The 119,731-nt window shown below is 54.1% G+C and overlaps 3 protein-coding genes across 6 annotated transcripts; 1 reads left to right on the forward strand and 2 right to left on the reverse strand.

Annotated features, from left to right (window-relative positions):
* Positions 1-2,047: 2,047 nt before the first annotated feature.
* On the reverse strand, positions 2,048-49,492 carry CFAP70 (cilia and flagella associated protein 70). Of its 4 annotated transcripts, none has more exons than XM_006124560.4 (28): positions 49,371-49,492; positions 48,207-48,342; positions 45,407-45,593; positions 43,804-43,902; positions 43,519-43,598; positions 42,303-42,479; positions 41,666-41,848; positions 41,212-41,306; positions 38,603-38,702; positions 37,688-37,822; positions 36,223-36,384; positions 32,683-32,763; positions 32,119-32,210; positions 26,800-26,860; positions 21,961-22,152; positions 20,936-21,067; positions 19,332-19,457; positions 18,553-18,686; positions 18,328-18,443; positions 17,950-18,144; positions 13,402-13,554; positions 12,740-12,876; positions 8,662-8,814; positions 7,370-7,531; positions 6,806-6,895; positions 4,183-4,284; positions 3,638-3,685; positions 2,048-3,245 (listed from the first exon to the last, which is right to left on the reverse strand). In XM_006124560.4, the coding sequence occupies exons 2-28, from the start codon at positions 48,336-48,338 to the stop codon at positions 3,165-3,167; spliced, it is 3,405 nt and encodes a 1,134-aa protein (XP_006124622.3). In that variant the 5' UTR covers positions 48,339-48,342; positions 49,371-49,492; the 3' UTR covers positions 2,048-3,164. The 4 variants fall into 4 exon arrangements, with proteins under 4 accessions (XP_006124622.3, XP_089638372.1, XP_089638373.1 ...); XM_089782246.1 differs by lacking the exon at positions 49,371-49,492 and adding an exon at positions 48,571-48,948; XM_089782247.1 differs by lacking the exon at positions 21,961-22,152.
* Positions 49,493-52,223: 2,731 nt separating this feature from the next.
* On the forward strand, positions 52,224-67,441 carry MSS51 (MSS51 mitochondrial translational activator). Its single transcript, XM_075899216.2, has 7 exons — positions 52,224-52,448; positions 54,803-55,002; positions 56,105-56,260; positions 57,438-57,562; positions 58,200-58,763; positions 64,921-65,014; positions 66,438-67,441. The coding sequence occupies exons 2-7, from the start codon at positions 54,821-54,823 to the stop codon at positions 66,664-66,666; spliced, it is 1,350 nt and encodes a 449-aa protein (XP_075755331.2). The 5' UTR covers positions 52,224-52,448; positions 54,803-54,820; the 3' UTR covers positions 66,667-67,441.
* A 150-nt stretch (positions 67,442-67,591) lies between these two features.
* On the reverse strand, positions 67,592-107,278 carry LOC102444753 (cytoplasmic phosphatidylinositol transfer protein 1-like). Its single transcript, XM_075899217.2, has 10 exons — positions 107,122-107,278; positions 101,530-101,731; positions 90,580-90,728; positions 83,570-83,658; positions 82,590-82,597; positions 81,818-81,889; positions 80,279-80,374; positions 79,741-79,896; positions 78,932-78,995; positions 67,592-72,365 (listed from the first exon to the last, which is right to left on the reverse strand). Exons 2-10 carry the CDS (start codon positions 101,575-101,577, stop codon positions 72,100-72,102), a joined length of 948 nt encoding a protein of 315 aa, XP_075755332.1. The 5' UTR covers positions 101,578-101,731; positions 107,122-107,278; the 3' UTR covers positions 67,592-72,099.
* Positions 107,279-119,731: the final 12,453 nt, after the last annotated feature.

Raw genomic sequence — 119,731 nt, forward strand, 5'->3', positions numbered from 1 at the left:
TTCGTGGCAAAATTATGTCACTACATAAATGTTCGTTTATCATAACAATGCAGGAAAACAAATCTCCAGCAGTTTCAATCACTACTGCATCTTTTCTTGTTTGCAAACCCCTCTTCAGCTTGATAGGGGAACTATACCATCCAACCAGCTGATTTACAAAGCCTGTTTTTTTGTGATGATTTTGGTTCTTTCTTAGTAACTTTCTAGGTGAGTGGTCTCTTCTTCAGTACACATCTAGGTCTCTGTTTTTATGGTGATGTACCATATAGAGCACTCATAACTGAACTGCTTTAAAAATCAAATAAAAATTAGTAGAAAACACACACACATCTCTTTTGAGAAGTATCAGTCTGAGTAAAAGATAGAAAATCATCATTTTAGATATTAGATGGTATAAAAGACCTGTAGGCTGTGTCTACATTGGTGTGATCTTGCACAAAAGCAGCCGCTTTGGGCCAAAACTTGCTGCCTGTCTACACTGGCCGTGAGTTCTTGCGCAAGAACACTGACGTTCTAATGTATGAAATCAGGGCTTCTTGCGCAAGAACTATGATGCTCCCGCTCAGGAATAAGCCCTCTTGCGCAACTCTTCTTGCGCAAGAGGCCATTGTAGACAGGCAACATGAATTTCTTGCGCAAGAAAGCCCTATGGTTAAAATGGCCATCAGAGCTTTCTTGCTCAAGAGAGCATCTACACTGGCATGGATGCTCTTGCGCAAAAGCACATCTCTTGCGCAAAAGCACATGCCAGTGTAGACGCTCTCTTCTGGAAGAGTTTTTGCACAAGAACTCTTCTGCAAAAGAGTTTTTGTGCAAGAAGCTGCCAGTGTAGACGTAGCTGTGTAGTTTAGGGTAGGAAGTATTCCAATAATAAAAGTCAGTAATTGCAAGTCCTGTGAGTCAGGGACTGTCTTTTTGTTCTGTGTTTCATATAGGGTTAGCACAGGTAAATCTGGTCGATACTTGGTCCCCAACCACTATGGCAATACAGATAATAAACAACCATTATTATATAATGCTGTCTCAATCTCTAGGTTGTAAAACATAAGTGCTGTACTTGAATACTGTGTACAGATGTGGTCTCCTCACCTCAAAAGATATTTTGGCCTTGGAAAGGGTTCAGAAAAGGGCAACTAAAATGATCAGGGGTTTGGAATGGGTACCATATGAAGAGAGGTTAAAGCGACTGGGACTTTTCAGTTTAGAAAAGAGGAGACTGAGGGGAGATATGATAGAGGTCTATAAAATCATGAGTGGTGTGGAGAGGGCGGATAAAGAAAAGTTATTTATTAGTTCCCATAATAGAAGAACTAGAGGACACCGAATGAAATTAATGGGTAGCAGGTTTAAAACTAATAAAAGAAAGTTCTTCTTCACACAGTGTGTAGTCAACCTGTGGAACTCCTTGCCAGAGGAGGCTGTGAAGGCTAGGACTGTAACAGAGTTTAAAGAGAAGCTAGATAATTTCATGGAGGTTAGGTCCATAAAAGGCAATTAGCCAGAGGATAGAAATGGTGTCCCTGGCCTCTGTTTGTCAGAGGCTGGAGAAGGATGGCAGGAGACAAATCACTTGATCATTGTCTTCGGTCCACGCTGTCGGGGGCACCTGGTGCTGGCCACTGTCGGCAGACAGGCTACTGGGCTAGATGGTCCTTTGGTCTGACCCAGTATGGCCGTTCTTATGTTGATAATACAAATAAATTAAAAATAATTGATCAAAACCAGCCCTATTAAATGTCAAATATAAGAGAGTAGATTTTAAAAACTGGGATGGGAGAGAAATAATAAATACGGGATTGTGTCCTTTGTGTTTGAACAACGACACAAACTCTTTGGAGAAAAGTTTTTTGGTGCTTTGAGATGTGTAAAAAGATGGATTAAGATTAATTTCAGGTGCAAATGGAATCCCATGCTAGGGGAGGCCCTAAAACACAGCCTCCTGCTGATTTAAGACCTCTTGTTGAAATAGCGGTAAAGGCAGGTAGGTTATGAGCACAAACATCTTTTAGGACAGATCTCGAGGCTTTACAGACAAGAAGCGTTCAAAGACTTTCATATACAGAAACTTAATTGTATTAGGAATAAAATTAACAGCATTAAATCTATCCTCCTCTCCCTTCCATATGACTGCCAAAACTACTACAATAAGAACAAGACTCTAAACAAGAAAAAGAGGTATAATATTTGTAAAGGGTATAACCCTGAGCAAACCAGGCTGCTGTTCTGAACAATGGAAATATCATTGGTAACTGGTGGTTTGAGTAATTTTCTTTTACCAACCCCACCTGAATGGAAAAAGATGGTGGTCAAATACCCAGTGGTCAGTTACCAGTATATTGTAATAAACCCGCTCACTCACTTTTTGACTATAAACAGTTCCTAAAATACCTTTCTGATAATAGTCCTTAAAATATGGTTATAACATGTTGAAAAGTGACTGTAGCAATGGTATCGTCTTACTCAGTAAATCTGCTCTCTCTAATAATTTCAAGTCATATTTGCTTACTGACAATAGTAAGTTTTTACTATTTTATACACTTGCTGCTGCTGCTTAACTATGAGAGGGAGAGCTGGAATCCATTCTGGCTCATGTATCACTAACCAAACTGTTAACTACATGTCAACCACAGAAGATGTGTTTCTGAATTAACTCAGTTTGCCTTTCAGATCTCAGCTGGAGTTTACAGAGCTGGCAGTTAGGAGTAAAATATTTATATTTTATTCCTAAATAAACTAATAGGATCTGCAAAATCATTAACAAATTATCAACTTGTAATTGAATGATACCGTTTTTAAAGTTGATTTTCAGTGTCTCACCCATGTTAATTGATTCTGAGCTCTTTTATTTCTTGTTTTATATGAGAATTATTTTTCATAAAACCTGTGAATTGGGCTGATTAATGTTATATGGTATATCAGAAGGAAATGAACATAACCAACACATCCTAAAAGGGGAATTAATTCCTATGGCCTATCCAGGGGTACTCCCTTCCCCCAGTGCCATTCAGATGTTTAATTTCGCCAGACCATCTGATGATCCATTATATCAGCAGAAATTTGGAAATCCAGTGGAATGTTTCATTACTGAATGAGGGTCAAAACTGTGATGTTGACCTTTCCCATGACTGAACAAAGGAGACCGTAGATCAGAGAAGAGGAAGTGCTCAGAATGATGGATTACCGAAGCCAACCATTTGCTGTACCTCATGAATTTCCTGGAGCAGTTCCTCATTCTTCAGCTCTAACTGCATAGGAAAGAAGAGGATCAAACAGGAGCAAATGAACAAATCTTAGCCTAGAATACTTTGGGCCAACTTATTCCATGTAGAGACTGTAAAGGAAATAAGAATAGCCTCTATCTTTATGCTAAATATTCCCATACTGCTGGTATCGGAAGTGAGCACGTCAGTAAGATGATACCAACTGACAGCAGAAGGCTCAGAAATGTGTGCTTTAGTTAAATATCCTATTTTCAAATATAATTCACACCTAAAAACTGGCAAGTACTTCTCACCTTAGGAATATTCAGAACCTTGTGCTAAGCCAAATAGATGGCTTCCTTTTTAACTGACATCAGGCTGACTTCCTCATCCCACTTTCCTTCCCCAAACTAAGAAGGGAGGAGAAAAATACAAACCTTCATTGCGTATTTGTAAGACTGCTCTGCCTCCAGCTGCCTTCCTCCCTGAAAAATACCAGGAGCCAGTGAGAAGCGTATTTAACAGAACAAAATCAGGTGTTTCATGTACTGTCAAGAGACATATTTTAACAAGGCTAGGTGATGGGAATACCTCAACTGTACAATATTCAGTAGGAAAAGTGGTAACTTCAACTTCCTGCTGATGTACAGGATAGGGTGTTCATCATCTCTCATTATCTGGGAGAGAACAGTTCCTAGGATGACTTCGGAAGCATCGGTTTGTAATAAGAACTCCAGTGATACCGGGCCCTCCTTTCTCTACTTCCTCACAGTAGTGAAAAACAAAGGGGAAGATTCTTTCTTTTGGCATTAAAATGTATCCACATTTGTGTTTTTCCAGAGTACAAACCCTGAACCTATCTACATTTACCAATGGAATCCATGAAGTGCCTTTGAGACATATAGGAAGACTTTTATGTAGAGAAAACAGAACATGTTTCACCACATTTGCTGTGGAGGTAGCTGGCTGGCTGGACACTCACTTGCATACAGACTAGGGCTAGATATGCCCACACTTCAGCATTGTTGTTATTCAGGGCATTGGCCTCAGAAAGGGCATCTTCTGCCTCTGCCATTTCTTTCAGCTTAGAGAGAGAGAGAGAGAGAGATGAGCAAAAACTCAATAGCAGGTGAAATACAGTACTGCCCAGCGTTTAATGCAAGCACCTGGTATATGACAACTAAAGAATCCACGTGACAAAAACCTTCAGAAATTATCCTCGGTCTAGGCTCTGCTGAACTATACAATAACAATGACACAGTGTAGCAAATGTATAACGAGAGAGTGAGACAATTTCAGTGTCAGACTGACCTGCTCTCCAAAGTGGAGAGCAAGCCCCGCATTACAGACTCAGCCACTATTGAATAACCCAGTCTTCTTACAAATTACCTATGCACGATTCTCAGTGAAAAGAGCAACAATCACTCTTCCACCTCCACAGGGCTAGAGTTTGGAACCTACTGAGGAGGAAAGTTGAGTCACCCTGACTCCTCCCATTCACTTTCTTCAAGTGAGGGAACCTAGCAAGGCAGCCTCTTTACAGCCACACTCTTTACAGCTGCAGGGATCGCAGGCCTGGGTCTCTGTCTTTATTTACACCATTCTGACAATCCTCTTTAATAAAGAAAGGGATATTCCAGATAGTCTTTCCCCATCTGCTGTCTTCCCTATGTTTCTTTGCAACTGAGAAAGCAACAGGAGCCAAAAGAAAGATGATATTTCCTGTAAGAAGTAGGTGCTCATTTAGAATGGAGTCCAGCACTGTGACAACGTACAGGCAGTCCCCGGGTTACATGGGTCCGACTTAAGTCGGACCCCTATTTACGAACCGGGGGGGGCCCCCGCTAGTGCGGGGTGCCTCCCCCACTGTTGCCGCCTCCGGCGGCGTGGGGGGCGCTTCCACCCAGCAGACCAGGGAGACGCGGAGCGGCTTTTCTCGCCGATGCCTGGGGTAGAGCAGCTGGGGGGGCTGCCAGGTTGGTCCAGTAGCGCCGAGGAGCGGCGCTGCAGGACCAAACCAGCAGCACCCCAGCTGCTCTGCCCCAGGCGTGTCCGATTCAGCCGCTGCTGGTCAGTTTCAACAGCGGCTGAATCTGGACGCCAGTTCCGACTTACATACAAATTCAACTTAAGAACAAACCTACAGTCCCTATCTTGTACGTAACCCGGGGACTGCCTGTACTGCGTATGACTCTGGGAGGCCTCTATACCAACTAGTAGAGAGCATGTCATGCTGTAATTCACAGCAGGCCCAACACACTCCATGCCTCGACACACTGTTGTTATACCCCTGTATCTAAGAAGTGTTACATAAGGCATCTTATGCAAACTGGTAGCATTCTGGTCTCCATAATCACTGCATAGTGTATATATGGGGTGTATAAAGAGTTACAGATGCGTGCTGGAAATATGTTCTTAAGATATGTTTGGGAGGCAGCACATAAGCCCAATCTGCCCTACGTAAAGTAATGTGTATTCATCTGTCTGACCAGCTTGAACACAAGCAGAGAACAATGCAAATATATTTATATATAAGCCAAACAAAGCCATCAAGTTAATAAGAGAAGGAAACTGCTTAACGATGGTGATGGGGGATGAAATCTGTTCTCCTGGCTCCAGGAGACAATGCACTTTAGGGGCTATGAAGACAAGCAAAATCTGATTTTGGTTTTCCATCACTGAGAGGACTTAGTGTTCAGCACCTTCCAAGTCTCTGAAAGTTTAATTTTCTTGGCCTGAAAGGCAACACTCACTGAAAACTAACGCAGGTGAGAAAGTTGCTTAGACAAAGATAGTCTCCTGTGAAATTAAGTTTTAGTCACTAGAAAGTGTGCAGCGTTTGGTGTTAATTGTAATCAGACCTGTTTATCTTATTTATTACCACTTACCTCTTTTCTTTTTTAATAAACGTATTCTTGTTTTGTTACAAAACCATTGTAGTGCTGTGTATTATAATAAAGTATAAATCCTCAGCTAACCTTGTAGTGCTGTGTATTATAGTAAGATATAAATCCTCAGCTAACCTAACAGGCTGGTGTGTGTTCTCTCTCTTTGGAAGCAGAAAACTTTAACTTCTGAGTGTTCAATGAGAAGGACTGGACATCACAGAGAGATGTTTCTGGGGAAACTAGAACTGGGGTTCATTGACTGTTACCTGCAAGGCAAAGTTTGAACTGGCAGATTCCTGAAGAGTTTGCTGGGAAGGCAGATGGAGCTAACACACAGCTTGGCAGTACTAAAACTCTCATGTGTGGAGGTTTGGGGGCCCAAGCTGGGTGTCACACCGAGAAAGGAGATTCTAGTCCCAGGAGGAGTTAATTACTATGCAGTGATTATTCAGTAGCCGCTTGGAGTAATTTTTGTGTCTCAGACTTTCCATTTGAGCATCAGTGAGTCTCATGATTGCAACCATGATGGCACCCAGCGTGATGTGGCCTTTACCCTGAGAACAGCTTTAGAAAACTCTGGTCTCCCAGATAGTTTGGATGAAAAGCTTTTATCTAAGGAAAGGGGAACAGTGGAAAGTCAAGTCGTAGTCTCAGCTTTCCAAAATCCATGCAGTCATCTAAAAACTGGCCAAGCAGAGAAGCTTTTCACCCTCTTACCCTGTAGCAGGCGATTCCTACTCCCAGCCAGGTCAGGCAGGATGAGGACTTCTTACAGGCCAGCATGTAGGTGCGCTTTGCTTTATCATACTGTCAAAAGAAGAGATCAGTAAGTTGTTCTCTCTAATGTAACCCTTCAGTCTGCACCTGGACTGCTCTCCCCCCACAGGCACTCTAAAACCACCATAGTGCCGAGAGGGCTCATATGGATGGGACATCACCTGTGGCCAGAAACCTACTCGCATCTGTAAAAACAGGCAGTTCTGTATTGCCCCTCAGAGCCTCAGATTAACAAGAAATCTTTCATTTCCCATACCTAGCACTAAAAATGATTGGGGTTGTTGTTATTACAGCAGCTCCCAGGATAGGTGCTAGGCACTGTACACTCAAATAAGTAAAATGGATCCCCACTCCACAGAGTTAAGTTCATTAGAAGACTTAGTTGTACTGTCTGATCTGCAGCTATGAAAATAAAAAGTTGCAATGTGCTTTATTCACCCAGAATAATTACTTTCCCTGTGTTGGTTTAGCTCCCATTCTTAGAGCCCATGTTCAGCTCCTCACCTCTTTCTCTTTCAGATAGATGGATCCCAATCGCAGGTAAACAAAGTGCATCTCAGAAGCATCTGTTACAAAACTAATGGTTCGCTCATAGCATTCCTTTGCCTCACTGAGATTGCCAGTCAGGTAGCACAGGTGCCCTTTCTGTGCCCAAGCATTTGGATTCTGTGGAAACAAACCCAGTAGTTAGACAAAACAAGACAAGCCGGGCAAAATGGGCAAGAGATGGACTGGATAGTATCAAAGCTCAGAATAAGGGAGATGATGAAGGCTATTTGCTTACAAATATGTATTTTACATACAAGCAAGTTTGGCTACAACTACATTGCACATTCTTGCACAAGATGATATGCAAATGAGGCACAGCAACTAATATTGCCGCGCCTCATTTGCATACCTAATGAGCCGCCATTTTGCGCAAGGGGTTTTTGTGCAAGAAGGAGCAGTATAGACTGCTCCTTCTTGTGCAAAAGCCCCTTGTGCAAAAATGGTGGCTCAAGTATGAAAATGAGGCGCGGCAATATTTATCACCACACCTCATTTGCATGTTCTTGCACAAGAATGAACATGTATGAGTATGTAGCTAGGAGTACTTGCACAACAACAACAACAACTGTTGCTCCTTGCACAATATGGGAACCTCTGCAAAATAATGAACTAAAGGGAAGAGAAGTGAAACAGGCCAAATTCTGATACGGTCACTCAGCTTTTAAGTAGTCCTTGTTAGGCAAACTCCTAGGCTATGTCTACACTGCACATTCTTGCGCAATAAGAGATGCAAATGAGGCGCAGGGATGAATATCGCCGGGCCTCATTTCCATACCTAATGAACTGTCATTTTTGCAGCACAGGCTTTTGCGCAAGAAGGAACTGTCTACACTGCTCCTTGCGCAAAAAAACCCCTCTTGTGCAGAGCCGTTCTTCCTGAAAATAAGTGGCAGAACAGTTCCGCACAAGAGGGGTTTTTTTGCGTAAGAAGGAGCAGTGTAGACAGTGTTGCCAGCTCCTTCTTGCGCAAAAGCCCATGCCGCAAAAATGACGGTTCATTAGGTATGCAAATGAGGCCCGGCGATATTCATCCCCCTGCCTCATTTGCATTCTTATTGCACAACAATGCACAGTGTAGACATAGCCCTACTGGTTGCAATGGGAATTTGATTAAATAAAGATCAAGACCTCAGGGTCTGACCCACCAGAACACACACAACAGGGGTTATACTGTCTTGTTCTGCAAAGCTCTTTCTGAAAGCACCTGCTGATGGCAAGTACAGCATAGTGCTAGAGAACATACTTACCAGGTAGTCAATCTGGATAGCATCTCGGACGCATTCTTCAGCCTTAGCGAAGTCCCTCTTGAGCAAGTGTGTTTGTGCCAGCACTAGGTAATACTCACAGCTGGGCCCTTCTGGCTGGCACAATAGCTCATGTGCTAGCGCCCTGTGAACAAACTGAATGAGAGAGCCACACTGAGACATTGTAATGGAACTCACACCAGACATGGGCATCCCAACCACTGTTCTGCTGCCCAGCATAGAGAAAAAAGATAACATGCAGCCTCCTCTGTGAGGGACAACCAGAACATTCAATGTGCACTGTATACATGGGAACACGTAACTAATGTCTCCACGTGACTTTGTGCGTTCCCTTAAGACATTCGCTGATTTAATGATAGGGCGTCTCAGAAACAGTTCAAACACTGGACAGATACATTTTTTCCTCTGACATTTTAGCTTCAGTTGCCTTTAGTTTTCTTTGCAAATGTTCTGTTCCTTCTCTGCCAAATTACCGTCAGGCAGCACAATGTGGAAGTCACTGCACTTGAAGAGGTCCCTATCGATAGAACTAAGACAGAGAGGGGACAGAACTCAGAAGTTGCCGGACAGAGGAGTGCTGTTGTGAAGGCAGCTGGTCCCTCTGACAAACCATCAGGGTTGCTCAGAGTGTAGCTCTGGTCTGATGGACAAAGGTGTCCAATAGACCGATACTGGTGCTGTGAGTCCTAACTTGAAGGGAGGATGAACGTGCATGTGTGAAAGAGAGAACCTGATGAGAGGGGGTGGAGGGCATTGGGATTGAGGAGACGTCTGGGCAGTGAGTCTCCCAGGTCCCTCCATAGCCTCCCACTGCACATCCTTTCCTAGGGCTGTTGTTTGTGTACTGGCTTGGAAAGTGTTTTGTGCTCCTTTGAACAGAAGAACAGCCATACTGGGTCAGACCAACGGTTCATCCAGCCCAGTATCCTGTCTGCCAACAGTGACCAATACCAGATGCCCCAGAGGGAGGGAACACAACAGGTAATCCTCACGTGATCCTTCCCATCACCCACCTCCAGAGAAAAAGACGCTAGGGACACCATTCCTACCCATCCTGGCTAATAGATTCATTGAATTTAGGTCCATCAATGGCTATCTAGCTCTTTTCTGAACCCTGTTAAAGGCCTAGCCTTCACCACATCCTCTGACAAGGAGTTCCACAGGTTGACTCTGTGCTGAGTGAAGAAAAACTTTCTTTTGTTTGTTTCATTCGGTGACCCCTAGTTCTTATATTGTGGGAATAAGTAAATAACTTCCTTATTCACTTTTTCCATACCAGTCATTATTTTATAGACCTCTATCCCCCTTAGTCTCCTTTATTCTAAGCTGAAAAGTCCAAGTCTTTTTAATCTCTCTTCATATGGGACCTATTCCAAACCCCTAATCATTTCTGTTGGCCTTTTCTGAACCTTTTCCAATGCCAATATATCTTTTTTTGAGATGAGGTGAATACTTGAATGCAGTATTCAAGATGTGGGCGTACCATGGTTTTATATAGAGGCAATAAGATATTTTCTGTCTTATTCTTTATCCCTTTTTTAATGATTCCTAACATTCTATTTGCTTTATTGACTGCCGCTGCACACTGCGTGGATGTTTTCAGAGAACTAGCCACAATGACTCCAAGATCTCTCTCTCGAGTAGCTGTAGCTAAATTAGTACCAATCATAATGTATGTATAGTTGGGATTATTTTTTCCAATGTGCATTACCTTATATTTATCAACATGAAATTTCATTTGCCATTTGACTGTCCAATCACTTAGTTTGGTGAGATCTTTTTGAAGCACTTCACAGTCTGCTTTGGTCTTAACTATCTCGAGCAGTTTGGTATCATCTACAAATTTTGCCACCTCACTGTTTACCCGTTTCTCTAGATCATTTATAAATAAGTTGAATAGGATTGGTCCCAGGACAGACCCTTGGGGAACCCCACTAGTTACCTCTCTCCATTCAGAAAATTTACCATTTATTCCTACCCTTTTTTTCCTGTCTTTTAACCGGTTATCAATCCATGAAAGGACTTTCCTTCTTATCCCATGATAGCTTATTTTGCTTAAGAGCCTTTGGTGAGGGACCTTGTAAAAGGCTTTCTGGAAATCTAAGTACACTATATCCACTGAATCCCCCTTGTCTGCATATTTGTTAACCCCCTCAAAGAACTCTAGCAGATTAGTAAAACATGATTTTCCTTTACAGAAACCATGTTGACTTTCTCCCAACAAATTATGTTCATCTATGTGTCTGACAATTTTATTTTTTACTATAATTTGGGGTATTACTATTACATGGTTTTAATGCATGAGGCAATATGGTAAGGAAGCACTGAACTAGGTGTCTAAGAGAGGACAGGGAAAACGAGGAAGGCAAGGGAAGAACTGGCAGAAGACAGTGACAGAGGATACTGAATGCACTGGCATCATCTGGGGAGAAATACCCCAAGTAGTGAGTAACTGCCTAACGTGTCAGTGGCTGTCCAGAGCAATCCCTGTCCGTGGCGGGCCCGAGTGCATTACAGGCAGGAGCACCCTGTCCATGGTGGGCCAGGGCACATCAGAGGCAGCCACCTCCCAGGCTGGAGTGCCCCCACCCATCCCCCTTCAATCAGTTAACTAGTTAAACATCATGTTTAACCGGTTAACCAATTAAACTGGAGTTTACATCCCTAGCCCACTCCAGAAGAGGAGGGGCAACAGCAGTCTGAGCGTGGCTTCACGTTTGAATAGCCTATCAGAAAGGGCCTCTGGGTAGCCAATCAGGGCAAGGATAGAAGGCAGTCAGGGTAGGCCATATATAAAAAGCAGCGGAGCTAAAAGAAGCTCAGTCTACTCCTGACCAGCAAGGTTTAAAACTAGCTCCTGGCAGTAGGAGCAGCACCTTGGACTGAGCAGTGTTAGGCAGTCTCAGGGGAACAGAGGGAAAGCTCCAGCCTGATACCTGCCAGACTGAGGCCCCTGACAAAAAGGGCCAGCAAAGTGCAAGGGCCATGGGGAAGTATCCCAAAGAAGGTAAACAATAGGGGAAGTGGAGATGAGCAGAAGGAGGCTGCTGTTCGAGGGTCCCTGTGCTGGGGCCCAGAGTGGTGGGTGGGCCTTTGGAGAGTGTCCAAGCAAAGGACTGCAGCTTGCCCCCGAGGGAGGGGCTAGATTTGGAATTGCAGTTCACCACTGAAGCAAGGGGCTGGACTGAGGACTGCTAGTACCCCCAGAAGGAGGAAGACTGGAGTTGGGGGCACAGCTGGACAGCAATGTCCTGAAGCGGGCACCACAATCCAGGGAACAACGTGGGTCCAGCTACATATGGCGGAGAGAAAACAGAGCAGATACGGGCGAGACACCAGCCGAAGGCAGCACAAACTGGACTGAGCTAATTCTCAGACTGACCAGCAGGAGGTGTCATGGCGCTTCGTTACAGGAACAATATGTTTGTGCCTGGAGTCTTCTTCACAACTCTAAGGGAGAAGTTACTCAGTACGGCAAGTATTAAATGATGCATTATGAAGGATTAAATATGGTGGCTATGTGAAATCCAACCTCAGAGGGGGAGTTCCCTCTGATGAAACCCATAGCGAGCCATTGTTTAGAAAGGGAGGCACTCCACATGTGTGTGAAAGGTTACTCTGAGGCACTCAGAAGTGCCTGGATGGCTGTTCTGACCTAAGAAGTGACCAGCTGGTCTGTGGGATGCATCAAAATAATGGGTATTTCCTCTCCAAATTATCTTTGAAAGGGGCCCTGTTTTGGACAAAATATTCTTCCTGCAGCAAACCAGTAGTGGGTTTGAACACTCCTATTACTTGGCCTGAGGTTATTTTTGATGCCTCTTAGGATCCGTTCAGTTCTGAATTTTCTAAACAGCCATATCTTTGCAGCGCATGACAGTAATGTTGACTTGACTGATGTTTAATTTGTTGAGTCTGCATGGCACACGCTTGAAATGCATCCGTCTAGAAGCTGCCACAATCTCACTATTTTAATACCACAGGGAAGTCACTATCACCCATAGAAATGAGTTCAAACTCCTAATGTCACCTTCCTTCCCCCTGTTACTGCTCCACTGACCTGTAGAGCATTGACCTTCATCAAGAAGTGTATGGTCTCCATGAAGATTGTGTGGGAGGGCTGTGAAAGTCCAGAAATGGGGACATGGGCCATGGGATGTGATGGATCAAGTGCTCCTCCACTTGTTTTCTTTATTTCTGAAATAACAGCAAGAGAAAGCGGCTTATGGATGCTGAAAGGCCGGATGTTCAGAATAACAGTGATAACCCAAAACCAAATCGTATTTATGTGGGTAGAAGCGGCCTGAGCTGACCTTAACTAGTCATTTCTTTGATTGTTTTAAGTGATTACGTTTTGATAAATGATGTCAAAAAAGCTACACCACTGCCACAAAGAGTGTGTCTAGTTAAAACCCCAGCCCTAGCATGTGACAGTTGACTCGGGCTGGGCTGTTTAATTGCAGTGGAGATGACTGGGCTCTGCCTGAACCATCTAAAACATCTTCTTTGCTAAAGATTCCTAACCTGGGTTGGAGAGCAAACCCTGCTGCTTTGTACCCTATCCTGATGAACTGAATGGCAAGTAAGTGAGCTTTAACTATCTGCAGAATTGTCTGTACTTAGTTTTATTCCATCTTTCCCCCTAGTTACTGTGAAGTCCCATCCCTCTGCCCCAGCACTGAAATTGTCCCTTTCTTTAAGCCAACAGTCCTACTTTCTAACCTTTCTGGAGTGTCTCCTTGTTCCTACTGATTGTGGGGGAAATTTTCTTGGCCAGTTTAACTGCAGCAGCATCTTCTGGCAGCTGGATGGTTACAACAGGCTCTTCTGAATCTGGCTGTTCTTTCAGGGAGCCATCTAGAGCCTCATCTGGAACTAAACCCCACAAAGAATTAAGTGCAATGAAAAGTTCTCCATGAATTGGTCAGCGTTTAGTAAGACACTGTACCAGAGAGATTTCAGAGAACTGCAGAATTAGCACAGTCCCAGGACTGCTGGGAAAATACAGCACTGTGTGCAAATTCTCATGAATGGATATTTGGTTACATTAATACTTCATTGTAACATTGTGAGTACCAATAAGCCAATGGTACTTCATTAAATCCTCGTATACTGTACTCAGAGCGCAAAAAATAAATAAATAAATTCCCTCTCAATTTGACTAGTGATAGTAAAGTAGAAAGTAATATTGGCCAATATCTACCATTCCCTACCCAATTATTTGTGATATAGGATAGAGAACAGAACGTTCAGGATGATTCAGGTGGAGGCTTTGGCACAAAGAGACACACGAAGGGACATTTGATTCAGGGCAGCCACTAAATAGAAGGGGATTAGCAATCAAGAAATGTGGACACTGCATCTGTCTTTGCCACGACTCCCTGTGTGACCTTAGAGCAGGCCTGGGCAAAATACGGTGTGCGGGCCAGATCCAGCCCATGGAGGCAGTGGGGAGCACCAGGCAGGCTCACTAGCTTGCCCCGCACGCCACTCAGAAACACAGGGCACTTTCTCTTTAGGAGTCTGGAGGGGAAGGGAGAAGATTCAGATGCTGCTTCTTCCCCCAGCACAATCCCATTGGCCGGTTTCTGGCCAGAAACTGACCAATGGGAGCTGCCTGTTTGAATAACAGGCAGCCATGAAGCAAAACCCCACTCCCCTCCTGCTCAGTTACTCACTCAAGCACATGGCCGAGTAGGCAGAAACATTTTAACCTCTGCAAGCCTTTAGCTCTGCAGGTAGGCAGGCTAGTAAGTCTCCCGGCCAGAGCCTGCTTCTGGCACCCCAGCCCCTCCCTTCCCCAACCCTCTGCCCCCCACTACTCCACATGCACTCCATTCCCCTGCCCTAGATCACAACCACCTCCTTCACCCAAACTCCATTCTCCCTCTTGCACCCCAAGCTCCCTTCTGCACCCAACCTCCATCCCAGACTCTGCACCCCCTTCCATTAATACCATGGAAAAGTGCGGCTCTCAACCACTTTCCAAAATCTTGGAGTGCCCCCCCATTAAAAGTTATTGTCCACCCCGCCTTAGACCCTCTCTAGCTCCATTTTCCATCTGTAAAATGCAAAATCTACCTTTGGATGAAAAGTGCTATATAAAATGTGAAGTATTCTAAATATATTCTGCATATGGCTCTGGGTTGCAAACAGAGCCATCTCTTCCATAGGACAGTTCAGGGCAGCTGCCCAAAGCCCCACAGAGGCTTCCTCAACCGTCCTTTGATTGGGACCCATGGGGCCCAGGGTGGCCTGGAAGATTATCAGGGGGCCTAGTGTAGTTCCACCCTTCTTGTGAGCACCCATCAGTGGCTGAAGAGAGTCTTGTAGTCTCTCTGCCCGCCTGCTCCTTTGGGTCCCAGCCCAGCCACCCTATAGGTAGCAGTTACCTGCTGAGTCTCACAGAGGTCAATTCAGGTTATGTTCCCTGGGCCACTTCCAGGGCCGCATTATGACTTTCGTGGGCCCCTCCCACCATCATAATATCAATATTAAAAATTATTTTTGATATAACTTTAAATACTTCAACATTGTTTTTTCCTGTTTTAGGCAACATTTAATAGATTTTCGTGGGCCCTAAAAGTTTCGTTTTTTTCTGACATGAGAAAAAAATTAAAACATTTTCTCTGACCCTAAAAGTTCATTTTTTTTCTTCTGATTTTAAAAGAAATTAAAACATTTTTGTGGGCCCCTAAAAGTATCGTGGGCCCTAGGCACTGTGCCTACTGTGCCTAATGGATAAGTCAGCCCTGGCCACTTCCCCAGGAAACTGCTCTGTTTAGGCCTTTCTCTTGGGCCTGGTGGTCAAGTCCTCCCTGTCTAAGGTTCTCCAAAGGGTTGCCGTTGGCTTACTAGATAGTTCTGACAAGGTCTGAAGTCCAGCTCCCACTCGGAGCTGTCCGGAGTGCTACTGTTCTCTCAGTCAGCGTTTAAGTCTGTCTGGGTTGAGCTCCAGCAAGGAACTGAGATGCCTTGGCCCAGCAGCTTCTTTTATATCAGCCTGCTGCGCCCTAATTGGCTGCAGCAGAGGCTGCCACTCTATTCTGCTTGGAGGACCTCTCTTCTGCTCCTGTCATTGGGCAGGGTGCGGAAAGGCCTCCAGCAGGGATGTCGGGGCCTAGTCCACCCCATCACACCACCCCACTCATCATGACAAAGGGAGCTGGAGCAATTTGGCAGCCTCTTGCCCTGCCCCACCGCCCTCTCCCAGCCCACAGCACTTGGCTTCACCATGGCAGCAGGAACTAGAGCTTCTGGCTCCAAGGGGGGAGGGTGTCTGTTTTCCCAGTGCCATGGTGAAGCTGAGCATAGCGAGCCAGGAGAGGGTGGCGGGGTGAAGCGGAGCAGGCTCCTGCCACCACAGTGAGTGTGGGGGGGTGACCCCGGCTGCTGCCTAGTACCAGGCCTCCCCCACTAATCCCTTAGTTTATGTTGCTCAGAGGAGGGCTCTTTGGGCAAAGGGATGGAGCAGACGCAGGAAGGGGCAGAGTGGGGAGGGCTTGGAGAAGAGATGGAGTAGAGCAGGACAAGGTGGAACAGGGGTGGGGCAGCATTTGCAGCGGGGAGTTGTGCTGGGCCCTACACCTGGGCTATGTCTACACTCGCGGCTTCTTGCGCAAGTATGGCCGTTCTTGCGCAGGAATCTGCAGAGTGCCCACACGGCCCGCCGGCTCTTGCACAAGGAAATGTACAGTACGGCGTGGTAAGAGAGGGCTTCTTGCGCAAGAGCGACGCTCTTTTTTAACAGGTGTAAGCCCTCTTGCGCAGGAGCTCTTGTGCAAGAGGGCAGTGTGGACATCCGGCAGGGATTTCTTGCGCAAGAAAGCCCTATGGCTAAAATGGCCATCAGCGCTTTCTTGCACAAGAGAGCCTCCACACTGCCATGGGCACTCTTGTGCAAAAGCACAGCTCGCACATGGCAGTGTGGATATTTTCTTGCACAAGAGTTCTTGCACAACAACTCTTGCGCAAGATGTTCTTGCACAAGAAGCCACCAGTGTAGACATAGACCTGGGGTGCTGCAGGAGGCTACCTGAGGCCCTGTGTCCCTGTAGGAATGGCCCTGGTTGCAAAAGAGGGACATCTGTGGCTACTGCACACCACTCTGGGGGCCTTTTTAAAAACATAAGTCAGAAGACTAACCCTTTTGTAGCCTCTGGAATAGGATGAGGTTTGGGGTTGTGCTATTTTGTGAGATCACTCACCATTTTCCACACTTTGCAGCAGACTTTAAGGCTACGTCTACACTAGCATGATTTTCTGAAAATGCTTTTAACGGAAAACTTTTCCGTTAAAAGCATTTTCGGAAAAGTGCGTCTAGATTGGCAGGATGCTTTTCCGCAAAAGCACTTTCCGCAAAAGCAAAAGTGGCCAATTTAGACGTGGTTTTCCGCAAAAAAGCCCCGATCGCCATTTTCGTGATCAGGGCTTTTTTGCAGAAAACAGTACTGTGCTGTCTACACTGGCCCTTTTGCGCAAAAGTCTTTCGGAAAAAGACTTTTGCCTGAACGGGAGCAGCATAGTATTTCCGGAAAAGCACTGACAATCTTACATGAGATCGTCAGTGCTTTTCCGGAAATTCAAGCGGCCAGTGTAGACAGCTGGCAAGCTTTTCCGGAAAAGCTGCTGATTTTCTGGAAAAACTGGCCAGTCTAGACACAGCCTAACAGTCTAACTATTTCATTTTCCAATATCCTTTGTCTTGCTTGTAGCTGGGTGAAACTTTGTTATGGGATGGTGAGATGTGTGAACTCCCCCTTCAGTTAACACAACTGTAAGCATAACCTCCCCCTAAGACTTCTTTTGGGTTTGCTGAGTCCATGCTGAGTATGTGAGGAGGTGGGGGCAGAAGAGAGGCAGAAGAAAAGGAAATTGACAACAGATAAAAGACTAGGAAAGACAGCCCAAAGGAGCAGATGAAAGCACAGCATGACCCTGGAAAAAGCTATGTGAGAGATAGAGCTTTCAGGTCTGGTGTTGGCAAGCATGGAGGTGGTAAATTAAGAAACTGCTCCTTTTGTTTCTGGTTCCCACTGCATTCAGAAAAACAGGACTTTGTACATTCTTTGTAAATAAGATTACAATAATAGCTATACCAGACTCGATCAATTTCTGCTTCCAGCTGGGATATGCCAGCGCCTCAACTTCCTGGCTGCTCAGGTCAGAAGAGGCAATTCATGTGTTTCACTGGACATCATCCCTCCCCAGTAAATCAGAGTGCTCTTCTCACCCGTCTCTGACTGGTCGCTGGCTATACTATTAATTTACCAGGGATAGTGTCCTCCTGGGGGGAAGTGACTGGTCTTAGAACCGTGGCAGAGACAGAGCATGGCTTTTTTCCTCCTCCTTCAGCAGTGTCAGTCATATTTTTCTCCTTGGCCAGCCGTGCCTTCAGTAGTTTGTTAGCCTCATGGAAGGCCATCTCCATCCGAATATCATTTTCCTGTATTTCATAAAAAAAACCTGAGGGGAGACCAAAGAAGTAAACGATGAGGAGCTGCTGCAAGCTACTTCCCTCTGTTCTGCGGGAGTCCATACTCCTGTTTTCACCACCAAAGCTAACAATGGGGATCAGGACCACAATAAGGTGCAAACCAAAGGCCTACCAAGTTTATCAAAGCTACACATGTTCAGCTGATCTCATACCTAAGAGAGTCCAAGACAGGATGCTGGATGGCTCCAAGCAGGTGGCATCCTCAAAGAAGATTTCTGCCTCTTCATAGTGCTCCATCACGACAGCGATGATACCACACAGCAGCAAGCTGGAGATAGTGTCGAAGAGATTACTCCCAGAACCACACAACTGATTAAATCCATGACACGAAGCACACCCCTCTAACTGCCATCCCCCCAAGCCAGAACCAGCAGTACCTGTGCAGGTGACTTGGGTTTAGAGAAAGAGCTTCACGAAAACACTCCTGGGCTTTGATATTTTCCTCCATCAGGAGGCAGAATGCTCCATAGTCTAGCCAGTGCTGGACGATCTGGCGGTCACGAGTCAGCCTCTAGGTATGAGACACCTTTGCTTTAGTTAGGGTTCCTGTGGTTTTCTCTGATGCAGAGATTGGTTAGAATGAGGAGTTCCAGTTTTATAGTAATCCCCCTTTCTGTACCTCCAATCCCAACAGTTGGCTACCAATCACCAGCCTTTATTTGCTATGAGCGAGGGTTTCTCTTAAGCAGGGATCATAACCAGTATCAGCCTTCAGTCTAGCCGCCCCCTTCACCTGGCAGTAAAGAGCAGAGCATCCTCCCCCATTAGCCACTCTTCTTATTGCTTTTCCGGCTAGCTCACCTTCCCTCTTGTTAGAGGACACATTCTGCCGATTCTCATGCTCGCTGCCTCTTGTGACAGCCCATCAGATCCTCTCTTTCCCCCTCCCCATCAGGCTGGAAGCCCACAAAGACATGCATGGCCGAGGCTGGTTGTCAGCCTGAGATGAGCGTTTCCCTGAAAAACGTCTCACAATGGTCAGTGCTAAGCACACTGAGCTGCATCCGCCTTCCTTCACTTGGCAAAGCCAACAAGTGGATTTACAGTAAGAAACTTGAGATCTTCTTTGATTTGAGCCCCACTGCTGTCCCTGTAACACACTGTGTGCTGAACAATATGGCTGCAGGCAGGGGAGGGAAGGGAGAAGCCCTCTTACCTCCTGGTAATAGACAGATGCCAGAGCATAGTCCTCATTGACTTCGGCTTCATGGGCAAAGAGTCGAAGCTGCTCACAGCTTGTGAAGGTGGGCGAGGCAGTGACAGGGTGCTCCTGTGATACCATCTGTTACGAGACAAGAAAACAGGGGAAACCAAATGAAGTCAAATCAGCATGCAGCGGTTTGGCAAGGACGAACTAGATCACTGTGTGGCATCACTGTGCATCCCCAATGTGATAGAAAATGCAATATGTTATAGGCTGAGCGACAAATTCTTGATCATTTGGACTGCTGATGGTAAATAGACTCTCTCCTGCGTATCTGTCACTTGTACCTCACTATCCGGTACATACAATCATGATGGACCGTGCGCTACCTTCATCACATAAGCAAGGTGTCTTCCCCGTTATTTACATACCCCATTGTTGGTCTCCATCTTAAAAACTGAAGAGACACTTAGGGTATGTCTACACTACCCCGCTAGTTCGAACTAGCGGGGTAATGTATGCATACCGCACTTGCTAATGAAGCCCGGGATTTGAATTTCCCGGGCTTCATTAGCATAAGCGGGGAGCCGCCATTTTTAAATCCCCGCTGCTTCGAACCCCGTGTAGCGCGGCTACACGGGGCTCGAACTAGGTAGTTCGGACTAGGGTCCTATTCCGAACTACCGGTACTCCTCGTGAAACGAGGTGTACCGGTAGTTCGGAATAGGCACCCTAGTCCGAACTACCTAGTTCGAGCCCCGTGTAGCCGCGCTACACGGGGTTCGAAGCAGCGGGGATTTAAAAATGGCGGCTCCCCGCTTATGCTAATGAAGCCCGGGAAATTCAATCCCGGGCTTCATTAGCAAGTGCGGTATGCATACATTACCCCGCTAGTTCGAACTAGCGGGGTAGTGTAGACATACCCTTACAGACTTTCACATAGACTGAGAATATTGCAAGCTTCCTGCTGTAGTAATTTGTGTTATGTCACCTGTGTGGGTCTTTCAAGCTATGTCTGTGCTATACACGTTTTAGCAACAAAACTGTCAATTGCCCTGTTGCTAACAGTTGGCACATGTACAAACTGTTTGTCAGCACTTTTGCTGACAAAATACTTCTAGCCCCACAAGCGGCTTTTGCTTTGTCAGATGGAGAGAGCACCTGCTGACAAAGCAGCCTTTACACTTGCTGCGGCAAATACTTTGTTGTTCAGGGGGTAGGTTTTTTAAGTGCCTGTGAATGACAAAAGTTTTATCTTTCAGTTGCAAGTGTAGACTAAGCTCATACACTTGAAAGATCTATATCGTATAGATGAGTCTTCTAGTTGACTTTTCCTCGTCTACCCCATCATGCATCAGCCCAAAGACACCTCATACACATACATATTCCATGGCAATGGGACCACAGAAGTACCTACATTATAGATTAAAATGTTTCTGAAAATGTCTTGGGATCTGCATGTTGGGCTAAATGTTAGTAATAGCAAAATCAGGGCTTGATCCTGTTCCCACTGACTTCCAGGAAAGCCATGTCAGGCCTTAGGTCCATAGTGAATCAAATGCACTTACAGTCACACTATGACAATGTTCTTACTATGTGACTGGGTGTCTACCCACCTGGTTTAGAGCAACGTGCATCTGATCCACCAGGTACACATACAGCTCACTCAGGAAAGCTTGTAGCTGCTCCAGGTTGTTGAATGCTGTTGTCCTCAGGTATTTCTCTCTCACAATCTTCACCACTGCATGCTGCAGAGAACCCAAAACAATTACTTGACAAGAGGGTCTCACCCTTCAACCTACCACTTTCCTCTGTAGTCACGGCAGAGAGCCAAAAAAACACCAGCTTCCTGTAGCCTGAACCCATAACTCGTATTTAATGAAAGTAGTACAGTCCTGGTTAAGGGGATGGGCGGATGCAGCTGAATTCTACTTTTGGCCAAGCAGACTATGGTCCCTCTTGAACAGACCCGAGTCCAGTTGGCACAGTCCATGGTGGAGCATTGGACAAATACACATGGAGACTGAATTCTTACCCCAAGAAAGGGCAGTTCCTCCAATATCTAGGGTCAACTGGCAGAGTGGTACAAGCGTAGGCCACAAGTAACTAAACCAAACAAGTTAACTCTTTTTTCATCTTAGTAGGAAAACTCAGGTTCAGGACTGTACATGGAGGATTATTTCATGTGGAAAGCTGATAATCCATCCCTTCCTTTAGCTTTAAACTAAACTACACCTGCCTAAGCACATGCTCTTTACATTGCCTGCTTAGAACTGCACCCAGCTGACAGAAAAGATTCTCCTGACATGTAGCCAAAGGTTGGCCAAGTGCCTGCCCCGGTAGACAGAAACCTAAGAATGTATGCCCCTGCTGGAACAGGCACTATCCGCAAGAACTTAAAAAAATAACAAATAGTCTTGCAGCACCTTAGAGACTAACGAAACAGAGAGATGGTATCATGAGATTTCATGGGCACAACCTCACTTCTTCTGATGAAACTATCTGCAAGGGATTGCTCAGCTGCAGTAAGATGGCACCTGTCATTTTAAGTGCCAATTAAAGCACAAAAGCTCTCCGCTGAAGAGAAAGCATCAGGAAGGAACTGGCAAGGCAATCAAAGAGATACAAGTGGAGTGTTTGCCTTCAGCTGTTCCTTAAAAGCAAAGTATTTTCCGGAGCTGTTGAGCTCATAGTTCAGTTGACATTTCTGTTCCTCCAGGGTGTGGTGATCTATCACGCCACCGTCGGCCAGATGCTTCCCAAACAGCTCATGGTACTCATCCAAGATGGCTCCAGCAATACTAGTGATCTGATTGTGGAAATCTTCCACAGCCTAGAAACCAAAGAAGCCAGGGCTGAAACAGGAATTCAGACTTTAAAGGTAACTGCTAGTACAAAGCTTGAAATTGACTTTGTTATAAAACCCACCCCATCTGCTAAGTAAGTTTGACTCAGCCTCAATTATTCTGTCATATCCTTCCCATCAACAGCATAACTACTAAGGTGTCTGTGTATCAATAATTAGATGATGCTCCTGCTATATTTTTCCAGCCCAATTTAGTATTTCAGACTTCGCCAACTCTTCCATGGTAGTATAAGCATCACATAACATCTATATAACTAGCCAATTAGCCTGTCATAAGACGGGATTTTCAGGTCTCTCCTCCACTTCGGTCGTCTCTCCGTCTCTCTCTCTCCTCCTCTTCCTCCTGCCTCCCCCCCTCTCTCTCTCAGCTCTCCTCCGCCTCCTGCCTCTCTCTCTGTCTCTCTCTTTCTCTTCTCCTCCCCCTCCTGCCTCTCACTCGGGATCGCGGAGCCCAAATGGCCGTTTGGGTGCCACACTCCCCATGCTGCATGTGGGGAGTGGAGCCCAAACGGTCGCTTGCGCCACTTGCTCCCACGTGGCGGTCTGGCTGAGCAGCGCAGAAGTCAGCTGAGCGCCACGGCGGGAGGCGAAAGGGGGTGGGGCCTGGAGCCGCTGTCATGCTGCACATCACCGCCCCACCCCCCTTCGCCTCCCACCGTGGCACTTGGCTGACTTCTGCGCTGCTCAGCCGGGCCGCTGTGGGGGAGCAAGTGGCCGTTTGGGCCCCGCACTCCCCATGCAGCACGGGCCTCCCAGAGGGAACAGCCAGCATTTCAGGCAACAGCGCCCCCCAGAGGGAACAGCCAGCATTTCAGCGTTACAGACTCTCAGACACTGAGATACTATATATATGATTTGTCAGGACCACTTTAAACTCACGGACTAACCCTCTGCAGCATAATCTGTAATCTCTACAAGTGGCAGAAGCTTCCAGCAACTGCTGTTACCAAAACATTCTGTGTACACCAGACACAATAGTACAAGTCAGTTCAAAAGCAGCACTTGGCATCTGTTATCTTACATCTTTCGCTTCTTAGTCATGCGTTCAAACTCAGTCCTAGCTAACAGCGATCAGAAGCCTTATTTTCTTAAAATGGCTTAGTGGCTTATGGGAAATGAGTCAGCGGTTTCAGTCCAGTTTCCAATGAACAAGTGGCAATCTCTCACACACACAAAACTACACAAAAATTGGACTTGTTGGCAATCTCAGGGTACGTCTACACTAGCTTGTTAGTTCGAGCTAGGTAGGGTAATGAGGGCAAGCGGAGTACTCCTCGTGGAATAACGGTAGTTCGAATTAGGATCTTTAATTTGAACTACCTACTCCGTGCTGCGTGTAGCCACGGGCACGGAGTTTGGACTAAGGGGGATTTAAAAATGGCGGCGCCCGGGAACATTCAAATGAAGCCCGGGATATTTAAATCCCGGGCTTCATTTGCAACTCCGCTTGCCCTCATTACCCTACCTTGCTCGAACTAATGAGCTAGTGTAGACGTGCCCTCAGAGAGGCCAAGGATTATATGGGTCAGTGAAATTAAGCTCGGCTCTTGCTGGGAGAAGTGGGACCCCTCAGGTCTAAGATAAGGAATGCTGATTTGTTAGAAAGATGAAACTGGCACTGCCCCTCCCAAGCTGTGACTGCTCTACGGATAGACAGCAGGACAGTATCTGGGACTGTCAATCTGAAGCATTTCATTCACTTAATGTAATGCTGTTTCCTCCCCCTCTGAGTCTAGCTAACACAGATTAGGAGAGGAGCTTGCTAAAGTTATGATACAAGTACCAGATACAAACTACATCCCTAAACACTTTCTGCAGTTTGTCCGTTAGAAATGAATGTGTTTCCTGCAAATCTTAGAGCAGTGGTCTCCAACCTTTTTACACCCAAGACTCATAGACTTTCAGGTCAGAAGGGACCATTATGATCATCTAGTCTGACCCCCTGCACAGTGCAGGCCACAGAATCTCACCCACCCCTCCTAGAATAATCCTCTCACCTATATCTCAGATATTGAAGCCTTCAAATACTTTGAAGACCCCAAGATGCAGAGAATCCTCCAGCTGTGATCTGTACCCCATGCTACAGACGATGGCGAAAAACCTCCAGAGCCTCTGCCAATCTACCCTGGAGGAAAATTCCTTCCCGACCCCAAATATGGCGATCAGCTAAACCCTGAGCATGTGAGCAAGACTCACCAGCCAGACACCCAGAAAGTTCTCTATAGTAACTCCTATCATCCCTCCATTGACCTATTTACCACTGATAATGAATGGTCAATTAGTTACCAAGATCATGTTATCTCATCAAACCATCCCTTTCATGAATCCATCTAGTTTAATCTTGAAGCCAGATAGATCTTTTGCCCCCACTACTTCCCTTGGAGGCCATTCCAGAACCTCACTCCTCTAATGGTTAGAAACCTTCGTCTAATCTCAATTCTTAACTTCCAAGATCACTTTTTAAATGACAGACCAAGCCAAGATCTACTGCCCCGCCCCTTCCTTGAAACCCCACCCCTTCCTTGAAGCCCCGCCCTCTCTATTCTCCTCCTCTCCATCACTTGCTATCCCCAATCCTTATACTGCTCCTTCCGTAGGAAGGGATTTTTCCAAGATTTGGCCTGTCTAGACTGGACAAATGTCAGAAAAACCCCTTCTTTTGGAAGCCCCCTTATTCCTCGTGGAAAGAAGAATATAGGGGTGACCAAAAGAGAACGTTTGCTCTTCCACTAAAAAAAGCAGAAGAACAAATGCAACCCTGGATGCAGAAGAGTTTTTCTGGGATATCTCCAGAATCCTGAAAAACTCCTGCAGTCTAGCCAGACCCTCGCTGGGTTGAGACAGGATGTGTAGTCTCTGGGTTGGGAATGAGGGATTTGGGTGTGGGAAGGGGTGAGAGGTGCAAGCTCTGGGAGGAAATCTGGATGCAGGAGGAGGTAGAGAAGGAGACACTGGCTTCGGTGAGGAGGCTCCAGGCTGGGCAGTGTTGGGGTCAGATGGAGGGTTGGGGTACTAAGCAAGCCACAGGCTTGTGGATGTGAGGGTGCAGGAATTTGGGTTGGGGCATGCGAGGGGCTCAGGGCAGGGGGTTCCAGTGTATGATAGGCTCAGATCTAGGGTCTGGGGAAAGGGGAATGCAGGAGTGGTTGTGGCCAGATGGGGGCTTGGCCCCAATTGGGGGTTTGTTGGCCAGGCTTCTATTTTAAATAAACTGTGTCAAACACAAAAAGTTTCTGCATTGTCTTTTTTTATGAGAATGGCAGGGAACCTGCCTTGAGTCAGGGGTCACTGACCCATAGAAAAGTCAGTCTGGAGCAGGGGACACAGTACTGGGAAGGGGTGCTAGTGGGTTCTGGGGCAGGGAACAGGGTGCCAGTGGGGGCAGGGCAGAGGGGGCAGGATGCCAGAAGGACAGGTTTCTGCAGCAGGGGCCAGGGTGCCAGTGGGGGCCAGGGTTCTGCAGAGGGGAGCAGGGGAACAGTTTTCTGTAGTGGGAGACAGGGTGCCGGTGGGGACTGGTTTCTGCAGGGGGGGGCAGGGTGCCAGGAGGGCAGGTTTCCTCAGAGGGGGGGCAGGTTTCTGCAGCGGGGGGGAGGCAGGGGAGAGAACAGGGGGGCAGGAGGGTGGGGGACAGGTTTGGGACAGGGGAGAGGGAACAAGGTTCGGGGGCAAGGAGTCCCCTACACCAGCCATGGAGGGAAGCCTCTGTCCTGCGCGCCCTCTGGGGCCAACCCGCGAAAGAAGGAAGCCCCATTGCGTGCCTCTGCTGGGCCTGATCCCCCCCCAACGACCAGGGAAGCCCACTCAGGTGACCTCTCAGGGGCAATCCCTCCCCCCCACCACGCACCTGCCCCGGAGCTGAAACCCCCGCACGTGCCTGCCCCAGGCTAAAACACACACCACCCTCTGCGGCGCAGGGAAACCCCGCACGCGCCTGCCCCGGGGACAACTCACGCCTCCTGCACTGGTGCAGGGAAGTCACCGTGCTGCTCTTCCGGAGCCAGGGCCCCCTCCCGCAGTGCGCCTGATAAAGCAGCCAGCGCACTTCTGGAACTCTTGGAAGTAGCACTAAGCTGCGGGACTTCCATCCACCCGTGGGAAGCTGGCACTACCTCCATTTTCACTGGAGGTAAGTACTGGGGCTTCTCGGGGGTGGGTGGAAAATGGAAGGGGGCCCAGTTGCCTCATGATCGACTGGTCAAGGCCTTGCGATCGACCAGTCGATCACGATCGACCTGTTGGTGACCACGGTCTTAAAGCATAGCTACACATACAGTGCTGCAGTACTGCCACGTTTGTGAAGGCTTTCTACACCAGCAGGAAAGAACTCTCGTTGCCATAATACAACCACCTTTGAGAGCAGCAGAAGCTCTGTTGGCAGGAGAAATTCTGTGCACATGAGTACTTATGTTGGTATAACTTGTGTCACTCGGGGTGCAGTTTATTCACACCTCCCCCCACAAGTTACATAAGTTATGTAGACACAGGCTGTAGTGTAGACATAGCCCCTAATTGCTCATTCTGCTGCTGACTTCTCAGTTGTGTTGATTTGAAAATGAGGATCTTGGATATTAGACACCTGTGAAGTGCAAAACAGTCACAGAGAAGGCCTACCTTCTTAGCTCCTGCACTCCGGCGTGGTAATTGAGGGCGTGGAGAAATCATCTCCTTAACTCTGTATGAGAGAGAGCAGAGGAAGCTATTCAATGTGCAGAAAGCAATTCTATCCGTTCTGGACTCAAGTGGTCTGTATTTCTAGGATTATGGGCCTGTCAAGGTTAGATTGGGAATAAGGAACAGAAACAATCTGATCATGGGATAAATTATGAAGCCTCACAGGGAATGTCCATACAGCAGCTGGAATGACAATTGCCAACTCAGCCACACCACATGCACTTGATCTATCATGCAACAAACGGTAGTGTGTCCACAGTGGCATGGGCGGTGGCTTGAGCTAGTTGTCCAGGTACAATCCTACCTGACCTCCTGAGCAAATACTTGGGCAGCTAGCCTGAGCTACTGCTGTGCCATCACAGCCACTCTGCTATTTTCAATGTCCCAGCTCAAGTGGAGCTGGAAGTCACCCTGCCAGCTGCAGTGTAGGCATAACAGAGACCCAGAACAACACAGTGCAGCCAAATCTCTACATTCGCTGTGGCTCCTTGGAGAACTACTTGTCTCACACTTCACTCAAGGCCTGGTTTTCATTTATGTCATAGGGTGTAAAGGATGCTCAGTATGAATGTGAATAATGTCCCTCGGCTCTTTTCACAAACCGGACTGACCTATACTATCTAGTCTAGTATGTAGTGCAGGTTGGACCTCCCTCATCCGGCACCCTTGGGACTTGACCTGTCCTGAGCAAGGGGATTTGCCAAACAAGGGGAGGTCCTTCCCAACATGGCCCGTGTTACCCCCAGCTAGGACTCCAGCCAAGCCCTGCTGCTGCCTGCCTAGTCATGGCTCCCCAGGCTGGAGCTCTGGGGCTGCCACGGATGCTGTGGCTTCTATGGCTGCTGGGGCTCTGTGGCTACCACCCAGCAGTAGGGACCAGAACTCCCTGCTGCGCCACCTTCCCTCCACACGCAGCTCCTGATGAGGTCATGCCCCTCCTCCCCCGCTCCTGCCCTGCGGCCCAACCTCCTTATAGCTGGTAAAGATGTACCTTATATCCTCCTTACACCTGGCAGGGATGTACCTTATACCCTCCTTATACATGGTAGGGATGTTAAATTTCGATTAATTAACTAATTGAATAGTCGATGGGATTTTCATTGACTATTCGATTAGTCGATAAGAAATACCATGTTCTGCCTTTGAAATGTACAAGAGCCTAAGCGGGGGCTCTTGTACATTTCAAAGTTGGCACGCCGCGTGGAGCTCGGGGCCAGCGGAGAGCACCCCCGGCCCCAGGCTTCATGCGGCGCTTCTTCTTTGAAATGTACAAGAGCTCCCACTTGGGACTCCTGTACATTTCAAAGATTGAAAGGCCTGTGGAGCCCAGGGTCAGTGGGGGACTATGCTGGCCCAGGACTCCATGTGGCGTTCCAACTTTGAAATGTACAAGAGTCCCCACTGCAGACTCATTTCAAAGTTGGCTGCCGCTGCGCCCTTGCCCCCTCCCATGAAGCTGGAGTGAACTGTCTTTTAAACTGGCTCCCTCCAGCATCCCCTTCCATTTCTCCCCCCCCCCCCACTGCTTCTTTGTGATACAAGCAGCAAGGGGGGGGGAAGCAACTAATCAACTAGTGTGTCGACTATCCAATAAGCTTTTGCTTATCAGATAGTCGATTAGTCGCTTACATCGCTACTCTGTGGTCCAGGCCAGACCATGGATTTTGCCGGACCATAGAGTCCTGGTTAAGGGAGGTACAACCTGTATTTGTGCTGCGAGCCCATTGATCTGGCCTTTTGCATTCCCGCAAGGTGCCTGTTAATCCCTAGCTCCAACCTCTGTACTTTGCTGTGGGTTGATCTCTGAAAATGCTCAATATCAGGACAAATATTCAAAGTACATCCTCTAGCTTACTCACCCTCCCACCTGCTGCCCTACTTAACCCCTGCCTGTGTGTGTTTCAGATCTTGTGTGTTTGGTATTAACTATCTCCTGGAATCCATAACGTCTTACAGGAATGAAAACTGTAACACATTCCCTACTTTGTTATGAGAAAACGTGGTGAAAATATTGTTCTGAGTGAACAAACCTGGAAGTTCAGACTATTAGAGAGCCTTTAATTCAGCCCTGAGATCCAGACTGTGAAATTAAGTATTTTAAACATGAGTCCAGAAAAGCTTCGGTACTGACATACACAAGAATAACGTGCAATTATAACTGAGCGCAGTTCTGGGTGTAATACCATCTGGGGCCAGGACAGATTCAGATTCCAAACCCAGAATCCAGATTCCCAGATCCCAAGGCCACTGTGCTCATCTAGTCTGACCAGAAGCCCTGCTGCCCAACGTTCGTCGTTGCACAACTGGCCGGGCGTACTGAGCCAGGTCCAGTCTTACTTTCCCCAGAATAAATCAGAACTAATTACATCAAATTCAGTGAAGTTGCCAGAAGTAGCACCGGTTTAAACAAAGTTACAATGAAGACTATTACAAAGGGGATAGAACTTCCTCTCATGCACCAGACATAGGCCATTGCTAGTACATACCAGTTTATGTAGGCCAAGGGTGGGGAACCTTTTTTTTCAGTTGGGGGCCACTGACCGGCAGAAAAATCTGTCAGGGACCACACACAAGTGAGAAGCAAAAAAACCCCACAATGCCCCAACCCCCACAATCTCACTGACCTGGCTCCCAGCAAACACAGGGCTTTCCCTGGCAGTGGAGGTGGACACAGATTTGGAGCTTTTCCCTGGCCGCTGGGCAAGGTGCACTCATGCTCCAGCTGCACCCGGGGAGTGGGGGCAAGGCAGGGGAGGGACGCTGAGGCTTGGAGAGTTGGAGTGTGAGTACTGGCTCACCCCACTGTGGGGAGAAGCCCCAAGCCTTGCCTCAAGCCGGATCCAGCCCACGGGCTGTATGTTTCCCACCCAATGTAGACCAATGACCTGCCGAAATAGAGCAATTCCTGTGTTGTTCCGGGGCAGTGGGAAGTAGCGCTCCTCCAATGGAAATATTGTGTAGGCTCCACCCTCACGCAAACTTGTCTATGGGGCCAAAGGGAAGTGGGGAGGGCAGGGGGACATGGGGTGACAGTACCAAGAGTGAGGCCCAGAGGCCTGGAGACCGGGTAGGAACTGCTGGGGTCACCCTTCCCAGCCTGAAGTGGGCTGCCACCACCTCAGCCAGATCTCAGTAGCTCCCCTTAAAGCCTCTCCTATTCCTCTGGCCCTCTGTGCTGTTCTAGGTCTGTGGAGTCATTTGTGCATCAAGAGAGTTTGTGAGGCCCTTCTGCCCATGCTGGATTATAGCCAATTTCCCTCTCCTCGCTTTCCTGTTCAGGTCTCAGAGGGGAGCCATGTTAGTCTGTAACATTAAAAACAACAAGTAGTCCTGTTGCACTTAGGGCTCATCTGGACTACGTGGAACAGTTGAAAGAGGGTATGCAAATTCCATGGGACTGTTCCACATAGTCTAGATGAGACCTTAGGGTATGTGTACACTACAACGTTAATTCAAACTAAGCTAATTTGAACTAACAGATCCAGACTAAAAAACTAGTTCGAATTAACGTTTTGCTAATTCGAACTAGCACGTCCACATTAAGTGGACCCTGAACCGGGCTTAAGGATGGCCGGAAGCAGTGCCGGCAGGGCATCAGAGGAGGACTTAGAGCGTGGAGATACTGTCTCAGGCTAGCCGAGGGCTGTGCTTAAAGGGACCCGACCCCCACCCCGGACAGACAGTTCTCAGGGGTGCCCCGCTTGCAAAGCAGTCCTGGCTTGGATTGCCCGGAGTACCCACACTGGGCACATCACAGCACTCAGCCATCAGCCCGGCTGCACTTGCCGCAGGCTGCCATCTGGGGAGAGGGGGCAATTGGGGGGCTGCAGGAGAGGTTCCACCCCCAGAAGCCCGCAGAGCCAGCCCAGTCCTCCCCATCGGGGGCTTGTGCCCCATTCCTCCCTCACCTCCTTCCACTTACCCTTCCCTAGCCCCTCTTCTTGATGTACAAAATAAAGATAACGTGTCTTCCAAAATGGAATCTGTCTTTATTGAACAAAACTGGAGGAGACTGGGAAAAGGAGAGGCTGGGAGAGGGGAGGGCAACTAAAATGATCAGGGGTTGGGAACAGGTCCCATATGAAGAGAGGCTAAAGAGACTGGGACTTTTCAGCTTAGAAAAGAGGAGACGGAGGGAGGACAGGATAGAGGTCTCTAAAAGCAGGAGTTGGGTGGAGAGGGTGCATACAGAAAAGTTCTTCATTAGTTCCCATAAAGAAGGACTAGAGGACACCAAAGGAAAGGAATGGGTAGCAGGCTTCAAAGTAGTAACAGAAAGTTGTTCTTCACAAAGCAAAGAGTCAACCTGTGGAACTCCTTGCTGCAGGAGGCTGTGAAGGCTACAACTAGAACAGAGTTTAAAGGGAAGTGAGATCAAGTCATGGAGGTTGGGTCCATGGAGTGCTATTAGCCAGGGGGTAGGAATGGTGTCCCTGCCCAAGGTTTGTGGAAGGCTGGCGAGGGATGGCACGAGACAAATGGCTTGATCACTGTCTTCGGTCCATCCCCTCCAGGGTCCCTAGGGTTGGCTGCTGTCGGCAGACAGGCTACTGGGCTAGATGGACCTTTGGTCTGACCCAGGACGGCCATTGTAAGCTCAGGGCTCAGGGTCGGGGGTCTCAGTGGACCCCCTTGATTCTCTTGCACACCTGCTCCTGGGTGGCCAGACTGGCAGCTCTCCTGCCCTAGCCGGCCACTTTCCTGTGCCTAGTGCGGAGATTGTGGACGAAGTCCACGATGTCCGCACTAGCCCAGGCGGGTGCCCGCCTCTTGCGGTCCCGGGCAAGCTCCCGGGAGCCGCCAGCCTGGTCCCGGGAAGAGGGGGAGGGCTGGGGGGCATCGGGTGGGTGGCTCGATCCGTGCCAGGTACAGGGTCTGCTGGCTGGGTGCTGGCAGGCTTGTACCTGGCACGGGCACCGTAGCCAGCCCGTGCCCCTTTAAGTGATCCAGGACCAGGAGGGGACCCCACAGGACTACTCGTTGTTTTCCCATTTAGTACATTATTCATTAAAAAGAACCAGGCTGAATGAAATGTGAATCTTTGTGTCTTCCAACCCCACGCCAGTTCTCTCTTCGTAATGGGCCTGATCCAAAGCCCAATTCTTCCTGTTGATTTCAATGCACTTTGGATCAGGCCCATTACTATTTTTACAGCACAAGTATGCATGGCATTTAACAGATACATTACAAAACAATCCCTGACCTGAGGAGCTTAAATTAAAACCCTGACTCCAGTGTTACAGTCGCCCCTTTACGCACCTACTAGCGAGCTCCTCTGGCAATCGTTTTGGTACCAAGGCCTTGGCCAGCTCTATTTCCATCACCAGGAATGTTCCTGCATCTACATATTGCTGTGAAGACAAATATTGCTCTCTTGTGTCACTGTTGTCATGACTGCAGCCTTAGTATAGAGTTTCAGATGTTTACTGGAATCATACTGTAGCAGCTTGTTTTCTAACCTGCCCTCAGGATTTTATATCACAGCAAAATCCAGTTAGAGGATTGAACTGGTTTGGAGATTCAGTCTCCTCCAAGATTTAGTGTGTGCAACCAGTGCATTTTTTTAGAAGGAAGTCAAAATGAAAACTACTGAAGAACCCTCCTAAATTCAGTCCCAGATATTTTTGGAAATACCCCACTTGAATCTGTGTGTACAGATGTCCCTGGAGAGATTTCACTATGGTAGCTGCAAAAGGTGAAAGCCCTCAGTCCTCACCTCTCCTAACCAAAGCCAGTTAAGTAAATGATGTTAGAATCTGGGCTATGGGAATTTACACACTGCCAGTCTACATGTTCTTTCCATCTGTTTAAAGCACAATTTACCTGTCCTTCCAGGTTCTGACATGGTGCTGCTTCAGTGTCTATAGTAATCTCTGACATCTGAGATTTTAGTGTAACAGACATCTAGGAAGAGAAAGAAGATGTATATTGTTCAGTATTCAACACTCTTCACAGTTCCCACAATTAATCCAGCCTCAGTGACACAAAGAGAGCACTAAGGAAGAAGCTTACTACCTGCTTACTGTGCTACAGGTATGAAAACCATGAATATTAAACAGCCAAGCCATTTGCAATGTTAGATTTGGTTCATGCATCTTGTATTAGGAAATTCCAAAGTGACGACTGATTTTTAATCATTCAAGAAAAAAAGAATACTCGCTGGCCTCCTGCCTTCCTTCTGTCCTAAAACATCCAGTGTTCCTGTCTAGGAAGGAGCATGGCGGAAAGGGATCTAGGGGTCATAGTGGACCACAAGTTGAATATGAGTCAACAGTGTGATGCTGTTGCAAAAAAAGCAAATATGATTCTAGGTTGTATCAACAGGTGTGTTGTAAGCAAAACTCGTGAAGTCATTCTGCCGCTCTACTCTGCACTAGTTAGGCCTCAGCTGGAGTACTGTGTCCAGTTCTGGGCGCCACATTTCAAGAAAGATGTGGAGAAATTGGAAAGGGTACAGAGAAGAGCGACAAGAATGATTAAAGGTCTAGAGAACATGACCTATGAAGCCAGGCTTCATGAACTGGGCTTGTTTAGTTTGGAAAAAAGAAGATTAAGGGGGGACATGATAGCGGTTTTCAAATATCTAAAAGGGTGTCACAAGGAGGAAGGCGAAAATTTGTTCCTCTTGGTTTCTGAGGACAGGACAAGGAGTAATGGGCTTAAAGTGCAGCAGGGGAGGTTTAGATTGGACATTAGGAAAAAATTCCTAACTGTCAGGGTGGTCAAATATTGGAATAAATTGCCAAGGGAGGTGGTGGAATCTCCCTCTCTGGAGATATTTAAGAACAGGTTAGATAGACATCTGTCAGGGATGGTGTAGGTGGAGCTTGGTCCTGCCTTGGGGGCGGGGGGCTGGACTCGATGACCTCTTGAGGTCCCTTCCAGTCCTATTATTCTATGATTCTATGATTCTGAGCTCCAGCACAAACCTGCTTTCTCTTACACAAACTGTGCCAATGTATGGAATATGTGGGGCCCTTTGTGATATTAATGGTACCGCTATTATAAAATACTGAGGAATCTGATCAGATGCCATCTAAGGTATCTGTGAAAATCTTAGAAATCATTTAAAAAGGGATCGAGAATAAGACAGAGAATATCTTATTACCCTTATCTAAAACCATGGTATGCCCACATCTTGAATACTGTGTACAGATGTGGTCACCTCATGACAAAAAAGATATCTTGGCATTGGAAAAGGTTCAGAAAAAGGCAACAAAAATGGTCAGGGTTTGGAACCGGTCCCATATGAAGAGAGATTAAAAAAACTAGGTATTTTCAGCTTAGAAAAGAGGGACTAAGGGGGGATATGATATACAATTATGACAGGTATGGAAAAAGTGAATAAGGAAAAGTTATTTATTTGTTCCCATAACATAAGAAGTAGGAGTCACCAAATAAAATTAATAGATAGCAGGTTTAAAACAAACAAAATAAAACAAAACAAAAGGAAGTTTTTCTTCACGCAGCGCACAGTCAACCTGTGGAACTCCTTGCCAAAGGATATTGAGAAGACCAGGACTTTAACAGGGTTCAACAAAGAACTAGATAAATTAATGGAGAATAGACCCATTATTGGCTATTAGCCAGGATAGATAGGAATGGCGTCCCTAGCCTTTGTTTGTAAAGGTTGGAAAATGGGTGACAGGAGAGGGATCTCTTCACACCCTCTGGGGCATCTGGCATTGGCCACTGTAGGAAGACAGGACACTGGGCTAGATGGACCTTTGGTCTGACCCAGTACAGCCATTCTTTTGTTATAATTTGCCAAGTATAATAATCTTGTTTATATGTTTGCATCACCTCTGCATGGTGAGTTATAGCTGTGTATGGCATATTTGTATTTCCAAATTTGTGCTGTGTTTCGGGGTGATAACCCCAGACAGACTGGCATCAGCACTGCCGACGCTGTTCAACAGCCCATCCAGGGATTAGGGCAGGGGTGCTACTTTTCTAACACCCCCCCGCCGCCAAATAGCCATCCAGAAGACTGTGGCCCCAGGAACAGCCCCTGGTTGCCACATTTGAGAAAGTGACCTAGATGCTGATAGGAGCCAGAGAACTGGGCTGTGTGAGTTCTCCTTTTGTCTCTTGATACCCAGTGGGGGAGATCAGAAGCACAGTTTGTGACTGATTGAGAAGTTTAACTTCAGTGCTAGCTGCCAGTTTGGGGAGTATTTACTCTCCCCTTAGCAGCCTGCCCTGACTGTGGCATTTTCAGGGAGGGCTGCCTCAGGCATCACGGGTCACACAAGCATGGCCCAAAAGCTTTAGCACCATGTGTGAATTTCTCTCTAGCCCAGGGGTTCCCAAACTTTTTGATATTGGGGACCAGTAAATCCATTCACGAGCTTAAGCAAATGATGAATATGCAAATAAATTGTTTCTGGCCTCCCAAAGCCCCCAGTGCCAACTTTAGCCCACAGAAAAGTCAGTCGCGGCCATACAAAAAAAAAACCCCACACCAAATCCCTCAAACCTCACAAATGTGGCCACAACTGTCCTTGTGCGTGCTGGAACAGAGTTCTGGGGAAGGGTGCCAATGAGTGCTGGGGCAAGGGACAGGGTGCTTGTGGGTGCTGGGGCAGGGTACTTGTGGGGGTCTGGGGAGAGGAAGGGGACAAGGACCGATACCTCGGGATCCTGTAGCTGCCAAGGCCCAAGAAATGCATGGATTGCTCCCCTGTCCCCCAAACAGCAGAGCGGTACCTAACACACTGGTCCGTTGCATGCCTGATGCCTTCCTGTGCAGAGGGAGGGGGAGTCCCGGACTGAGCCAGCCCCAACCGCTCGGGCAGCGCGCGCCTCACTTCTCTGCTCCCCACGGCAGTGCGTGCTGCCCAAGCAGCTGGAGCTGGCGCTCTGAGGACTTTATTCCCCTGCTGCCTTCCCACGTGGGGGGACGGGACAGGGAGAGTCCTGGACCACGCTTGCCCCAACTGTTCAGACAGTGTGCGCCTTGCACCTCCACTCCCCACAGCAGCACGCGCAGCCCGAGCAGCTGGATCCGGCACAGTCCCGGATCCCCACCCACTCCCCCGCACGCAGGAAGGCAGCAGGGGAACAAAGTCCCCAGCGCACGATGAACCAGCGTTTTAGGTACTGCGCTGGCTGTTGGGGAAGAAGGGAGAGCAGCCCGCGTACTTCCAGGACCTGGTGCGCAGCTGCAGAACTGCCCCCCGACCTGCAGGAAGCCCGTGCTACCTCTGTTGACACTGGGAGTTCAGCGTGGCATTTATCTTGGGGGTTGTGGGCAGCGAGGCGAGCTCTCACAAAAATTTTTCTGAGGCCCGGTATTTTTTTTCCCAAGGACTGGTACTGGGCCACGGGCCACAGTTTGGGAAACGCTGCTCTAGCCCATACCTTTCTTGGAGCATCCTTCTCTTTGGCCATTTTATCCTCTTTCTGGTTCCTACTGGGAATAGCTTTTGAATGAGGGGAGCTGGCTGCTGCAATCACTGGCCCTAATTTGTTCATGTTGGTTTGATGCCCAAGATCACGTAAAGTGCTGAATTGACACTTAGTCTGAAAAAGAAGGAAATGAAAGGAAGTTATGAAAGAGAGGCAATAAAAGAAATGCAGCTTGAGGGAGACTGGACATCTCCATCCTTCTTGCCTTAATTCAGCAGGTCTCAAACTCCTGGCCCACGGGCCATTGCCTATAAAAGCAATTGTGCAATCTGGCCTGGGACTTGGGCAGGCCAGGGGGAGGCCTTTCCATTACTGGCTCCCAAGCCCAACCCTTTCCCCCATCACCCAGCCTTCTCCCCTTGGCTCTCTGTCCCCGAGGATGTGGCTTCAGGGATGATGGGGGGAGGGCTTAGTGTCATGCAACAGCAGGGAGATGCACCCCCTGCACTCCCTGTGGCAGGGGAAGTGGAGTGCACTGGGCGAGTGCACTTGCTTTGCTTCCCTGAGGCTCCTGACGCCGTGGGGAGGTACAACTGCTGCAGCCATGTGGTGCCAGGCTACCCCCGTGATCCTTGAAGCCGTGTCCTCAGGAATGGGGTACCATGGGCGGGAGAATGGGCAGGGAAATAGCGGGAAGGGGTGGAGCTTGGGGACTAGTAATGGACAGCCTCCTCTCCCGGGCCACCAAGAATCCCGGGCCAGATTGTGCAATCACTCCAGCCAGGGATGGCCTGTGAGCCAGGAATTTGAGACCCCTGAGTTAAGGTAAATGAAAGGACCAGTCAAACCAAATTACTTACCCTTGTGCACATCGCTCCTGCTTTGGGACAAACATTGAAACAAGTTCAACATTCTATTATTACTGTGGGAAACATGAATGTTAATATTTACTGACGTAACAGGGTCGGGAGTGGGAGGAATGCAGAGAAACTAAAATAGATAAAACTGTATGAATTACAGCCCCAGTGTGGTCCTTCTAATAAATTAAACTCTTCTGAGCATCCCTGGTAGTTATTACACTGAAGTAGCCACTATATTTTCCTAGGGAGGATATTCCTCACTCAGCAATATTAGGACTTGGTGGGGAAAACACCTGGCATAAGGAGGAAGAGGATTTTTATAAAACTGATTAGCTGATGCTAGAGAAAGGACTGCAGACAAGTCATGTACTAAGGGACCCTTCAGTCCCCAAGCCCCACTGCTCAGGATGTCTGCCTCATACTGTGGCTTAGGAAATAAATCTCTTTTAGGAAACTGCTCCAAAAACCATGTCACATTATTTCTCCCTGATGGCTCAGGGCCAGCTTTATTTTAAAGGCAATTTTCTGATAGCCCTGACTGCTGCCAAGCATGTGGTGCACGAACACAGCTGGACGGGGAGATTGTATTGCAGTGCACAGAGGAAGCCCATTCTCACCTTTGCAAACACCTCACTGTCTTGGTATGGAAACACACGGAAAGCCCCTCGGATGCGCTTCACACCAGGATACAGCAATGGCACCATGTTGACATATGCCACACCATGGAAAAAAATCTGTCCATCATCATCTCCCTGAAAATGCAGAACAAGACCAGGCATGACTTAGCTAAAAGGCTGTTCTGAGGACTGCTGTTTGCATGGATTTAAGGCCATTTCTGCAGGCTTCTGCATACAGCATCAATTCCTATTAAAGCAAAGGCCACCTAAATACATTATGTGCTTAAATAGTCAATGTTATCCTGTCACTGAAGTTTCTCCAATGGGCATAAAGCTGTGCCAGCTTCGAAGAATATTCTGTAATTCTTCCATACCCTCCTTATTCCAATCTCCATAGGTCTGGGACAAATCTTCTTAGTGAAGCCAAGTGCTCCGTTCCTGCTGGGCTGTATCCTGGCACTTGGTTTCTAAAAGCACTCACCATCTGATTAGGAAACAGAATGTCCTGCTAGAGTTCTGAGGAGCTTAGTTTCCAATTGGGGCAAGGAGAACACAGTTAGTCATCACTGCAAAATCTGATGGCCAGTTTAGATTCCCTGAACATCCGCTCAAGGAACCCATTGGCCAATGGAAAGATTAGCTAATCGCTTTCCCCAGCAGTTTCTTTCCCAACCAATCCCTCTTCAATTGCCATGGTACTGAAGAAAACTAACAAAATATTTGTGCCTTGTAACTTGAAATGTTTCTCTTTGTTTGACAGCGGAGTGAGGCTGATCACTCCCTTACCAAAGCCTCGAGCACTCCCTAACTCACCTCTCCCATTTAGAAAATGCTCTTAGCTAAGCACACTCACTAAAGGAAAATAGCACCAAAAGACAATCATATGCATCCATACAAATCTCTAGGCATATTTACCTTGTCTAATTTGCTAGATTTCCCTTTGGTGGAGGTAACCACAGGGACCCTGGTGATCTCCACGGGCCAGTACCGACATTCCGCAATGCGCTTCTGTAAACTGCAACACCAAAAGAGACAATTGAGAAATACAGAAAAACAGTCCAGAGATTCCCCTGTGCCACTTAGGGAAAGTGAGGCTACTCATTTGTAGTAGAAATAACCTGGAAGAATGATTGTCTAAATAAATAAATAAATACATCTACCAACATCTCCTGTGAAATGTTCTAGTCTAACTTTCAGTTTTTATTAATAGGAACAATTGCATGAAAACTGGAATGTTCTTCCTTAAGAGTTCATCAGCTCCTACGGCTCATTCTCCATCGTAAGTCACAGTGCTTTGGTCGTGACAACACAGCATTCAATTGTGAAATCATAAAGGCTATAACCATAGGATAGAATTTTGGACATATAGGGCTGGAAGGGACCTTAAGAGGTTGCCTAGTCTATCACCCTGTGCTGAGGCAGGACTGAGAATACCTATGCCATCCCTGAAAGGTGTTTGTCTAACTTCTTAATAACCTCCCATGATGGAGATTCCACAAATTTTAACTATCCTTATGGTTGAAAGTTTTTGCTAATATCTAACCTAAAGCTCCCTTGCTGCAGATTAAGCCCATTACTTTTTGTGGACATGAAGAACAATTGCTCACTTTACACCAGTCTTTAACTTACTTGAAGACTTATCAGGCTCTCTCTCTCTGTCTTCTTTCCTCAAGATCAAACATGTCCAGGTTTTTTTAAACTGTTCCGCACAAGTCAGGTTTTCTAAGCCTTTAACCATTTTTTGGCTCTTCTCTGGACTCTCGCCAGCTTGTCTACATCCTTCTTAAAGCATGGCACCCAAAACTGACCACAGTACTCCAGCTGAGGCTTCACCAGCACCAAGTATAATGGAAAAGTTTCTTCCCAGGTCATGCTTATTATACTCTAGTTAATACATTTCAGAATGATGTTAACTCTTTTTACAACTGCACCTATAATAGTTTGCTCACAATCAGTATGACCCCGTATAACTCCCAGATCCTTTTCAGCAGCACTACTGCCTACCCAGCTATTCCCCATTTTGTAGTTGTGTGTAAGGGAAGCATCTTGCGATTGTGTTTATTAAATATTATCGTGTTGCTTCTGACCAATTCTCCACTTTCTCAAGACTATTTTTAATTCTAATTCTATCTTCCAAAGTGCTTATTACCACTGCCAGCCCGATATCATCTGCAAATGTTTATCAGCATACTCTACACTCCACTATCTAAGTTATGAAAACATTGAATAGTACACAACCCAAGACAGGTCTTCATTGGACCCCAGTAGATATGTCTTCACATTTAACAGTGAACATTGATAACTTCTCTTTGAGTAGTTTTTTCAACCACTTTATGATAATTTCATCTAGACCATATTTCCCTAGTTTGCTTATGAGAACATCACATGGGACTGCATAAAAAACTTTATTGAAATCATGATAAATCATATTTGTTGATTCTCCTCTACCCAATAGATCAGTAACCCTTGTCAAAGAAGGAAACTGGGTTGGGTTGGAATGATTTCTCATGACAAATCCATGTTGGCTGTTATTTATACCCTTTTTATACTGCAGGTGCTTACAACTGGTTCTTTAATAATTTGTTCCAGTGTCGTTCTAAGTATTAAAGTTAGGCTGACTGGTTTATAATTCCCTAGTCCTTTCTGTTCCCCTTTTTGAAGGTAGGTCCTTCTCTAGTCCTCTGGGACCTCACCCATCCTCCAGGAGTTCTTGAGGATAATTAATGGTTCTGATGCTGCTCCACCTAGTTTCTTAAATATTCTTGGGGTGCATTTTGTCAAGCCCTGATTATCTGAATACATCTAATTTACCTAAATATTATTTAGCTTGTTTTTGCCCTCTTCCATTTTATGTTCCTTCTCTTTGTTGTTAATATTTACTGTGTTAAGAATCTGATCATAATTAATGTTTTTGGGGAAGACTGAAACAAAAAAATATTAAACATGTCAGCTTTCTTGATGCTATCTATTATTAGCTCTCTTTCCCACCAAGTAGCGGACCTACAATTTCCTTTACTTTTCTCTTGCCCCAATGCATTATAGAACCTCTTCTTGCATTTTATGACCCTTACGAGGCGTAACTCAATTTCTGATTTTGTCCTTATGTGCTTCTGCTATTCTTTGACACTCGTCTTTAGCAATTGTCCCAGTTTCCACTTTTTGTAGGATTCTTTTTCGATGTCCAGGTCATTACAGAGCTCACAGTGCCAAATAAGTCTTCTAGTAGTTAACAAAAGACAAAATAGCTAAAAATAATAATAGCTTAAAAAAAAAGTACTGGAAGGGATTAGGGATACAAGAGTGCATGCCTAGGATCTAAAACAAGCTCAATGAGGGATTAGGCAGATGACCCCACATCTGTGGCGGGTTCTATTGCACCTTCCTCAAAAGCACCTGATGCTGGTCACTGCTAGACACAGGATACTGAAGTAAATGAATCATGGGGCTGGCATACTCTGGAAATTCATATGTTCCTCCTCATCTCCATTACTCTCTGTTCAGGGAATTTTCCTTTGTTTTCTTACCTGAGTACTGCTGCAGGGTCCAGGTAACAACGCCTCTCCAAGTCCCAAACAATTCTCTTCTTTATGGTCTCTGCCTGAATCCTATTTTCCCTGTCCTAGGAGAAAGAGTGAGCTGTTCAGAGCACACCTTGAGCCCGTGCACTATGTTCCATCTGATGGGTGGTGCCCAGTTTAGCGGTAAAATGCTTATCCCCTTTGAGGGGAGAACTTATTGCAACACTCAACTCCACACAGAACCAATCAGCATCTGAGCAAAATGAGGTCGTAATGGTTAGTTCTGGGGCCAGTTAAAGTTAGATTTACTTGTGTGACTAGCAGCCAGGCTTGTGATGGTGCTCAGACAAATCACAGGGCTCCTCCTCCTGACCCTGCCTTCCATCCTGTACCTTCAGTCATTCATTTTGCTACACACTTCAGCTCTCTCCTGGCAGCTTCAAGGTCATTTCTTTCTCACCTCTGTTTTGTTGAGCTCTCCATCCTCCTCTTCATAGGGGCCTCCAACAATAAAAGAGTCTGGAATGTTTTGAGCTCCTGGTGCCACAGTGTTGCTAATGGGCCATTTTTTTGGACGGGGGATTGGCTCTTTTTCACCACCAAGCTTCAGGGTCCCATTCTTGAACATCAAGGGGTACTCTTTCTAGAGAGGCACAGAGAAAGGATTTTCATCCTTTTGCTATAGCAAGGGGTGACCAACAAGTAAAAAGCAGAATTCTAGCAACGCAACTTGGAAAACATGCTCCAGTCCACATAGGTATAGAAACTACAAAATACAAGCATCAAATTGCATAATCTGAGACAAAAAAATCCCACTCATTTCATCACACATGCACATGGGAGTTGCCATGCAGATACATAGATCAGGGAGCAACAGGCTTGATCCAAGTTGCAGAACTATACTTACACATACACAAACAACTGAAAAATCATTGACAAATATCAGTATAGTTCTGTGGCCACAGAAACAGTTGAACGTACCCACATAATAGGCACAGGCATCCATTGCTCATGCAGATTATCATCTTAGAAACCTCAACCACAGAAGCAAAGATCTACGTAGGACATATACAAAAAGTTCATTGACAGTTCCCCACCTCTCCAATAGTTGGTACTTGCAAGCCAACCATGTAGTTTTGCTGGGGTCCTGTGGGAACAAACACTTCAGGGACAGAATAAGCAGCCTCTAATGTAACCCTGAGGAGGTTTCCACCTGAAAGTTGCGATGTAGAAAGCAGGGACTCTTGGATGGACACCGCCACTTCGAGACCACACTGTAAGACAAAAGCAAACTGACGTGACTTTCCACTGGAAACAGCAAAGTTACAAAACAGTTACCATGAATCTGTCTTTACAGAGGTTTCAAATAGAGGTCTGCCTAAGTTGGGAATCTACAATATTATTTTATTCATTGATTCAAATGCAGAAATGGGTATTCCTGTGTGTTAAATAAATTTGATGGTAATTTAATGATTTGCATTCAAACTGTAATGTTTCCCTATTTAGAATACAGCTTCTCAGGGCAGGAATCCAGTCTCACATGGTCACTGTTTAATAAACAAATGAAAAGTTACTTTCAAAACCCGTGTTGAAAAAACAGGAAGGGTGCAAAATGAATCACTCAATATTCAAGAGATGCCAAAGCTAAGGTTGCACATAGAACCTCAACTAAGCCTTTATCCACATACATCATTACACAGTATTTAATCACAAGATCACATATAAGATGGATAACATGCAGTGAATGAAGTAGCTTTTGAATATTTATCTCCACTGTTCAGTGTGAATGGACACTTGCTTCATTCATCACATACCGATTTGACCTGTCTACAGATATATGCTTTCAGATATACCAGTATATATTTAAAGTCCACTGATTTCAATTAATTTATACTGGTAATAGCAAACAGAATCTGGATTAAAATTAGACACATTTCCACATTCACTATGTATCATTGCTTCATTCACTGAACACCATTCAACCAGTGTGCTGAATAAGGCAGGGATCTTACAGTAACAATAGTATGTGATAAAATATTACACGGTCTTTTTTATTTTGTTTGCACCAAGCGATGGAGTTAAGGTTACATGGGCATCCTTAATTATGCCATTTTCTGATTTTTCAGTTCTTCATTTTGCAGCATTAATGCTCTTTCAATGTAGTTTTTTGTACAGTACTTTTTAGCATTTATAGAGCCTATTGTAATCAACGAGAGAGGAACCAGGCCTCACATTTTATATGTATTATTGTAACATATACTGTAGCCTATAATTGCATATTCGAATCAAATAGCTCTGGGACTTTCCAAATACCTTGGCATCTGGGCGAAGGCTCTCTAGTGAAGAGCCAGGAACTGGATGCAGTGGAACTATTGCCCTAAATGAACACTGTCCTGGGAACAAATAAAGACAGAATCAGCATAAAGTCTGAAGCTCCCCACTAGTGAAATAGCTCCCTGAATAGAAAACGTGTGCTATATGCCACCCACATAATCCAACTTTCTAAAGACTATCTTAGGTATAGAAGTGAAGCTACAGCAAAGAAGTTGGGTGAGAGCAAGAGATCAACGTGAATGCAATATGAATTCAACATTGCACCTTCCAGCAGAGGCAGAAGGTCTACAACAGCCTGACCAAGAGCCATAGTCTTCTCGTCCTTCTGCTTCTTCTCCTTTGGTAAAACTTCAATCACAGTCACTGATGGGAGAACATACACAGAATCTGATGATGTTTCTGAATCATCTATAAAACAGCAGCTGAAAACAGTGTATTCATTCAGGGTGCTTGAAGAGTGTATTAGCTCTTAGCCAGCACTTCTGCTTGATTCCCCAGAGTCTGAAGGGGATAGAGTAGCTGAATGTTTGCCACAGCTAATGCTCAGATTTCATTTTCAAGCAAATCCTGCTGGAAGAGGACGAGAACAGAGCAGCTGAGAGTTTCTCACAGAAAATGCTTCTACTCCATTCTCTAATGCGGTGATACTCAGACCACGGCTCACAAGCTGCCTCTGGCTCTTTGAGATGTAGCCTGTGGCTCTTCAGGGTTCACTCCAGGAGCACTACAAAGAGCTGCTTCGTGGCATTCCTACAGGGAGGGAGTCCCCACTCCTCCCTGAGCGCCATGAACAGCTGCTTTGTGACAGTACGGGGAACCTCCACTCTTCCTCCTCCTTCCTGGAGCAACACAAACAGCTGATTTGCAATGCTCCAGGAGGGAGCGCTACTTTGCCCCCACCTTCTCTAACTGCTAACACTAGGACCCCAGTTAAAAACCAATTAGAATTTTTTGAACAATCACATGTATTTCTTTTGTGGACATTAATACCCCCTGCTAAGGGCATGAAACTACACATGGCAAAAGCAACAGAAGACACAAGTACAAAGGCAAGTGCAGATCCTTTCGGCTATGTCTACACTACAGATTTTTTTTCGGAAAAATAGCTGTTTTTCCGAAAAACTTCACTTACGTCCACACTGCAATTGCATTCTTTCAAAAAAAAAAAAAAAAAAAAGAAAGAACGGAGGGTTTTTTCCGACATTTAAACCTCTTGCTACAAGTCTTTTTCTGAAAGAGCTCTTTTGGAAAAAGGCATGTGTGGATGGGGAAGGGGAGTTCTTTTGAAAGAAGAGGAAAGAGGAAAAATTAGATTCATTTAGGTACCCTGATGGCCACTCCATTCATAGTAATCACAGCTTAAATGCAATATAGCTTCCATTCAGTGTGGACGCTATCTTTTGAAAAAGCAAATCGCTTTTTCAATGCGCTTTGGCAGTGTGGACACTCTTTTTCAGAAGAAGTTTTTTCAGAAAATCTCTTCCAGAAAAGCTTCTTCCGAAAGAAGCCTGCAGTCTAGATGTAGCCCCCGAGAGGAGTGAGAACATGATTATCTCTTTGTGCCCAGGAGTGGAGATAAATACATCTGCTTAATATGTGACAATTCCATTGCCCAATTCAAAAAACTTGAATTTAATTAGACATAACACTGCTACTCATCCATACTTCAGCATTCATTTTCCACTGAGAAGTGAACTCAGCTTACATCTTTCTCTGCACTGTGAGTACCACTGTTCTAATGAGTGACTCCTGCTAGGAGCAGATAGGGATGGAGTAGCAGAGTTCCCCGTGGCCAGAGTTCTTGTCAATACTCTAGTAATTTATTCTGGGCAAATCTGAATGTACAGTTAGAGTGACAGTTACTTACAGAATAAGGGTTTGTGTGCAATGTCATCTAGAGAGTTTGGCCCATCAGAGTTGTATTCAAAGCTAGTGCTGAAGTTATATTTCACTGTGCCATCTGAAGAACCATCAATTTTCAAGGAGTCACCCAGAATAACACCATTATACTCTGCACGCACATAGGTCACAGGAGCGTCTCCTTTGGCACCTTTCTGTCAAACATAGACCAACAATAGATTAATTATTTTATTCTATAGCAAAAAGCAGATTTCAAACTGCTCACAAGCAGACTGTCCACAGAAGTTGGCTGAGTTAAGGAATGCTTGTTTTTGAAAATAATATACAGAAGGATTTTTTTTCAGTTACTGCACATATAAGAATGGGCTTATGATGAACAATTCTGGTCACACTAAGATTTCACCTTCTTTGAAAACTTTTCTCCATTGTATCCCTTTGCAGCACCCAGAGATTATGAACACCCAGCTGAGTTAGGGGCATTTAGAACTAATAGCCTTCATCAACATGGAGGACAGAGACAAAAGTAAATACATTGACTTTCATCCAAAGGGGCAACATAATAATTATAATTTCAAGAAAGGTTCTGATTTTTATAAACAACTGAGGAGGAAGCTCACAAGTGGCATGGCTGCATTAATGTGAAATTCCAATATACTGTATGGCTGAAGAATTTAAAACCTAGTGAGAATCGTAGCAAGCTTTTTGGAAAAAGATTTGAATTCTTACTCATTAACTTTACACAAGTAGTTTTAAAGAAAGGCACAGTTTTTTAGTATTTTTCTGCTAGTGTTCTTAAACACAGGAACATAGGAAATTCTATACCAGATCAGACCAGTGGTCCACCTAGCTCACCAGTCCTTCTCTGACAGTGTCCAGGAGCAGATGTTTCCAAAAGACAGTGCAAGAAATTATGAAATGGGCAATTACGATGCAACCTCATCACAGGGGGAAAAGTTCTTCCTAACCTCTCAGGATAGAGTTTGGCTTATGCCCTGAATCACAAAGGTGGATAGAGCAATAGCCCCTCCAAATTTTTCTTTAGCCCTTATGCAGATAAGCCAAATCTTTATTTGAATCCTGCTAAGCAATTTTGCCTAATGATACTTTGTGGTAATGAGTTCCATGATTGTTTTGTGCATTGTATTATCAATATAGCCTTTGATCAGTTTTAAATTGGCTGCTTTTCAGTTTTAAAAAAAATTTTCCTTGCTAATCCATGAAGAGAAAGGCTAAATAGAAATTACCTTTTCAGTACCACTCACTATACTGTATTCTCTTCTCGTGCCCACTCTTATTCTAACAAAAAAATATCCAGAATTTCTTCTATGTACCTTCATCTGCAAGTTTTTTCTTACAGGCTACTTTGGCCCCCTCCTCCCCCGCTTAGCCCTCTCTACACTTACTATTTTCTTTCTAAGAGGGGTAAACCAGAACTGAAGACAGTGTTCAGGTTGTACCATTGATTTATATAATGACATTAACAAATGTATTTAGGCATAAGCTTTTGTGTCCTGATGCCAGACTGAAGTTTCCACTTCATGCATCTGTCAAAGAGGACTCCAACCCACAAAAGCTTATGCCCAAATATGTTTGTTAATCTTTAAGGTGCCATAGGACTCCTTGTTGTTTATAATAACATTATATATTTTCAGTATTATTTCCCATCCCATTCCTTTATACAGTATACTTCCCTACTGCTTAAAGATATATCAAGGATAAATCTATTAATGTATGAGAGGTTTTCTGATATTACAGTATAAATGCCTAAACAGATAGCCAGATGCATTCTAATCTTTTATTTGCTTTTCTGACTGCTGCTGTATAATAAACAGAAATTTTCATTGTGCATGCAGGTCTTTTTCTTGAGTTGTTACAATTACAAAGAGCAATGAATGGTCTCAAGTTACAGTGGGGGAGGTCTAGGTTGGATATTAGGAAAATCTATTTCACTAGGAGGGTGGTGAAGCACTGGAATGGGTTACCTAAGGAGGGGGTGGAATCTCCATCTCTAGGGGTGTTTAAGGACAAAGCCCTGGCTGGGTTGATTTAGTTGGGATTGGTCCTGCCTTCGGCAGGGAGCTGGACTTGATGACCTCCTGAGGTTGGTTCCAGCTCTATGAATCTATGATTCTATATTCTAGATGCCATTAATCACAACCAAGAATGCCATGTGGTACAAAGACTTCCTTAATGGCCAGATTTTTTAGTTAACTGGCACACATTTCAGTGGAGTTATTTGAGATTTACATTGCTGTAACTGAGATCAGAATCTGCCCCTATATCAGGGAACAATGGAGCAGATTTTAAAAACTCTTATAGGTATTTGTCTCTGTATTATGTTGGTGATGGAAGAGGGATGTGGAATTAAAAAAAGAAAAAGAAAATATTAGCAAAACAGGAGTATAACGTATATTACACATTGTGTAGAAAACCTTGTGGTAAATAGTAAAACATTCCCATAGTAACGCGGGAGGAGGCACAGCAGGCCATATTTCAAATTCATGTTCATGCAATGCAGTATTGCTGGATGGGTTGTGGAGGGGATTGCACTCAAAATCTTTAGACTACAAAGCAAGAGCCTTTACTCTACATATGGACTGCCATTACAAGGGAACTGAGAGCCATGCTGCGTAACTATGGGTTACACTGAGATCCTGGTGTCATTTCAGATTGCTTATGAGTGTTATATTCTCACATCACATTTTTGAAGGTTTTACAGTATAAAGATTTGTGCCCACCCCATTTGCTAAAATAGATCAGATATACTGAATGCCCAACAAACTGAGAAGATTTTCAGAAGATTTTACCAGGTCACGTCCCTCCAACACTGTGATCTGTACCGGTTTGATTGGGGACAGAGATGTCTCAGTAGGTAAAACAATAGATGGAGCCAATGTAAAGGATCCTTTTTTACTAGCCTGCCCAGAAAGGACAGACATGTCTCTGCAGGGATAAAGAATGAAAAAAAAATTAACATACTAATACTCTTTCTTCTGGGCTCTGTTTTGCAGTTACTCAGTGCAGCCTCCTGTTAAGCTTTTGTGGGGAGATCATCTAAATTCACTAAAGCTACCCCCTCTCCCAGTTAATCAAAATAATGTCAATGATACACAGAGGCAGCATGTTCTAACATTATTCAACACCTGAATGCTGAAATATCACAGAACGCACCTAGTTTTACTGATCACACAAACACTTTTTACAGTTCAGTTCAACGTGAAGTTCAAAGTGTAAAATTCAAAGTGTAAAATACGGAAAACATAAATCCACTATGGTATGGGGCGGGGAAAATGTCAAAAGTTGTAGTGTATCTAGCTATGGTGGAAGAGTGGAGTGAAGGGCAGGTCCATGGGAAGGAGGGGGGGGCAGTTCCCAGGGATGGGGATACCCCAGGGAGAAGAGTTCCTGGGGCAAGGGACAGCCAGCTGGGCAGATAAGGAGAGGCCAACCAGAGGGGGAGGAAACAGCACAGGTGGGGGGCAGCTCCCAGGGCAGGGAATAGCCAGAGGGCGCGGGGGGGGGGCAGAGAGGAAAGGGAAACCCAGGGGGGCAGTTCCCAGAGAAGGGGTGCGGAGGCGCAGGGGATGTCCCGGGAGGTCCCTGGGCAGGGGAAGTGCTGTTGGTCAGTGGGTTCGCCTGGAGGGTCATGCGATAACTGGGGGGGGGGGGGGGCGGAGAGGGAACAACCCGTGGCGGCGGAGGCCGAAGTGGGTGCCGGGCGGGTTGGTTCCCAGGCGGCAGAGGAGGGTACCGGGGGGGGGGGGGGTTGTGGGCAGGGGGCAGCCAATGGGATAGCGGGGGGGGGAGTTGTGGGGTTCGTGGGGGGAACCCTTGAGGGGGCTGGGTCCCTCAGCGGGGGAGGGGAGAGGGCGGGTCCCGGGCTCCCCCCCGTGCACATGAGGGGACAGACCCCAGGTCCCGGTGGGGGGGCTATGAGCGGTTCCGGAGGGGGAGGGGTGGGGGAAACTCACGGCTTACGGCTGGGAGGGGGAGGAGCGACTCGGTAACACGCTGCCGCTCAGCGGCGCGTCCTCGGTAACCATAGCAACCGTTCCGCCTCCCGCACGTGCCTCCCCCCCGCCGCAGCCCGTAGGGCACGTGACATTTTCTGGCGCCGACTCTCTTGCCGCCATGTTTGTTGTGGGGAGCAGGGAGCTGGCCTCCTCCCTCCTGGCCTGGAACTGAGGCCCAGGCGGCCATTTTGGTTATTGGCGCAGGCTGGCTGAGCCCATCTCCAGAGCCCTGGACGGACTGGCCAGTGACTTTGCTGGGAGTGGGTACTTGGTTTCAGCTGCCAGGGCCCCTGAGACATAGAGGGGCAGGGACATAGACACACTGACACGCATGTGTCATGAGAACATGCCGTGACCTCACATAGTGACATCGGCCGTGCTGTGGAACACGGACTGTGCACGGCCCACAGTGTGATACATCCTCACACAGCAACATAGACTCATAGACTTTAAGGTCAGAAGGGACCATTATGATCATCTAGTCTGACCCCCTGCACAGTGCAGGCCACAGAATCTCACCCACCCCTCCTAGAATAATCCTCTCACCTAGATCTCAGATATTGAAGCCTTCAAATACTTTGAAGGCCCCAACAGGCAGAGAGTCCTTCAGCTGTGATCTGTGCCCAATGCTACAGAGGAAGGCGAAAAACCTCCAGGGCCTCTGCCAATCTACCCTGGAGGAAAATTCCTTCCTGACCCCAAATATAGCGATCAGCTAAACCCTGAGCATGTGGGCAAGACTCACCAGCCAGACACCCAGAAAGTTCCCTATAGCAACTCCTATCATCCCTCCATTGACCTATTTACAACTGATAATGAATGGTCAATTAGTTACCAAGATCATGTTATTTCATCCAACCATCCCCTTATCATAGAATCATAGAACTGGAAGAGACCTCAGAAGGTCGTCAAGTCCAGCCCCCCGCTCTAGGCAGGACCAATCCCATCTAAATCAACCCGGCCAGGGCTTTGTCAAGCCGAGACTTAAACACCTCTAGGGATGGAGACTCCACTACTTCCCTAGGTAACCCATTCCAATGCTTCACTACCCTCCTAGTAAAAAAGTTTTTCCTAATATCCAATCTGGACCTCTCCCACCACAACTTGAGACCATTGCTCCTTGTTCTGCCATCTGTCACTACTCAGAACAGCCTCTCTCCATCCTCTTTGGAACCTCCCTTCAGGAAGTTGAAGGCTGCATAGGAGTGCCCCCAGTCTTTAACAGTCCCGGACTCTATAGAGTGTCCTGTATCCCATATTAAAGTCACCCTGGAAGCATTATAGCCCGTCCCAATCATTAACAACTCAGTAGGCTCTGGAGATCCTAAACGTGTCTTCAAAGTCATGAGATTAAAAAAAAAAAATCAGATTCTTTGTATTTGACATTTAGGCTATGTCTAGACTGCAGGATTCTTTCGAAAGAACCTTTTTTCGGAAGAGATCTTCCAAAAAAACTTCTTCTGAAAGACAGCGTCCACACTGCCAAAGCACATCGAAAAAGCAATCTGCTTTTTCAAAAGATAGCGTCCATACTGAATGGACGCTATCTCGCATTTAAGCTGTGATTACTATGGATGGAGTAGCCACCAGGGCACCTGTGCTTTTTCCTCTTTCCTCATCTTTCGAAAGAACTCCCTCTTCCCCATCCACACATGCCTTTTTCCGAAAGACCTCTTTCAGAAAAAGGCTTCTTCCTCGTAGAAAGAGGATTAGCAATACCAGAAAAACTCCTATATTATTTTGATTTACTTTTGGAAGAATGCGATTGCAGAGTGGACATAACTCAGGTTTTGTTGGGAATATAGCCGTTTTTCTGACAAATCTCTGTAGTGTAGACATACCCTTAGGGTACGTCTACACTACAAGATGTTTCCGGGATACCAGAGGTATCCCGGAAAAACTCCGCCCCATCCAAGGAACGTGTTTGCTCTTCCACTTTTTTTTGCGGAAGAGCAAATGTTCTCTTTTGGGGAGCCCTGTATTCCTCATTCTATGAGGGATAAGAACTCTGCCGAAAGAGGAGGCTTTTCCGCCATTTGGTCCCGTCTATAGTGTAGACCTAGCTTTGGGGTCACACTTTCAAGCTTTTCTTTTTTGAGAGAGAGAGAGAGAGAGAGAGAGAAAGAAAGAAAATACTACAAGTGCGAGTGTAACACTAGAATGCATTTTGTTCCTCACCATCATTTAAGCAACAGTCACTTGAAATATCACACAATGCCATACAAATGTAAGAACGGAACTATTGGCATTAGAGAGGTATCCTTTATTTCTGTGAAACGTAAGTGATTTCCATACTTGACTTGCAGGACATGGGACACAGCTGTGAGAAACCAGAATCCTCAAAAGCAGGGTGGCTAGCATCTTATGGAGGATTAGTATAACAAACCAGGAGAGGGGGAAGGAAACCCATGGCCCTGAATGCCCTCCTCATCTATAATTTTTTTTGGTGCCTTTGGTGTATGAGAAACATAGTAACCAATTAACACAAGCACATGTACCTCCTGAGCCACAGAAGCCCTATAATTCAAACCCTCAGGCCTGGGGGATGTGGGGATGAAATGACTGCTGCATGGTATCCTTGGCCATGGGGGGAAAAGGGGGTGGATAGATGCCTTCTTCCAGACCAGGCACAGGCAAGGTGTGGAACCAGGCAGCAGGCGATACTATCATGCAGCATGGGAGTGGAATGAATGATTCTCAGGATTCATGGCTTGGGATTAGTGGCTAATACCATATATTCCAGCAGAGGGCAGGAAAGACCTAGGATCCTGGTGCTCCTGTAATAGGACGTAGTAAGAGTTTTGCATGTGTGCTTCCTAAGAGCCAAGCCCCAGCTTCTCAACACTCTCTACCCAGTTAGAAATAATTCTTGACAGGGTCTGAGTAGGCAGGATATTCTTAGACCACAAGATTCCACCTACCATTTCTGCAGCTAGAAGCAGAAAGCGATCCAGAGAAGGCAGGCAGCTGCAGCTCTGAGACAAATCCACAGCGAAGGAGAGAGCAACAGAGTGGGGAAAAAAGAAAAAAGAAAACGTAAGTCTCTCAGTCTTGTAACCTGCTATTCCTTAATGATTACCATTTCAGGGAATGGATGGTCTAACTTTCTGTAGCTCAAAGTTTACTTTGGTCCTTAGATTCCCTCTTGGTACTGCTTTCTCTCCATTTAGCATTCTCTTACACTGCGCCTGCTGACGCAGATTGTAGACACATTCAATCTCTGCTTAGTAGGACCTTGTTTTCCTTCAGACAAATGGAGCTACAGCTGAATCAAGGAATAGTCTAGGAGGTTTCAAAGCAGAGGGGAAATAACTTCTCTGATCTCTATATTCTAGGACTGAGCACAGTTTTCTCTGCTCTTGGATATCTCAAATTCCAGGGTGCCATGGGGCCGAGGATCAGGGGAGGAAAGTTTCAGTGAAATAAGCAGAGCCTTGCAAATCCGCAAATATCCACTTTATACCCACAACTACCCTCATCCGCAGCTCATTTTTGTGGATGCAGATACAAATTTTGTAACCTGGGCAGAGTGCTTGAAATAAGCATTTTTAACCATTTCATTGATCTGGGTTGGAAGAATGCTTGGAGTATTAATGTACCCAACAATTTCACAGGGGGAGCAGCGACTTGTGATTAACTCTGGCTAGTTTGAGGAGCTATGTTTGCCTGTTTGGGGCACAGAATATGGGTTGAGAAGATCTGAAAAGTTCCAGGGCAAATAGAGTTAATGGAAATCCCTCCGCTATTGTAATTCCCTTTGGCTTGACTCCTAGGAAATCTCTGGCCTGTCCTATAGTTGATTGACTAGCTCCACATGGTGACCCAGGACTGGAATAGCTCTGGTATCCGATTGGAGGTGGCATTGGGCATGTTTTTTCATGGCTCTCTCTGTTCTTGCTCCCTGACATTTGAGCACAGCTTTCCCTTAGTTTTCCTCCTTTATTTCTCATCATCCTAGCCATAGCTCCCACGGTGCCTTTTCTTATCCTGGGCCCGAAAAGCAACAGGTCTGGGGCAGGAATTGATCAAGCACCTGTCAGGTGGCATGGGGGACAGTCAGAGTGATCCAGCTGGCAATTTCCCCTATCCCCCCCCCCCCCACACACACACCCACGGTTCAGACACAGAATCCATGCCATGCGACTTTGGATGAGGAATTTGTACCATTCCATAGGCACTGGGTTCTGACTTCTTATATTCTACAAGGTTTAAGTCCCTGCAGTTGGCACAGAAAACTTTATAAAACACTAGCATCATGTAAATATAAAACACACACACAGAGGAAGAATTCTGTTGTGTAGTACACAGGTAGACAGAATGTATAGAGGGGAGGGGCAGAAGCAGCCGCTTCACCTCCTTTTGGAGGTTAGTCATGGGCTAACTGCAGCTAGTGGGGAACAGTGGGGAACAGAAACAAACTGGATCCAAATCACTAATGGGAAGGGGAGCTGGCTGAAGTCAGGGGGAGGGGGCAGAGAGGATAGGCCACAGGGTACTGAAAATGAATCCAAGTAGCTTAAGTTTGATATGATAGAGCAGTGGTTTTGAAACTTTTTTTTACAAAATATTGTCTTTATTTATGGCGGGGTTGGAGAACCTTTTTTGGGTCAGGCAGAGGGGAGGTAGACAGCTATTGTAGAGAGGAGAGCTGGAAACCACCCCGTTCTAACATGCGATTTACTGATGGGGCTGAGTCAGAGCCTCCCAAATTCAGCATCCAGATCTACATTTCACAGCTCCGCCTACTCCAAACTTCCACGCCTCGTGGGATCGGACACGGGTTTGCAGTAGGGCTGTAAGAGTGTAGCCATGTTTGTAAACAGGTAACCGATAAGCATGACTTTATCGGTTACCCAAACAACTACATGCGGCTCCTGGGGAGCTACCTGCCACCCTGCACTGCTGTCTCTGTCCCAGAGGCAGCAGTGTGGGGCAGCAGCCGGATCAACAGGGTGGTAGGCGGGAGCTGGTGTGCACTGGGAACTGGCTTAAAAGCCAGCTCCTGGCATGCATTGGCTCCTGGGGAGCCGGCAGCCTCTGGCATGTAGCGGCTGAAATGTTCAGCAGTTACGCAATTAATCAAATACTCACATTTTAACATCCCTCGCTTGCAGACATGAATTCAGCCTCCGACGCTGGGGAAGTGGGGAGAGATTACCCCTAGTGGTTTCAGTCCAGGGAACAGAGGAGAAAAGATGTGAAGTGACTTGCCCCAGTTCACACACAGCAGAGCAGGCACCTGATCCCAGATTACCAGGCTCTTAGTCTCCCTGCTGGTCCTTAGCGGGGAGGAGGTGGGGCAGCCTGGTCGGTCACAAGCAGTGACTCCTGAGGAGCCAGTGCCCCTGCTGACCCCGCAGTTATTCGCCTTTATTCCCCCTCGTTTCCAGCCTGCCCAACTGCCAGAGATGGCCCACAGAAACAAGGGCGCGACTCCCAAGCCCAGCCACTCCAAGAAGCCAGTGGAGGTGCCAGCAATCCCAGGCCCCAACATTGACTCCCTGGGCTTCCAGGCGGTGGATAGCAACGTCCCTGGTCTGTCACAGGTCATCCTGAAGAAGCTCAACATGAAGAGCTATGACGAATACAAGTGAGTAATGCCAGCGCGCCCTCTAGCACACTGTCTCCACCGGTCACGGGGAGCATTAGACCTCTGATGGCCTGAGGGAAAGGGCAAAGCCCTATGCCATGCCCTCATTGGCTAGAGGGGAGCTTGTTGGACTGACAGGGCCACTTCCAGTAAAACGAACGTTAAACTCCTTCCCTCAAAGGATTAGAACATCGTGCCCTGTTGGTTCACACCCTAGTAGGGATAAAGTTCTCTCTTCTGAGGGGTCCTCAGATGAGGCCCAGCCCTGCTAGCTCATATCAACATGTGGACCATTCTCCATTCAGAACAGTCCCATGTCATACTAAGCATGGGCAGAGGCATCTCCAGTCAGGACAGTCTGTGCTAGTTGCCTTCAGGGTATTGAGAACATTCTGGCTGGGCCCTCAAGCGGTAGTAAAGGGTTCCTACAGCGGCACTGACGAAGTAGCACACCCTTCCGCAAGCTGAGGCGAATAGCTGCCATTACATAACATCTGTGGGCCCGTTCTTGTCACCATAGGCTCCGACTCTAATGGTTCTAAGAAGGCTGGAGCACCCACAGAAAAATCACAAAAAAATCCTGAACATGGCAGGAAAAAAAATGGGTTGAGCAAAGAAAAAAAAAAAAAGGTCGCTGCGACTTTAAATATCTCCTCGCTCCCCCCGCTCTCGCAAGATGCGACAGGGGAAAAATGACCCCGCCGGCCTTCTGTCCAAGAGAAACAGAAAATACTGGACATTTTACAGAAATAATGGACTGTCCGGTAAAAATACGGACACCTGGCAACCCTACTGGTGGGCCCTGTCGATCAGCTCCTCCTTCTGCCCCTCAGTGTCAGCTACTCAGCAGCAGACAGGAGGCACTCCAGGAGAAGCGAGGAGCAGGGCCAGGAAGAGGTGGAGTGAGGGTGGAGTGCACTCATGGGAAGAGCCAAATGGGGCAGGGCCTTGGGGAAGGGATGGGGGCAGGGCAGGTGTTGAACGCCCCCCGGCAGATCAGACAGTCGGCAGCCCTGCTTCTCGCTGTGAAGGACCACGCTGGGATAAGGTGGTGGCCCACTCGTCTCCCATCGGCTTTGCCCCTGTGGCTGGTTTCCTGCAGGTCTGCCATGGATGGGAAGAAGCTGGGGATGGATTTCGGGATCCGGACTTATTTTGACATGTTTCAAAAAATGGAGGACACTTTCAAATTCTGTGCCGAGTGCAAGAAACTCCCCGATGCCCTCCCTGACCCCAGGAGCCTCCGGCGCTGCAAAAGGTACCCCACGCAGGCACCCGGCGTGTGGCTGGAGGGGGGAGGGTGGCAACAAAGGAATGAGCTGCAGCCCCAGGCAAGATCCTTTCCTTGTTCCCAGGGGAAACATTCCCAGAATGGCTGTGGGCGCAGGAGCACAATCCCTCTGACACACAGAGGCTTAGTTTGGTTCCAAGTGCGGCCCCATAGTGGCGGCTTCTCCTCTGAGTAGTGCCTGGCAGCTGGCTTCCTGTAATCCCTCAGCACCCGATCCAAGGACATGGGGAGTCTTTCCATTAACTTCAGCGAGAACAGGCCCCCAGTGTCGAAGCCTCTGCGCTCTCTGGCTGCTAGGGGTGGAGGGTGACATCGTGCCAGGGGTATGACTGAAGACAGGGGCTGTAGCTGCCCCTGGGCGGGTAGGTTGTATTTCTTCCGGCAACACTGCCTGGCTTCCTTCTGCATGTGGGCGACACCGGCTAAGTTACTAGCTCTCTTTCTGACCAGCCTCTTTGAACAACATTGCCACAGCACCAAGGCCACACTCCTTCCTGGTATAACCCTGATGGACCAGTGAAGTTACCCCGAGAACCAGTTCATATGTTTGCGCCTCGCCCTTCGCATAGGTGCAGGATGCAGTGCAGCCCCAAGGGGGCCATCAACCGATGCACTGAGTGTCGGTCTCCTTGGGGCAGCTCTCTTGGGCTCCCTCCCCAGGGTCCTCTCCCGTTAGGACGTATCTCGGGGCGACTCAACACGCGGCCCGTGGGCTACATGCAGCCTGCAGCCCGTTTGTTTGCAGCCTACGGTGCGGTTTGGGTTTACACGGGGCTCAACACGCAGCCCGCAGGAGGGATCCTTTGAACATGGCCTCCACTGGGAATATCCCCCACAATGGCGAGGCGTCTCCCCAGCGGGGTGAGCATTGAAAGAGGCAAGCGGATGGGCTGGCTGGAACAGACGGGTACAGGGTGTTAGAATTTCTAGCCCCCAGGGAGAAGGTGCTGGGAGTGCCAGGGCATTGTGGGAAAGCTATTTGCATATATTTCCATGTATATGCAACCACATTTAAGTTGCGGCCCTCGGCACGTGCTGAGTATCATTGTGGCCACCCGGGCTTCCAAAGTTGGGGAGCCCTGCTGTACCTTAATTCGGCTGGGCGGAGTCCCCTGTCCTTCCTCCTCTCTCCTGCACCCTCTAGGTGCCAGAACGTGTATTACTGCAGCTCAGAGTGCCAGCGGGCCAACTGGCCTGTGCACAAGAAGCTGTGCAAGAAGCTGAAGTTGGTTGCTCTGGACCGGCTGGTGGAATGGCTTGTCTTCACGGGTAAGGGTGCTGCCTGCGTCCCACAGAGGGGGCCAAGGGCTCCTCTTTGGCTGGGCCTTCTGCCACCAGACGCCTCGTGACTTCCTTTGTGCAGATTTACCCGCTTGCTGCCCCATGTGGGAGGCCAGGCTCCAAGCAGATTGCACCAAGAAGGGAGATGGGCCAGGGCTCTCCTGGTGGATGCTATCCAGACCCACTCACCTTCCCTCCCCATCTCCCAGACCTTTGTGGCCTTCCCTGGGTGTCATGAGATCAGTGACAAGCACAGAGGGCTGTCTTTGGAGCCTGACAGAGCACGGTCAAGCTGTGACACCAAGCAAAGTAGGCTCTGGGGCTCAGCTGTCCAGGGCGTTTCTGGAGTCCTGCCTCCCTGCAGCTGCTCGTCTAGCTTGGCTTGCAGACTCCTGGGGTTCCAGCATCCTCCATGGAGTTGATGGCTCAGACCTCCATTGTACAATCTGCTGTTCCCCCTTCAGCATTCCCCATGCAATGTGTCCTTGTTTGCTGCCCTTGGCTCAGCACCTCCCGTTGGAGGGCTGCCATTCAGCTTAAGTGCTGTTTTTTTAAAGCACTGTCCCCTCCCAAGGGAAAGATCAGCACAGACCAGGGCTGAGAGTTTTGGGGGTTCTCCTTCTAGGCGACATCCCGTTCCCTACGGTGACCTGGACAAAGCGCATACAGGAGGTGAAAAGCTGGGAGGACTGGTTCTCCATGCAGGAGCAGCTGGAAGAAAAGCTGAGCTCTATACTGACCGGGCGTTATATGAACATCCTCTGGGCCAACGTGCAGAAGCCAAAGCCAGAGGAGGGAGAGCTGCTGGAGTCCGTCAAACGGCTGGTCACAGACTTCCAGTCCCGGCCGATGACCATTGCCTTGGCACTGCATGCGTTCAGCCTCGACCTCTATGCCAAGCCTGTCACGGTGCACGTCGTGGGGGCTTCCCACATGGAGACCCTCAACGCCCGGGTGACGGATTACGATGAGCTGACGCGGGTGTTTCCTGGGCACCAGGGCATCGAGGTGGTCATGGTGGGAGTGGATGTGGTAGACGGACCCATCATGAGGCCCCCGCTGCGAGCGTTCGGGCCCAGGGGAAGAGTCTATCTCAGCTGCTACAAGGCCTCTTATCCCGACTTCTGGGAGTCCCAGGTGGAGACTCAGCAAGCTGCCCGCCCAGACCTCGTGGTGGGCTTCCATCCAGGTGAGTGCACAGACAGAGGCTACCCACTGCCCTCCCCACGGATACTCCTCAGGCCCCGCCTTCAAAGTCCAACTAGTGGTGCCCTTCAGATTTCCTGCCCCGCCCTCACAGGGCCTCACCGCCAATCTCCTCTCCCACGGCTTGTCTCTGCTCCCTCTTATCACCCCACCCCGCTGCTGGGTGTCCTGCTGCGGGACCTTCTCCCCTTCTGGAGGCCAGGGGTGACAGGGACTTGGGGGGCTATAAAGCAAGAAGGGAGAGGCTCTTCCCAGTGGTGAGAACCGGGGCAGTTAAAGGCCAGAAGGAGAGAACGTTTCCGCTGTGCCTTGCTGCCGTGCCAGAATTCCCACGCCCGCAAAGGCTGGTGGAATGGAAGGCAGAGTCCAGCTTTGCACTGGCCGGCTTGCACCCTGCAACCCCAGCGTGGCAGGGCCGTCAGAGACTCCTGGCTTTCCCTTGGCTGCATCACGTGATGGCCCTGCACTGCCTCATTGTCCATGACATACCGAGGCTCATGCGGCTACATGGTGACTGAGCAGAAGGACGGCGCCAGGAGAGGACGGCCCTGCTTAACTCCTAGCGCTTGGCTTGCTTTGCCTTGTCACTGCTCCAACGCCTCGTACCGCGGCTTTAATGCGCCATAATCGCTGGATCCTTCCTGTGGTTAGCCATGAGCAGAAGATTTAATCACAGCATCTTCATAACGACGTCCACATCCAGAGGGCCTGTGCTTTGAGATCATCCACTCGATTTACACATATAGGAATTTTGCAGATGTGTAAACTGAGGCGCAGGGTCATAACTGAGCTTCCCAAAGCCACAGGCAAGTCCGTGACAGACCTGGGAATGGAACCCTGGTGTCCTGCCTCCCACTGCCTTGTCCTAACCACTGGACATTGCTGTCCCTTACCACAGTGTATGACTCTTGAGAGCCAGTGCTCAGTTATCAACAAGTCCTTTGTGACTTGCACATGCCGTCTGCCCGACCGTGACATGAAGCAGGAGCTCAGCGACATTGCCGACTGGCTATGGGAGGAAGCCTAGACCCTGGGAAAGGAGGAGGCAAACCCAGGCACTTGGGTAGCACCTAGTTAGATCCCTTTTTAATTTGATTGCCAGATGCCACCTAGCCAGGGTGCCGCAGCCTGGCAGCACAGCTCAGCAAGGCTGTAACCATTTGTCAGGATGTCTTCTACTCCCTAGCCCGTAGAGTCAAGACTGGTGCATGTTTTCTCCCTACGCCCATGCCAGCCCCACTCTGTGCTTTCCAGATCCCCTTGCAAGTCATCAATAACCCAGTCTGTTGGCAAGCGGAGACAGACCTGAATCAGATTGCCCGGCTGGGACTCCTCTCCTGCCTTGCATGCTGGGGGAGTCTGCACCCCACTTTGAACCCTGTGGATCATCTGAGTCTCTGAACTGGGAGCCTAGAGCCTGGCAGAGTTTGCAAGTGGTTAGGAAGTTTGTAGGTGTAGTTACCTATCCCTAGCATTGGTACCTGCCACAGTGAGCTTAAGGTGAGGGCCTGCAGCTGTGACACAGAAGAGACACCCAGAGAGGGGGAAGGGGGCTCGGATTGCACCAGACAGGAGGCACTTGAAGGGCTGTTAAAAAGGTGCCAGCGGCACTGGGGTAGAAAGGAGACCCGCTGAGCAAGTTGCATTAGAGGAAGCTGGGCACGCAGGGCCGTGCACAAGGAGCCCAGCCAGGCATGGGACCGGGGAGGCTGATCAGAACCATCCGTCCCTCTCCTGCCACGTGAATTTTGTGATGTGCACCAATGCGAAGGGGACGTGTCACATGCCACCTCCACGCTGGTGCACGTAAGTCACTTCATTCCGTGTGTGTGGAGAGTGAGAGGGCGCACTGATCACAGGGGTTTGTAACGCCGCAGCACTTGCGTTTGGTAGAAAGAAAAATGCCTCGAATACGGAGGCATGGAGCTGGCACAACCGCCTGCAGAAGTGAATGGTGCTAGGCCAAGCCCTCTGCAAAGGGATTCAGGGCTAAATCCGGTGTAAATCAGCACAGCTCTGTCAACTCCACTGGCGTCACGCCGGCTGTGGATCTGAAGCCATCAGCACCCCTCTGACCTGCTCCTTCCCCGCTCAGCAGACAAGGAAGTTTGGGGCTGTGGTAGAAGAGGGAGGCGTTTCACGTGGCAATTAGTTCTGCCGCTGGAGGTGCGGGGGTGGGGTGAAGAGAAAGCTGTTTGCGGCAAAGTGCTTTTCAGGTCATCACTAAGCGAGTCTGCGCTACTGGGAATGGAATGTGGCTGAGTAGAAAATACCTGTCCAGTGCCGGACCGAGCCATACTTGCGTCCCAGGCAGCGGGTACGCAGTGCCCCTTACCACTTCAATCAGGTGCCCCCCATAGGTTGGCGCCCTGGGCAGCTGCCTGGCTAGCCCCCCGCTTAATCCAGCCCTGTACCTGTCCCGAGGGGGCTGCACAGAGTAAGTAACACGACTGGGAAGTGACTGTCTAGGAAGGAGTCCTGCAGAAAGGGATCTAGGGGTCACAGTGGACCACAAGCTAAATACGAGTCAACGCTGACACTGTTGCAAAAAAGCCAACACGATTCTGGGCCGCATTCACAGGAGTGGTGTGAGCAAGCCAGGAGGCGTCATTCTTCCGCTCCGCTCTGCGCTGATTAGGCCTCCAGTGGAGTAGTGGTGCTGAGAAACCAGATTGGACTGGTCCAGAGAAGAGCAACAAAAACGATTAAAGGTCCAGAGAACATGAGCTCTGAGGGAAGGCTGAAAGAACTGGGCTTGTTTAGTTTAGAAGAGAGAAGACCGAGGGGACGGTTAGACTGCAGGGTTTTTTCAGGATACGAGGTATCCCTAAAAAACTCCGCCATGTCCAGGAAACGCATTTGCTCTGCCACTTTTTTTTTTTGTGGAAGAGTAAACGCGCTCTTTCGGAAGTCCCTGTGTTCCTCAGTCTGTGTTTTTTTCCAACATTTGGCCCATTCTTGCCTCTTCCGACAAAAGAATCAGAAAGAGGTACACAAAATGTGGAGCGCATTTGCATACCCTTTTCCGACAAACTTGTAGTTTAGCCGTACACCGAGAGGGGACAGGATAGCGGTTTTCAAGTATCTAAAAGGGTGTCACAAGGAGGAGGGAGAAACATTGTTCTCCTTGGCCTCTGAGGATAGAACAAGAAGCAATGGGCTTAAACTGCAGCAAGGGAGGTTTAGGTTGGACATTAGGAAAAACTTCCTGTCAGGGTGGTGAAACACTGGAATAAGTTGCCAAGGGAGATTGTGGAATCTCCATCCCTGGGGATATTTAAGAGCAGGTTAGCCAGACACCTGTCAGGGATGATCTAGACGGTGCTCGGCCCTGCCGTGTGGGCGGGGACTGGACTTGGCCTCTCGCGGTCCCTTCCAGCCCTAGGATTCATCTTTAAGAAAGAGGACGGGGGTCGGGTCTAGGCACATGGAGGTTTTAGCTCATTGTGGGGGTGTTGTCAGGGCAGAGCCGGGTCGGAGTCTTAGTCCAAAAGGCCAGGGCCGTGGCAAGGGGACACTCTGTGTTATGATCTAATCAGGGGTGCAAAGAGCAAGGTAACTGCAGAAACATAAACGCTCTTCACAGTAAGGGGAGTGAAGCCGCCGGCAAGGCGTTGCAGTTGGGTGTGAGCGGTTCCCAGGCAGGGAGGGGGTCCCCAGAGCTCTCAAGACTCCCTCCACTTGGTTCGTCTGCCAAGCCTGATGTGCCAGGGCGCACCACTCACCGCTGGGCTGGCGCCTCCTTCTGGTCGCTTTGGGGATGCGCCCCTGTCCACCGTTTGCACCTCATCACTGCTAATCCCCTGCAGCCTCCCTCACCCCTCAGGAGCCACCCCGTCCTCTTCCTGCCTTAGCCGTCTCTATCCACGCACCTCCCTCGTGGTGGGAGAGGGCTAAGCTCTGCCTAGGATTAGGATAAGTCTTCACACTCGCAGCCTCAGTGCCACTCACACAGCAGCTGGAAGGGGAGCCTGGGCCTGCCCTGTTCTTCAGGTACCAACCCAGGGCCCTCAGCTCAGCAGTCTGGGCCTTGTCTCCCTGGCCTCACTGCTGTGTCCCTCGGTTGCCTCCTGTTGTTTACCCTTTTCTGCCTGGGCCTACCCATTCCCACAGCCTCTGCCCAGTGAATGACTGCAGCCTCCAGTCCCCACTCACACCTCTCTTTCTCCTGGGCTTTATAGGCCATGCCTATCCCTGCTCAGCTGAGCCTCCTTAATTAGCTGCCTACCTGGTTAATGGGCCATCTGACCAGCATTAAATCCTGCAGCTGGGGTTACCAGATGGCTTCAAAAAAATACTGGACACGTTTGATCTCAGATCCGGAGGGACCCAGCCAGGGGCGATCCAGGGGGAACCGGCCAGTGGGAAGCAGGGCTAGCTGGGAGGAGGTTGGGGGGAGTGGGGCTGGATGGGGGGGAACTAGCTGGCAGGGAGCAGGGCTGGCCGGGAGGAGGTTGGGGGAGCAGGCGGGGGGAGGGTGGGCACTGGGACCGGCCAGTGGAGAGTGGGGCTAGCTGGGAGGAGGTTGGGGGAAGTGGGGCTGGATGGGGGGGAACTAGCCGGCAGGGAGCGGGGCTGGCCGGGAGGAGGTTGGGGGAGCAGGCGGGGGGGGGGGGAGTGGGGCTGACCCAGGCACATGCAGATCCCAGGGTGCTGCCCGTCCCATGCATGGTCACGACGGGGTGCACAGGCAAGTCTGGCCCCGGGAAATCCATCCTGCCCCGCCCCCCTCCTCTCTACTGTGTAGCTGCGTACTGCCTGGCTGGCAGACATGCTCACGCAGTGCAAGCGCATCTACTAGCCAGGCAGTACACAACTACATATTGATACTCATGATAATAATCAAACTTACTTAATTAGAAAATACCCGACATTTCTATGTCCGGTATTTTCTCAATTTGTTTCCCGGACAGAAAACTCAAATACTCAACTGTCTGGTTCAAAACTGGACAACCCTACCTGCAGGGTGAGTGTGGGGTAATGCCCCATCACACCGAACCCAGACAGCTCTCTGACAAGCCCCCCAAAGGCCCATGTTGCTCAGTTGGGTCTATCACCAACCAAAACAAGTTCAGTGAAGTCCCCTCTCTGACTTTGCCATCGACAACCATACCCAGCAGCCCCAAGCCTCTGCTCTGGACCTCAGCCCCTAACCCGCCTCTGTAGCCATTTAGTTATGCAGCCTCTATCGCCATGGTACCTGGATGGCTGTGAAGCAGGGAAGGGCTATTACCTCCATGTTGCAGAGGGGAAACTGAGTCACAGCTGGCATCGTACGGCCGGTTAGGGGTGTGGTTTTATTTATGATCGTTTCATGGTGGCAAAAGCCCCAGTGCAAACGCCGTTGTCGCTTATCTCGGTCAAGGCTGTTCCCCACTCTGGCACGTGGCGTGCAAACCAGGATCAGCTATGCTGGCAAAAGCTGCATCTTCATGAGCTGGACAGGAAAAGCCTTCCTAGGACAGACAGTGTGTGCGCCAGGGTCACACAGGGAAGAGCTGGGAACTGAGTCCAGATCTCCGAAGTCTCAGAGTAGTTCTCACCACAGAACCATCCTGAACTCAAACATCGGCTGCGGGAAGAACAAGACACAACCTCGGAGCTCGTCTGTTGCTGCAAAGACCACGATCACTAACGGCCCACAATGATCAGCTGCTTGCCTGCCTCCTGGGCAGGGTTAACACTGGCAGCGCACACTGGGGTCCTGCAAGGGTTAGCATTGCAACCCTTCTTACAAGCCCTTGGTCAGAAGCTGGAGAGTCCTGGGGATTGACTGACTCCCCGTGTCCTCCAGGACCAACATCTGGGCTGCAGCAGCACTAGGGGAAGAAGACCGTCCGCATGGCGGCAAACCAGGACAAGTAATTGCAAACTGAGGGCTGACCGGGGTGCAGGGGAGGCAGCTGCATGAACAGCATCCTCCTGGCGGGATACGTGGAAGTCATGGGAACTGCTTGTTTGCAAGGCCGGGGGATGGGGCAGGCTGGCTACGCAGGGCACGGGCAGCGCTGTGCCCCGAGCCTGAGCCCACGCTGCTTCAGGGCCCTGGCCTGCTCCTGGGGAACCAGCCGCCGGAGGGCTAGTGGCTTCACTGGGCAGGGGTCAGGCCCTGAAACTCTCTGGCGCCCTCCCCTCTGCAGGATTACACGCCTGCCTGGAGCTGATGGAAGCCTGGCTCCCCACGCTGCTGCTGCTGCGGGACTACACCATCCCCACCCTCTTCACCGTGTACACGTAAGAACCACCCTCCCCCTGCCTGTGAGCACTCGGGGTGGGGGTCGGGGGCTCTGCTGGTCTGTGCCCCAGCGTCCTCTGGTCATTGGCACCGATGTGGGAGGGCTCACAGTGCAGTCGTCCTGGCTGGTACTGGCAGGGCACTACCACGGGGGGGGGGGGAAGGCTCACAACATGGGCGTCCCGGCTGGTACTAGCAGGGCACTGCCACGGGGGGGGGGGGAAGGCTCACAACATGGGCGTCCTGGCTGGTACTGGCAGGGCACTGCCATGGGGGGGGGAAGGCTCACAACATGGGCGTCCCGGCTGGTACTAGCAGGGCACTGCCACGGGGGGGGGGGGAAGGCTCACAACATGGGCGTCCCGGCTGGTACTAGCAGGGCACTGCCACGGGGGGGGGGGGAAGGCTCACAACATGGGCGTCCTGGCTGGTACTGGCAGGGCACTGCCACGGGGGGGGGGGGGGGAAGGCTCACAACATGGGCGTCCCAGCTGGTACTGGCAGGGCACTGCCACGGGGGGGGTAAGGCTCACAACATGGGCGTCCCGGCTGGTACTGGCAGGGCACTGCCACGGGGGGGGGGGGGGGGAAGGCTCACAACATGGGCGTCCCAGCTGGTACTGGCAGGGCACTGCCACGGGGGGGTAAGGCTCACAACATGGGCGTCCTGGCTGGTACTGGCAGGGCACTGCCACGGGGGGGGGGGGGGGAAGGCTCACAACATGGGCGTCCCAGCTGGTACTGGCAGGGCACTGCCACGGGGGGGGAAGGCTCACAACATGGGCGTCCTGGCTGGTACTGGCAGGGCACTGCCACGGGGGGGGGGGGGAAGGCTCACAACATGGGCGTCCCAGCTGGTACTGGCAGGGCACTGCCACGGGGGGGGGGGGGGAAGGCTCACAACATGGGCGTCCCGGCTGGTACTGGCAGGGCACTGCCACGGGGGGGTAAGGCTCACAACATGGGCGTCCCGGCTGGTACTAGCAGGGCACTGCCACGGGGGGGGAAAGGCTCACAACATGGGCGTCCCGGCTGGTACTAGCAGGGCACTGCCACGGGGGGGGGGAAGGCTCACAACATGGGCGTCCCGGCTGGTACTGGCAGGGCACTGCCACGGGGGGCGGGGGAGTGCTCACAACATGGGCGTCCCGGCTGGTACTAGCAGGGCACTGCCACGGGGCGGGGGAGTGCTCACAACATGGGCGTCCCAGCTGGTACGGGCAGGGCACTGCCGTGCGGGTCTCACACAGGCATCCCGGCTGGCACTGATGGGGCACTTCCAATGCTCCCGGCACTGCTGTGGGGAAGTTCACATGGGAAGTCTGGCTCACGGCCGCAGTTGCTTTCCTCCAGCAGGGGTGGTCGCAGGGTGCCTGGGGGGATGCGGCAGCCTGACAACCGCCCTCCCTCTCCCCTCAACAGCGAGCAGGAGCTGAAGCACTCCCTGAAAATCCTGACGGAGCTGGAGACCCAGATCACAGGCTACGGAGCGAATCCCTTCGCCTCCCGCAAGCCGGAGCAGGTCTATTCCAACCCCAACAAGGCGCCCGTCCATGGCAGCTCCTACTACATCCTGTGCCACGGGCTGGCTGCCACCCCGGGCGAGCCAGACGTGGGGGGGCTGCAAGGGGCCGAGGACAGAGGGGAGTAGAGTCACCTTTGCTACAGCACTGTCAGCTCAACGCCGACCTGCTGCCACCACCTCCCCAGCCTCAGCAGGGCTCCGCTGGGCCCCCCAAGCTGCTCCGCCCCGGCTCCTGGCCTTGCCTCAGCTCAGGGCTGATGCTCCCCGTACCCGTCGGGAGCCTGCACTGGGCAGGGCCCCTCTCTGTGCTAAGTGGCTCTTCCTCAGGCCCAGGCAAGGGAGCTGCTTGCTCGGCCTGTGCAGTGCAGGGCAGCTGGGCGGCCCTGTCCGGCGGGGGGGGGGGCCTTAGCAGATACGCCCGCTAGCGCCTCCTGCTGGCCAGGGCTGGTACTGGGCGGCATCAGGCCCAGAACAGGAGTGTCCCTAAGGCCTCGCTCTCCCCAGCACTGGCCAGAGCACATCTCACGGGCTGGGGCCATACAGGAGCGTTACACGGCAGCTCGACTCATGGCCAGTGCTGGGCGGGGCCACGGGCCTGGCACCAGCTCCCCAGCTGCCACCTTAGCCCGGCTCAGCCGGGGGCTCTGGAGAAAGGCTCTCAGCCTGCCCCGGCACCCAGGGTGCAAACAGGCGCTTGCTCCTCCTCACCCTGGGCTGGGCCCCTTCTGAGAGCTGCCACCCCTGGGACCAGCCCCCCCGGGGTTATTCTACCCCTTCCCTGCCAGGGGCGACAGCAGCTCCACTGGGAGCCTGAGGAAGCTTCGTTTCTGTCCACTGAAGAGCCACTTGCCCTTCTTCCGTGGTGGACAGATTCTTGGGGGTCGCCTGCCCAGGCCTGCGATGGTCATGCTCCTGAGCCATGGTGCATGATGGGGGAACGGGCCAGGGCCCAGGAGCAACCACATGGCCAGGCACCCCCTCTGCCGCCCCTTCCCTACTGGTGACTCCCAGGCGGGAGGGGCGCTAAGCAGCAGAGACAGAGACACCAGAGAAGCCAGCGGCAACGGCTTTATTTCCGAAAAGGCCTTGGTTGTAAGAAAGGAAGCTGCGCCTGAGCCAGCCCCCGCCCCTCGCTAGCTGGCCCACACGGGAATGGCCTCTCTCCTGTGAGCAGCATGGGGCAGCAGGAGCAGATTCAGAGAGAAAAACATTTCACATCCCCTGCCGGGAGCAGAGGTGTCACTAGGGCAGCCCTGCTTCCCCAGGCCCAGGCTGACCCCCTGGGAATTGGGGGGTCCCAGAGCCCTGCAGGGAATGCGAGGGGGAGGGGGCGTCCTCCTCCTGGAGCTGAGCTAAGCCTCAGCTCGCAAGGACGGGAACTCCTGTTGCTACCAGCTCAGCACACAGCTCAGGACTGCCTGCGAGGGGGAGGGCCCAGAAGAGAAATAAAGAAAAGAGGGAGGGAGAGGAGAATGGGGCAGGGAGGGAAGGGGGTAAGAGCAGCTGGGACAGGGTGGGGAGGGCAATGCTACTTCATCTGGTACTTGCATGCAGGGCACAGTCCTACCAATCCCTGGACCCCTTTGATCCAGACCCTCCCCGCTCCCATTTGCAGCAGCCCTGGCCCCATGCAAAGCAGCAGGGGGCTCTGCCCTCCCGCCCCACAACTGCATGGACTCTCAGTGGCAATGGGGTGGAGGAGGGGCGTGGCAGCAGGCTATTTACATCGGAACAGTCCTTCAGCCGCAGCACCGGCCTCGGCCTTTGTGCAGGCTGGTGGTGCGCGCTCACAGGCACAAATCCAGAGCCAGGCTCCTGTGTGCAGCGCCCCCTGAGCCAGCCCACTCTCCCCGGTGAAGCCACAGCTGCAGGACCCCCCCCGAGACACAAACCCAGCCCAGCCTCTGGGGACCAGAAGGGAAGCAGCCAGCGCGTTGGCTGCAGTGGCAACACGCACTCATGTCCACGGGAGGCGAGTGGGCGGCACCCCCCTCGCTCTCCACAAACGCATGGTCCTGCAATTTGGCACAACGCGCGAGCCCGCGAGGGCTCACAATTAAAGACACAAAGCAGCGAAGTCCAGACTGGAATGTTGCATCTGCTACTGGCTCTCCGGGCAGGCCACGGACCCAATCCCAGCTGCACAAGGCCCCGAGTCCCAGGAAGCACCAGGCACCTTCAGAGGCTTAGTCCATTCAGCACGGAAGTCGAGCTTGGTGTGTAAAAATCCGCGACAGCAGAGGGGGCCGTGTACAATCCATCCCCCCGGGAGACGGCGCTACACCAGAGCTGGGCTCAGACCCGCAGGGGGAGGCTCCGACTTGGCACTCTGGTCGTCAGCGTAGATCCGAGGGTGAAAAATTCTTGCCACCTGGGCTTTGGCGTCGAGATTTCAGACGCATCCTAGGAGCAGGAAATGGATCCCTCCCGGCTCTGGAGCTGACCCGCACTCATCTGCTTCTAATCCAACTCCTCACCCTTGGGCGGGTTGAATCAGTCTCTGGGTCTCGTCCATCTTCAATCTTCTCTAGCCCAGGGATTTACAAACTTTCTTCCTCGCAACCCAGCACTGGGGGGCCTGGCTGGAGGGGGACCAGCAGCGGTGCTACGGCAGCTTCCTCCTGCCCTGGCCCTGCAGACCCCACAGTACCCTGGGAGCAGCCAGCAGCGAGTCCAGCTCCTGGGCAGGGCGGATGGGGCTCCCTGCAGGGCCTCCACCCTGGGCAACGGCTCTGGGGACCGGTGCCTCCAGGCAAAAGCAGCGCAGAGAGCCACTGGTGCACCTCTGCCTAGGAGCCAGACCGGCTGCTGGCCACTTCCGCTCTCACACCCTGCCCTGTCCCCCAGCCTGGAACCCCCATTAGACTTCAAAACCCTCGTCCTACCCCACCTCCGAGCCTGCACACCCAGATGGAGCTCCCCCCACCCCCAACCGGGCCCCACGCCACAGCCCTCACGCTAGTCAAAAGATCTAATTATACTGGGTCGCGGGATCAACTATTTTCTTCAACCGGGTCGCGAGGAAAAAAGCCCGACAAGCACTGCCCGAGCAGATACAAAGCCACGGCCTTCCACGGCTCCGCCATGCAGGGGATGGGTCCCCTCCACAGCCCTTTGTGCCGCCTGCGGGGTGGACAAGCCAGCACAGAGCAAACCAACAATAAACCCAAACCTTCAACTCAAACTCAAGGTGTCCAAAACGCTTGGTTAATGGCCCCCCTTTTCCCTCGTCCCGGGGGCCTGTTCCCATCCAATCCCAGCCCAGGTGGGCGGACTCGAGCTTGAGCTAGTTTGTAGGTGAGGAAAAGCAACCGAGCATGGGGTGCTTCTCCAAACCAGCCTCCTCCCATCACACCTCCAGGCTTCTCAGCCGGCGGCTATAGCTGAACCCAGCCAAGAGCCAATCTACTTTTCCAGTGTCTGCATGTAACCCACTAGACCGTGACCCTGCTAGCCGCCGAGGCCTCAATCCTCCATCCTCCAGCGAAGGCACAGAGCTCCAGGAAAGGTGCTCTGCTCCTCATGGGACCAGGACCTTGGTCCTCGGGTTCACCTTGGCTTAGACCAGGACTAGTTCTCTGCTGCCCGAGACACAAACCATCGCGTGGCCAGAGCCTGGCCAGGAGGCCCTAGCGGAGGGGAGGGAGTTGTGGAGATTCCTGCTGAGGAAGAAGTGCAATTCAATGTGTGCTTAGTAGGGACAGTTCAAGACCGGCGTTATGGCTGAGACCGTAGGTGGCCGACGCCCCTGCTCCTGCAGTCTGAGCGTTTCTAGCATCCTCTGCGCCGGGGCCGGGGTCCCGCACGGCAGCTCCCAGGCCTCAGCTGGCAAGGAGACCCCATTCCAGCAGAGAGCGGGATTGGCCACGAGGCAGTTTCAAGGCTGCTGAAGTCCAAGGCGTAGTCGGAAGAGATGGCAACCAAGGGCAGGCGTATGCCAGCCTCGCCAACGGCCCATGAGGGCCCTGGGAAGCCCGCCCGGTGCTTCGCCGCAATCCAGCGTTAGACAGTCCTACTCCTGAAGGCACCGAGGGGGAGCACGTTGCTTGGCGGAAGGGCGGGGTGGTCGGGCGTGATGGGCTCCTCTCCCGAGGGGACCGATGAAAGGAAAGGGCACCAGGCAGGCTCCCCCCTTCCACTGGCAGGGGCCATGCCTCAGGAGAGCTCAGCCGGCGTGGCAGAGCAGCAATGCGGAGAGCAGGATTTCAGGCTGCACTAGAGCCAGGGGTCCCCCCCGTTCCTAACATGGAGTCAGGCCTGGCAAAGCCGACCGGGCAGAGGGCCCAGGGTGGGGCCCTGCCTGTAGATGAATCAAGCCCACGTCCCGTAAGGGCCGACTCAGCGCAGCGCTAGCTGACCTGCACAGTCCGCCGGGGCCATAGCTGCACTGGGGCTCCTCCTGTGGCCAAGGCCAGAGAACCAGAGCTAGCGGCGGGGAGGAAATTGTCCCTAGCGTAGGCAAGGCCCTGGCCTGGCTCTTCACCAATGCCCTGAGGACTCCCTCCTGACCGCAGGGTTTGTCCCCAAAGCCGCCTGGAGGGAGAGGTCTGTGGGCAGCACCTCCCTTCAGTCCAGGACGCGGCTCTCCTGTGCAGCAGGGGACTCGCCAGGGCCAGGCCGCTGGGAGGGAGTGCGGTGAGGTCAGGTGGACGGCCAGGGCCTCTGGCTTACATGCAGCCAGACGTCCCCGAGGAGTCCAGCTGAACGTCCTGGCTGGCCCCATTGGCAGTGGGGAGCAGGGACGGCTACTGCCCGGCCGCTTTTATGGCTATTGTAGGCTCCGCTCACTAGCAACCCTGAGGAACAGGAAGGTTTGCCCAGCTCATCCCACCCCCTTGCCTGGAAGGTTAGCGGGACTGGCCCAATGCGATGGCAGGCCGCTCACTGACGGCCTCTCCTGGGCGGCGGCAGGCCTGCGGGGCTGCACAGGAGGGAAGCGCTGGGGTTCCCCGTGCTCTCCAGGCTGTGTCGTGCCCTGGCTCCGAGCGCCCCTCCCAGCCCTGCTTTCCCCGGCAGCAGCCCCAGGTGCCTCACTGGTAACCTCCGGAGAACGGCAGCTTTTGGCTGGGAACCGGGAGGTTGCTGATAAGCAGGATCCGAGTTCCTTCGCGAGAGGCGGACATGTCCAGCTTCGGGGGCTCGGAGGACAGCAGGACAGATGAGGGGGCGCAGCAGCGCTGTGACGCGGCCCGGTGCAGCCTCTGCCCCGTGAAGCGGCGCCGTGCGCTGGCTGGAGCAGCAGCTCTCCCTGAGTTGATGGCTTGGAAATCCGGGCGCGCGCCGGGATGCTGGAGCGAGGTGACCGGCGGCCGGGGAGCAGGGAGGGTGGGGCTGTCTGGGGTAGCGGGGGAGTCTGTTACCTCACAACGGGTCTGCCGCCGGCCGGCTCCGGAACCGGGCTGGGCGCTCCTTTATTGGGCAGGTGGGAACGACATTCTGAAGGACCACGGCAGCGTTCGGCGTCGCAAGGCAGCTTAGGTGGGTGGCACAGTCCCCAAGCCGCGGGGGAAGGGACTGGGGCTCTGAGTCGGTCCCGGAGGCCTGGCCCCAGGGCGGCTGTTACTCAGCCCCGGAGCGCTCCCTCAGCGCCGGCAGCGTCAGCATTTCCGGGGCGGATTTCTTCCGGGTCCTGTCCTTGGGCGCGCTGAGGAACTCCGGGGGCTCGCCGCTCAGGGGCGTGGAGGGGGCACTGGCGGGGGCGCTGTGAGTGGTCGAGGGCTGCCCCACCTCGCTGATGGAAATGGAGGGCGTCACCCTGCCGATGATCTCGTTGGTGGCTTCCTGGGTTTCCCTCTCGTACTGGCGCACCTCGTCCATCGACATCTCTGCCAAGAGCAAAGAGAAACAGTTCACAGGCCCGGCCTGCAGGCAGCCGAGAGGGCGGCACCCGTTCCCTTCGCTCGCCAGGTGCCAGGCAACTGCCAGGTTCTGCCTCCACAGCCAGAGTGACTACGAGCGGCCTCATAGCCCTCAACTCTACAGAGGCTCCACCCTCCCACAAACCTGCCTCTGCGGAGGGAGGTTTGCGGGGGGACAGCTGGGGCCTAGGTCAGTCCCCTTGTGGGGCAGGAACACCACCCAGCTCTGCTCCTGGCTCCAGCCCCACGCCCAGGACCCCAGCTGTTGGCTCTGTACCCGGGGCCTCAGCTCCCCAACCCCTGTCCAAGTACCCCCGCCAGAACCCCGGGGAGGGCTGACCACAGACAGGGGTAAGAGGGGGAGCGAGGTAAAATGTTTGGGGAATCACTGCTCTAGCTAAACTAGTCCCATTCCATCCCTCCGGGTGTTTAGACAGGGCCCATCGCTGCTGAGGCTAAAACACAGCCGAGAAGAGGCCACCTCGGTGGCAAATAACGGCTCAAATAGGCTGAAGAAGGAAGCCACGGCGGGAGGATGGTGCTTGAAGCCCCCCGTTTTTCTTCAGAGGGACTCTCTTTTCCACCCTCAGCAGCGACCGATTCCCCAAGGTCTCCAGCTTGTCCACAGCACGGCCCTCACCTCCAACATCTGAAGGGATGTGGGAGTGAGTAGACTCAGCCACCACCACCAGAAGGCAGCAGGCAAACAGGCTTGGCTCTTGCCTCTTGGGCAAGCCAAGCTCATCAGGTCCGGCAAACAGCACAGGGGCGGGACAGGGAGCTAGGGCCCAAGTTTCTAGGCAGGGCTGTTGCCTTGTGAGGGTCTAACACTGGAATAGCAGGGGATGTAGGACAGGGCAAGGTGCGTAGGGGAAGCTGGCACAGCCTCTGTCTCTTCCTGAGCACGAACTAACGACTCAGCTGATGGACCCCAGTGACGGGCTGGGCTGGGCTGATCAGACCCTCACGAGGCGCGCAAGGCACTTGTCTGGCTCTGGGGACCATCTCGGAGCTCCCCGAGTTTCTAGTGCTCACTGGCAAACTGTTAACCCATGGAAGCTAGGCAAGCGACGGGAAAGGGGACCTAAGCAAGCAACCCCCAAAGCCGGCGGCCATGTGCACGCACAGGATCCAGGACATGGGAGAGGAGATGCCGGCGGAGGAGACAGCGGGAGCTAGGACCTGCCAACCGGAGGCTGGGGCAGGGGTGAAAGGCGTATCAGAAAGCGTGTCCCTGCACCGAGGGGAATCCGTGCATGTGCCGGTCTCCGTGGGGCTGGGCTGCGCGAGGGGAGTGAGGGGCCTAGTTTGCTGGCGAGCAGCCCCCAGCAGAGCGGAAGGAAAGCCCCGGCCTGGCAAAGCAAACACCAAAGGAAAGCGCAGGGGCCTGGCCCCGAGCGCCTGCTGCTCTCCACCGGCAGGAGGTCCGGCCGCACATCTCTCTGACCACTTCCTGACAATCAGGTCTAAGGAGCAGCAGCAGCGGGGAGGCCCTGCCGAGTCAGCCAGCTCCACTTCACACCCCACCTTCCTGCGACCGGCCGGGCGGCTGCCGGGCAGCTGGTATCAGACCGACAGGGGAAGGAGCTGCCCCCACGCCGTGTCCTACTGCACGGGGGGGGGCGGGAGGGGAGCTGGCAGGAAGCCGGAGCAGCAAAGGCTGCAGGGATTGGAGAGAGAGAAACCAAAAGGAAGATACATACAAAGGAAAGCCGCGGGCAGGGCGGGTGGGGAGCTAGGGGTCCTGGCTTCCGAACTTTTGGTTTGTGGCCACTTGCATCTGAGTCTCGAAGGTGCGAACCTCCTCCAGGGACATGTCTGTAACACGCAGAGACCCGCTTAGCAAGAAGAGCCTCCCACCTCCAGCCCGAGGCCTGGCCAGGGGCAAGCCAGCGGCCTGCGGCTCCTGTCCATTTCCAAGGAAGGGGCACAGAGGGGAACCGAGCCAGCGGGACGGCTCTGCTCCCGGCGCGGGTTCCCGCTGCCTCTCTCCCTTTGAAATAAACAAGAGCCGCCCGCGGCTCCTGCACGTTTCAGAGGCAGAGGCGCAGCGGGGTAGCGAGCGGCCCCTTATCGGCTAATCCATTTGTCAATGGAAATTCCAGCGACTACTCGATTAGCTGATTACTCAAAATGTGGTGTCCGAGTGTGAGCACACACGCATCCCTGGAGTCTCCCGTCTGCCCGTCCGTCCGTCTGTCCACACGCACGCTGAGCGCCCGTCACCTGTCTCCATCCCCGATGCCCTTCCCCCATCCTACTCAGGAACTGCTGCCCACTGTCTCGCCAAAAGATGTGCACTCTCCCCATGCAGTGCCCTCTTGATGAACACACACACACACACACACACCCCCACACAGGATGCACACTCCCCACGCACTACCTCCTCGATGAACACACACACACGATGGATGCTTTCCTTGTGCAATGCCCCCCTTGACGAACACACACACACACACATACACACACGGAGAATGCACGCTCTCCCTGCGCAGTGCCCCCTTAGACACACACACACACACACAGAGGATGCACGCTCTCCCCGCGCAGTGCCCCTTAGACACACACACACACACACACACACACACACAGAGGATGCACGCTCTCCCCGCACAGTGCCCCCTTAGACACACACACAGACACACACACACACACACAGACAGACAGATGCACACTCTCCCCGCACAGTGCCCCCTTAGACACACACACACACACACACACACACACACAGAGGATGCACACTCTCCCTGTGCAGTGCCCCCTTAGACACACACACACACAGAGGATGCACGCTCTCCCCGCGCAGTGCCCCCTTAGAGAGAGAGAGACACACACACACACAGGATGCACACTCCCCATGCACTACCTCCTCGATGAACACACACACACGATGGATGCTCTCCTTGTGCAATGCCCCCCTTGATGAACACACACACATACACACACAGAGGATGCACGCTCTCCCCGCACAGTGCCCCCTTAGACACACACACACACACACACACACACAGACACACACACACACACACAGGATGCACACTCTCCCCGCACAGTGCCCCTTAGACACACACACACACACACACACACACACACACACAGAGGATGCACACTCTCCCCGCGCAGTGCCCCCTTAGACAGACAGACAGACACACACTCACACACCCCCTCTCTCTCTTTCACTCTTTGCTTGCCGCACGCTCTGGCATTCTCAGCCACGCACCCGTGGAGAGGCCAGTGCAGCACAAAGCAAGTCAGAGAAACAAAAGGTGCGCGGGACAGACGGGCGTTCGGACGGATGTCAGCAGGCTGCCCCTAGGAACGCGGGAGGGGGAAGACGCTCTCCTGTGTCTTGTCAAGGCATCGGCTGTGCCCCAAGGAGCAGCCACTCTCACCCAGCCCGCACACCCCGCGGCCGAGTCCACTCCCTCTCCCAAAACCCAGGCTGGGCCCTCGAGCGGCCGGAGAGCCCTGGCCCAGGCAGCCCTGGAGGGGCATGGACGCTGGTGCCTGGCCTCTGCTGCAATCCCCCAGGCTGTGAGCGGGACAGGCGGTGCCCTGCAGGGTCAGCGCGGCTCAGCCCCGGCCGAGAGCAGCAGACAGGGCCTGAGTTGTTAGTGCTGTTACTCCGGAGACGGACCAGCGAGCCAGGCCCAGAAAGACTGAAGCACCAGTGAATGGCACAGCCAACGTTTCTCAGCCTAGACCTCTGCTGGGCAGAGACCTGAGCCACCACGCTGGCCAGGGAAAGCCTCACCTGCCAGCCTAGAGCAAGTGCCAGCAACCTCCGGGGGGCCTGAGACATGGCCCACCCGTCCCAGTGAAGGGTTTCTCCAGGCCCAGCCTCTCCCAGCAGGAGGCGCTGTAGGGAACGGTGTGGGAGCATAGGCGGCCTGGGAGCTCCCACACCTCCAGGCCCAGCCTCTCCCAGCAGGAGGCGCTGTAGGGAACAGTGTGGGAGCATAGGCGGCCTGGGAGCTCCCACACCCTCCAGGCCCAGCCTCTCCCAGCAGGAGGCGCTGTAGGGAACAGTGTGGGAGCATAGGCGGCCTGGGAGCTCCCACACCCTCCAGGCCCAGCCTCTCCCAGCAGGAGGCGCTGTAGGGAACAGTGTGGGAGCATAGGCGGCCTGGGAGCTCCCACACCTCCAGTCCCAGCCTCTCCCAGCAGGAGGCGCTGTAGGGAACGGTGTGGGAGCACAGGCGGCCTGGGAGCTCCCACACCTCCAGTCCCAGCCTCTCCCAGCAGGAGGCGCTGTAGGGAACGGTGTGGGAACACAGGCGGCCTGGGAGCTCCCACACCCTCCAGGCCCAGCCTCTCCCAGCAGGAGGCGCTGTAGGGAACGGTGTGGGAGCACAGGCAGCCTGGGAGCTCCCACACCCTCCAGGCCCAGCCTCTCCCAGCAGGAGGCGCTGTAGGGAACGGTGTGGGAACACAGGCGGCCTGGGAGCTCCCACACCCTCCAGGCCCAGCCTCTCCCAGCAGGAGGCGCTGTACGGAACACTGTGGGAGCACAGGTGGCCTGGGAGCTCCCACACCTCCAGGCCCAGCCAGAGCTGCTGCAGGGAAGGGAACTCTGCTCGTGGGCTGGTTTCCTCCTGCCGGGCTGGCTGCGGGGCACTCCCAGGCCTCCGGTCCCACGCGGTTTGGCGGCAGTGGCCAGAGGCAATGGCCTAGCCGCGCTGGCTGTGTGAGCTCCCGGCTAGGCCAGCCGCACTCTCCCTATAGGAACAAGGCAGGAGCGCTGGAGAAAGGGGCCTCTCCCCACTCCAGCCCTAGCGTCTCTCCCGCTGGTGTCACGGGCACTGCTCCCTTCCTACTCTCCCCTCGCCAGGGCCACTGGCAGGCAGCTCAGTCCGCTCCCGGGCTCGCCCTCCCCATGCCTGCCTGCCTGGGGTCGGCCCTCCCCAGAGATCCCCTCGCTCAGCCTCTCTGGGGCAGCCTGGGGGCTAAGGCCCACGTGGCTAGTGCCCAGCCTCGGCAGCGCAGGTGCCCCAAGGACACAGTAATGGGAGCAGCTTCTTCTACAGAGCCCAGAAGGAGAGGGGCGCCCGCAGGCCCGCTCAGGAGGGGGATCCAGCAGGCTCTGGCTGTGGGCTTCTCTCTGGCCGGATTCCCCGGGGACCTGGGGAGACGGGCGGGCTCCGCGAACTCAGAGCCTCCGGGCTGTTCCCGTCTCCATAACCTGCAATGGAGCATCGGGGGCAGCAATTTACACTCCCTCTGTGTCTTATCCATCTGTCCCGACACAGCCTCATCCGTCTGTCCCGACACAGCCTTCCCCTCCCTCGGGCTGCCGGCACTCCCAGCTTCAAGAGCTTTCTGCTTCTCTGCAGCCAAGGCCTGCCCTGCCCTGCGCATCAAAGCCCAGGATGCTTCCCCCGCTGGGGTGGAACACTGCGTCTCTGCCCCGCCGAAGAGCAGCCCCCAGGCGTCAGCCCGCAGCCCCATCCCGGCACTAGCCACAGCCCGAGACAGAGTGGCTCGCAGGCTGGCGGAGGAAGCAGGCCGGGGGCTCCAGAGGTTATGCCTGACCCAATCCAGGCCAGTATGCCCTCTAATTTTTCCATCCATGTGCTGAATAAATTGTGTTCTTTGCACCAAGGCAAACACAGCTGTGCACCACCAATATAAACCCCTGCTGCCAGCTGTGGGCGCTGTGCTAATCAGCTGGGTGGCACCTGAGTCTCTCCTGGGCGGCCACCCAAGCACTCAGCTTACAGGGAACCCTGCTCTGGGCCCCTTTCCTGCAGTCCCACCCCCTACCCTGAGAACACTGCTGCCCCCAGCACTGCGGCCGGCCAGCCCCCCAGCCCCCGTGGCTCACGCCAGCAGGACATGCAGGGAGGGGTGTGCGAGAGGCGGGCGGCTGGCTGGGAGCTGGGGCGGGGGGCTCCGAAGGCAGAGAAGGCGCGATGAAACGCCCCAGCCGCAATGAGGTAAAGCCAGGACGGGGGGGGTCAGTGGAGTTAATGGGCCCAGGGATCTCTACAGCATCAACAGTGGCCGAGGCCCCCAAAGGGACAGTCCCCCCCCCGAGGGACACTGCTGGTCTCTGCTGCCCTGTGCACCATCAGTTCGGCCTCCTGGCCCACGGCAGCTGCGTTTCCCCATCTACAGGGGCCAGACTCAGCCCTGGAGGAAGCGCCTGCCTTCCCCACCCTGCACGCCGGGTCTGAGATGGGTCCCAGGCCTTTCCCGGGGGGAGGGCCTGACCCCAGCGGAGCCCCGGCAGCGACCCTGCCACAGGCGGCTCTGGTCCCACCCCCAGCAGCTTGGCCTGCCTTGCATGGCAGGGGGAGCAGGGCCAGAGGGAAGGGCAGGCCCAGGCCTGGGCCTGCGGGAGGGAGGAGCATTCTGATGGCTGGGCCAGGGTGAACGGCCCCTTTCGCTGGGGCAGGGAGAGGCCGCTGGGAGCCCTTGGCCCTGGAGCCCAGCACAGGCAGGGCCGGCGGGCGGCAGGGAGGGGTCCCCAGGGAGCAGGGCAGCCCTGCCGCACAGTGGGTTCCCGCTACCGCCACAGCAGGCTCACTCACCGCACCACTCGTCCAGCCAGGCGAAGGCCTGCCGGTGGCCTATCAACAGGATGTCCCGGATCACCTGCAACCACAGCACAATTATGCCCTGGCTGGCACTGCCGGGGACCCGCCACCCCACAGCCCTCAGTCCCCCCCGCCCTGCCACAGGGCTCTGAATTAGCTCCTCAGCGCAGGGCGCCGGTGGCCCCTCCAGAGAGAAACAGGGTGTCGTGTGGCGCCTGCGTTCAGCAGCCATCGCCTGGGCCTTCTCTCAGTGCACAGGGCTGGGGCAACACCCGGCACCCAGATACAATCTGTGGCTGTGTGGGCCTTCACACCTGTCATTGCGCTGGGCGGCGCCAGGGCACAAGGACCGTCATTGCAACAATGAAGGCAAGACTCCCACCCTCCTGCACCAAAAGTACAAGTCACTTGAGCTTAAGGAGAATCCCCATTTAAGAGTTAGCAGTATGGGGCCTATGACACGCGATTGAGACTTCCAGTTGCATTTAGTAGAGGGCAGCGTATGCATGCTTGTGTACGCACACGCAGGCATGCTCATTCTTTACCCAGTCCATTATAACACAGCAGAGCGGCGCTTCATCTCAGCAGCCACAGCTTGCGGGGTCTAGTTATAATCCCAGCTCAGCTGCTAATGACTGCAGGGTTCCCAAGTCTTCTCAAAGGTTGGACATGTGCCCACCTAGGCCTGGAGCTGTGGTGCTCTGAGGAATTTCTCCTGCCACCCACCAATGAACTGTGTGGGTCTTGTTTCACCGGAGGGGCAGACTCCCCCCGCCCACAATGCTAGCCCCCCGAGCCCTCACCTTGTGGACAAACTGCTCCACTCGCGTCTGCAGCCCCCACACCTCGAACTTGACCGTCACCAGTTTGTAGGAGCACATGATGGGCTTGGTGTGCTCCTGCCAGCCTTCTTCCAGAGGCCCCCGGCCCGTCTTCACCGAGCAGAAGTACCGTGGGTCCTGCCGTGGAGAGGGACAGCAGGGGTAGCTCAGCACACCAAGCCTGGCTGCCAACCATCGGAGAAAGGAACTAGCCCAACCCCATGGTTGTTTCAATGCCCTCTTTCGTTCCACCCCAGAGCTGGTCGCCTCCCCACTTAGAACAGCTCCTGGCTAACAGCAGCTAACAGGTCAGGAACATCTGGCCCAGCTGAGGCTGGGTGGATTTGAATATATGAATGGGAAGGAACATGGCTAGGCGGGCTGGGCGGGAAGGCCAAGGGCGCTAGACACGGGCCTGGCAGCAGGAAGTGCAGGAGCAGGTTGGTGGGAAAACAGGCCCGTAGCTGTCTGGTTGGGCAGGTGGGTGTGGGTTGGCGTGAGGCCTTGCAGGTGGCATTACCTCTGTGCTCCGGTAATAGCGCTCCGGAATCTCGTCACAGGCGATGTCCAGGAAGGTGACCTCATGATTGCCCAGGATCTTGTCGCTGTGGAAGATCTGGGGGTGGAAAGGACAGGGTGAAAAGCACAGCCTGGCCCCGAGCACCTGCCACCCCCACCTAGCGCCAACCGGCCTCGTCAGGAAAACAGGCCCTGGAACTAGCCATTCCCAGCAGAGAGAGCTCTGGGAAGCTCCTGGAAGATGAGTGGGGGTCAGCTAACGAGACACCAATTTGCAGAAAAGGCCCCAGAGGCGATCCTGGCAATTACAGGCCGCTAAGTCTAACTTCAGACAAAGTGGTTGAAACTATCATAAAGAACAGAATGATCGGACACGTAGAGGAGCAGGACTTGTTGGGGAAAAGCCAGCATGGCTTGTGGAAAGGGAAATCATGCCTCACCAGTCTCCTACAGTTCTCTGAGGAAGTCAACAAGCCTGTGGACAAGGAGGATCCTGCGGATTAGTTGTACTTGGGATTTTCAGACAGCCCGTGACAAGGACACTCACCAAAGGACCCTTAAGCAAAGCAAGCAGCCATAAGATAAGAGGGCAGGTCCTCTCCTGGATCAGTAATTGGATAACAGATAAGAAACAGAGCGTCGGAATAAATGGCCAGTTTACTGAAAGGAGAGAGGTAAATAGCAGGTCTTCCTGGCGATTAGCATATTCATAAATGGTTTGGGTAAAGGGTAAACAGTGAGCTGGCAAAATCTGCCGATGATACAAAACTACTCAAGAGAGTAAGTCCAAAGCAGACTGCGAAGAGTTACTAAGGGATCTCACCAAATGCAGAGCATTGACATTGGAAAACACAATCCCCGCTCCACAGAAATAATGACGGGGTCTAAATCAAACGAGAAGTTGGGAGTCACTGGGGATAGTTCTCTGAAAACATCTACTCAATGTGCCATGATAGTCAAAAACCCTACTGGGGTGTTAGCAACCACAAGGAAAGGGGCGGGCGGAGAGAAAGACAGCAACATCAGAATGCTCCTGTATCAACGCCTGGCCCACCACGGCATCAATCCAGTCCACGCCCCCACCCTGAATACTGCCGCCAGCGCTGGTCACCGCATCTCAAAAAAGCTCTATTGGAATTGGAAAAGGTGCAGAGAAGGGCAACAAACATGATCAGGGATGGGAACAGCTTCCGTATGAGGAGAGATTAAAAACCTGGGAAAAATCGAGTCGTGTGGAGTGTTACTTACTCCTTCACATCACACAGGAACCAGGGATCAAGGATTCAATTCATAGGCAGCAGGTTGGCGCGGGGTGGGGGTGGGGGTGGGGTCTGGGTGGACATTAGGGTGCAGGAGGGAGCTCAGGGCTGGGGTGCAGGGTCTAAAAGTGATCCACCACCCACCCGTCCTCTCCTCTGCGTCGAACCTCCCATGTCTCAGGGCCTCACCCCTTCAGCTCCCTGGCGGGTCTGGGCTGGTTCCCAAGGAGTTCGACAAGCAGCGGAGCGGCAGAGAGCGGGGTTGGGTGGGACCCACTTACGTTCTCGCTGTCGCCGCGGTTATCCTCGTACTTGGTCTCGATGTAAATGGAGAACTTTGGCAGGAAGGAGCACTGCAGAGAGAGGGAGCGGCCGTGGCCGTGACCAGCCAGCAGGGAGCTGTGTGGAGTCCTCCTCCCTGTGAGCCCACGTCAGACCCCACTGGTCATCAGAGGCTCCCCTCAGGTTGCTTGTCAGGGCGATTCAGGCTGTGCTGGCTCGCCAGCCCAGGGCACTGAACCCCCCCGTCTCATGCCAGTGCTCCCCACCCGGCCCAGCTCACTGGCCTGCTTTCGTCTGCCTGGGAGGGAGCTGGTGTAGTGAGCAGAGGGCTGTGTAGCCTCGGAGCCGCTGCTCGATCCTCCTGAGGACTGTGCTGAGCCCTGTGATTAATGAGGCCTGGAGCGAGGGGGGCGGGCATGTGCGGCAGTGGGGCGCCACGGGAGGAGCAGCCAGGGAGCGGCAAGACGCACCTTGAGACAGTGTGCGGCCACCCAGAGTCTGGCAGGGAAGGGGTTAAGCCTGTCCCCTCAGGCCGGAGCCAGGGACCCAGGGATAATCCTTTCCCCTCAGAGCAGGGACTGGGGCGGGGAGGGAGCAGTCAGGGCTGGGTCCAGCAGTGCGAGAGGGGCTGGTGCTCTCCCCTCTGAGCTGCCAGTCAGGAAGGGGCTGCTCCGAATTCACTCGCACGCCCGCGGCTAGCAGGGTGGCAGGGCTGTGCTGCCCAGCCGCGGGGGTGCTGGCAACGGGATACTGGCCGGTCCCTGCTCTTACCGTGTACTCTGCACCGACAGCACAGCGCCCCCAGGGTCCGGCAGGCAGCAGGGAGAGAGACAAGAGAGACACGAGAGCAGGGTTACGGCAGGGAGGCGGGCGGCCAGCGGGAGACCTGCCCCAGCCGTGTGGGAACCCCTCCCGCACTTGGGAGCACGCTGCCTCCGAGGCACACTCTGCGTGCTGCTGGGAGGGGGCCCGCCTGGGCTGTGTGCAGGGGGGAGCGGGCGGCGTGGCTGCGGGCAGGGGGCGCGGATGCCAGCCCTGGACTGGCTGGACCCCCCCCCCCACACACACACACACTGTTCTGCAGCAGGCAATGTGCCTGGATGTTGCTGAGGGAGGCATCGGGGGTGAAGCTGGCTGGGCCACACAGGGGGCATGACCGTGGCCGGGCAGCGCCACACCCTGGCTGACTTCCCAGCACCGCGGGGTCCCGGGAATCCCCGGGCACACAGCCCCATGCAAGGCTGTGAGCGGTGCAGGGCAGGGCAGGGTCCGCTCCCGGTTCCTGTCGGCAGAGGAGCGTGGGCACCCGCAAGCCGGGCAGCGCGGACCCTGCGTGGCAGGCTCTCTGCTGGCAGCACGTGTGAGGGGAGCCGCCGCGGCCCAGCCGGGGGACGGCCCTAGCATGGCCTAGTTGCGCAGTGGAGACCAGGCCGAGGCACGGCTCATCACACGCCACAAGCCAGTGACTCCCGGACAAGGGGTGTGGCGCACACGTGGCCTAGGCCTGACCATGTGGCAACACAAAGCTTGCGGGGAGGGGGGGCAGGCGGCTGGGTCCCCCAGCCTGCAGTGAATGACCCCGAGTCCCAGCCGCAGGGGAGCGGAGAGAACGGCTTTGTAGCTCTTGACGTGCGCAGCGATGGGAGGGTCTGGGCCCGGGCCTGCTGCCCCCCGTGCGGGGCGGAGTGACGGGCGGGGGTGCAGAGGCAGGAGAGCAGTGGCCGAGCGGGGGAGGACGGGAGGGCTCTTACCGGTAATGGTGTACGGGTAATAGTTCCAGGCCTTCTCGGTGATGTAGAATATCCGGGGGGTCACCGCCCGGGCCCAGCTGGGCAGCTTGCTGCAGGGAAGAGCAGCGGCTCCCGTCAGTGCTCGCTCTCAGGGGGGTGTCACACCCCTGCGCCTGAACCCCGCTCCCCCCCACAGCGGGTTCAGCCCTATCCCGGCCAGTGCCCCGCAGTGCTGGCCTGAGAGGAGCTGTACTCACGCTGCAGAACCAGCTACCCCCACCACCCTGGGCCCTGGGGTGAGCTCTTCACACCTTTCCAGCCCTCCAGCTCCCTACCCAGCCAGCTAGAAAACACTGTGCTTCCCCGCTGTCCTCTACCCTCCCAGACTGATACTCAATGGGGCCAGCCTGTACCCCTCGAGCCCCATCCCCACAACCTGTCACCCCTCCCCAGCCCCACACCCGCCCGGCTCACCCGCCTGGGCCCAGCCTTTTGTGCTCTCCTCCCCCTCCTGCAAACAGGGTTGGCTCCTGCTCCCAGCTGGGCCCTCCATCTCAAGGGAAGCCGGCTCAGGTCCCCGGCTCATGACCGCTTTTGCCTGGCCCCTAGGGTTTCCCCCAGCCCCGGAAGTGCAGCTCCCGCAGGGTCGGATGTGCTGTGCACGGGCACGACTGTCACTGGGCTGGGCAAGCAGCCTCCTCTCACAGGCAGACTGCAGCAGCCAGGGCTGGAAATGAACAGTCAGCTCACGCCCGCTCTCCCTGTGCCGTGACAGCTGCTCCTCGCCCATTGGAGGGGAGCTGGGGGCAGGGGGGATGAGGTGTGGTTTGATTAATTTTCAGCCTCTAAAAATAGCATCCCCAAGAGGGGAATCGTGAGCGCCTCGGCTAAAAATACCCTGTCTAGCACCGGCAGCTCCCTCTGTGGGTAAGCAGCCGATTCATGCACAGCGAGAGATGGAGCAGCACAGCAGGGCTGTCTCACATGGCCAAGAGATCCATCGCGGGTTCCTCCATGGAGGGGGCCGGGGCAAAGCCAATTCACAGGCCAGCAATCTACTCGCAGTTGCTGCAGGATCAGTGAGGGGCAAGAAAGAGGACTGGGCTGCGGCCAGGTCCGGATTAAGTGGGGGGGCTAGCCGGGCAGCTGCCTGGGGCGCCAACCTATGGGGGGGTGCCTGATGGCAGCTCTAAAGGGCGCGGGGCGCTAGGGGGCGGGGCCACGCATGCACCGTGCACCTGGGGGCGGGGCCACACATGCGCCGTGTGCCTGGGGGCGGGGCCACACATGCGCCGTGCGCCTGGGGGCGGGGCCACACATGCGCCGTGCGCCTGGGGGCGGGGCCGCACATGCGCCGTGCGCCTGGGGGCGGGGCCGCACATGCGCCGTGCGCCTGGGGGCGGGGCCGCACATGCGCCGTGCGCCTGGGGGCGGGGCCACACATGCGCCGTGTGCCTAGGGGTGGGGCCACGCATGCGCCGTGTGCCTGGGGGCAGGGCCACGCATGCGCCGTGTGCCTGGGGGCGGGGCCACGCATGCGCCGTGCGCCTGGGGGCGGGGCCACGCATGTGCCGTGCGCCTGGGGGCGGAGCTGCACGTGCGTTGCACGCCCACTGCCCGGGGCACAGGAATGGCTCGAGCCGGCCCTGGCTGCGGCCAAAGAAGAGAAGACGAAGGAAGGGAAAGCGACCGGAGTGTGAGCATGCGTGAAGCACAGAGGCAAAGGCTTAGATGTACCGGGTGGAGCAGCCCAGCATCAGACAGCTAAGTGCTGTGTGGCAGACAGAGCCCATCGGAGTCGCTGTCACGGGGTTAAAGCCCCAGAGGCCCTGAGACACTGCGAGGGTCGTGTCTGCCCGACAGCTTGATGGAGTCGGGTTCTCCAACGCGGCTGTAGGGATCCCCCAGGGAGGGAATCCGGGACCAGCCCAGGAATCTGGGCCCATACAACACTTCGGAGATGCTGCCGGAGTCACGGCAGCTCCGCAACAGCCCCTGGGGTCACAGCGAACTCTGCACGGGGCCAGGTCAGGCCACGGGGCTTTCATCAGCCAGACACGCAGCTCTTTGGTGTGTTGCGGTGCCACGGGGCAGGCGGACAGGCTCTGCCTTCCTCAGCAGCGCCTATTTTTCTCTCCTGCTTCCCCTGCCCCCCTTCGCCAAACACCAGGAGGCTGGGCCAACGTTTCCAGAGCGGGGCACCTCAACCTAAATCCGAGTTCAGGCGCCTAAACAAAGCGCCACCTGCTCCGAGGTGCCCAGCGTCCCTGCATGCGCTCGGGGCCTCTGTGAATCACATCACTGATCTAGGTACCAACAGGCCTTCCCCAAAGGCCTGTGAGGAGACCTCCTCAGGGTCCGGCTGGGTGGGCCCATTCTAGGAATGGAGGCCTGTATACAGTTACCCATAGTCACCCAACTTCGGAAACTGGAGTGTAACTGACTAGCCCAAACACAGACACAGCAGCAGAGGGGGGGCACTTCCCAGCTGCCAGGACTAGGGGCAAATGGAGGTGTGAGGCTGTCAGCAAGGGCAGGAGCGTCTGTTCTTTCGATTCCTCCTACAATCAGCGAAGCAGGATTTGGCCTGCTCCTTGGAAACCAACACGCTTGCCTCTACAGGAGCAGACGCCAGCCTCCATGTCTCCTCCCAGCTGGAAAAATCGACAAGACCCCAAATCCTGGCTCCCCCTCAGGTCAAAAGAGGGAGCCCAAGCTTTAAGCATTTTATCTCCCCGCACCCCCGCCCTTCGCCAAATGAGAAGCTGAGAGCGAAACTGACGAGACAGGGCGGCAAAACATTCCAGCTCCCCCGGAGTGGCATGCAAACGGCAAACAGCCACAGCCAGTCCTGGCAGGCTCATGAGATTTTAAAAGCTCTTTCCATTCTAATCACAGTGGCTAATAACTCAGTGAGGAGCTACTTTAAAACATAAGTGCTGGCCCTTAAACTCTTGCCTTTGTTCCCTTAGATAAATAGTAGCTGAGTTATTTCCTTGTCGTTCCCTACACAAATCACAGGGAACAGCTTGAACACTGCAAATATTGAGCTTATCTTTCCGCAAAGACTTTGTTAGCTCTCCCAGGCAATTGACAAGGCTCAGAGCAGCAGCACAGTGCAGTTTAGAACCTGCCGCCCTGCTTTTCAGAACAGGTATTTTACAGCAGGGCCGCAGCGATGGTAGCAGGAGCAGGGGGCAGCAGTGAGCTTGCTAAGGAGCAGTTTGCATTTTTCATCCAGGAGCTGCCTGGCCGTCATCAACTATCCCACCAGCCGGAGGGGCTGAGAGAGAGAATGTGGCTCGCTGGAGTAGGGGCAGACCCACACCCTCAGGGTCAGCCCCCTGGGCGGCTCGTGACTAGCTGCAAATAAATCAAAGGGACCACTAGGTGTGAGCCGGACCAGAGGGCAATCACTCCGTCCGGCAGGGGTAAGGACCAAGGCGTGAGCTGCTCTTTGTGTGGTTAGACTGTGCATCCAGCGTGGGGGTGGGTTGAAATGTCACCTCCTGGCTCCTGCCACTAGCCAGGCTCCAGCGGGATGGACGAGCAGTCCGATCAGACACATGGCGCCAGAGCCAGGCCAGGCTCTGAAATGGAGTCCCACCCAGAAATGGAGTCCTTAGACTCTCTGGGGCAGAGGTGAAAGGAAGTGGGTGCGCCTCTCCGGCAAGAGTTGTGAAAAAAGTCAGCAGGGGGCTATTGAAAGAGCTGGCAGGGAGCCAGGCTGCAATAGGGCAGTACCTGTGAGACAGCTGGTTACTTTCCCCACTGGCAGAGGGCTTGCCTCCTGACAGCTCCCCGGCCCAGTCTCATCATTTGCCTTGTGCACACAGGAGAGGCCCCATCACGTGGGGGGCACTAGCAGCGCCCTCCCTGAGGCCTGTAGTCTGACGTCCAGACTCTGAGCCGGGCCCGGGGCCTCCCCCCTAGAGCTCTCTGCGGGACCCCAGCTGCCTGATGCTGCTCGGGCAGGGCCTCTGCTCCTCCCAGACTCACTGCATCCTTGGGGCAGGTGTGTGGGGAGGGAAAGGGGGCCAGAAAGCAGCCAGAGGCGAAGTGACAGACCCACCAGGCCCCTAGATGACCCCTTTGTCCCACCAGCTCCATACTTCCGGGAGGGGAAAGGGGACCGCTCAGAACTAGCTGAAGGCCGCGGGGACCGCAAGGTGTTTGAACAGGACTGGGCAGGTTCAGGGAGGCTCTCAGCGAGGCCTGTCTCCTGAGCCAAGGCGGGGCCTCAGGCGGCAGGGAGGACAATGGAGGCCCTGGCAGGAAGACAGCCATAGGCAGCCCTGTGTTTACTGGGGCCCAGGTGGAGCAAAGGGACTGCAGGAGCGTTCCTGGAAGAGGTGGGGCCCCAGGCTAAGACACAATAGCCTGTGATTACATAGGAACAGAAGAATTGGGAGGGGGGGGGGGCGCTTTATTCATTAACAGAGGAGAAACTCTGCGGGGCGGGGAGGGAGAGGTAAGTCGGGAAAGGTGGTTGTCAAATTTCTGAACTGGACACACACTGCAAGGACGCCCCATGGGGTGGACAAAGCCTTCGAGTAAGGACAGGCTGCAGTGTGGAACCTTGGGCTCCAGCCCTGGTAAATAAACGTCTGGCTGGTTTTACTGCAGGCTGGCTCCGGGCCCCGTGAAAATTCTTTGAAGGTGAAACCAGGGGATGGGGGGGCCCTGCTTCCGGGAAGGCAGCGGCTCGGTGCACACGGCAGGGGCCCAGAAAACCAGGGACTGGCCACTCGAATGTAACACCAAAGGGAGGGACAGGGCTCCCTCCTGTGAGCAGATGGGTCATTCGCTCTGGACCCCTTGGGAAATGCCTTCTCCGCTGCAGCCAGCACCCCCCAACTAACTCTGCCTCCTGACCCCCTCCTCCTTGAAGACACTCTGGAGCCGAGAAAGCGGTGAGGGGGTGAACAGCCGCCCAGCACCCCAGAAGGCCTTGGAGAGAAGGGCTGGGAGTGGCAGGGGAAATAGGGTGACTCTGAGCCCGGGGGGCTGAGGAGATCAGCAGGAAGGGGGGTTGGGAATGGCATGACCAATGGCAGAGGGCGGGGGGGCCGGAATGGCTCACTACCGACCCCCAGGAACAGAGCCCAGGAACCCCTGCGCTTGCCATCCTGCCCTGCTTGTGGGACCTGTTTACCGCCAGGCTTGGGAAACCCGCGGCAGGCGCTCTGGGCAGATGAGACAATGCGGGATCCAGCTGGGAGCTCCTGGAGTCGCTGGCTGGCGCTGCCTGTGACCTGCTGACCTCCGCACAGACTGACCCACCTCCCGGCGGGGTCCCGCTCGCGTTAGCAACACCCCCGGGCGCTCCACGAGCAAAGCACGGCCCGGCAGCACCCACAGCCCCAGTGCAGCTGCCATTCCCTTTAAGCTGGGGCGGGGAACCTACGGCCCACAGGCCGGACCCGGCTTCCCTCGGCCAGGCCTGCGGCAAGGAGCCGGCTTCTCTTTCCCACCTCTGTTTGGTTTGGTTTTGTTTCCCCCGGGGTCAGGCCAGGGAGGGTGTTTTTTGCTTCTCAGTGGCATGTGGCTCCCAAATGATTTTTCTTGGGGTCAGTGGCCCCCCATCATAGAAAGGTTCCCACCCTTGTCCATGAGGAACCCACCAGGACTCGGGCCCCTGGAGGCCGCTGCCAAACGAGGGCCAGTGAATTAGGGAGAGAGCTGAAGCCTTTCCCGGGAAGCGATTAATCAGTCGTGCTCCGGGATCTCTAAGGAGGAGCTAGGACAGGACTCAGACCCAGGCTGGAGCAAAGTGGACCCCGATGTACACACCCCTCCCGCAGGTGCATGGGGACATCGTCTGGGGCAGCTGCATCGTGAGGCTAGTGTGAGAGTTTCTGCAGCCGCCACTGGCCCGAGAGCTACATATGCAGGGAGTGGGGCTTCCCCTGCAGGACCATGCTGGGGCAAAGCCTGGCACCAGAGGAGAGGTTTGCCTGGGGATACAAACGCTGCCTTGAAATCCAGCGCGGGGAGGGAGACTGAGCAGGGAAAGGGGCTCAGGATTGGGCTACGAGCCTGTACAATTAACCGATAAGCTGGCTCCCGGCCCGTGCCGAGCCACCTGCCGGCCACTACTGCCTCCTACAGAGGCAGCAGCACGGGGGGCAAAGGGGAGCTGGTGCTCAGAAGGAGCGAGCGTCAAAGTTGGCTTCCCACGGGAACTGCCTCCCCCCCACGCTGCTGCTTCTCTACCAGAGGCAGGCGGGGTTTTAAGCCGGCTCCCCTCGCATCCCGGCTCCCACCTGCCCCCCGCATGCTACAAATTTCTGCAGTTGCACATTTACACAAATCCACGTTTTTTAACATCCCAACTGGGCATAGGAACCAGCTCAACAGGAGCCCTAAGAAGCCCACGCCATTGTAGCAGATGGGTCTCGACTTCCCGGGACTGTGCGCCTGGGGGGGGGAGGGGAAGCAGCTTCTCCAATGACAATGGTGGCTGAGCTGCAGCTAGCGCTTGGGGGAGCGGCCCATGACACAAGGGGGGCGGTGCTGGCGGTGGAGGGGCCCACTTGCGGCGAAACGACTGTAAGGAGAAGCCGACACGGAGCAGGCAGGATCCAGTGAGGAGGTGACTGGAAAGCCTAGGGGGTGGGGGAAGGTGCGGGCCCACGCAGGCCCCGAGAGCTAGATGCAGGTTCACATCCCACCCCTGCTGTTAGCTGCACTGTCTTCTTGCCCGTAGACAAGGGGGTCTTGAGACCAGGTGGCCAACTGCAGGGGTAGCGTGCACTGGGGCAGCTGCCATCCTAGTACCACAGCTGGCAGTCCCTAGGCGCCTCCTGTGCAAGGTGCTGTACAAACACCACAGAGAGCTGCAGCCCCAGGGCTGTCGTGGGGTTTAATAAAATACCCTCCAAGAGATCAGGGTTGCGACTGGGGGCCCCTTACTCAGGAGAGACGTTGTCTATTGGGGAAGCCTTAATCCGGCGCTCAGCCCCAGGGACAGCAGCAGAAGTGGCCTGTGCTTTGCGGATGATCATCCAGGGATGAAGCAGAGAACTCACCTGGACAGGTGCACGCGTTTCTCGGTGAACTGGCCAGGCCCATGGACCGGGTCTTCATGAGGCTCGTTTTTCACCACCTCCACACCCTCGCCTTTCTCGCTCTCCTGGTGACTGTGCTTACTGATCATGTACAGCTGTCCGACGCGGTACTGCAACAGAAGGGGACACGAGCAGGGGGCTGAAAAGCACCGGTCGAGAGAGAGAGGAGGCCAGGCAGATCCTCCAACCCCTCTTCTGTCAATGCTGGATTGTTCCCGATTCTAGTCACATTTGGGCTGACATTTCCAAGGGCCGCTGCCCTTCCTGGGAAGACCAGGCCACCGACCTCCCTCCCCAGCAAGTTTTTCCTGGGGTCCTGCCTACCTCTGCCCTCTTATCCTCCGCTCCCATCCTTCCCGCTCGCAGCCCACCCCCAACGATTCCTCTCTCGCCTTGGCGTTTACGCTCCTCGCACACTTGCCTTCGTTTCCTTGCTCTTTGCTTAACTCCCCCCCATTCAGTCTCGCGCGCGCGTTACATCGCTGCTCCTCTGAAATGCTTCCAGTGAGTCCCCCTCTAGTGATGCAGTGCCCAGAAACGAATCCAGCGGGCCCCGTTCTCCACAGCCCAGCCCCTGGGGGACACCAGAGCCCACAAAATGCTGCTGCTGGTGGAGTGAACATTGAACTTCCATTGGGTAAACCACTGGGAAATCAGCCTGGAGCTGGCAGAGAGCTTGGCATCTCGTCCCTCTGGGACACTGCTGCATATGCCACCCTATGTTCTAGGAGCCTTCGTTTCCCCTGCCATATGGCACAGCAAACACCAGGGCACTGGGCACTCCAGCCTGGGGCTACCGGGCTGTGGAGTCTCGCCCCTTCTCTCCCCCCAATGGCTGAGGTTTATTTCTGTCCCTCCCATCTGCATGTTCTCATTCTCCCATGTTTCCTTTGGATGAATCCTCTGCCCTGGCTGTTGTTTGCGGATCCTCCCAATTTAGACTCACCAGGGAATTTCATTAACTTGCTGTTTGCTCTCCCTGCCAGTCATTAACGAGGATATTAAATGGGACGGGCCCCAACACAGCTGGCACCCTCCCCGCATCTCCCCAGGGCTGCGCCGCTGGCTCTCTCCCCTTTGTGGAGGGATGCAAGCACTCTGTGGAAGAGGCTCCATCCGTCCTGCTTCCTCCCTCAGCGGCCTCAAACAGAGGGGGGTCAGGCTCCTGCTAAGGGCAAAAAGGGGAACGCCCCAGGCACCTGTCCCAGCTCCGCACTCCCTACGGGCAGCCAACGGCTCCACTACTTTGTGCGCAGACCACTGGTTGGGTAGGGAGAGCATCTCCTAGCAAGGGAAGGCTGGACGTGGGCAGAGGCCTGCGTGTACCAGCACGGGGTGCTGTGGGGGAGAGCAAGAGGCTCCATCCAAGTGGGTGGTGGGCGGGGGCTGGGGACAGGGCCACATGCCAGCCCAGGGAAGCCTCCACAGAGCAACAGCCGAGCGATAACCGTGGCCTGTGCTGCTGCACTGCCTCCCGGATCCCAGAGCCACCGGGGCCGCACCCCTGCTTGGCCCTGTGCCCCAGCGGGAGAGGAAGCAGGCTCGGCCCCAGCCACATAACCAGAAGCCAGCGTGGCGGGGAACGATGTAGCCACCCCGCGCCATCCGCCCGCATCCACCAGCTAGAGGGCAGCACCTGCCGAACGGTGGGGAGCAGCTGTGCTACAGGGGACCCTTGCACTTTGTGGAATCGCTATTCACGGTTCCACGTATTTGCAGGGGTCTCCTGTCCCAGCCTGGGGGTGGCGGTAGCCACGGAAAATTCACTGCGGCTCCCAGCAGCTGCAGTGAGTTCCTCATGGCTCCCAACCCTGCGGAGAGTTTGGGAGTCATGGGGCGCTCACTGCAGGGGCTGCGAGCCACTGCTCCCAGGCTTCCCGAATTTTGCCATTGGCGGTCGTGCCAGGAACGCAGGGATGTGAATGTGCATCCGAGTACACGGTTAACCGACACGCCGGGGCTGACACCCACACACGTGCTGCTGCCTCCATATCAGAGGCAGCAGTGGGGGTGGGAGCCAGTGTGCCGGCTTTTAAGCACCAGCCTCCCCCCACCCGTGTAACCATGTAACCGCTGGAAATTTCAGTGGTTATACGTTTACACAAATGAACATGTTACCGTACCCAGGTGCGGGTTTCCTGTACACACCACTCTGGGGACACAGCCTCCGTCCACGGCCAGCCTGGGGTCAGGGTGTGGGAGTGTAGGCCTGGGTTGCCATGGCAGCAAGAGCTGGCACAGGCCCCTCTGTTGCACTGGGTGGGGGGGCCCGTGAGCGTGGCACCATGTGGCTGGCTCTGCCCTCCCCCGTCTCCCCCCATGAGCCCCAGCTGGGCTGGCTGAGCGAAGGTCGGGCTGCTCCTTGCAAGTGGAGGGCCCAGCAGAGCTGAAGGCCTCTTCAGCAGGTGGCTCCCGACCTTCCTGCCATCCAGCTAAGCATGTGCCAACCTGAGAGGATGCACCAGCAGGGTGGGAGCTTGGCCCACGCTGGGGGTGGCAGCACCCAGAGTGGACTGGGGGGCAGGCAAAGGTGGCCCAGCACCCGGGCTGAACGAGATGGGGAGAAAGGGCTGAGAGCCCCTCATGTTAGTCAGCGGGACCCCAGGTGCCCTCTGCGGGGGGAAGTGAGGTTGTGGGTGGCGCATCCACTAGCCCTGCCTACACGTCCCACAGACAGCGGGGGTCCTGCCCCGGAATGCCCCCCTCAGGGGATGGCCACGGTGTGGTGGGGGTGGAAGAGCCATTTCTGCCCCACTTCTCACATTGCAAGCAGTTCTTCAAACCCCATCCCCAGAGGGGAGCCAATGGGCGCTTTCAGAGGAATGCAATCAGCCCTCATTAGAAGCTTCTCCATACTGGTCCTCCTGCTGTCCCAGATTAACTGCCTTGCCTGGGCCTTTGTTCTTATCACAGACCCTGCTGGATCCTGCCTTGGCCCCCAACCTGGCCCATCTGGGCACATGCAGGCGGGAAGGATCCTGCGTTATCCTGCCTGGGATGGGACTGCTGCCTGGGGAAACTTCCCTGCCCTCTCCAGGCAGGAACTGCTCCAACTACTCATTGCTGCTGCAGTCCCAGCCTCTCCCAGCAGGGGGTGCTGAAGGGAGCAGGGCAGGAGCGCCAGCTGTAAGGGAGTTTCCGGCTGCTCCTGTCCAAGCCTCTCCCACTAGCAGATTGTGGTAGCTACAGGCCAGGGAGCACAGCCCGGGTGTCAGCCCTCTCCAGGCCGTGGGGCTGTACTAAGGTTCCAGCTGCCCCGGAAGGGTCTCCATGCGGCTGGCTGAGTCCGCCTCCATTGTCAGCAGCAAGTCACCCTACCCATCCTTTACCTAGCACCGCTGCCTGTGTAAACATTAATAACAAGCTGGGCACATGGAAACAGGGCGAGCAGATAAGCTATCAGCAGAGCATGTCCATTCACACCTGCCAGCTGCCGCGGGAGCCTCCACGGCACCAGGCCGGGGTTCCCACGCACACTGTACGGAGCCCACTTCCCCCCACAAGGTTCCCGCCCCTCGGCAAGGTCTCAGGCAGGCAGAGGAAAAGGCACAATAGCCAGGGCCTGGTCAGACTCCTGTATTGGGGGCTGTATGCCGGGGGCAGGCCTTGCAAACCTGAGGCCTCCCAAGCAGTGTTCTCTGTAAGCTGTGCCCTGGGTAGCCGCCCAGGAGAGAATCAAATGCTGCCCAGCTGATTAGCACTGTGCCCACGGGTGTTTCTCCTGGTGGTGCACATCCACCCACGCCTCAGTACACATAACAAAATTTATTCTGTGCCTGGATGGCAAAGATTAGAGGGAACATTAATCCCAAGCCATGGTGAGCTCTCTTCCAGCGTGTGTATGGGGGGGGGGGCAGGCCTGGGAGAACTACACTCCCTTTGTACAGAAGAGCCTGGGAAGACACTGGGCCAGGTCTCAGGAGACCCGGGTTCTATTCCCAGCTCCGCTTCTGAACTGCAGCATGACTTTGGGCAAGTCACTGCTCCTCCTGGTGCCCGTTTCCCCTCCAGCCCTTGGTCTGTTTAGCCCATCGGGCACTGAGCATGGGGGGGTGTCTCTGACCTTGCTCGGGGACTCTAGCCACTGCTGCAATACAAACAGGAGCGAGTAAATAAAAGCGCTACACGCTGACCTTTGGGCCAGGGCTGCCTAGCTAACTCCCCAGCAAAGCCACAAGCAGCCCCTACATTGCTGCTATCACAGACAAACAAGGCCTGACTGGGAGACCTGTGGCTGGAAACACTCACTGTTTGCTGTTCCGACCGTCCCCGGGCTGGGTGAAGAGCACAGCGCCGGCAGTACCCACAGCACGGGGCCGGGGCCCAGTTATTTTTGTAACTGGCGTCTACGCCTCTCCCCACACTGATCTCAGTTCACAACCTCCAACCAGGCCCCAGGCTATCGCCCGCAGCTAGAGGGCACCACATGCATTCCCTGCCTGGGGATCGCAGGGGGCTGTGGCCTAGTGGGAAGAGCATGGCGCAGAAGCTGGGATAATCCTGGGATCCAGCATGGATAATACAACTGACTCAATGGGAGGACTCACGTGTCTGGTGCTGAGCCCAAGGAAACTCCCCCTGGGAGCAGGCACAAGGATAGTCCAGCTCCTGGGCCGGGCTCACCCCAGTAGGCCACACAGCCACGAGGGAGCAGGGAGCGCATGTTTTGCTGCTGAAGGTGGAGATGGGAAGTCACTCCAGCCAGCCCGCAGTGGGGTACAGGGGAGGGGAGCTTAGCACACTCTGCCAGGCTGGATGGACTCAAGGGAGCTGCTAATTCTGCCCCCTCACACTGAGGCTCAGTGTTAGCAGAGGCTCCTGCAAACAGTCTGGCTGGTGAATCTCCAAGAGCACCACAGAAAGGGCTAGTTGCGGCTGTGCAAACATGAACCTCTCCAAGCCCCCAGCTTCCAAGGGCTCCTCCCTCCGCTGCCTGTTTGCTCAGCCCAGTATCACACTAACGGGATGTTCTCGGGGTTTGCAGAGGGAGGCTGTTTGCTTGGAATCCAATGGCTCCAGCCCAGTCTTCCCATGGGCATCCTTTAGAAACAGCTGTATAAAAGCAGCACCTCTAGACTCCAGCGGAGCTCAGGGCTCTGCTGTGCTAGGCGCTGTACATACAGCACATGAGACAGCCCCTGCCCCAATGAGTTACAGTCTAAACAGATATGGGTTCAAAAGAAACTGAGGCACATACATACCCAGGAAGTGAGCTGCTCAAGGTCGCTCAGATCTCCCAAATCCTAGCCCAGGGCTCTAGCCACTCTACCGTACTACCCGATCCCTCAGAGCGACAGCTCCAATCACAGTAACTGGGAGCCATCTTAGTTGTTCCCCTTTATAAAGTAGGGCCTGGAGACAGCTCATCAGCTTATCAAGCACAATAAACCCCTTCAGGAGGAGTCAGCTGAAAAGAAAATTGACTTTTTGCTCAATAAACAATGTGGGAGCAGAAAAAAAAAAATGATCTGATGATGCTGCTGCATAGTAATTATGTTATTGTTCCACCGAAGATCCTATTCATCCTGGTAATTGCTGGAGGGATCTTATCGCCACTTCACCTCATTGTAAATGTTCTCCAGGTGTTAACAGGAAATCTCTGCTCCCCTCGCACGTTAGAGAACCACAGCCCTGCAGTCCCCAGGGTACATGTGGGGAAAGAGATGCTCGTGGGCATCCTGAATAAATTGTTGACGTGCCCTTTCTAATCGAGGCTACAAAGCAGCCTTTGTATAGGGAGGCTGGGGACCTACTGTAATTACCAGGGCTTGTGATGGGATTTTATCCCTCATCAGAAACACGAAGATGGTAGTTTACAGGTATAACTCGGAGGAATCTGCGTCCCTAGGCTTGGATGCGATGTCACATTGATTCAAAGACGGAGACCTGGGAGGCCTCAGCAGGTATCGATGTTTTAGATTACCCTCACAACACTCCGTTTTAAAGTGGGCCACCGCTGCTCCCTAGGTCGGGAGTTACGGGCAGGCGGCTTTCTATTGAGAAATTCACAGCTCTGCACCACAGACGGTGTAATTTACTAGTGAGCTACTCCTAGCTCTCTGCCAGCTCGGGCAGCGTGCTGTAGGCTGCTGCCGCTACTCTCCTGGGGAATCACCACTAGCACACGCCTACAGCAGTTAGCAGGAATAAGGTCAAGATCTCCTTCTAAAAGTAGCTGTCTGCAAACGCATCGGAGGTTACGAGTGGTAAATGCTCGCAGGCCGCCTGGAGCTGAGCAGTATGCCGCCGGCGTCGGCACGGCTAGCTGTAAGCAATGACAATGCACAGCATTAGTCATGGAATAATTAGCGCCCACACTACAGAGCTGGGATCTCCTCGTCCTACGATGCTGAGCGAGAAAGAGGACTAATTGCTCCAGGAGGGCCTGCTGTGTTGAATGATGCCCCATCCGCGCCATGGCCAGCTTCTGAGACCACTCCAGCTACCAGGGTCTACAATCCCCCCGGTTGTATTTAATCAATCAAAATAGGGCTGTAAAAACCCGTTGGTTGCACTCTATAGTTAAATGATACGTTTAAGCAGTTAACGGGAGCGGGGGAAGCAGACCCTGCCCATGGCATGCCCGGTCCTGCCGGGGGCTGCTCCAGTTACCCCTTTACAGCTCTCAGCACAAATCCATTGTTTCTCGCACTAGGGAAAAGCCCCCCCGCTCACTTTGCAGGCTGCTAACGGCTTTTTGCCAGAGTTCTAATTGCGAATTCAGACCTGGGGCTGACACCCCGAGGGGTCCCTACAGCGCCTTGCCCAGCCTGGCTCTGCCTCGTGGCCTGTGGGTGCTACAGCAATACAAGTAACTCACGGAGGTATGCACAGGCGGCTGCGTGCTTCTGCTGCAGCGGCCCCAGAAAAAGCCTGGGAACCCCCACGCTACACAACGCGGGTTTCAGTCTGAAGTGTCAACACCCAAACACAATGGAGGCCTGAGACTTAGGCGGCTTCTCATGCTGCCCAGCGCCTGGTTTTTCCAGAGTACCCAGAACACATTCATCCAGCCACCAGGAGGGTCCCCTGGCAGTGGGGCCAGCTGACCACGGCAGAGACTGCATCTCCCGTGGGGTGGGTGGTGCTCAGAGGCCATACAGGCCACCCCAAGGGGCCAGGCATAGGAAGGACTTACACTAAGCAGCAGAGCTAGTCAAGCAAACGCTGTAAGGGCACTCAGATCTCAGACTTATAGGGCATAAGCTCTGTGGGAAGGGGGGGAAGCCCCCCATCACTCCAGCACACACACCCCTTTGTGGCAATAGCATTGTCCTAGTCTCTAAAAAGCAGGGGAGATGCTGGCCTAGGTGTGCCTCAGTTTCCCCACATGCTCCCGCCTGTCCCCTGCAGGAGGTCGCGTGCTGATTCGTGAGTGTTTGCCTAGTGCTGAAGGCTTGAGCTGGGCGGGACGACAGCAGGGCAGCTATTTCCCTGGGCGCCAGGCAGGGCTGGTGCCCGGGGCTCTCCGTGCGCAGCAGAGTGCACACATACCTTCGCTTCGGTTTCTCAGAAGACCTATCAGGGAGGAAGTTTCCATGACGCATGCTGCCACGGTAACGAAGGCCTTTTGCAGGAGGCAGGAAGCTGCCTGCCTGACACTTCCCGTGCAGGGAGGCCTCGCGTGTCGCTGACCCTGGGCTCCCAGGCCGACCTAGCAAACCACAACCTCCCCTCCTCATCTCTCCTCGACACCGGCCTGCAAGCTGCAGCCCTGCACAGCGGCCTGAAGCCTTCGCCCCCTACCCCACGAGCCCCATGCCTGCTCTCGCTCTGCCCTGCTGAGCAGCAGCGTTGCGCTGTCTGCCCCACATCCTGCCCCACACCCGCTTCGAGCTCAGCTCCCGGGGGAGAAGGGAGACCTGGCCGTGGAAGTGGCTGGAGTTTGAGGCCAGGCCCCGCCATGCTAGGAGCTAAGCCTACCTGCCTGCATGGGGCCCCCCTGTGGTCACTGCCCCCCAGGCTAACTCAGGGCTCTCCTCTTCCAGCACCCACCCGCAGCGACAACACCTCCCTCCAGCTCTCTTCTCTCAGCAAGTGCAGCTCCCTGCCTCCATCTACCCCGTCTCCACGGCGGACTCTGTTCCCAGGCCTCACTCCGCTGGGCGAGACAGAGCCGATGGATTAACCCTCCCCGCCACACGGCTCCGCATCTGCCACTGGCACCTGATCCCTTTTCCCACAGCGAGTCCAGCTGCCCTCCGCCCCCTGTGCCGAGTACCTGGCACGACACCAGAAGATCGTGGGGGGAGCCATGAGCAGACATGATGCAGACTTGTTGCAGTGAGCCTGGCTAGCATGCAGCCCTGGGGGCCAGGGAAGCTGGCACTGGAGCGGGTCTGTGGCACGAGGCAGAGACGGGCCCCATGCACATCTTACAACGATCCCTCGCGGCTGATCTCATCCCACCACGTCTACCGCACACGCATCCAGGAAGAGTTTCCCCTGCTGCTAACATGCGGCCACCTCTGAAGCGGAGCAAGCAACCCTGCCAAGAGGGCAGGGCAGGGAGCGGAGGGATGCCGTGCCCACCGGACGCTGCCGGGGAATCTGTGACGTAGAGGGCAGGGACCCCGCTGGGGGTATGTGGCCGGGGTAGAGCCGAGTTGCTGCTCACGAGGGCTCAGGGCCCTGGTTTCATGTTTCGTCTGAAGAGCACAGAACCAAATTCTGCAACCCTGTCAATGCAGAGTCACTCCATTCGACTTCACAGACACCACTCCGGATGTAGAGCGGCGTAAGCAGGGTCCCATAGCCCAGGGACCCTTACCATGTTCCTCTCTGTGGGGGGAGCTGCATGGCACCCACCCTGTGACTTCCAGAAGCCGTGCTAGGGAACAGCCAGGAGCACCCATCACTGAGTCCCAAGGGCTGCTGCCTGCGGCAGCCTGTGGTTTCCTGTCCGACTCTACCCAGCTTTTTCATGGTGAAAATAACCTTCGGAAATGCCACCTACCAGCCCCTGACCTTTTCACACTTGCCACCACACACGGAAACCACCTCGCTGAGCACCCACCGATGCCTGCCTCGTGCTTTTGCTTCACACACACTAACAGACCCGAGTTCACAGGCAACCGCCCGCAGGCTCAGGCTCACAGCGGTGCTCTGAGCACAAACATTTCCACGGTGTGAATCACATTTGAACCCTAGGCTTGTCCTCTCTCACCCATCTTCCCCTCACGTACCCACTTCCCCCTCGCTCAGCACCCCAGTGGCAAGTCCAGCGATTGCTCGCATGGAAATGGAACCCCGGGAACACAGCGTACGCACCGGTGCTGGGGTGTAATGCGATACGACAGCTGGAAACAACAGCGTCTGCCCAGCCTGCTCACCCTGGATGCAAGCAGGTGCCCCCCAGACAGCAACGTGAGATGCTGAGCTGTGGAGGCCTTTTTATATAAGCCTTTGGATTGCTGAGCCCATTGTGCAGATGGGGAAACTGAGGCAGACGCCCACCACCAGACAGCGACTCAGCGATATGCTAGGATTAACACCCAGATCATCTACTCCCAGCTTCATGCCTGCTCGACCCCCAGCACTGGATCCGGTGAGGGAAGGAGCCCAGACCTCAGCAACCACTCACTAAGTACACTCCAAGAACCGCTGGATGGCACTGCTCAGAGACCTGGCAACAGAAATCAACCTTGTCTCACCTGTTCCCCAGCTGGGCCCCAGATGCATGGGACAAATTCCCTGGCATCAATCTGTGACTGTGCCCTGGAGTGGCTCGGAGCCGGGGGGCCAGCTGGAGGCTGACACGCCTGGGAGGTCCCGCCTCGGGCACAGAAAGTGGCACACTGCTGCCTGGCTCCCTCCTCCCCGTGTGAGGCTAGACGCTCAGAGCCAACAGCTCCCACCCCCTGTGCCCCTCTTCCCATGGGCCCCCTGCCCCCGGCTGCAGAGACTGCGCCCCTGCCTCTGTTCGGAGCACTTCCCCCTGGCTGGCTGGGCTGGGAGTGGCCAGAGCTGGTGGCAGGCGCCCCCCACCCTGCCCTGCTCTCTGCTGTGCCAGGGAGGGCAGCTGGCAGGGAAGAGAGACGCAGAGCAGGGTGGGCGGCAGGTGCTAGCCCCAGGTCCCCACCCAGGCAGGGATCCCCGCCTGGCACCCTGCCCTCTCTGCCGTCAGTATCTGCAGCCCCACGGCCTGTCGCGCCACTCAGTCGCCCTCCTCTGGGGATTTCCTCAGCCAGCCAGACACACAAGGCAGGGAGCTCAGCCCCCCTCGGCGGGATCTGGCCAGCGTCCCCACCAGCCCGACTCCCCCCGTGCTCCCAGCCGGATCCTCCCACCTGGAACCGGGGTGAAAGCCAAGATCCTGCACCACGCTGCCCGACTCCTCGCCTTTACCCCCCACTGCCACCCAGTCCCAACACAGCCCCCACCTCACCACCACCCTCCCCATCACAGCCCCCAGTCCCCGACCTCACCCCCCGCTGCCACCCTCCCCATCACAGCCTCCAGCTCCCCATGTCACCCCGTTACCACCCTCCCCATCACACCCCCCAGCTCCTCACCTCACTCCACACTGCCTCCTGCCCCATCACAGCGACAAGTCTCCCACACACCTGCTGCAATCCCGTTCGCTTATACCCATTAGATTCCAATTCCCCTCCTTGCTGCCTGTTGCTAACCCTCCATCATTCCTTTCATCTCCCATTAGGTCTGCCCCCGCAGCCCCAGCAGACCCGAATCCCCTTTCCCCAGCTACTGCTATCCCTCTCCACCCAGCAACTCTTCCCCACTTGAGCCCCCCGCTGCCAGCCTGTACCCCTCACACTGGGCAGCGCCTCCCCAGAGTGCCCTGGCTCACGGGATGCGGCAAGCGGAGTGTGGTCCATCTCCCACTCTGGCTGCCCGGCATCCAGCCCACACCGCCCTCCCATCCGCCACGGACAGCTGCCCCGCGCTTACCTCTTCGGTGGTGAGCGGCATGCAGATCCGGTACTCCTTGATCAGCATGGTGGTCCCCCTTTCTGCAGGGCTCCCGGTGCCCGGGCAGCCCCTCCGGCAGGCAGCCGAGAGCAGGTGGCAGACGGGAGTGCGGGATCAAGTGGAGACGTCGGGGTGGAGACGGCAGAGCAGCACCCCAGCACCCTTCGGAGAGGGCCTCATTCTGCAGGGAGACAGAGCCGCCCGCCCGCGGGGAGCGAGGTCAGGGCCGCGCAGTCGCTGGGCTGCAGCCAGTACGCCCGGGGACACGCCGATCCCTTCGCACTCCAAGCAAAGCTCCTCTCTCCTTCCTCCCCTGCTCCCGGCACAGCTCTGCTTGTGACTTCATAAGCCGTTGCCATGGCAGTGGGTGTGAGGTCACCAAACTAGAGTGTAACAACCTGGCATGCACCAAGGGAAGGAGCTGGAAGATCCAGGAGCCGGGAGGCCAGCCCCCCCCCCCGCATCAGCTCCACATGGGGGGCAAGAAACAGCCATGCGGGGGGAGGGGGGAGGGAGTCTCCCTGCTCAGGGAAGGACTGCTCCTCTCAGCAGCTGCCGGTGCAGGCACAGCCTGGGGGAAGCGGCTGCCTCTCCCCGGGGCCCGCAGGGCTGTACACGGGGCATGTTCTGAGGACAACGTGGCACCGTGGGTCTGGGATTCAGCCTGTGTAAATGCCAAGGGGATCCGCTCCCTACGTGGGGGAAGGCAGCCCCAAGGAGAGGACAGTGCAAGCGGCTGCCTCCTCCCACCCCTTGTTTACCGGTGATGCTAGCTGCTCGTGCCCCTGCCCCGTCAGCCTGGGAGGGACACGGACTCACCCCTCCAGGCTCAGCCCTGGGCCCCTCACATGCCCCCGGCCAACACCCGGCACTGCTCTGCCGGCCATTCCCCTGGGCTCTGACCAACCGCCCCGGCCTCACTGCTGAGTTTGGCCCACGCTGCCCAAACCCACCAGCCCTGCCCTGGGACCAGGCAGCTTCAGGGCGGCTAAGGGGGTGGGGAGCCGCAGAGGGCGCAGTGCTAGACAACACACACCTCATCTCAGTTACACCAGTTACATCAGGCCAAGCCCCGAGTCTCAGCCTCAAATTTACAACCCCAGTGAGATGGGACCAGTCCAGACACACGAGCCCCGAGTTGCCGGGGGAGGCAGATTTCTTGAATGGATTCTCTCCACCATCCAGCTCCCTGGTCTCAAACATCCTGCCTCTCCTCTGCTCCCGTGTAAACAAACACGATATTATAACAGGTTTGGCAGCGCTGGCCTGAAACAGCCTGCCCAAGAAACAGGGGATGAGCCACCTGGCAGGGGGTAAAGTGGCTAGAGAGAGCAGGGAGTGGCTCCACAGGGACAGAGGACCTAGAGTGTGGGCTGAGCAGCCTTGTAGGAGGAACCCCAACAGCAGCCAAGCCTGCGGAGAAGGACTGATCTGAACTTTATGCTGTCATATGGTTAGTAACTTGGCTAACAAAGCCAGTCCCCATGATAGGGGTGAGGTTGAGCTCTCAGGGTACATGGACTCGGCCCGCTCAGTTATTTACTGACAATTATTTGTGTGCAGAACAAATGACTGCTAACAGCACTGAACAGCTTCCCTTTGGAGGACTCACGTGAGGATGGTTAACCAACCCAGGAGGAGCAGGAGAGCCCTCTAGAGAAAGATGCAGGGAGTGGGAGAAGAAAGCAGAAGGGGCTTTTAGGAAGGCAGGTGAGGGAGCAGGAGAGAAGGGCAGAGATACAGGTAGGTGCAGAGAGAGTCCCACAAAGCCTTCCCTGGGAGGCTCGGCCCTGATGCAGCAGCAGCAGTGGATGATGGTGGAGGATTTTCTGGATTTTGGTGTTAGCAATCTGGGCTGCGAGGTACGTGTGCTTTCTGCCCCTTCCAGGCTAGTGTGGACACCCCTCACACTTGAGGGCTTGAGCGCCAACCACATCCTACGTCGCAGATACGGGCGTTGCGGTCTCCAGCAATGGCAGTCATCCAACGTGCAAGAAGTGTCCGTGAGGGCATGGGTCTGGGCATACATCCATGCTGCTTACTGGCTCTCCCCCTTGGCAGTTCCATGGGGGACGGGGTGGGGGGAATTTGTGCTCTCACTGCCACTCGGTAAGGAGCTGCCCCACCCTTCCAAGGCCAAACACCCCTTCACGTACCATCCTCCCTGCCAAGCCCCCTCCCTGATTAGGGAGTTCAGCCAGCAGCTCCGCTTTCTTTTTATGCGGTAAGTCACCCGTCTCCTCTTGAGATGCAAGGCTGGGAAGCTGGAGCAAGACCTCTCTCCCTGCTCCCTGAAAACTCTTCTCCACGGAGGGAGGGGTGTGTGTGAGGAAAATGCAGCAAGAAATACATGCCGGCAGCAAGAGACGAGTTCTCTTAGAGAGGGAGCCGAGTTAGAACATACCAGGGGAAGGCACCCCAGAGGGAAAGCTAGGGGTCCCTGCTGCAAAAGCTGTCCTTTATCCCACCTGGAGATGGAGCAGAGGGCAATGAAAAGAGACACTGCATAGGCTGGGCAGGGGGGTAACCCAGATCCAGAAGCAGAGAAGTGGGCAGATGTCACTCCTACCTCAAGGATAATGGGGCAGTCAGAGAGCAGCCAGGTGGTCAGTCAGACGTCCTGTGTTCACTGGGCTAAGTGCGAGTATCCAGCTGACAGAACGACTCGGTGCCAGAGAGCCTGGACTAAACAGATGGCTGGGCAGACCGGCTGCTTCGGGTGCCACGGAAATCAGCTGGAGAAGTCCTGTCAGCTGCCCTAGCACACATTCTGCTCTCAGGGCACGAGGTGCCAACTCACGGCAGAGTTAAAGAGGGCAGGAGGCCGGCTGGAGGTACGCACAGAAATTCACTCGAGAAGGGAGCTACAGCCTGATCAGTCAGTCAGCTGGCCCACTCCCACCATCTCAGCGCAGGGGCTTGAAAGGGCGCAGGGCAGGAGGGAGACCACAAGCAGCAGGGGAGCGAGCGTGCGTACCGGGTCGAGGATTCGCTCTCTGGCAGCGCCGAGTGAGCTAAGCATTATCCACACTTCTAGCAAAGACACGGCCCCTGCCCCAAGCCAGCAGAGACAACTGGTGGGCACCACAAGCCACAGCAGGGACCGGCCTGACAAACCAGGCAAGAGTGAGACACAACACACACTGTTGTGCGGCGCCAGGGCCCCGTCCCCAAGAGAGGCTGAGGCGGCTAATTGTTTCACCTCCCGGAAACACCTATTGATCTGTGAGCTGCCTTCTGTGGAGATACTGATCTCAGTGCATGTAAGCAAACGGACCCCGTGGCCTGGCTCTGGAGTCCCACCTGTGTGAATGGGAGGGGAACCCGGCCTTATGAAAGAGCTGTGTATGTGTCCCAGCTCCACATGCACCGGACCAGATCCGGCAGCATTGGTCCATCGGAGCAGCTTGCTAGGACCTCTGACATGGGCCCGCAGTTTGGAAAATCAATTAGCGTTTTACACCGAGACAGGTGTTAATCATATGCAGACCCGTAACAACCACCCTCTCAGCCGTGCAATAATCTTATCAGATCCAGAGTCAATTTTAGTAGACATGCACTATCTAGCGAATGGAAATACTTCAGTGTCATGCCCCAGCCACATCTGGGCGGGAGGGGGGTACAGAGGGAGGACAGTGTGGATTACAGAAATAACGTTGCAAAGAGATAGACTAGGACAAACCCAAATGTGGGTGGATCCTGCAAGATCCTCACACCCTAAGGCTTGTCGGGGGACCCCATGTGTGATGCGGAGATGTCCTATGTTCTTTTGCCGAGTCCTTAGTGCCCATTTGGGGCCTCGCTCAGTGTCCATCACTGTGGCCTCTGACCCGCAGTGTGAGAGAGGAAAACTCCATGGCGATTGGCTCTGCCTGGTGCCCAATGAGTAACAGAGCCAGTGGCTGAGCCCAGTTCCCCAGGGCAGGGCAGGCTAGGGCCCCTGCAAAGACGCAGCTCAAACTGACACTCCACTTTGTCTTTCCCCAAAGGCCAATGTATATATAAGGCAGCTGCTAATCCTCCACAAATACCGGTTCTGTAGCAAAGGTGTCACTAAGGTAACCAGGGCGAGGCCGTCCACTTAGCCCTCCAGCAAACCCGGATTCCCTCCTGGGGAAGGTGGCAGGCTGGCAAAGGCCTGGTAAGCAAAGCCTGGCAAAGCAGAGCTGGGGCTGGGAGGCCCAGGCAGGGCAGCTGGCACGGGGAGCTCCCCGACCCCGGCCAGCCATCACGAGCCAGCCCGCAGGTCAGGTGCTGCAGGTGGATCAGTTACCTATTAATGAAGCCAGTTTCACCGAGGCTTGACCTGGGAGGTGGGCCAGGCCGCTGGCTTCACTCCTCCCCAGTGGAATCCCCCAGCGCCTCCTTCCACCTGCCCCCCCATCTCCACACTTGCCCAGGCTTGGCTCAGGTTCAGGCTGGAGGTGTCAGCATGGGCGCCCCACGAGGGAATCCGCACCTGCGGCCCCGTGCTGAGGGGCACAGGCTTTACAGTGTCACAGCCCAGCTGGCAAGGAGCTTCCTGTCCCCATCCCATGCCCTTCCCCAGAGCCCCCTTCCTCTGCCCCCAACCGCCCCACCTGCCCCAGCCCTTCCCCCTACGCCCATCCTCCCTGCCCCCAACCGCCCCACCTGCCCCAGCCCTTCCCCCTACCCCCATCCTCCCTGCCCCAGAGCCCCCTTCCTCTGCCCCAACCGCCCCACCTGCCCCAGCCCCCCCCCCCCTTCCTCTGCCCCCACCCCCACCGCCCCAGAGCCCCCTGCCCCCAACCCCCCACCTCCTCCTCCCTGCCCCAGAGCCCCCTTCCTCTGCCCCCAACCGCCCCACCTGCCCCAGCCCTCCCCCCCCTTCCTCTGCCCCCTTCCTGTGCCCCAACCACCCCACCTGCCCCAGCCCCTCCTCCGCACCTGCCCCAGAACCCCTTCCCCTACCCCATCCTCCCTCTGCCCCATCCTGCCTACCTGCCCCAGCCCCTCCTCCTACCCCCACCCCACCTGCCCCAGCGCCCCCTATCCCATGCCCTTCCCCTACCTCCATCCTCCCTGCCCCAGGGCCCCTTCCTCTGCCCCATCCTGCCCCAGTGCCTCCTATCCCATGCCCTTCCCCTATCCCCCCATCCTCCCTGCCCCAGCCCCCTTCCTCTGCCCCCAACCACACCCTGCCCCAGCCCCTCCTCCTCACCTGCCCCAGAACCCCTTCCCCTACCCCCCCCATCCTCCCTGCCCCAGCCCGCCTTCCTCTGCCCCATCCTGCCCCAGCCCCTCCTCCCCATCTGCCCCAGCGCCCCCATCCCATGCCCTGCCCCTATCCCCCCATCCTCCCTGCCCCAGAGCCCCCTTCCTCTGCCCCATCCTGCCCACCTGCCCCGCCCTCGTACCCCCTGCCCGAGCCACTCATCCTTCTCCCCACCCTGCCCCAGCGCCCCCTTCCGCTGCCCCCGTTCTCCCCACCGCCCCTTTCCCTGCCCCCATCCTCCGCCCTTGCCCCCGCATCCCTCTACCCTTTTCCCCACGTGGCCCCCCCGCCCCACCTGCGCTCCCGCGGCTGCCCCCTCCACCCTCCGGACTCACCCGGACGGGTCCCCTTCACCGCGGGCGGCCCGCGCCCCGGAGTTCGCGCCCGCGCCGCGTCCCGAGCCGGCCGTGCCCCGGGAGCCCGCGCTACTCCCGCCGCTGCCCTGGGCTGCGAGTGCCGCTCGCTGGCTCCGGTGCCGCCTCGCTCATACCGACCCCTAGGGGAAAGCATCCGGCAGCGCAGGCAGGCCCCGCCCGCCCCGCCCCGGGGGGAAATACCTGCCCGCCGCCGCCAGCAGCCAGCCCGGAGCGAGAGCACGCGTACCCGCCAGCCAGAGCCGCTCCGCGCTGTGACTGGCTCGGCCGGGGGGCGGGTGCCTGGCCCCGGCTGGGGGGGCGAAGGGAGGGACCCGCCTGCTTGGCCGGGAGCGGAGCCTGGCCAGGTTAAACTCGGAGCCTGACATTTGCAAACCCTCCTGCCCAGCCTCCTGGGCGCTGCTCCAGCAGTCAGCCCGCCCCGGACAGCCTGGGCGCTGCTTGGCACTCCTGCAATTGGGCCCCTTGGAGATGCCTAGATGGGGGTTGGGAGGCTCCCCTTAGGCACTTGCCTTTTCAGATTCTATCCCACATCTTTAAACACCCCCATGCCGCAAAACCCACCTCCAGGCAGCAGCACCTTACAGGCCCTTTTGTTAGCCCACTGAAGTCACCGTGCTACGAGGTCCAGGGGTAAGGCCGTGGAGGATCTGGGCCTGGCAACTGGGTTACCAACAGGATTATAGATTAGCTCCAGGCGGAGATCCCTGCTTTAGAAAGCCCTCTGCCTGTGGAGCAAGGCTGCTGCTCCAAGAAGCCAGCCCACTAGATAAGACCTGAGGCACAAATGGGCCAGGAATATTGACAGATCCAATTTACTTCCCTGTACTCATGCTCCTTCATTTAAGACCCACTTAAAACTCTGGCTCTGGGGAGGAGAGTCTCTAAACTAGCCCAGTCTCTGCCTATCCCAGCATGTTTCTCCTTCTGGGGGTCTAGTTCTGCAATCAGAGTCAGGCGCAACAACCATGCTAAATCCCATGGTGAGTCTTCAGTGAAGTGAGTGGTATGGATCCGGGTGCAGGATCAGGGCCTGAGACTGTAATAAACAGGGACTGTCTTTGTATAGGTTTTGTACAGGTTATCAGCACAAAGCAATGCTAATGCTAATTAATAAGCAAGTGTGATTTAATGTACCTGTGTCCTCCATGTACTTTCAGTCAACCTGCTCAATAAATGGAGATCGTTTTACTTTTTGTTTCCAGTTAGTTTCTGGTGAGGTCACTTGTGGGCTTTCCTCCTGCACTAATATGCCCTTGAAATAGCTTGCAAACACTTTTGTTCCTTTGATTGCGGTGAAAATGTATTTGACCCAGCAGTCTATGCTGCTGCTGACCTCAAAGGAAGCCGAAAGCATTCACAGCCTCACAGGCTTGGGCCTGACTTTTCCAAATAGCATAAAGTATAAGCCAGAACTTCCCTGGAGACAGCGCGTGCTCGAGTCTGTTTGCAAACAGAGAAGTGCTGCCCCGTATCACTCTCCATCACCTGACCCTCACTGATCCCCTGGGACTAGGGTGCAGGCCAAGAGGGAGGAGGGACTGGAATGGAGCCACTCTCCTGAAAGGCATCGGGAAAACCTGCAAACAACCAGACCCTGGAAAGTAACTCGTGACTAGCGGCACCTGTAAGGGAAAACCTGGCATCACCAGAAGGACAGTGTTTGTTTTCAGAAACAGCTGACTTCACAGTTCCAGGACCCCTCTAATGACACCCACACTGAGATCAGATGAAGGAACAGGCCTTTAGAATAGCTCAGCATTGTCATTTCGATCCCTGGTGGACACAGGGGCAGCGTCTGGGTTGAATGCCCCCCCCCAGGTTCTACAATGTAGCCTGCAGCTGGCCTGGTCTGTAATACAAAAAGCATGGCCCTTGAACCTTTGCAGTCCCCACGGAGCAAGCAGCACTGCGTCTTGATGCCTAAGGAAGAGCTGCTTGGCTCAAGGTAGCACGTGGCATGCTGGGGCCTGTTGTCTCCTGGGGCCACAGGACTTTATACAAATTCAAGTCGGTCCCTTGGGCTTCTGGAAGTTGCTAATGCATAGCTCCCCGCTAGGCAAAGTTTGGGCACGCCCAGCGCGAGCGAGCTTGGGATAGAAAGTTTGTAGGAATCTTTCCAAGCCAGTTGGAAGAGGTGGCCACTGGGGCTTCTGTAAGGTTTCAGGAATGGCCTTTTCCTCTCTTGCTGTCATGGCCTGGCTTGATGCATCCAGGCAGGGAGGAGGAAAGGTGGCTATTTACCACCATCCTTGATTTTTCCCTGCTAAAACAAGAACATCCCTCTATGTTGCCAATACAGCAGCAGGCCTGCACCATCTACTGGTGTTGGGAATCATTGCACGTGAAATCTGTAGGAAAGACTGCCCACTGTAGCGGTTCAACCCAACATCCCAGGTTTCTTTATTCAGGTGCTACTAGCCATCCAGTTCTCAACCCCACTTACAGGGCGGCTGGGAAGGGGGATGATGGTAGCATCAGACTGATGTGAGGCTCCAGTCAACAGCCAAGGTGGCATCATTTATCTGAGGCACTTTGAATGGATCCATTGCAAATTCAAAAGCATCAGTGAAGTCAGGCTGGGCTGAGAGCCACAGGGGCCAGACAGTTTGATGGTATGAACTGGCCCGAAGCCACAGAGGTCAATAAAGTCATACCAGTTTCCCCAGCAGCGAATGTAGCCCCAGATCCAATTCACTCAAGATACACCGATTACAGTGGGGGAGGGCATGTGAATCAGATGGGCATGTGGCCTAGTGGTGTTTGCATCCTGGAGCCTGTGCCTCCTAGGTAATTGGGTCATATGAGGCCTGGTCTATACTAGTTTAGATTGGGCCTGTTACATCTCTCAAGGGTGTGAAAAATCCACACCCCTGCGTGATGTAGGTAAGCAGACCCAAGTCCCCCTGTGGACATTGCTAGGTCAAAGGGAGCCACTCTCCCTCCAGATGGCATAGGTAGCATCTTCACTGAAGCACTCCAGAGTTTCAAGTGTAGATAAGCCCTGAGTTTCCACCTGGCTCCTGGTGGCTTGGCTGCAGAGTTGCCAGGTGTCTGGTTTTGAACAAAAATTGAGAAAATATAAATGAGAAAATAGAAATGTCCGGTATTTTCGAAATAAGATGGAATGTAGATTGTGATGTAATGTCAAGTGTGTCCGGTATTTTTGTTGAAACCATCTGGCAACTCTACTTGGCAGCCGGTGCCCCACACTAATCTGTGAACGTGGGTTTGGCCCTGGCCTTGTTTGTGGTCAGTGGACATGTGAGACCCCCTAGCCGCCAGCATCAGTGTGTGTGACCGGGTTGGAGTGGGGAGCATTTCTCTCACCTCGCTTGGCGGATAAGGAGGGCGATAAATTTAGCCTTTATCTTTCCAGGGAAGCAACACTGATGAATGGGCAAGATGGATATCAGCTTTCCTGGTGGCAACCGCCGGCTGTTAAAAATAGTGCCAAGGACAGCAGAAGCAGGAGCTGATTTAGCAAAACAGGCCTGGGAAGGTGAGAGCTCAGCTCAGCATCACATCAGCCTGCCAGCATGCAATGAACTTGAGTAGCCCCTGAGCTGCCAGGGCGTCTGCCAGGAGAGAAGCATTTATGCTCTGCTACGGTTCTGCTTAACAATCCCCGCACAGCACCGCTTCTCCTGTGCCAGGAAGCCGGGGGCCCCGTGACCTCCAAACTCCCTCTCAGTGACTGGAAATAGTGACCCCCCCTCCTGATACACAAACATTCCTGTCATGCCCCCCCCACCCTGAACAACCTGCCCCGCCCCACCCAGTGCCCAGCCCAGCACTGAATAAACATACTTGCACTCCCCTTTGCAGGAGACAGGAGAGTGAAGAGCTGATCAGGACAGACCAGGTCAGAACTCTGCCCCATAGATTCCAGCTGGAAAGCAAGAACATTTAGTTGGCCCCATGCAGAAGTCTGCAGATGACTGGCAAATGGCTGCACACAGACAGGTCTCCTAAAATATGCCATGGAGGGGGATTGTCAGAGACCCAAGGAACACAAGTTCTCTGGCCTGTGCTAGGCAGATGCACAAAATCTGACGGTATGCATCTGACGAAGTGGGTCTTTGCCCATGAAAGCTTATGCTCCTACACTTCAGTTAGTCTATAAGGTGCCACAGGACTCCTTGTCGCGCTTGCACAAAATCTTGCCACCTGTCTACACTGGCCGTGAGTACTTGCGCAAGAACACTGACATTCTATTGTATAAAATCAGGGCTTCTTGTGCAAATACTCTGACTCTCCCGCTCAGGGATAAGCCCTCTTGCACAACTGTTCTTGTGCAAGAGGCCATTGTAGACAGGCAACATGAATTTCTTGCACAAGAAAGCCCGATGGTTAAAATGGCCATCGGCGCTTTCTTGCACAAGAGAGAATCTACACTGGAATGGATGCTCGTGCGCAAAAGCACATCTTTTGCGCAAAGGCACATGCCGGTGTAGACGCGCTCTTACTCAAATACTCTAACACAAAAACTCTTGTGTTAAAGAGTATTTGCGCAAAATCTTGCCAATATAGATGTAGCCACTGAGTTTAACCAGACCAGGATTTCACCCTAGGAATCCATGAACTAGCACAGATCCAGATGAACGGCACCATGCAGCGTCTGTGGCATTGGAACCCATCTTTAACAAGGAGTCTAACATGGTCACAGAGGCCACACTCTGTTCCTCTCTAGCTCACCTTCCCCTTTGGGGACTTCTGCCTCTATTCAGCTTGATGGGCACATTGGAGCACCGCTGATGAAGGTGCTACGACCCACACTCAGCAGGGTGGGAAATCCTGACGTGCCAAAGCCCTCAGATCTCTGTGCACCAGGCCAGGGTGAATGGGGCGAGTTCTCCTGACATGCCCCAAGGAGAACTCCGTCCTTAACCCCATTCGATTGTCCCACATGCTGTATGGCAGAACGTTCTGTCCCCACACGGACCTTCCCTGCTTAAAGGCAGAGATCGGATGGAGCAAGGTACTTACGCACATGAGCAGCTCCATCCACTTGGGTAGGGCCACAGTCTGGGTGACTCATCATGTGCTTAGCCAGATACCCACTTCCTGAGTTTGCACCAGGAGCCACGAGTGCCTGGTGCGGGAAAGTGTCATGTTGAAGGTGAATATTCTCCAGCATCCCCTAAAACGCCATGGGCTGGGTTCAGGCAAGGAGCACAGGGGTTAGAAAACACCATGTGGGCTGCATGCTCCTTGAACTCAGCACTCAGCCCTCCGCCCCAGCAAGTCTGAACAACCAGGCATCCTCTTAATGTGGCCTCAGGTTCTGCACCAAACCCAGGAATAATTAGTGCCTAGACAATGGTTGCACGGAATGTACATCCATACGTTGCCATGGAGATGCCATGTGGAGGTCTCTGAAGGTTCTGCAACACCTTCCAGAAATCACCAGCAACGTGTTAGCTCCTGGTGCTAGCCAGGACGCACTCACCCTGTGACCATCGGTCCATCCGATTCCTGACGCCTCTCTTCCCGGGCCCTCGCCTTCCAGCAGAGTTCAACGTGGCCGTGGCCTCCTCCCACCCTCCACCCTCAGCCACCTCTCACGTCACACCCTGCACTGATTTCTTGCACTTAAGGTCTGCTTGTGCGAGGCACTGAGCTCCCACACCAGGTTGTCCCAAACTGGGGACCCACAGCGGCTGTCTCCAGACTCAGAGAAGAAATGGGAGAATTTAGGCCTAATTCTCTCTGAGGCCAACTCCAGCTTCTCTCTCTCCTGCTGGACCCAGACCTGCTCCAGGCCTCCATGGTCTGACCTGGCCCAACAGGCAGACTTCAGCATTCGCTCCAGTCCTCCCCCTTGTGCCGGGCGCCAGGGTTGAACGCCACTGCTGGGGTGTTGTGCAGGAGGCACTAACCCTCGCTTTCCTCCCAAAGGCTGGCCTCTCCTCTCTGCCGCCTGGCCATTCCAGACACCCCGGGCCAGCAGGTTCACAACCTAGGTGTCATTTTTGGCTCATTCCGCCTTCCCCCCTGGCATTGATGTTTGTCACTGAGCCGTGCTGCTGTTGGCTTTGTTCCATCTGCCAGTCAAGCCCTCTTGCCTGTACTTCATCCCAACCCCTGCAGCTCCCTTCTCAGAGGCCCCTGCATTCTCACCCCCACCCCCCACTTCAACCGGCCCAGCAGGCTGCTGCAGCAGAAACCATCTACCTGGCATCCATGCTGCTCTGCCCTTCAGATCTTTTCACTGGCCTTTCCTTCCTTCCTGCATCAAACCGAAGCACCACGTTTTGTATTCAAACCTACCTCCCCTCTGCCGCCTTCGACTCGGCTCACCTCTTGACCTGAGTCACCCCGCACCCCCAGATCTTGGCCTGGGAGCCGATGCAGTTTCCAGACTTGACTTCTGCTCCAGCACCAAGCCTCACACAGAGCTTCTCCACTCTGCGTGGGTGAGCCGTGGCCATGGGGCTCTCTCCTCCCTTGTGTGTAGCTCTCCACGTTCCCTCGCGAACCTGCTCCAGCTGGGTGCTCTGGGCCCTGAGCTCTCGCTCCTCAGGTGCAGGCTGATCCTGCGCCCACCGATGGCTGAGTTGGGCAACGGACTGTCCCAGGGGCAGGGGCAGTTCCAGGCCGTGCTGCCTTCCTCGTTGCTGCTGGGAAAGTAGCCTCGGCAAAGACACCTGCTGATCAGCCATGGGGCCATCCAGTGAGCCTCCCCGGCCTCTCCCCATCTCTGCACCCGAGCAGGACGATTCCCACCCGCTGAGCCCCACCATGCCTCTGCCAGGTGCTCCCAACCTACTGAACCTCCCAGCCCCTGTGCCAGGCAATTCCCACCCACTGACCCTCCCGCCTCTCAGATCCGCAGGCAGAAAGGCAGAGACTCCCACGTGTGGACACGGCCTGGCGCACGCAGGAGGCGAATCGGACATGTGCCAAGCAACACACACCCGGACACACCAGCATCGAGATGCACTCACACTCATGCCCCGCACGCAGGAGGGCAGAGGCTCCCGTATCCACCTTGGGGCTGGGACTCACAGACACACCTTCCCGGCGGAGCACACACAAAAGCAAAGTCCCACCGAGATACACACAGCAACACAGAAATTCACATGCCCACCCGCTCTCACCCCTCCCCGCACAACCTGAGCCATGGACGCACACAGTATCGCACCACACACACAATCGCACACTCTCACACCACACGCACAGCATCACACCACACACACAATCGCACACTCTCACACCACACGCACAGCATCACACCACACACACAATCGCACACTCTCACACCACACACACGCACACACAATCACACACACACACATCCTGAGGCACTACGGGCTCGGATTAAGAGTCAGCAAGCGTGCACCAGGCTCATCGCAGCCCAGAATAGAGCAGGCTGAAGGATTGCAGGTTGCTTTTTATAGCAACGTCTCAGTCCTGGGAGACAGAGGTTCTGCGGCGCGTAGCTCCTCGCAGACACAGTTGGAGCACTCCCTGGCTCGGGGCTTGCGTCAAGGGCAGGCGTGCGTCCCCTTGAGGCAGGCATCCTCACGCCTGCAGCCTGGGCTCCATTCTCAAAGGCCCAGCCCCGAGTAGCCTCGGAGCGAAGGGCCGCACTGAGCCCCGCGTCCCTGAGGGCGCCCGGCTGTTCGGCCAGCCGCTCGGTGGCAGCTCTCGTGTGGGCTGGCTGGTGAATGACGGGCGCTCCCTCTGCCTGGCAGGGCCTTGGCGGACAGCCCGGGGCCATGCCAACAGCTCTGCGGAGTTTCCTTGGCCAAGGACCCGAGAGGGCCTACCCAGCCAGCTGCTCCCTGGGGAGACACAGGGAATGAATGGCTGGAGTGGGGGGGCGGGCGGCTGCCCCCATCTACCCACCAGCAGAGGAAGCTAGCAAACCTCAGGCAGCCCCGTTTAGCGTGTGGCAGATCCCGGGTAGAGCCCCTGTCTGTACTGACGTCCCCACCCTGGCTCTCACCTGGCCTCCCCCGCCTGTGGCCATGCAGGGTTCTGGGGAGCCGGAGGGTGCGGCTGGGGCCTGCCAGAGGCTGTGACACCCGGCACACACCCCGCCAGAGCTCTCCAGGACAGATGTGGCGCTGCCCTGCCAGGGCCCTGGCCTGCCTTTGCGCCCGTGTTTTCTGGCTGAATAGCCATGCAGGTGCCTCTCACATGGTGTGTGCCTCCTGGCCAAACCTGCATTACCAGGCCTTCTCCACGGGCACCCCCACCCTGCCCTGAGCAACGGCTGCTCCACCCTGCAGCCCCCCAGCTCCTTGCGGCTGGGCCAGCGAGCTGAGGAACACGGAGTCCCACCCTGCTGGGTGTAAATGGAGCCCAGCTCCACAGAACCTGCCTGGCTTCTCACTGGGCCTTCAGCCTCCCTCAGGCTCTGCTGGCCCTCCAGCCCTCAGCACTGGGGGCCTTCATGCCACCAGCAGGGAACCCAGCCCCACATCCTGGGACCCTGCAGCAAGCAGCTAGTTCCAGCTAGTCAGCCCGTCTCTAGCCTCCTAGCTCAGCCTGTCTCTAGGCCTCTCCTAGCCCCTCGCAAGGCCCACTCCCCCACCGACCCCAAAGGAGGGAGATTAGGCACAGGGACAAAGCCAATGGATCGGGCCCACGCCAGGCCCACCTGGCCAGAGAGCCCCCCCCAGGGTGGTGTTCCCAGGCCGGAGGGGGCAGGGGCCTGACCCCTGAGGGGTGTGTTCCCAGGCCAGAGAGGGACGGGGCCCTGACCCCTGAGGGGTGTGTTCCCAGGCCAGAGAGGGACGGGGCCCTGACCCCTGAGGGGTGTGTTCCCAGGCCAGAGAGGGACGGGGCCCTGACCCCTGAGGGGTGTGTTCCCAGGCCAGAGAGGGACGGGGCCCTGACCCCTGAGGGGTGTGTTCCCAGGCCAGAGAGGGACGGGGCCCTGACCCCCTGAGGGGTGTGTTCCCAGGCCAGAGAGGGACGGGGCCCTGACCCCTGAGGGGTGTGTTCCCAGGCCAGAGAGGGACGGGGCCCTGACCCCCTGAGGGGTGTGTTCCCAGGGACGGGGCCCTGACCCCTGAGGGGTGTGTTCCCAGGCCAGCGAGGGACGGGGCCCTGACCCCTGAGGGGTGTGTTCCCAGGCCAGAGAGGGACGGGGCCCTGACCCCTGAGGGGTGTGTTCCCAGGCCAGAGAGGGACGGGGCCCTGACCCCTGAGGGGTGTGTTCCCAGGCCAGAGAGGGACGGGGCCCTGACCCCTGAGGGGTGTGTTCCCAGGCCAGAGAGGGACGGGGCCCTGACCCCTGAGGGGTGTGTTCCCAGGCCAGAGAGGGACGGGGCCCTGACCCCTGAGGGGTGTGTTTCCAGGCCAGAGAGGGACGGGGCCCTGACCCCTGAGGGGTGTGTTCCCAGGCCAGAGAGGGACGGGGCCCTGACCCCTGAGGGGTGTGTTCCCAGGCCAGAGAGGGACGGGGCCCTGACCCCTGAGGGGTGTGTTCCCAGGCCAGAGAGGGACGGGGCCCTGACCCCTGAGGGGTGTGTTCCCAGGCCAGAGAGGGACGGGGCCCTGACCCCTGAGGGGTGTGTTCCCAGGCCAGAGAGGGACGGGGCCCTGACCCCTGAGGGGTGTGTTCCCAGGCCAGAGAGGGACGGGGCCCTGACCCCTGAGGGGTGTGTTCCCAGGCCAGAGAGGGACAGGGCCCTGACCCCTGAGGGGTGTGTTCCCAGGCCAGAGAGGGACGGGGCCCTGACCCCTGAGGGGTGTGTTCCCAGGCCAGAGAGGGACGGGGCCCTGACCCCTGAGGGGTGTGTTCCCAGGCCAGAGAGGGACGGGGCCCTGACCCCTGAGGGGTGTGTTCCCAGGCTGGAGAAGGGCAGAGAGCTAACCTCCCAAACAGCATGTTCCCAGCCAAGGTGCAGCTGTCCCTGTAACCCTGACAGTTGGGGGGTATTTGGGGCACTTGCATTTCTTGCCTGTGGGGCCCCTGCCCAGGAATACGGCGCCTTCCGCAGACAGCAGGTTATCTGAGAGGAGGGACAAAGCGCTCGAGAGGTTTTTAGAACAGCTAGCGTGTGCCTGCGTCAGACCCAGGGTCCTACCGTAACCGTCCCCAGGCAGCAGGAGCCAGGCAGCCCAGTGCTCCAGCCAGCCCTCCCCTAGGCTCCTGTGTCTGCGTCTTTCCCATCTGCCCCTCCACCCCTGCACGGCCCTGAGAGCAGCTTTTAGCTCCTGCCAGGTTCTTTGTGCATCTCAGCAGGCTTTGTGCTGCCTGTCAAATCAGTTCAGTCGGCTCAGCAGGTGAGCGACCCAGATCCCATCCCCAGAACTAAGGCTGCTCCCCCGGCCTGAGCCACCTCCTCCATCCAGCCCACAGCTGCCCTAGGGAGAGGCATGAAGTTCCCGCAACCAGCAGCGCCATGCAGCAGGAATAGCTGACTACACAGCAGCTCTGTATTCCTCACACTGCTCTGGGCTTGCCAGGGCGCTGCGCCTGCGCCCCTCTGCCAGAGGGGGGTGTCACCCCTTGTGCTGCTGAGAGGCACTGGGCATGTAGCCCCAGATCGGGGAACCTCAGTCTGTATCCACGGGACAGGCGGTCCCACCCTGGCCCTGATCTGGGGTTCGCAATGAACGTGCCCCCGCTCCATCATCCATGCTGGACCACCCGCACCTGTTGGAACAGGCAGCGTTGGAACAGGCAGGCATTCCAGATCACATCTTCCTGGGCATGGGAGGCAAGCCCCTCCTAGCCCCGCCCACCAACACCCATGCTTGCCCCCCACTGCGGCCTGCTGGCCCCTGCCTAGCCTCCCCCCCCCACTCTCCTGGTATGGCTGTTGGCCCTTGCCCCCTCCCTGTCCAAGGTAGCACCCCCTCACTTCCCCCTGTCCTGGAGCTGCAGAGAGCTGGCCAGGGGTTGGCCCTGGGTGGGGCCAGATGAGGCTGTTTGGGAGGGCCGTGCCTTCCCCTGCCTAGGATACCTGCCGCCCATGCTCCTCACCAGAGACAGAGGCATGTTTGGATGGGCCTGTATCTCCACGTTCTACCGCTAGGTGGCAACTCAAGAGCAGTTATTCTTTGCATTACTAGATGCCCCCAGTAAATCATGACCCCGCTGTGCTAGGCGCTGTACAAACAGTCGGAGCCTCCCGGCCTCACAGCTCGTACCATCTAAGTCCAAAAGCGGGGGCGGGCCGAATTGCAGCGGACAGAATTCTGCAAGGTGTTCTGTGGGGCCATAGAAGCATTGCATTCTGGGACTTGTAGTCTTCACAGGCTGTCCCATGTGGTAAGGGTGACACTGGCCCATCCTTAAACAACACAGCACCCTCTGCTTCAGGCCAATTCGGTGTGAACTTGGGAAGATGCCGGCGCACCTGAGGTACTCAGCATCCACGTCCTCTCACGCTGCCATGGGGAGACCCAGCCCCCACCCCTCGGGCCCCTCCTTGCTTTGATTTGTGCCTCTGCACTTTGCCCCCTGCCCATGCCACGGCAGCCCTTTGCTTTGCTTCCCAGGCACTGACCCCGTGACTGGCTCCTGGGAAGCCTGCCCAGCTGGAGTTTGTATCTGTGGGCGAGAGCAAGGGCTGCTGAGTTCCGGTCTCAACTTTGCCACTAGTTCCCACAGTGAGCTCAGGCAGGTCATGTCATTCCCTTGTGCCTCAGTTTCCCCGCCATGTGAATGAGATTCAGGAGGGTGCTTCGTGATCCATGGATGTCTGTGTAGAAGTGCAGTAAAAGTGGCCTACTACTTCGAAGGCACCATCAGGGACCTTCCCCGTCCCTGCCAGAGACACCGACCAGACCTATTTAACCTGCTCCCTGTTGGACCCTCCCAGCCAGAGCTCAGGGGAGCTCCCGTCACCTGCAGCCACAGCCTCTCCCCGGTAACATGGTGTGCACGCTGGGGACTGAGAAGAACCAGTTGGTCAACTTCCAGGATCTGCCATGACCTGGGATTTGGAGTCTTTTTCTGGTCCCCTGCTGCAGCTCCCAGCTGTGGCTGGGGCAGCCTCACCCCCTACTACTCCCACCAAGGTCTGGCTTCGCCCCCAAGAGGTTCTGCTTTGCCTCCCCGAGCACAAGGGCTGGGGGCAGGTGACCACCCTGGGCAGGCCTCCCGCACACTGGCATCCAGGTCATGAAGTGATTCAAGGCAGACATCAGCTTCCCTCCTAATGGGAGAGCCCAGGGATGAGTGACATCTCCCTGGAAACAGGGCACCGACGGGCCTCGCCGATTCTGGCTGCTGAATTCCAGCCCTGGGGGAGCTCATGGGTAAGGCCTGAAGGTACCCCCGGATCATCCCACGTGATTGCCTGTCTATCACAGGCCTGCGACATCCTCCCACTGAACCCAGCGCCCAATGGAAAATGGCTGGAACTTGTGACTGACAGCAGCGGCAGGGACAGGGCCTGCAGGTGGGCAGCAAGACCTGATGTCCGGGTTTCCCCGTGGGAGCCCTGCATCCTGGGACTGGTCTCTGTAGATAATGGACAGTGAAGACATCCCGAAACCTGCCATCGGCTCAGCCAGGTTGCAATGGGAGAATGGCCACTAGTTGTGCTGGCATTCGAGCACCAGGACAATTCAGCCTGAGAGCCATCCTTCCGGACCCCTA

The sequence above is a fragment of the Pelodiscus sinensis genome, chromosome 15 (genome assembly GCF_052426305.1).
Source record: "Pelodiscus sinensis isolate ZL-2025 chromosome 15, ASM5242630v1, whole genome shotgun sequence".
In the NCBI taxonomy this organism is placed as follows: domain Eukaryota; kingdom Metazoa; phylum Chordata; order Testudines; family Trionychidae; genus Pelodiscus; species Pelodiscus sinensis.

Excerpts from the sequence above, each read along its gene's own strand:
- LOC102444753 (XM_075899217.2), bottom strand. The coding sequence starts at position 101,577 with ATGCTGATCAAGGAGTACCGGATCTGCATGCCGCTCACCACCGAAGAG. Across the intron at positions 90,729-101,529 it reads TGCCGCTCACCACCGAAGAG|TACCGCGTCGGACAGCTGTA; the intron begins GTAAGCGCGGGG and ends CTTCTGTTGCAG. Across the intron at positions 79,897-80,278 it reads GCTATTACCGGAGCACAGAG|GACCCACGGTACTTCTGCTC; the intron begins GTAATGCCACCT and ends TCTCCACGGCAG.
- CFAP70 (XM_006124560.4), bottom strand. The coding sequence starts at position 48,338 with ATGTCTGTCCTTTCTGGGCAGGCTAGTAAAAAAGGATCCTTTACATTG. Across the intron at positions 43,903-45,406 it reads TGCACACAAACCCTTATTCT|TGACTGTGATTGAAGTTTTA; the intron begins GTAAGTAACTGT and ends TTCTCCCATCAG. Across the intron at positions 3,686-4,182 it reads TAGCCCTAGTCTGTATGCAA|GGAGGAAGGCAGCTGGAGGC; the intron begins GTGAGTGTCCAG and ends GGTATTTTTCAG.
- MSS51 (XM_075899216.2), top strand. The coding sequence starts at position 54,821 with ATGGCCCACAGAAACAAGGGCGCGACTCCCAAGCCCAGCCACTCCAAG. Across the intron at positions 55,003-56,104 it reads AAGAGCTATGACGAATACAA|GTCTGCCATGGATGGGAAGA; the intron begins GTGAGTAATGCC and ends GGTTTCCTGCAG. Across the intron at positions 57,563-58,199 it reads GGAATGGCTTGTCTTCACGG|GCGACATCCCGTTCCCTACG; the intron begins GTAAGGGTGCTG and ends TTCTCCTTCTAG.